The sequence below is a fragment of the Arctopsyche grandis genome, chromosome 12, assembly GCF_051622035.1.
Source record: "Arctopsyche grandis isolate Sample6627 chromosome 12, ASM5162203v2, whole genome shotgun sequence".
Classification (NCBI taxonomy): Eukaryota; Metazoa; Arthropoda; class Insecta; order Trichoptera; family Hydropsychidae; genus Arctopsyche; species Arctopsyche grandis.
The window spans coordinates 20,727,677-20,864,041 of record NC_135366.1 but is presented as its reverse complement, the minus strand read 5'-3'; the positions used below and the strand labels follow the sequence as shown (position 1 = coordinate 20,864,041).

General features: G+C 32.2%; 7 protein-coding genes and 5 pseudogenes across 11 annotated transcripts; 7 read left to right on the top strand and 5 right to left on the bottom strand.

Moving 5' to 3' along the window:
• Window positions 1-25,645: 25,645 nt before the first annotated feature.
• On the bottom strand, window positions 25,646-32,199 carry LOC143920506 (endoplasmic reticulum metallopeptidase 1-like). Its single transcript, XM_077443389.1, has 15 exons — window positions 32,011-32,199; window positions 30,663-31,200; window positions 30,426-30,582; window positions 30,244-30,346; window positions 28,474-28,594; window positions 28,286-28,405; window positions 28,029-28,211; window positions 27,725-27,957; window positions 27,444-27,627; window positions 27,212-27,342; window positions 26,946-27,038; window positions 26,647-26,872; window positions 26,361-26,576; window positions 26,092-26,279; window positions 25,646-25,991 (listed from the first exon to the last, which is right to left on the bottom strand). The coding sequence occupies exons 1-15, from the start codon at window positions 32,026-32,028 to the stop codon at window positions 25,824-25,826; spliced, it is 2,679 nt and encodes an 892-aa protein (XP_077299515.1). The 5' UTR covers window positions 32,029-32,199; the 3' UTR covers window positions 25,646-25,823.
• Window positions 32,200-40,124: 7,925 nt separating this feature from the next.
• Window positions 40,125-42,452, top strand: Psf3 (DNA replication complex GINS protein Psf3). Its single transcript, XM_077443406.1, has 3 exons — window positions 40,125-40,549; window positions 40,783-41,051; window positions 41,126-42,452. The coding sequence occupies exons 1-3, from the start codon at window positions 40,414-40,416 to the stop codon at window positions 41,351-41,353; spliced, it is 633 nt and encodes a 210-aa protein (XP_077299532.1). The 5' UTR covers window positions 40,125-40,413; the 3' UTR covers window positions 41,354-42,452.
• Window positions 42,453-45,744: 3,292 nt separating this feature from the next.
• Window positions 45,745-46,494, top strand: LOC143920514 (heat shock protein 27-like). The gene has a single exon (XM_077443408.1). It carries the CDS (start codon window positions 45,753-45,755, stop codon window positions 46,287-46,289), a length of 537 nt encoding a protein of 178 aa, XP_077299534.1. The 5' UTR covers window positions 45,745-45,752; the 3' UTR covers window positions 46,290-46,494.
• Window positions 46,495-47,100: 606 nt separating this feature from the next.
• LOC143920515 (protein lethal(2)essential for life pseudogene) lies at window positions 47,101-47,817 on the bottom strand (annotated as a pseudogene). Its single transcript, XR_013261352.1, has one exon. The product of XR_013261352.1 is annotated as a protein lethal(2)essential for life pseudogene (transcript).
• A 554-nt stretch (window positions 47,818-48,371) lies between these two features.
• LOC143920516 (heat shock protein 27-like) lies at window positions 48,372-50,631 on the top strand. Its single transcript, XM_077443409.1, has one exon. The coding sequence runs from the start codon at window positions 48,428-48,430 to the stop codon at window positions 48,896-48,898; it is 471 nt and encodes a 156-aa protein (XP_077299535.1). The 5' UTR covers window positions 48,372-48,427; the 3' UTR covers window positions 48,899-50,631.
• On the bottom strand, window positions 50,410-51,417 carry LOC143920513 (protein lethal(2)essential for life pseudogene; annotated as a pseudogene). Its single transcript, XR_013261351.1, has one exon. The product of XR_013261351.1 is annotated as a protein lethal(2)essential for life pseudogene (transcript).
• A 491-nt stretch (window positions 51,418-51,908) lies between these two features.
• On the top strand, window positions 51,909-52,561 carry LOC143920072 (heat shock protein 23-like). The gene has a single exon (XM_077442763.1). The coding sequence runs from the start codon at window positions 51,965-51,967 to the stop codon at window positions 52,478-52,480; it is 516 nt and encodes a 171-aa protein (XP_077298889.1). The 5' UTR covers window positions 51,909-51,964; the 3' UTR covers window positions 52,481-52,561.
• Window positions 52,562-55,288: 2,727 nt separating this feature from the next.
• LOC143919609 (protein lethal(2)essential for life pseudogene) lies at window positions 55,289-55,941 on the bottom strand (annotated as a pseudogene).
• Window positions 55,942-57,634: 1,693 nt separating this feature from the next.
• On the top strand, window positions 57,635-58,279 carry LOC143920065 (protein lethal(2)essential for life pseudogene; annotated as a pseudogene). Its single transcript, XR_013261306.1, has one exon. The product of XR_013261306.1 is annotated as a protein lethal(2)essential for life pseudogene (transcript).
• A 1,130-nt stretch (window positions 58,280-59,409) lies between these two features.
• On the top strand, window positions 59,410-60,099 carry LOC143920062 (protein lethal(2)essential for life pseudogene; annotated as a pseudogene).
• Window positions 60,100-62,217: 2,118 nt separating this feature from the next.
• LOC143920505 (heat shock protein 26-like) lies at window positions 62,218-62,916 on the top strand. Its single transcript, XM_077443388.1, has one exon. The coding sequence runs from the start codon at window positions 62,278-62,280 to the stop codon at window positions 62,758-62,760; it is 483 nt and encodes a 160-aa protein (XP_077299514.1). The 5' UTR covers window positions 62,218-62,277; the 3' UTR covers window positions 62,761-62,916.
• A 2,085-nt stretch (window positions 62,917-65,001) lies between these two features.
• Window positions 65,002-134,197, bottom strand: Hnf4 (Hepatocyte nuclear factor 4). 2 transcript variants are annotated; one of them, XM_077443387.1, is made up of 9 exons: window positions 119,129-119,257; window positions 76,245-76,425; window positions 72,318-72,412; window positions 70,748-70,881; window positions 70,513-70,662; window positions 70,321-70,441; window positions 67,871-68,026; window positions 67,557-67,793; window positions 65,002-65,474 (listed from the first exon to the last, which is right to left on the bottom strand). In XM_077443387.1, the coding sequence occupies exons 1-9, from the start codon at window positions 119,145-119,147 to the stop codon at window positions 65,206-65,208; spliced, it is 1,362 nt and encodes a 453-aa protein (XP_077299513.1). In that variant the 5' UTR covers window positions 119,148-119,257; the 3' UTR covers window positions 65,002-65,205. The 2 variants fall into 2 exon arrangements, with proteins under 2 accessions (XP_077299513.1, XP_077299512.1); XM_077443386.1 differs by lacking the exon at window positions 119,129-119,257 and adding an exon at window positions 133,849-134,197 and having other exon boundaries at window positions 65,198-65,474; window positions 67,542-67,793; window positions 67,871-68,008.
• Window positions 134,198-136,365: the final 2,168 nt, after the last annotated feature.

The following is a 136,365-nucleotide window of genomic DNA, read 5'->3' as shown; positions in this document are numbered from 1 at the left end:
ATCCTTAACAGCAAAGAATAGTTTAACGTCGTCTGCAAACAAGAGACATGAAGCATTGTGTATATATTAAATATATTTACATATTTACTTAAATGATTCAGACAATAAATAAAAACAAGCTGTCACGTTTCAACTCACTTATAAATACCAATTACACATCAAATCTATTCAAAATGAGATAACTTTGCATGATTTTTGACAGACGAGTACCTGGGACCAGGGCCGGCTCAATGGTACAGCAGACTAGACACGTATACTAGGGCACCATAGATAATGGGCGTTGCGAAGCCCCCAATTTTTCTGTTTTTGATTATTAAATGTTTACTTGAGGTGTGCTCCTAGATTTCCTAAAGCATGCGCGCTTTACGTGTTCATGCGTTGTTGTTTATTTTGTACTTGGTTATGTGCAGTGTGGTTTTTTTATTAGAACAATGATGTGCGGTTGTTCTTGTGCGATATTCATGAACAACCGTCTCGTTCTCCGACGAAAGGGTCTCTTAGACTGTATTCGTTGGGGGGGGGGGGGTGGCCTCATGTTGAGGGCTTTAAGGGTCAAATTCCTTGACCTTTAAAGCGGGCTTAGGTGGATTATTAAATTGAAAAAATAAAAATTTAGCTTTTTTTTAAATTAACACTGGTGGTTTTACCCGGCTTCGCTCGGTATCTGTAATATAAACCGTTTAAACATGGCTAATCTATGTAATAATAAACATTATATTTAATTTCTTTGAATAGTTTTATTTTATTTAAATTTATTTGAATATTCATTTGTTTTTATTAAATTTAACGGCACGGCTTCTACGAACCAACACTTACAAAAAGTCTCTTTCGAAATTATATATTAGATATTATATAGGTATTATATAATATCTAATATATATAATATCTAATATATAGTAAAAATTAAGTTGAATATAGGTATATTCAACTTAATTTTTCTACCCGAATTAACAATGCTGAATATAAAATATTATAATTTACTAGGAACGCAGGTAATTGACTGTCAAATATCAAAGATTCGCGAATAAAACTTGCAAAATGTCGTTGGTACAAATGATAATTTGGAATTGTATTTTATATAAAATACTGCTGAAACTTATGTATGTACCTATACATATATCAGGAATGGATTTGCTTCACAAAATTAAATATAAATATAACTAATAAAATTCTTCAATTCTTCGGGTTGCATATCAAGGGGTTGCAGGGCGTCACAGATTTTTGTGGAAGGGCACGTACCTCACTTTGAGGCCATTCTCAGGACGAGAGCGGCCTCCCTACGTTATCGTGTCTGTATCGTCAAATTATATTCTTGCTGTTCATTTCCATTCATCATTATATATTCGATGGATAGAACTGCTACACTGACCATAAATTATTTGTCAATTGATTAATTAATCATTAAATTATTTATTTATTTATTACTATATGTATATTATTAATAACATAATTATAACATTTATTTTATAATTTGTATTTTCTATATATTGTTTATGTAGACGATAGGATTGCACTATTCTCCCTATCGTCTAGAATAAAAATTATTATTTTATTATTTTCAAACACGGCGATTTCAGAGAGTGATTATTTCGAATACAGATTATTCCGCACATATACTATTCCTATTAAATGTAAATATTTCCAGACAAGATTTTTTTTTTCAAAGTATGAGTTGTTGATCTGTACATTCTTCTCCTAGTGTCTTATGCGTTACCGGACGTCGGCAATCATGTTTGCGATGATAATTTTGTCGGCCGCTACCCGGAACAGTGCAATGGTATTTCGATTGAATCATTGCCTCAGTTTTTTCAGCCAGGACGCCCTTCTTATTCCTGGAACTTATGATTTGGAAAATACGATACAAGAGTTGATATGTCTCGGAGTGTCGTATTACGTGACCAAATTATTTAAGTTTTCGTCTCTTGATGATTTTGGAGATTTATTTCGTTTTGAAGTATGTTCATATTATCCAACAGTTCACGGTTACAGCACAGAAGCTCATGTAAACGACAGTTTCTATTCATAGTATCCAGCACATCACGATTTCGGCACGATCAGACAAGTTTTGGCCGAGTGCAAGGCAAAATCGCCTTACATATACATTACAGAGCGTGACGATACGGTACAATATTGCTTGCATCGTATCACTATGACGTTTCCGAAAATATTCATATACGTATGCGCACCTTCATCATTACGCGTGCACTCGCCACTATAACGTCACGTCATGCGTTATTATTTCCACAGTAGCTGAAATAACCGGTTTTTCTTGATACTGCTACATGTACCACTGTATAGTATGAATAGATTTTGTCGTCTACTGCTGTTACTTGCTGTTACGTCTATTCCACGTTAGACAGGATAGAAAATGTACAAAATAATATTTTTCACACTGCTGGTTACGTGCAGTTGCCGGTATATGCCGTGCTAGTATAAATAGATCTTTATTCATTCGAGACAAAACATACTCCTTTGTGACCTTATCAGTCCAAATTATATGTAGCATTCGCGTGTAGATCCACATTTCTAATGCATCTATTATTCATATAATAGAACTGATAACACATATTATCTCACTATCCTCATACGGATAGTTCAGGGCTACATATGACTTGGCTTTCTCTATTCGGCATTTGGTCTCAATCTTGTGACATACGATATTGTTGACTCTCCAGAGTGTATTTAGTGTATTAACTGAAATGCATACAATTTTTAATTTAAACAACCGAATCAAAATGAAAATGAAAATATTTTTTATTGATCTAGTCGAAAATGTTTTCATTCAGTTGACTTAACTTGTTATTAGAAAGATCAACAATGTTGTGTTGAAGAAAATTTTTTAGTCAAATGCGGAAATGAAATTAAAGTTTTAAATTATTATATTTGTTCGGGTTTACTTTGAAAAAAAAATTAATAAAAATAATTTCGTGTAATGAATTATCGCGTGCGAAAAAATCTGTCAACAATATTCGTGTATGGAATAATCCTGGCCGCAAAATTTCTTTCAACGACGATATACTCCGTCCATATCTATGTATTTATGTACGTGTTATGCTTCTGTGCTCCCGATAAACTTTACCAACTTTATCTATCTTGGTTTTGAACTTCTTGACAACACAGTATGTATGTATATAAGATCCTTGCAATTGCTTGTACGCACGTGTTTGAGGAGCGGAGGTTGTTTTTGTAATTAAATGATTTCTTCAAAAGTACTATTACATACATATTTAACCACAAAATTATCAAAAGACGTGTCAAGCATCTGAATAATATAATATAATTAATCACAAGATATTGTAGGTCTATTTTTCAGACATTTATATTCGTTGGAAACCGGAAATAATAACTGCTAAATCAGTCAATTATTATATTTGGATCGGTATTTTGCATCATAGGATATATTCAGATAACGACATATGAGATTTGTAAGTAAATAATTCAATTTGAGAAAAAATATAAATGAATAAGTAATAATACAATAAGAAATGAAAAAAATATCTTATATAATAATTGTCTAATGCGTGTTTACGTGCGTGCGTGTGTACGAAGCACTCGCTGTTAACACCATGCTCCGTCTCTCTTTCTCCCCTTAGGTTGAAAACACACAGCGATGAACATGGCACATGGTTTTTTTTATAATAGTTTTAAACATGCGAAAAAAATGTGGAATGCCTTGTACATATTCATGGAACGCCCAGCACACAGCCGTCCCGAAATCACCCTCCTGGATTGTTTTCGATAAAATTGTATCCTTGCTTGACAGTGATCGATAACGGTGCGTCCCATATTTGAAGAAATGTAAGAGACCCCCCACAGCGGGGAGCCAAGCCCACGACGTGCCGTTCTTCCCTGTGTGATTTCCCCCTTAGAATCGTATATCGTGGAAAAAGACGGAGCTTGGTGAGTGTTTACGAAATACTCACTAACCATGCTACGTCTCTCTTTCTCCCCTTGGAATTTTATATCGCGGAAAGAGACGCGGCATATAACTTCGTCCACTTGAATGGCCGACAAAAACAAAATATTTTTTTTCAAAATTAATTGAATTTTCAATTATTAATTCCTTTGATCCGAATTGATATATATTTTGCCGAGTGCACAATAATAAATAATAAAGCTTAAAAAAAACACGTGGGCTAAAGCTTCGACAAATCGACACCACATAAATTTAAAAAAAAAAATTATAAAAATACCCGGGTATTTAGTAAGAAAATAATATATATTTAAAATCGTATTTCATTTCATTAACATTTCGTATATAAGAGGTATTTCATTTGTCTAAATATGATTATATCTGATAGAAACATATGAATTAATCAAGGTTATGTTTGAAATACACATATTTTACAGAGTAGGTAGTTAAATATAAACAATATTATGTAAGGAAAATTATATATAATATAAGTAACTTCCATTGGGAAATTTGTCGAATTGTTTCATTGTAGTATTGCTGGTGACAAGAGCTGGCTTGATGTGGCACAGCCGCAAATCAAAACAATCAGCTATGCCGACATCTTGCCTTCTTTCGAACACCAATTTCGATCATCGACAATCCTAAAAATTAAAAGAAACGACCAAACCATACTATACCTAATGCCGCTTTCCGGTATTCGAGGATGAAAAGAATTGCACTGAAAATTATATTTACCAAGCAGCAACCTTTTCGATCACGCGCAACTGCTAACGGCTAATTTGTATACAGAATGCACAGATTAACAGTTGACTCACTTAACCTTTGACTGTCGAATTTTCTCACTTGATGTCACATGCACATACGAATACTTAATATTATATGTATTAAATTTAGAAAACTGAGTTTCGGTTTAAGTCTAGCACTGTCACGGTTGATGAGATGTCCTACCGGTGGGCCTGCTGGACACCCAGTGTCACTGGTTTCAATCAAGAGACAATAAGCCACTTCTTGACTGTTGGCGACCTCACCTGCTCCCCACCTCTCCATTGGCGGCCGGCAGGTGTTGATTATTTTAAATTTTTAAATCAAACAAAACATAATTGAATACGTGCGCCGGCTACCCAACACGCACGTGAATGACCCCCGATATGAAGTGCACTCTTTCAGAAAATATGTACTACTTTTTAGCAAAAATCTAAAACAAAATATGTATCTGTTAACCTAGATTGGAAACGAAACATCAGAATTTTTGAAATTTGGTCAATCAGTGAAGTATTGAATGCTACATACTATATATCAGGTCAGTCCATAAGTTCGTGCGCATTTTCAACATGCACGGGATTCGCGATGACTCATTACTAAACCAAAAAGATTTCGAACATGTCAAAATTTGTCATCCCTTGACTAATGTATTAGTCAGTCTGTCACCAATTTTCGTAAATATCGGACGCATATTAGTACCCATAAATATGAATATCGATAATCAATACAAACGTGCTGTTTTATACTTTTTTTTACTAACCTCTTATTTCGTGTGGAGAATCTGCCAGATCTGCAGCGATAAAAATTAATAGTGTACATGGTGAAAATACTATCAGTGTAAGGACTGCCCAGAAATGGTTTAAAATTTTTAAAGTTGGAAAAAGCAGCATTTAAGATGAATCCCGTTCAGGACGTCCTGTTAATTTTGAGTCAGAGCCACAATTAACAGTGGATCAGGTCGCAGAAAGGATGAATTCATCTCATGGAATGGTCTTTCGCCATTTTTCATTTAAACATTACTTGTCCGTTATTTCACCATCTAAAAATTTCCTGAAAATGCGCACGAACTTATGGACTGACCTGATACATATATTATGTTGTAATTCATTTCTCTTTACAAAAAGTAAATACAGTCCTTTCTTGAAATATATTGACATTTACTGAAATGAGAATAATATCCATATGTTGTCAGACCGATGAGCGAAGTGAAATATACATAGAAGAGCCTTGTAAAAAGCCTTAGTTTTAATCAATATTTTCTCAAATGAGATACATGTCTCTAGAATTTGTAGGACAAGAGTAATGGTAATGGCAAGTAAATATTATTCATTTTGGTTATATATACATATAATATGTATGTATTCACATCACGGCCGAAGCCAGGATTTTTTTAGGGGGGGGGGGTTAAGCACAAGTTTAAGTACACCCCCCCCCCCCCCCTAAGCGATCATAAACAATGAAAAAAATTATTTATTATTAAAAAAGTTCCTAAAATTTTAGAGTAGGTGTATATAGTATGTACATATTAGGGACATATTCTTCGGCACATCTAATATATAATTTCGAAAGAGACTATGTATGTAACTATTGTTGGTTCGTAGAAAAACAAATGAATATTCAAATAAATTTAAATAAAATAAAACTATTCTAATAAATTTAATGAAGTGTTAATGTATATCATAAATACCGAGCGAAGCCGGGTAAAAACACTAGCTTAAAATAAATTTTTATCCAAAGAATTCATACGACTAGAATATCAAGTTGAATAGAATAATCGATTTTTCGTTATATACATATTTTTTTATTTTTATTTATTTTTATTTTACATATATACCAGGAAGGCCTTACAGGTAAATCCCAATGCGCCTTCCTGGCCAATTACAAATACAAATGCAACATTTTTTTTATTATAAGTCGTTGAATTGCGAGACACTGAAAAAACTCGCAAATTAACGAGACATCTATGAATTGTACATACATTTTTATTGTACATCCATCAAATTTCAAATAGTGGTGACATAGTAGGTAGGAAGGATTTTTAGCCAATTTTTTTTCCGGGAACCGTTTCAACAATGAAATCAGAGAAAATTGGCAAACTCTGATAGGAAACGATCAACCTGGAGTCACAAATCCAGGTCTGACCAACAGCATACTCTGAAAAATTCATTTTCATTCAGGGATAGAACCCGGCACCTTCTTGACAGTAAGCAGAAGCTTAACGTCCGAGCTATGCTGCTGGCTATATATGTATGTATATTACTTTTACAGACCAAATTATCAAATTAATTTAGCTATATTTTCGAAAAAAAATTACGTCTGCAGCGCCTTAATACGGGTTTCTTGTTTATCCAATAAAATAAATAAAATATGCGTATTAAATTCAAGGCGCAAAGAATTCATTCCTGATTACGTGATATATCTAGACATAATTCTCATTATATTATTTATAAAATTTAGGAGGGGCTGGCGGCTCAATAGCCCCCCCTGGCTACAGTCGTGATTCACATCAAAAACCTACATATATATATATGTACTATGTATTAGTGCATACTCCAATTGTTAAACTCCAATTGTTAAACTCCAATAAATAAGTCTTTGAAATCTAAAATGTTTGGATATTCAAATTCAGATATTCGAATAGACTTCAAAAACATTAATGAATATTGTATTAAAAATTCAAAGTAAATAAATATCTTGGTAGATTCACGCCAGATTCTTATTAGATTGCAAGAAAGTCGTCCTGAAACATTGAATTTTTATGTAATTTATTTATTTATTTATCTACTATAAAATACTGATTTCAAGACGCCACTGATGTTGCTAGAGCACGTGCGAAGCTTATTGTTTTATGCATTGTTAAACGGATGACGCCCCGCTCTCGCTGGCTACTCACCCATACACGTTACGCATAAGTTTAATCGTACGTGCTACCAAAAACATACTACTTTACCAAATAAAGCATCGGCAAGCCTTTTACCAGCTTCCGGTGGGGCGACACATCCTCCCCGGGGCAGTTGCCGGTCAACGATGGACGCGTATAAAATATCAATAAAGATGATCTAACACAAAACTCGACCAGTCACTGAACTGACACTACGTATAGGTATTAAATAATGCGGAAAAACCATTTTCTTTTATTTGGATTTTTCAGTAATAGGAGAAACACTACAGTCGTTGGCCACTAATAATGAAATATAAAATTATAACAGTACTGAGATATTTCAATTTATCATCAATTGTCGTTAATGTATTATTTGAATACAATTGGCTAACGACGTAGTGTGTCTTCTACCTACGTATATATTGTATGTATGCATGTTTTAGTTTAAGTGTAAATTGCATTCGTAAATGAACATATTAGCTTGTTCATACACGAATCAATCTGGCCAGTTATCATCATCATCATTCACAACCATCCACTGTTAGATGAAGGCCTCTCGAACACGCTTTCATTCGTCTCTATTTTGAGCAACTCTCATCCATCTCATTCCAAATATTTTTCTAATTTCATCCACCGATCTTTACTAGCACTCTTTTACATTCTCTCGGGTACCATTCAAGAACTTATTTGATCCATTTATCGTCCGTTAGCTAATATATACATATGTTACAGCAAAAGTGTACACTCCGTTTCGTTCACGATCATACTAGGTAGTTCACACATGGACTATTGGTTTAAGTTTAATTGCTAACAGACAAAAACTATCTTCAAATATACTCACTAGGTGTCGCATGAAACGTTTATCTGTCAAAAAATTTGAGCTATCAAAACCTTTGAGATGTCAAAACACCAAGTATTTAAAAGGGAAATCCTATTGAAACCATTTCTTACACCCATCTCCCTTGCGGCTTTTCTTGCACCCTTTTACATTCTCTCGGGTACCATTTGAGCACTTCTTTCGCCCACCTATCGTCCGTTCTTCTAGCTACGTGACTCACCCATTGCAATTTCAATTTATTTACTCTCACCATTATATCAGCCACCTTTGTCATACTTCTAACACACGTATGTATTCTGTTTTATATATCTCCTCGTTATACCAAACATACAGTGTTCTATGCTTCTTTGAGTGTACTGAACCGTATGCAGTACATATTGTGGCATTCAATACCCAAGTTTCGCATCTATACGTCATCACTGGCGATACTCGTTGATCGACGATCTGTTTCTTACATATATTGTACAGAATTTATTTAATAACTTAATATGCCAACACCCATCCGATAATATGTCATCAGGTACAACACTAATTATAATATAAAGTCAACATTTTTTTTATATGACTATTTTTTAATTTTATTCTTTTTATATCCTCTATGATTAAATACATATATTATAATATTGTAGCATATGCTAAAAGGAGCCACCGTTATAATTGGTTTTCGAGGATTATCTCCAGGCTTAAGTGCTGTCGACTTACAATGGAGACCCTCGAATGGACTTAGTGGTCGGTAACGGCACCCAGCCACTTCCCGCTAGAGTTCTCAGAACTGACAGCGAGAAAGCGTGGGACTGCATATAAGTAAACAAACGCGTCAAGGAAGATGCAGTGAGCGACCTGCCTTTTATAAACAGGTACTTAGGCCATACCAAGGCATTCTGGATGGAGCACTGGTTGTGCGTAGATCTCCTTAATCACCCAATAAATGCTGTGAAGCGACTTTGGCCTTTTATTTGGATCTTCCACCCACCTCTACGCAACAATATGAATATATAGTAGTGAATAATTTATAGTATGCATGAAATCCCATCAATTACACATGAATATACATATATACATCGTTTATTAATATATTATTAATATACATATGTTTTATATACATATGTTTATTAATATACATATGTACATCGATTATTAATAGTCTAATTTTTAATATTTTAGTAGAATGTAGGTATGTAAATATAAGTAGTTAAGCATAGAGTCAACTAAGCATATGTAGATACATTTTTTTGCGGTCTCCGTGACGAGCCAGAATGTTAAATTACAGAAAACGCAAATATCGGAAGGCAAAGATCGAAAATCGAAAGATCTTAAGTCAAAAGATAAAAAAAGGGTACATGGTAAACGGTACATACTCACGTATAAACTCACTTAATTTGAGCGAGCAGGATACAACAGGAACAAGAGGAACAGGCTTTTCCTCCCGTATTAATGTGCGCGTGCAGAATACGGGAGGAAAAGCCTGTTCCTCTTGTTCCTGTTGTACCCTGCTCGCGCAAATTAAGTGAGTATGTACCGTTTACCATGCACCCTTTTTTTATCTTTCGACTTAAGATCTTTCGATTTTCGATCTTTGCCTTCCGATATTTGCGTTTTCTGTAATTTAACATTCTGGCTCGTCACGTAGACCCATTTTTTTGTATGACTTGAATTGCTTATAAGGAAGTTTTTGTTCTCCTGATACATTTTTTTTAATTTTATTTTTATTCAGGGACATGTTTGTTAGTCATTTGAATATTTTAACATTTATATTGTTAGCGCGATTAATCCTTAATTGCATTATATAAATACACTTATATTATACAAACCATAATACAAATGGTGATGAAACTTCAATTGCATATTCGCTATTGCCTGTTCGCATACGAATTGGCGAATTCGGCTACTGGTCGCCGACATTATCAATCACGAACGATCGCTCGAGTATGGAACCAATCGGTCAATTGTTCTCCGAAAATGGACACAAAAGCGCTTAATATCGCCAGTTTCCATCGCACATATTGGAAAACAGCTCTAGCGTCACGTATGAAAATGCATTTCAACCATTTCCGGAACGATGAGCACTATTCAAAGTGCTTCTGCTAGGAATTACATACTTGTTAGATTGAAATTAAAACGAAGAATATCTGAAGATATTCAAACATTTGATTTAGTGTATTATGCTGGTTGAATTTTTTTGAATATGTACAAATGTATGTAGGTATGAATACCAAGCAAAGATATCTATCTATCACAGACATCAGACACAGACACAGGGTTGCAATCTTCATTTATCATATATTCATAAGTGTACGATACACATATTCAATTATTTATTATTTATTATTATATGTTTTTTTTATTTTTTACATAGATACATAAAAGGTAGACCCCAATACTACTTCTTAGACAGTTACTTACGAAAATCGCAGCATTTTTATTACATAAATCGCCGTATTTCGAGAGGCTGAAGAACACGAAATTAACAATTAATTAATCCATCGAGACATGGATTTAGATTTGTACATAATTTTTTACACATTTTACATAAATCAAATTCAAATATTTGTGACATAGCGGGTAGGATGGGTTTTTTACAATTTGATGGAGGAAACGTTTCAACAATGAAATCAGCTAAATTTGCAAAATCTGGTAGGAAAGGATCGACTTGGAGTTACAAATATCTAAGTCTGACCAGCAGTATTAAAGCAACCACCGAGCGAGAAAAAAAATTTTTTTTCGCACTCTTCAATAAGTTGCATATGATAGTTTAATAAGTTGGATTAGTTTCCTTTGTATATGTTACAGTCCTAGTGAGCATCTCGTTCGTTCATGAACATACTAGTTTGTTTATACACGAACGAATCTGGCAAGTTATATTGTATACAAAATAATAAATTGACAAACTATTATAGTTTGTTCATGCACAAATTGTTAGGCATAAATTTAAATATTCTCAACCGTTTGTTCCATCTTTCATTCTCTGTTCTATATAAGAGTACCCTGGGTTAAAATGTTTTAAGTGGAGATAAATATGAAAATTATAGCAACTTTGTAATGCGGTTTCCACATGATTCCCATTATGTGCTCTGACAGTTCAAAAGTTCAGACAGCTAAAAGTTTCACACGACACCAGGTGAGATTATTTTTTATTTATTTATTTTAGAAAATTGCCAATTATAAAATAATAAAAAATTAACTACAAGTAATGACTAGAGGTAGGACCGGAAGCGTGCCGTTTATTGCTCAATTGTTGTAAATGCTTTGTAAAAAAGGTTCGGCAAACCTTTAACAATGGATTTACAACATTTGAACAATAAACGGCCCCCTCAGGGTCCGGGCTTTAGACTAATGACTATAATAAAGATGACTTTTAGCACTTAAAATAAAATCTATAGTTCGTATCTTTAGATCGTCGACTTTAGAGAGTATTTAATTCATATTATGTATAAGACGGATTATGAGCATTTATAAAAATTGTAAATAGATTTTTGAGCTCTTTTTCCTATTCTGCTGTACATTAACATTAGAATAATATAATACTATGATTACTGACAAAATTAAATTAAAATTGTAAAATTGAAAATGATCAGTAGATCAGTAACTATTAAAATAGATACATTGATTAATTGTGAACATAGTTTGGTAATAATAAAAATCATTTAAAAATCAAAAAAATAGTTCGTGTAGGAACAAACTAGTATGTTCATGAACGAACCAGAGTGAAAACTTGGACTGTAACATATTTACATACATACATACATATATTAAATTAAATTTTGATTTTTACTTTAAATTTGGAAATTATATTTATTGTTTTAACACAAATTTATTACTTTATAATAAAAATGTACTAAGGTGTTATTTGATTTACCATAAACATACATATGTATTCAATCCATCAACTATGTTGTTTATTAGGCGTGTTCGGTTGGATGGGGTTAAGTTTAGGTACATTTTTCAGGATTAGTTAATGTGGTTCGGTGATTATTCCGCAAAAAACGATCTCACACGTCACTAAAATTTATTATTTTTTTTTGTTTTTATTGTTACAAATCAATATACACTCGCCATTACAGATTTGCTACAATGCGACGGGTGTACGTTAACGAAAATACAGAATACATACACAATCAGAAATCAGAAATACAGTAATACATACATATACAATCAGAATATATAGCATATAACAATTAATCAGAAATAATAATCATCTATGGATTATTTTTAGATTTTTTAGTGTACAATTTTTAAACATATAATAAATACGAAATTATAAAAATGTCTATAGAGATATCTATAGATTTCAGATTACTGTGTATAATTATTACAAATTATACACAGGCAGATTTTGTGACAACAGAATTAGATCTAATACCAATTTTCAGGAACCGTTTCAGCAATGATCAGATAAAATTGGCAAACTCTGATAGAGAAACGATCGATTTGGAGTCACAAAACCCCCAAATCTAACCAGCAGATGGCGAGGACTCGAACCTTTGACCTCAGTGGTGCTAAATATATACGCTACCACTAAGCCAAACTGCTGGCTCGATTACGGAACATCTGGCACCCGAAAATTCCATCCATCGAGATTTACCCACGTGAAATATCATAATAACGACAACTCGAGTGCCAGATAATCCGTATTCGCGATTTTCGAGGCAAAGATTGTCGTTTGCGCGATCGCAATGTGCGAAATAATCCATTTACCGGTCAATGTATGAATGTATGTATGTATGTATAATGGATTTTGTGAAATCAAAATAAGTATTAATGTACTTACACAATGCAAAATTTCACCAACGCTTGATGATATGGAAACACTATTCTACTTAAAATTTTGGCAGTATACATACATTATTTAATTTTTGGACACGACTTCCGAAAACTAGTCACGGATTCGCTTGACATTCCCCGCCGTATTTCTAAGCACATTATATATTTATTGTGTTTATACAATAGTGTGCGTGAACATTTATTTGGTAGAACGTAGTCATCAGTAGCATTATTAATTTGAGACACGTTCGGGAGACTTCCGTCGACGGGGATCGTCATAAAAGGAATCGACACAATCGTCGAGTCCACAAATGGCCGTTACGATTTGGCCACAAGCAGCCGACTTTATTCGTCACAAATGCACATCAACCACATCAAAACATATGAAATACTAAAAAATTCATCGGCACGTACATACATACATATTGAACATCGTATATAACTAGATTATATTTAGTTTTAATGATATATGTATACTTGGGTAAATATGTAGGTATAAAGGTCTGTTCATACCTATCCAGCACGACCCGTATCCTGCAGGTGTCCTGCAAGTGCGGATAGTATTCTTTGGTACATTATATGGACGTATTCATACTCCATTCGCGCATGCGCATTTACGCATTCATGCGCGTCCATATAGAATGTACTAAAGAATACTGTCCGTACTTGAAGGATTCGGGTCGTGCTGGATAGGTATGAACAGACCTTAATATGTATCATCAGGGGTGGCTTGTGACTTTAAAACAGGTGGGGCACAAGGAGGCTAGTGCCCCCCCTCCATATATTTATTTTATTCCAAAAAAAATAACTTACATAATATATTTTTAGTAACATTTTATGCAAAAGCAAAAATGTGATTAATAAAAAATATTTAATGACAAAATTGTCATACTGTGATTGACAATTTAAGCATAGTAAATGGTTAAAATATGTTGAAATGTCGAAAAATATTAACGGTATCGTTTATTTTTCAAATCGTATTTCCCAAATATGTAGACCTTTTCGCAGCCAATTAAAAGCGACCTTCTGTATACGATAATACGGATTTTTTTCTCTGCTTCCACTGTCTACATTCTACACACAGTACCACTCGCAAGTGCCAGAATATCATATTATTTGAAGCTGGCGACCACGGGACCACGGCAGATGAGCGACTGCCTGAACTAAACTACGAACCGGTTCTTCTAACCGCGTGGTGAGCGGAATAAGTAAACATTAGAGACAACAACACTATACAAAAACTATTTTCTTGTTTGGTTAAGAGAAATGTGTGTGGGGCAGTGCCCCGGTTGCCCTTAAATACGAGCCCCCACTGTGTATCATATATATAATATCGCTATTCTGTGTTTCATATGTGTGTGTCTGAGTAAGATAACGCTCACCGTACTATAATAGTTGTTTCGATTCGACATACATATGTACGTCACAGCTAAAACTCTGCCAACAAAACGTACGAATATAATAACAAAAGAAAAAACTTCTATATATACTTTTTGCTACCAATGTTTCCTCAAGGGAAATAAGTCTATGAGCATTTGACGCCATCTATTGAAAATTTATTTGATTAATTAATTTTTCTATTAGTGTTTTATATTGTTTATATGTAGGTAGGTAGGTAGTTTTTACCTTTTTTTCATATTAAACAATTAAAGATAAATTAAATATATTTAAAAGGTATTTGGAAAAAAATTCGACCGCGTGCAGATCAAACCGACACATTTCTTTTAACTTTTTTTATTTTATAACTTAATATGCCAACACCCATGCGATGATATTTCATCGGGTGCAACACTAGTATATGCAGTGGTGTATTGCTAAATAAAAAAGAACCAGGTCGGTGTTTAATTTTTACACCCTCCCCCCCCCTATTTTCCTTACTAAAAAAAGGTTGTATCCTAATATTGGTAGTTCAAATATTTATAAAAAAAAAATCAAATAATAATTAACAAATATTCTTACTTATTGAAATTATGATATATTTTATAAAAACTTCCATAATGCATCCTCTTCAACATCTTTGATTTTGCAAAACACGTGTTTGCGTGTCAACAGCAACATTTCCTTTTAGCAATGCTGCCTAAAACCATATGTATGTCAAAAAACTATAAAATTTTAGCATTTGATCATTTTTGAGATGATGAATTTAGAGATGACTATTCATTTAAGCCGAGTTCCCTCATTTTATGTATCCTCAAGTGCGTATGGTCAATATTTCAAAGAATGTTTTCTTTCAAAGTTTTGGGTGGTTTTAGATAAAAAAGCCAATAGATTTCATTAAACATCTTTTAAGTTTTGAATGTGCTCAGATTACTATTCGATTGTGGTCATCGAGTGTTAGAACGAGAGTCTACTCACAATATTTGGAATACACAATTGTTGGCGAAATATTTTTTAATCGTATTCGAAAAACAATTTTTATATCAATCAAAGTACCAGGGCGGCGACCTGGCCCGACTACACCACTCAGTATATGTACTTAGGTAAATATTTAGATATGTATGTAAGTACATATGTAGATAGTTCTGTTTTCAATCTGTATCAAAATTTTGGATATATCTAAGTAGCATATATTGTATATAGATAGTTTTTTCCGGAAATGATGTGAGTTTTATTATTGGAATACACATGTATGTACATACATACATACAATACCTGTTCATGTGTTGATTTCGTAATCTCTTCTGTGAAAAAAAATCTTGTTTTACTATTTCTACATTATTATGGTCGAGATTCTCAAGTACCTCAACAATTTGTCGCACGCGTGACACTTTTTTAAATTAAACAACACATTCTTCACCGGTTTATAGATCTGGTTAAACCATAGGTAGCTACCCAAATCTTGAAATTATACTAATCTTTATTTAACAATTTTATAAATGCTAGTTGTAGTGATGAGTAAAAACAATCGTTTGAATACGTATTATATATGTATACACAAGAGGGAAAACACTGGTTTATTTAATCAAACCAATTTCTTAAATTTCCGAACGTGTCTCAAATCGAGAATCGATCGAATTGAAATTCAGATCGAAAGCATTTGCTATTTGCGATTTTTTTTCGGAATCGCCCACATTTTCGGGTCTGCATATAGATTTTTCACGTGTCTGAAAATCACGCTAATAATAAATGGTAAACGTACGAGAGTGAAACGAATTCGCATCACGCGCAAACATTATTCAAAATGCTTAAATTCAATGACAATTATTGTATAAGTGACGATCAATCGCTTTCAAGACATATTGATTACAAAATAAAGTACTACGTATATTGAATATGAACCTATATTTCTTACGTATAATAAATACTTTGAGCTTTCTATCTAAAGCGCATCAAAATGGCATACTTAAGTATTTAAGTATGGATACTTAAATGCTGGGTTAAGCATATTCAAGCATGTACTGTGCTTATTGGTTATTGTTAAAAGTGTTCGCCAAAAATTACGCATGAAAATCAATGGTTCTTAATTTTTTTACTTTCCATATTCCAAAAATAAAATGCATTGAAATAGCCAGCAGTATGGCTCGGTGGTTGGGTTTTTCTGTTTAGCACCGGGTTCGGTCCCATGCTAATCTTTAATGCTACTGGACAGACTTGGACATTTGTGACTCCAAGTCAATCGTTTCCTAGTAGAGTTTGCCAATTTATCTGATTTCATTGTTGAAACGGTTCCTCCATCAAATTGGCAAAAACCATCCTACCCGCTGTCACAAATATTTGTATTTGATTTATGTACAATATATAAAAAATTATGTTCAAGTCTAAATCCATAGATTTCTCTATGGATTAATTAATTAATTAATTCATTGCTAATTTTGTGTTCTTCAGCCTCTCGAAATAGAGCGATTTTTTGTAATAAAAAATGCTGCAATGTTTGTAATTAATTATCTAGGAAGGCGCATTGTTAGGCCATCCTGGTATATATCTATGTATGTAAAAAATAAAATATATGTATATACCAGGAAGGTCTAACAGGTAAACCTCAATGCCAATTACAAACATCGATATTTAATTTTTAGAATAATTTTAACGAAGCATCATATAGACATCTATGGATAAATTTTTGATAAACTTACATTTTCGGAGCATTTTTTATATGCAAATCATCAAATTTCACGATGCTGAAAAACTCGAAATTTGCGAGACATCTATGGACAAATTTGCAGCATTTTTATACGAATTAGCGAAATTCGAGATGCTCAAACTCGAAAATTGCGAGAAATGGGTAAATGTTGCTAATTTCTTGGAACCGTTTCAATGAAATAGATAAATCAGACAAATTGGGGAAACTATCGACCTGGAGTCACAAACCAAGGTATTCAGACATATGTTACAGCGGGTAGGATGTTTTTTGCCAATTTGATGGAGGACCCATTTCAACAATGAAAACAGTTAAATTTGCAAACTCTGATAGGAAACGGTCGACCTGGGAGTCACAAATCTAAGTACATGCTGCTAGTACACATTAGTCCATGCTGCTGGTTACATACGGTAATTGGATTATTAGTCACATTGCGGTGGTCACAAAGACAATTTTTGTTATGAAAACCACGAATGTGGAATATTTGGCACTCAAGTTTGCGTTAGTATGATGGACTTTTCGGTTGGTAGATGTATCGTTATAGAGATTTTAGTGACTTTTGTGACCAATGATCACCGAACCGTTATATACATATTAATTAACATCCATACATCCGACTTGGAGTCAAAAATATCCAAGTATAACCACCAGTATAGCGGGATCGAACCCAATAATCAAAGGTGATAAACATACACGCTACCACCGAGTCATACTGTTGGCTAAATGGCTCATTAGTAGCACAAGCGAAAGCTATGATGCAAGTATGATTTGTCAGACACGACTAATGGCTATGGGAACTCGGATTAAAACTCAATTAATTTAAAATCAAGGACAATTTGAGTTGATTTTTTACACCAAATCAATAAAAAAATCACTATAATTCGTTTTTCAAAAAATTCAATCCGACTATTATCGTCTTAGATGCTAGGATTCATTCATGTAATTTTACTAGTCCTAGTGTTTAACTATGTTTTATTGATTTTGTAGTCAAAGTTTGACTAGCTACTTTATTGACAATTCTTGGACTCTTCCAAATGTGCGTTGACGGATTTACCAATCCACGGCCGTAATAAATTTAAATGTATTCCGAGAAGTGGCTCCGCAAAGACAATGGCTCTCGGTGACGACCCGGTACGCATCGCAATGTGTTCAAACGGTCCTACTCTGCGTTCAAGAAAAAAAAAATTCAACACAAGTGGTTGTAATCGTCATTGGATCATCGCAAACGAAGAACTCAATCGGGACAATTCTTCCCATCCGTGAAACTCGAGCGTGGAATGCGTGATGCTTGATGCGTGAGGGTGACGTACATACATACCTACTGGATCAACTCATTAACTCACACACCTACTGGTTAGCATACAACGCTTTGAACAAAGTGGTCACGGGTTCAAATCCCGCTGGTGTCTGCTGGCCAGATCTTAAATTTGTGACTCCCAGGTCGACCGTTTCCTATCAGAGTTTGCCAATTTATCTGATTTTCACTGAAACGGTTCCAACAAATTGGCAACCTGACCCATTTTCTCGCAAATCTCGAGTTTTCAGCAATCTCGGATTTCGTATGTAACGGTTCGGTGATCATTGGTCACAAAAGTCACTAAAATCTCTGTAACGAAACATCTGGCAGCCGAAAAGTCCCATACTAACGAAAACTCGAGTGCCAAATATTCCACATTCGCGGTTTTCATAGCAAAAATTGTTTTGTGACCACCGCAATGTGACTAATAATCCAACTACCGTATGTAACCAGCAGCATGGATTAATGTGTACTGAGATTTGTGACTCTCAGGTCGACCGTTTCCTATCAGAGTTTGCCAATTTATCCGATTTTCATTGAAACGGTTCCAAGAAATTGGCAACCTTACCCATTTTCTTGCAAATCTCGAGTTTTTAACAATATCGGATTTCGTTGAATTGTATAAAATGCTGCAAATTTACAAATTTAACCATAAATGTATCTGTGGATGTTAATTGATATGTACTTACTGAATTGTTTGTATTTACTGAAATTAACAAATTTGATCATATATCTCTCTATGGATGTTAATTAATGTGTATATATCCAGCAGCATTGACTAGTGGTTAGCATATCTTGCTATGATCAGTGTGGTTATTATGTGAGACCGTGATTTTTCCAGGAATCGGGGCGGTTTGGCTCTATTTACAAAGTTAGAGTTAAAAAAAAAGGTTCGGCGAACCTTTAACAATGCATTTACAACAATCGAACAATGAACGGCGCGCTCTGGGTCCGCTCTTTAGTTATGAGTTCGAGTCACACTGCTTGCTGCTGGCCAGACCTTGGTTTGTTAACAGGTCGGTCGGTTCTTATCAGAGTTTGCCAATTTTTCTTATTTTCATTGAAACGGTTCCAACAAATTGGCAACCTTACCCATTTTCTCGCAAATCTCGAGTTTTCAGCAATCTCGGATTTCGTATGTAACGGTTCGGTGATCATTGGTCACAAAAGTCACTAAAATCTCTATAACGAAACATCTGGCAGCCGAAAAGTCCATCATACTAACGATAACTATCATACTAACGAAAACTCGAGTGCCAAATATTCCACATTCGCGGTTTTCATAGCAAAAATTGTCTTTGTGACCACCGCAATGTGACTAATAATCCAACTACCGTATGTAACCAGCAGCATGGACTAATGTGTACTAGCAGCATGTACTGAGATTTGTGACTCCCAGGTCGACCGTTTCCTATCAGAGTTTGTCAATTTATCTGATTTTCATTGAAACGGTTCCAAGAAATTGGCAACCTTACCCATTTTCTTGCAAATCTCGAGTTTTTAACAATATTGGATTTCGTTGAATTGTATAAAATGCTGCAAATTTACAAATTTAGCCATAAATTTATCTGTGGATGTTAATTGATATGTACTTACTGAATTGTTTGTATTTACTGAAATTAACAAATTTGATCATATATCTCTCTATGGATGTTAATTAATGTGTATATAACCAGCAGCATGGACTAGTGGTTAGCATATCTTGCTATGATCAGTGTGGTTATTATGTGAGACCGTGATTTTTCCAGGAATCGGGGCGGTTTGGCTCTATTTACAAAGTTAGAGTAAAAAAAAAAGGTTCGGCGAACCTTTAACAATGCATTTACAACAATCGAACAATGAACGGCGCGCTCTGGGTCCGCTCTTTAGTTATGAGTTCGAGTCACACTGCTTGCTGCTGGCCAGACCTTGGTTTGTTAACAGGTCGGTCGGTTCTTATCAGAGTTTGCCAATTTTTCTGATTTTAATTGAAACGATTCCTACCAAATTGGCTTTCCCTCCCCATTTCTCTCGCGAAATCTTGAGTTATTGTGTTATATTTCAGGATTCATTGGGTTTCTCTCCATAGATGTCTCTGTGGATGTTTATTGTATAAATTCGTATTGTTGTATACAAATGTTTATTGATTGTTGTGTATACGATGTTTATTGATCATATTGTATACGATGTTTGCAATGTCTGACCATAGATGTCATGTACGGTTTCGAATTATGTAATGATTATGAATTAAATATATAATATATAGTTTCTTGAAGTGTATATAGTACACTCGTCGCATTGGAGCGATTTGTAATGAAGAATGTACATTGATTGAATAAAAATAAATAAAAATTTAGTTTGTATAATAATACTTCTAACCTGGGAGGCGCATTGGGGTTACCTGTTAGGCCTTCCTAGCAGTGCCGGCCTTACACCCAATGGCGCCCTCGGGAAATTTTTTCTAAACACTAAACACGCCTTTAGCGATCTAATCTAAAATTTTGTATGGCCTTTGGCGCTCTAATTTTAAATTTTAGAGCGCCTTTGGCGCATCGTGCGGCGCCCTAATTTATTTGGCGCCCTCGGGCACCGTCCGACCCAGCCCCCCCTAAAACCGGTACTGCTTCCTAGTATAAATAAAAAATAAATAAATAAATTAAGGAGCCACGATCACGCATTCTCAAAATGAATCGGACTTAAATTAATATATTGGGATATGTGTTTGCAAGTTGAGTTAAATATACGTATCCACAAACACATACATTATAGATACGCTTCGCAAAAATTAAAATGCTTATTGGTGTCATCGTTTTCTTGACCAAAACTTGGGTGACAGTCAATACGTATCTTGAATACTAATTATTATTGGTTCTCGATAATATGTGCAACCATTTAAGATCACGGTTTCGATATCGTGACTGCTGCATTCAGCTTTGGCATCGTTTTGTACTCGATACGATCATGATATTGGTAAGGGTAAAGAAGGTCACATTTGCAAAATGATTGTACGTGTATGCATATTGAAAAAAAGTCGAAAAATAGTGTGATGATGAGGTAGTTCCAATACAAATCGTATGAATTTATATTCAACAGTGGAATATAGATATTTACCGTGAGTGGTGCTAATAGACTGACGCTAGTTTCCCAATTATCACTCAATTAGGACACACTGGGTCACAAAATAACTTGTTTTGCGCTTCTCAGCGTTGAAGTATTACTGGCAAAAAAACAATTACGAGTTTAACTTAAGTTAATTGTATGTATGTATATTTGATAAATTCAAAACGCTGAAATTTATGAATTTTTTCATGATAAATGCTTCACCCATTGTTGGAGTGCGAAATAATATGCAAAAACTTATTAATCAAAAATAAAATAATATACACAAAAACGGACGCGATGTGTGTGGATATGTTTGTGGCGGATGCGTGGAGACACAGCCAATCAGAGTGAAGTGGTCGAGGAGACGCGGGGAAGTGGGGGGGTGGATAAATTACCTTACACTATATTTATATATGTATAATATATAACTTTATTATAATTCGTGGATCAATTCCTTTTCGAAGTCACCCGTTGAAATCAACGGGCACAACACTAGTAGCCAATGTGAATCATTAACGTGTTAATATACAATATAAATAAGGAAAATAATTGTATCACAAGAGTCTATTAAAAAATTTTATTAATACATTTTTTATTACAAAAAAAAACAAAAAAATTGACTAAGTTTCAATGGTGTTCTTCATTAAATTACAATTTGGTAACGATTTAAATAAACATTTTTACAAATAGCATAAAGCAAATCACTTTTTATAGTGATTTTATTTTACAATATAAATACTATTTCAAAATCACAATTTCAAAATGTGAGCAAATTTTTCACGAAATCATTTTTTTTTTACTAAAAAGCTCGTAAAAATTTATAACATTCAAAAGAAAAAAAAACAGTTCAAAAAATTATTACATAATTATACTTCAATAATTATTTATAATTTCGACATTATAAATTGTCAATCTCCCCAAAACTTATTGCTTAGCCATAAAACTATTATTTTATGACAGACAACCTTTTTATTAAAAGTCATGTTAACAAAACAAGAGTCATGTAATAATATACATAAGAGATCATGAATATTTTTAAAGCCATGCTTTTTTTGTTTTGTAATTTAAAGATAGATGTATCTTTTATCAAAATGGCATTGCATATTTGTAGGATAGTTTGGCAATTCAAAAATACAAAAAGAAAGAGGATATTAAATATAATTAAAATAACTTTCAGCCCGCAGATAAAGGTTTGACATTTTTTGAAATTATCGTCCGATCATATTGTAAAATCCGTCATTCAAATTTTAAATTTAAGAATAGGGTTGTTAACTAGTATATAAACGTATGTGAGCATAGATGGATTTTAAAATTAATAGAAATATTGAAGGATAGCATACTTTTTCTGATAACTGTGCAATTATTTTTATTTATATTTAAATATATTATCATTAAAATTGATGGCTTATGAAGGAAGTAATTGTTAAATAATACGTTAACACTGTTATATAAGTATGTATATATTGAAAGTTTATCAGCTACCGAATAATCTATTTTATATAATAAAAGGCAACTAGAAAATGTAAGATCAAACAGTATTAGACCTAGATTATTATTATCACCATTCTGATATTAATATTTAACGACAACAATTTATCGATAAAAATTAAATTTATTTTGAGCAAATAAACGCGTGAAAAATCATACGCAAGTATTTTTAAAATACAATGCATATAAAATAGGAATGTAATATTTTTGTCAATCAAATTTTAAAGTTAACAATATATATTGAGATTCCTGTTAAATTCAATGAGAAGGCACGGGAGTACAACAAATTTAACTCAAATTAAATCGTAAATTGACTCAATTTCGCTGACCCTGTGAACTTGAGTGTTATTGGTTTTTACGTCCTGATTTCATATCGCTTAAGAGCTTAGGCAAATGTCGCCATTCTTTAACAAACTGAAAAACATTGCGAAAATGTGGACAGAGCACTAAAATGCCACTTAAATTCCTCTATCTGTAATACATTATTTAAGATGTTTACAATAAATTCATTTTCTCACGCACCCTTTCATTGGAGAATCACAAGATATCTGATTATTGCTTATTAAGACCAAAATTCTTTGATCACACATAACAATTTTTTCCAATTTCAATTTTATGGTAGAACAGTTCTAGCATACGAATTGATATTGTTGAAAGTAGACTGTCACTGAAATTTGATATACTCTATATGAGAAAATCACTACCTTCCCTTTCATGTTGCAATAGCAAATCAAAAACCACGAATTCTTAAGGTTTACTATGAAATAGTCCATATTTATCGTCATTTCCATATGATGGTAATTTGAATTTTTTTTATTGAAATACTAATAATTTTCAATATTGAAATGGAATTTATCTTTTGCTTAAATAACAAAATTCATAATCGATCAAAAAATTAATTTTAAAAGATCAGAAACAGTCCTTACATTGTGAATTTGGGACAAAGGTTAACAATAGTCGACCAGTTTTGAACAAATGGCTATTATTTAACGAAACAGTTTTATAATAAAATCTAAATGACTGTTCAGTTGAAATTTGTCTTATGTAAATGTGATATGTAAATTAACATCTATCAAACCTATTCATACATAAATTTTATCACAAGCGCTTTAGCATGGCCAACATACTGTTCCATCGACTTCATATAGTTCTGAATCAATTTTTGAATATGCATTTACCGGTAGAAGTAATCATTTACTAGTTAACTAATATTATACTCTCTAGTATAGATGTTACTTTAATATTTTCAAACTGATTCTATTTCCACTTTTAAAATTATCCATATAACGACTTTAACACTGGATACAAGTATACACCACCATGTTGTACAAGTACATATAATGATTATCTTCAAATTTATTTTTATTAAAATATCCCTCATTTTGGTTAGAGTTCTAACTATTTAAAGTCATTGAAAGTTGAGAATACAATTTTCAATCATATTTATATAGACCAGAGTAGATTTTATACATGTTTTTACTTTTGAACATTAAATTGTTGCAAAAATTTAACAATTCGTTGTCCAATTTGTAATTAATATATGTATAAAGGTCACCAATCGGAAAATGTAGGAACATGTTTTGAATTTTGTCTTAAATGACATTTTTACAGATTGAATATAGACATTATGTAAATAACAAAATCACACAGCCAAAAAACGTACACGTAAAACACAAAACAACCAACAGAATTATAGCACCTATATTCTAACTTTTATTAAACATACATATGTATGTATGATCTCGTTCAAGTGAATCTGGTACATGTAATTAGCAACACTGAACTCATAAACGTGATACATAATGTGAGAGAGACGTAATGCAATTTTAGAATGTAATACACATTTATGAGTTCAATTTATATTATAGTTTCCTACAATATAGTCTTCTACAAATTCAAAAAAATCGTTTGTATTTACACACATATGTATATATATATATAAGTTTGAACCATTTCGGTGTAGTAAAATATTTGAAAAATCTATATTATTAAGCAACAATATTGCTAAGAGAGAAATTTTATATATGTACAAATAAGATCATAAAAATGATTAATTATACTATTATTAATCTCTAAATGTACTCTCTAAAATCACAAGGCAATATTTTTTGTAACGTTTTATATACATTTGTTAGTATATAAGCAAACATATCATAAATATGTGTATTATTTTAAATAATATTGCACCCCAACGAGAAAAGTGACACAATTTAAATAAGTGAAGCTAAAAGGAGGTTTGTAAAAATGAACTATTCCAAAAATGCATAAATTATTTTAAACCATGGAAAAATTGTGAAATTTGAACTTTTCCAATATGAAAAAAATATTTACTCCTTATTCAGATACCGGCAAAATGAGATCCTTTTAGAAAAACTATTTTTAGTTGTATCACTTCTTCGAATAGGATAGAATATGTATGTGGATGTAGTTTGAACGCAAATAAGCGATTTATTTTAACAAATGTTTCATTTCAGTCATTAGTTTGTCAAATAACTGCATATTTTAAATCATTCGTCTTGCTTATAAAGAAACAAAAATTATTCTTTATCTATTGATACGCTGTATATTATAGATAAAGTAAAAAAGTAGCGATCATATTTTTTAGATTTAAAACATATCTTACTTGTCAGATATATTATACATAAATAAGATTTATAATATAATTAAAATTTGGACATATGTAGCTACAAGTCTAACTTCTGTTCATAAATATTATCACAAAGTTTAAAAAATATAGTGCGTGAAAGTCGAACTCCACGATGTGACGGCCGTCCAAATAGGAAAATTGTTGACAAACGAAGTCAAAACGGGATCTGATTTATGTGGACCATGTAAAAAGTGACCTACAAGACTGATATCCAGCCAATGATGAGGTTCCTCTTTAAAAGAGTGCTAAAAATACAAATTAACATGTAGTAAACTTGGTCTTTTGAAAAATATTCTCGACTCACGTCACCAGTAAAATGTTAAGTAATAATAAAAAATACTTTACCACTATATCAACATGAAAATGCCATGGAGTTTCATGCTCTGATGCAGCAGCTAAATATATAAAATATGTATCCCTCGTATTGTTATCCCAGCGAGGGCCAGCTAGGGGTTTTTGACCAGCCAAAAAACTCCAACTTTTTAAAGTTGTTTTGGCCATCGGTGATATCATTAGCCCCATGTGGTCAGGACCTGTAATATTTTTCAATTAGTATACCACAGAGAACATGTATGAATATAAAAATCCACAACTTGTGAAGAATTCAAGCGAACCTGATATTTTAAAATGAAATCTTTTTAACGTAGAGTTGACAGTTTCAATGTCGGTAAGATTTAAATGTGCCCTGTAGGGCAATGAAGGTGGAGCTCCTTCTAACCAGCTCGTGCGACTGATGAGCCCTTGTACAGGTAATAAATATGGCACCCCACAATACAATTGGGTATTGCAGTCCTCATAGTTTATTTCCATTGAATATCGCATTGACGGTACTGTAATATATTTCAAATAAGAGCACTGTAAAACGCTACTAGAATGTAATACAAAAGCGGTTATATTTACCATATCCATCAACAGAATGGGGACTATTTGGATCTAAATCTACCATCCAAAATCCAGAACTTTGATGATTAAGTGTACCGTTTAGCCCTAAAAATTGTCTGTCGGTGTGTAAAATCATAAATCTTTGGGGTGCTGGTCGACTTGGATTTCCCGAGTATGGGAATCCTAATGGAGTCAATATAACTAATGCTACACTGACCAAAGTTACTCCGAGGGTCCATTTGACCTGCAACAGAGCGTAAATTGAATGAATGAACAATTTTAAATACAATTAAGTGGAACGTGATGATCATTCATACCAATTTCCAAGGGGATTCAGCGCCAAGTATAAGTGGTCCAATCCAACCAAGTACTAGTATAAACATAAGACTGATTAAAACGCCCACGATAAGCTAAAATAAAAAAAAATTAAATAAATCGATTTAAACCAAAGCACAATAGAAGCATATGTAAATTTTTATTTTCATGGCCATGCAATTATTTTTTGACATACATTGCAATTAGACCATTTGTGTAGGAGTGTGTTTATAGACGATTATTTAAAATATTTTTTGGAAAAATTTACCTCCGGGTAAATACTGGCGCCTGTTCTTCCCATAATGGGTATGAACATATAAACAGCTCCTAATACTAAATAATAACTCTGCACGAAAGGCAATACCATCCCAATTAAATAAAGAAGAAGACGCTTCCAATCTAAAAAATTTATTTATATGTACAACATATATACAACTGCATACTAATCTTAAGCACACATATGCAGAAGTATTGCTAAAAGGCATATTATAATAATTTACCATTCCAATGTGGAACAAGAGAATGCCTTAATAGTCCCACAGCGGCTGGACATAGAACCCATAGCATCGCTAAAAACCCTGATCTTATCCTCATAAGTAGACAAAGCAAAAGTAAAGATGACCACAATAAGGAAAACGCATCTGCATATAGCTGCACCAATAACCATCCAGAAAAATTTGGATTCTAAAAATATATAATATAATATTTATATCTACAATGTATTTGGTCATTAATTTTGTAATAAATTTAATAATATAATATTTAAAGTGTTATAAAATACCAATCTCTGCTTCGTTGTTACAATTAAAAGACAAATAGCTGGGATGGAAACAACTTGTAGGACGTAGAGTGTATATAACCAAAATGGACGAGCATACCATGACATGGCCCGTCCAAGACTCGTCAATAGCATGGCTAAGCCACAACATGAAACCACTGTTATAACCCAAGACGCTGCCATGAAAAAGCATGCTTTTTGTAAACAATTCATGTAAGTGCGAGGATCAATATATGCTGAAAAATTCAACCAAACGTCAATCAATATGCAAACTCAATACTAAATTAAATAACAGTGACAAACTAACCTCTCTTTTTAGCTGAGACAATATTCAAATAAATATTTGCAATAGAAAGGGACAAAACTATGAGACCAGCAACGCCCGCAACACTTATTGGGAAACGAACAACAAATGCACCGAGTAGGTCGAAAAAAACAGGTTGTCCTTCCATTGAAGTTCCTTGTGATAAATAGTTACCATTTGAAATTCCTAGTAACAAAATATAGGCCAACTATATAGGAAAGCATTTACATATATTACACCTGTATTGGATTCGTCATTACCAATTGTTAGAGCTAATATATTATCTCCGGTTCTTTGCAAGGTGCCTAAAGGTATTTGATTGACTTGATCAAACTTTGTATGATAAACGTAACCATTTGTGCTCCACGCAAAATCAAGGCCTGAAAGAAATTTGTCACGATTGAGATTTTTTTTTTAAATTTAATTTAAAAAAATATATATATCATACCAGAAACTTTTCCGAAATCGCGAAATATTCTAAAATCTGTTTCACCGGGTATAAGTCCACTATCGAATATTTCTTGGGCAAGTGATGATGCATACGGATAAGGTACTGTTTGTGAGTAAACCTGAAAAGAAAGTTAAAAATGTTAATTATACTTGATTAGTAACTTTCACCGGTCTCCCTCACTGGCCCGAAAACGCAAATATCGGAAGGCAAAGTCGAAAGATAAAAAAAAGGGGGCATGGTAAACGGTACATACTGACTTAATTTGCGCGAGCAGGATACAACAGTAACAAGAGGAACAGGCTTTTCCTCCCGTATTCTGCGCGCGCACATTAAACAAGGCTATATGACAAAAAGAGAGATAATTTCACCGCATGCCACTCATATATATTATATATACATAGTACCGTTTTCCATGCACCCTTTTTTTTTTGATCTTTCGATTTAAGATCTTTCGATTTTCGATCTTTGCCTTCCGATATTTGCGTTTTCGGGCGTTTCACATTCGGGCCCGTCACGGAGACCCAACTTTCACATACAGATATCATAGTGAGAAAATGATGAGAGAAGAATATCATTATTAAAATAATTTAGAGTAATATAAAAATAGTTTAAACACATTATATTATTATGAATTTGAGTGCTGACGTCTTTTCTGTTCAAAGCCCACCACGCTGAAAGTTTCGCCAACATTTCCTACTAGAATTATTTAGAAATCTAATAGAAAGCAGGTATAAAAATTGTAGCTAATCCAAACAAACCCTAGATAACTACAGCCGAGAATTTTGAATTTTGTAAAGGTGTGTTTAGACTCTAATATATCTTGCAATATATGTAAAATAAACAAAAGAAGTCAATTAATGGATATATTTTTCCAAAACTGGTTCCATCTCCGTCATTGTTTTTAAAATGTAATGCTCACAATCTAAATGAGAAAAGCCACAATCTAAAATACTCGGCAGTTAGGGATTTCCATCGGGAAATTCTGCTATCCATTCTCTATAAACATTACTAAACCAGTCTTTATAAACATTGACACGGATAACACGACTCATGTTCAATGCGTTTATTTTCAATGCTACCTGGAAAGGCTTAGCGGGTAGTATTCTTGTTTGCTTTGTACATGCTAAAAATACAACAAAACGAACTTGTTGGCAAAACGCCGATCAGCGTTGGTCAGCATTCAAAGGGTTAAAATAGCTAAATTTTATATTTACAATTTTCAGTTATATAGTTACAAGATTAGAGTCTTAACCCTTTGCCCGCGGCAATAAATATAGCGAAGAAGTCCTGTACGCGGCACCTTTTTCGCGAATATGGCAATCGAGGTTTCAACCTTAAATACAGATTTTAATATTTATTCAAGTAACCAGATATGTTAATTAACACATAAAGTATTATTTTGAACAATAAAATACATAATATATCTCGTAGTTTTGGATTAATTGTCAAATAATCATTCTTCATACAATTGAGACGTATCGTCGCCATTTTTCAACAGACGTGACGTCACATAAACGAGGTTTCAGTATGGTTCCACAAAAAACTAATTTTGACTGGTATATATTCATTTTAAGCAAATTGAATAGATGGCATTCAACTCTCAGTAATATATTCAACCAATTTTGAACCTTGAAATAGGCGCATATAAGCCTCAAAATCCCATGCAAAGTTCAGAAATTCTATGGAAGACAGCCGCGGGCAAAGGGTTAAGATTATTTATATTTACAGTATTACATACATACATACATATATTAAATAAATACATACTTCCATAATCCACGGATTGTTAGGACCCGCTTGGAAAAGAACTTCTCGTCCTCCCGCCCCACATGCCTCTAAATTAATAAAAGCTCGTACTTCTTTCGCCCATCTAAAAATGTATTATTATTAATTATACATTAGCATTAGTATATTTCAACTTTAAAATAAAATAGTTTCAAATTCGTTACTTGTGTTGAGTTATAAAGCCATGAGAAGCTTGTAAAACATTTTCTTCAGCACCATTAAATAAAAATATAACATTGTGTTTCAATAAACGGTCAGATTTGGACATGACACGAAGAATTTCTAACATTACAGCACATCCCGCACCATCATCGCTAGCACCTTGAAAACATCAAAATCATCCTATCATACAGTGTTACATTTTATGCTGATATATGTATGTATACTTTTGCGGAGCATACCTGGACTGTCTGCAACTGAATCGTAATGACAATTCAACAATAAAGAATGTTCAGAGTTTATTCTGGAACCGATGCGGACTATAACATTCTGCAGGTTTCTGTACACGCTGGTTAACCCGTCTAAAAACGTCAAAGGAAAAGCACCGCTGGTTTTTTGAATGTTCATTTGAATGATATGAATGTCTTTTGCTTCGTTTATTATTTTATTTATCTCTTGTTTCAAAAAGTTCACAGCCAACACTTCATTCTCGTGACTGCCGCTAACCCTCGGACCGAAGCTGGTCAATTCGATCAAATGATCCATTGCTCTCTGTGCGATAAATCTACCGGGATTTCTGGGTTCGTCGGTGATTTTGAGATCTATCGGAAGCTTCTTTTCAATGACGACAACGGCGACCATCGTACAGATTATAAAAATAAATATTCCCGTCAACTGAAGGAATGTGATGGGCTGTTCGCCTTTTTTTGAAGCTTTGACTTTCGTCGGCACATCGCTAGAGGCCGAATAATTGGTTTGATATATTCCACGTTGACGTAACTGAAACAAATAAAATGAATGACTATACTTAAATTAACATAATTGTAGCATCGATGTCCGTACTTTGTACTGTAATTGAACAATCTCACTTCTGTCATACAATAATTGTTTTTCTCAAATCTTTATTGAAAATAATATAATATATGTATTATAAAAATTGATTAAATATATTTTTTTTAAAGATATCCATAAATAGAACTTTGTCTTCGATGCAAATTTCAGATTAAAAGTCGTTTTTCTATTTATTTCTTTATCAAATTTGTGATTAATTTTGAGAAGAAGCTTGTCTCGCTTTTTATTTTATCTGTATTGATATTAAACAAAATTCTTAAATGGATTTAAAAACATATAAGTTTATCAGTTTAAATATGTATGTAGTTTCACATTGAAAAAATAAGATACATACACACATATATATATATAAATAAAAAAAAAAAAAAAAAACGATGACAATCTTTGTAGAATATGTTACCTAATAGTTACTGACTATTATCACATATTGATTTTAATAAATCGACAATATTATGCGAACAGGTTATCGTCAGACCATTACTAAGCATAATAACGACAAATTTAGCCTCAAATTATTTTCACATGCAGAATAAAATAAAAAAATACAGAGGGAAAATAAATGATTGTTCACAGAAAAGAGGTAAATTTGTATAGTTAGTGAAAGGTGTGAACATACAAAGCCAGTACGAATGGTTAATATATGAGTAGAGATTAGGTTCGTGTGAATACAAATTGTGCATATCGATGAGGTGATCGTGATCGTGATCGTGATCGGGGTTTCTGCGAAGAAGGACACACCTGCGAAGCATCCTCCATGGTGATCGAATGTTGGCCTCAATGTTGGTGATCGAATCAGATGGACGCAAATACCCGATACCGATACCGATACCGGTGTGCCAATTGAACTCGTGGTCGAGTGTCGACGAGCGATCGCGAGACACGACCGATCGCGCGGACTATCCGCGCCCAACTGCATCAACACTACACGGTACGTGACGATTGGGCGCCCAGGACGATTGGGCGATCAGTGTTACTCGCCACTGCGACAATTGGACGACGAGACTGGCGGACACTGCGTCAATTGGGCGCCCATCGCACTGGGCGATCATCGACTGGCCGACGGCGACCGGGCGACCAGGGCGCGTGGGCGACCACCGACACGGCCCGCTGGTGAAGTGGTCGCCAAGCTTACGTAAACTCTGCGTTTTGCAAGGAACGACCGCGAACGGAGCGTTATAGGAATTTCCGATGCACTGACAAATATTCTACCTACATACATATGCTTTATACCGCTTTATTTTTCGTTTCAGTTTTACCAATTTTTCGTAACAACACGAATCATACTATTAATTTTTTTCGCTATATTATATTACATTTGCTGGAATTTTATATTAAACGTACTTTTATAAATACATGTGTAGCACCTTTTCACAAAAAATAATTGTAAGATGACAAATCATATGTACCTACATATTCTCCAAAATAATATAAAAGAAAAATGATCGATTGAATCTTTCGCGCAGTGCTTTTAGTTTTTTTTTCAAATGGACACACTTTTTTTTCTTTTAAATGTTATATTTCAGTTTTATCAATTGGATAAATTCACACTCTATTCTCAATTTTCTCAACACTGTATTAGTTATACATAATAACAAAATATTTTCTAATAGCGATTCTCAAAGTTTTCAAGATTATATTTTTTTTCAATGATGAAATACGTTTACGAAAAAAAAGCGCATACTTAAATTCGTTCGCGGAGCTCGAATAATTTTTTTCGGCTTTTCCCATAATTAAATTATTACATCGTTTACGATTCGCAGAGGCAATTCTCGAAAAAAATAGCTTTTTAAAGTAATTTTAAACATCTCCCGTTCTATGGTTATTGTTGAAAATTACATTGATCCACAAAAAATCACGTTTTTTAGTTACCAGAGCGGAGACTAACCAATCTTTACTAACTTTGACCCACTGAATTCGAATATGATATTGATTTTTGCTGGTTGGTGATTGTTTACGAGATATGAGCGTTTAAAAAAATGCGCGATTTTTACAGTTTTTTGGCTTTTGCGGTCTTTAACTCAAAACCTAGTATTGCTGTGCTCAAAGTGAGTATTGGAATCAATAGTCAGATGTTTTTCCTATTGATTGTGATATTGCATTGCTTTAATATACTTATAATTAATTGTCTAGCGAATTTTAAAAGTCAAAAAAATATTTTTTTTACGGATTTTTTCTCCGTGCTATTTTGCATTTATTTGGCAATTTTTTTATTTCACCTCGTTTATAAGGATTGGTTTTCTATTTCAATATTCTTTATTTTTATCTAAACGTACTAACTCGAGCGGTAATTGCAATTTAAATGCTTTCGTTTTTGTTGCTCAGTGTTATTATAGTCACATTAAAATCTATATGATAGTTTATAGTAATTAAGGCTCATTTCGTTTATCAATAATTTAATAAGGTATATTTTTACTAATTAATATCTTTCGCTTTTGTAAATTCGAAACATACATACATATGTATAACGAATTATGTTTACATCTATAACTGTCATCCAGCGCTCATCTGTTCATCTAATGTATAATTTCTTTAATAATATTTTATGCGTATAAAATATTACAAAGACCTTACAAGAAATTATATATTTTCAAATATTTGGACCGAATGAACGAACTCATTCAAAACGTTTTTTTTTTACTATGAGTGGCAGTTTTATTGCCTAAAGATAAATAATACCGCGTCTCATAGGCTAGGCTAGAGATGCTCTGCAAGTCATTTTGATAAAAGAGTTCTCAAAACGACTTTTGACAACTGTTTCTCGAACTACTTTTTTTCTTGATTGTTTTACATGACATGTTATACATACATACATATGTAAGGTTTTTCAACGGGTTTTTGCGGTATCATAAATTCATGGCCCTCAAATTTGGTTTAAAATAATGCAATGACGTAAATGATTTTATACCCTTTATCCTTTTATTAAATTCAAATTATTCTGAAATGGATTTCATCGTTTGTTCAAAACCTCTCCGATAAAATAAACGTTTTTTATTCCAAAAAAAATGGCAAAGTTTCAAAGCGATCGGAAAAGTTTTAGGAGGTTTGTCCAAAACTAAGATAAACCTTGTAATTTTCAAATGTTATAATTAGCATGGAAATAATTTTTTCAATGTATGTATGTGTGTGTTGTATGAATGTACATACATATGTACATATGTTATTTTGAAAATTTTCAATTTAATATTTATTTTCATTATTCATCAATGAAAAGTAAATCAAAAAACTTTATTAATACTATGATTTGATGAATATACTAAATACTGGCGATTCTAGAATTGATCTAATGTTGAGAGTTACAAATTTTACACGTTTTGGATTTTCGTAAGATTAAAAATAAGCACCAATCACACGGTTGATCCCATATTTTTTAAGATCATCGAAAGCCGATGCAATTCGCGCTATTATATAAGTATTTATATTTTTATTTTTGAACATTTAATTTGTACGAATATTTTTTACGTAAATTTGTACGAATATCGATTTTTATATTTTCGGGGCAATGAGAGAATTTGTTCGCAGAAGGGCCAAAGAGGCATTGTATTGCATTAAGACGATTGTATCGTAAAAATATCAAATATTATGTTCTTCCCCTTTTTTTTGTCGAAGGGATCGGTACCTGAAGGGATCGGTCCAAAATATCATCTAATGTTGAATGAATCACTGTTAGAAAATATTTTGTAATTACAGTGTACTATTACAGTGTAGTACAAAATTGAGAATAGGGTGTGAATTTATCCAATTGATAAAACTGAAATATAACATTTAAAAGAGAAAAAAGTGTGTCCATTTGAAAAATGTTTGCAATTTTGGGACCGACCATTTATTTCATTGTTTTGGTAGGTAATCGTAAAACCTGCTTCGAGAAGAAAAAAAAATACTGAATGAAAATCGACGGATTGATTGCAAAATTATTTAAGGCTCATTTCGTATTTACTTACCTATTATACAGTTCACATGGTTTTTAATATCTATTGCTTTTGTAAAGTAGCAACATACATACATACATATGTACATATGTACGTGTATAACGAATCATGTTTACATCTACATATGTACATATGTATAACGGTCATCCAGCACTCATCTGTTTATCTAATACAGCGGTTCAGATTTCAAATTTCCAGCAAGAAATTGTAAAAGTAAATCACTTGATCAGTGATATATTAATAATATTAATAATAATTTGAATACGATATTGAAAAAATAATATTGGAATAAATTAAAAAAGGTCGAATAAAACGGGTCGATTTATGAGTTTCTAGAATTGACTACATACCAGCAATTCTAAAATTAATTTAATGTAAATAAATAAATGTCTTTGAATACAAATTTTACATATTTTGGAATTTCGTAAGATTAGGAATAAGCATTTATTACGGTTGATCCACATTTTTTAACAAACAAACCGATGATAGTCGCTCTATTGATCGACTAAATAATAATTAAAAAACACAAATCGCAGCCGAATTGATTACAGTTATACAGGAAAAAAAATAATTACGTAGGTTAATTCTCGCTCGAATGTTTGGTGTTAGTTGGGTATGTTTTTGAGAACAATAAACTGACCATTTAAGACTCAAATTCATTGAAGTATCTACTTCAATGCTCAAATGTGATACGAAAATATCTCCCTACAATAGAAAGTTATAAAAAAAAACTCTCGAATGTTAGACAATACTTTAAACACGTTTTGTATATATTTTCCTTTTTTAATGTTAACTGTATAATTTATTTAAGTTCAGCTATTTTTTTAGTCAAATGAATGGTAAAAAAAGGAAGCAGATGATTATAATGAAAAAATTAAGGTGAAGAAATAGAGAATATTAAATTGATCACCAAAAATACAATGTCGAAAGTCAGTTTTTACGAGCCCAGCTCAAATATGCAAATTCGAAAATATGGCTGCCATATCTACGATAGAAGCTCACATGAATATGATCAATATGCTAATAAGTTACGAAATGTGTTTGATAGATTTAAAGATTTTTCAAAAATAGAGGATATAATATTATTCATGTCATTCCCATTCAATGATGAAATACAAATAGAAGAAATATCAATCAAATTAAAATAATTTTTGGATGTAGGATGAAAAAGGGTAGGTACCTGGGTCAGATTCATTCTCGCTCGGTTTTCGGAACAATAGACTGACCATTTAAGACTCGAAATATCTCCTACAATAGAAAGTTATAAAAAACTCCTGAATGCTAGACAATAACACGTTTTGTATATATATCTATAAGTAGTATTTTTCTTTGATATTCAATGATGAAATTCAAATAGAAGAAATATCGCATGATTTTTAATTTGTGTCGATATTCGTACAAATTTACGTAAAAAATATTCGTACAAATTAAATGTTCAAAAATAAAAATATAAATACTTATATAATAGCGCGAATTGCATCGGCTTTCGATGATCTTAAAAAATATGGGATCAACCGTGTGATTGGTGCTTATTTTTAATCTTACGAAAATCAAAAACTTGTAAAATTTGTAACTCTCAACATTAAATCAATTCTAGAATCGCCAGTATTTAGTATATTCATCAAATCATAGTATTAATAAAGTTTTTTGATTTACTTTTCATTGATGAATAATGAAAATAAATATTAAATTGAAAATTTTCAAAATAACATATGTACATATGTATGTATGTACATGCATTCATACAACACATACATACATTGAAAAAATTATTTCCATGCTAATTATAACATTTGAAAATTACAAGGTTTATCTTAGTTTTGGAAAAACCTCCTAAAACTTTTCCGATCGCTTTGAAACTTTGCCATTTTTTTTGGAATAAAAAACGTTTATTTTATCGGAGAGGTTTTGAAAAAACGATGAAAACCATTTCAGAATAATTTGAATTTAATAAAAGGATAAAGGGTATAAAATCATTTACGTCATTGCATTATTTTAAACCAAATTTGAGGGCCATGAATTTATGATACCGCAAAAACCCGTTGAAAAACCTTACATATGTATGTATAACATGTCATGTAAAACAATCAAGAAAAAAAGTAGTTCGAGAAACAGTTGTCAAAAGTCGTTTTGAGAACTCTTTTATCAAAACGAACTCATAGTAAAAAAAAACGTTTTGAATGAGTTCGTTCATTCGGTCCAAATATTTGAAAATATATAATTTCTTGTAAGGTCTTTGTAATATTTTATACGCATAAAATATTATTAAAGAAATTATACATTAGATGAACAGATGAGCGCTGGATGACAGTTATAGATGTAAACATAATTCGTTATACATATGTATGTATGTTTCGAATTTACAAAAGCGAAAGATATTAATTAGTAAAAATAAACCTTATTAAATTATTGATAAACGAAATGAGCCTTAATTACTATAAACTATCATATAGATTTTAATGTGACTATAATAACACTGAGCAACAAAAACGAAAGCATTTAAATTGCAATTACCGCTCGAGTTAGTACGTTTAGATAAAAATAAAAAATATTGAAATAGAAAACCAATCCTTATAAACGAGGTGAAATAAAAAAATTGCCAAATAAATGCAAAATAGCACGGAGAAAAAATCCGTAAAAAAAATATTTTTTTGACTTTTAAAATTCGCTAGACAATTATTTATAAGTATTTTAAAGCAATGCAATATCACAATCAATAGGAAAAACATCTGACTATTGATTCCAATACTCACTTTGAGCACAGCAATACTAGGTTTTGAGTTAAAGACCGCAAAAGCCAAAAAACTGTAAAAATCGCGCATTTTTTTAAACGCTCATATCACGTAAACGATCACCAACCAGCAAAAATCAATATCATATTCGAATTCAGTGGGTCAAAGTTAGTAAAGATTGGTTAGTCTCCGCTCTGGTAACTAAAAAACGTGATTTTTTGTGGCTCAATGTAATTTTCAACAATAACCATAGAACGGGAGATGTTTAAAATTACTTTAAAAAGCTATTTTTTTCGAGAATTGCCTCTGCGAATCGTAAACGATGTAATAATTTAATTATGGGAAAAGCCGAAAAAAATTATTCGAGCTCCGCGAACGAATTTAAGTATGCGCTTTTTTTTCGTAAACGTATTTCATCATTGAAAAAAAATATAATCTTGAAAACTTTGAGAATCGCTATTAGAAAATATTTTGTTATTATGTATAACTAATACAGTGTTGAGAAAATTGAGAATAGAGTGTGAATTTATCCAATTGATAAAACTGAAATAGAACATTTAAAAGAAAAAAAAGTGTGTCCATTTGAAAAAAAACTAAAAGCACTGCGCGAAAGATTCAATCGATCATTTTTCTTTTATATTATTTTGGAGAATATGTAGGTACATATGATTTGTCATCTTACAATTATTTTTTGTGAAAAGGTGCTACACATGTATTTATAAAAGTACGTTTAATATAAAATTCCAGCAAATGTAATATAATATAGCGAAAAAAATTAATAGTATGATTCGTGTTGTTACGAAAAATTGGTAAAACTGAAACGAAAAATAAAGCGGTATAAAGCATATGTATGTAGGTAGAATATTTGTCAGTGCATCGGAAATTCCTATAACGCTCCGTTCGCGGTCGTTCCTTGCAAAACGCAGAGTTTACGTAAGCTTGGCGACCACTTCACCAGCGGGCCGTGTCGGTGGTCGCCCACGCGCCCTGGTCGCCCGGTCGCCGTCGGCCAGTCGATGATCGCCCAGTGCGATGGGCGCCCAATTGACGCAGTGTCCGCCAGTCTCGTCGTCCAATTGTCGCAGTGGCGAGTAACACTGATCGCCCAATCGTCCTGGGCGCCCAATCGACCGTGTCCCACACTACACTAGACACTAGTGAAGCACCCACACACGGCTAATTTATCGGCCGGTTTCTCACTATTCAATTAGTTGTCGCCGAGGTAAATAGATTATTTCGCACATTGCGATCGTGCACAAGACAGTCGTTGCCACGAAAATTTCGAATATAGAATATCTGGCACTCGAATTCTTGTTACTATTGTACCGTGGAACATTATGGAGAATGTTCGCTGTCTAAATGCATTCGGGGGCTAACCCTTTGAACCATTTGACCAATACAGTATGTACATTGCAATATACAAATGGTCTGTAAAAATGTAAAAATTATCTTACCAAAAATTTTAAGCAGTTTATAAAAATCCTGAAATGACAAATAAATAGTTATAATAAATAAAACATTAATAATTTTTATTAAAAATATTAAAACCAGTATTATTAATGGAGTGGAAATTAGTGAAACAATTTTTTTTCTAGTAAAAAATAAATGAATTTTGCATTTTCCACAGTATACGTGTGAATTAATTGGCATTTCCAACAAGTCTTCATCGTCGCTATCGATTGATTCAATCTCGGAAACATCCCCATTCAACAATTGCCCCCAAATATCATCTTTCTCCATCGTCATCTAATTTGAAGGGCCTTAAAAATGTATATATAAAAAATATGAAAAGATTTAATTGAAATGTGCGGATATATAATAATAGTTTTCTTAAAATTTGTTATGAAAATAATCTACATTACAATATAACAACTAACTTTTTGACGACAGCAAAAATTTACAAACTGACATATGACTAACTACAAACCGTATGTACATTGTGATGTACACAAACTTCAACATCAAATAACAGTATAAAAATTCACAACTTACAATAAAATATTGAATTCAATCAATAAAAGAAGTGTTTTGAATAAGAATATAACAAAACAATGTAATGTATTTGATTTTTTCATAACAAAACAATAAAGATAAATGTGACATATCAACAGAAGCGTTGGCGGGCCACGGCGTCATGGGGAAATTGCCGAGTAACAAAAATACCGTACGCTATATGACAGCACTAGCAGCACCAGATGAATAAATAGTGTGTACATTACGATGTCCAAAAGGTCCCAGTGATAATAAAACGAAAAATAACCTTCAAAACCAACGTTCAAATAATTGTACATTGCAATGTACACTGGGTCTGTAAGGGTTAAGAGCCACTGGTTTAGAAGAACAGTTTTGAAGAGGTCCATAAAGACCCAATTTGATCGTCGTCTCAATTAATTCGTCCATTTGAAAGAACCCCACATTGTCCTGGTCGTGAGTAAAGTGTTATAGGGCCAACGAGTGCTTGGCGCCAGTAGTGCGGTGCAGCGATGGATGGTGTCGGAGTGGGGGGTCTGTTCGAGGGCGTAGTCGGGGGCTCCCCGGGGGGCTATTTGAGCCCCCGCGCCGTGTTGGCTGGTTGCGAAAGAGTCCCTACTCGGCTGTTGCAGACATTTCCTAAAATGGGTTTGAATGACATTACTTTTGACACATAACCTCTAAACTTTTAACAAAACAATGCAGTATGAGGACATGTCATAATAACACCAGCACATGGCGTTATTAAAATTTCCTGCAGACTAGATACTAAAATTGTAATTGTATCGAATGCAATGTTTTTAACTTGTACTCAATTTTCGAATTGAAAGTGATTTTTTTACAAATAATATATTTCAAATTGCTACCTTATAATGTTTCAGGTTTTTTGGATCCTTCTTCTGATAATCAAGATCTTAAAGCTGGTACATCATTAGAACTTCCCTTTTGGCTCGCCGAGGGATTACATTCAAAACGTTCGCCTTTACTATCAATAGAAATTCCTAAAGTTTATAAGGAAGCTTACAGAGAAATACTGAAAGCGGACGCATGTGCTGTTGATTTACACAAATTAGGAATGTATTATTATGATTTCGGTTGTTTATTATCACAATTCGATCCGAAAGGAGAAGTTGGAAGTTCGCTTATATTGGTAGGTAACATGAAATTGGATACTTTCGCTTATTTTTTACATGTCTTTTTGAAAATGTGATTATTTATTTTCAGACGTTTCAAAATCGTTTCCGACATATCATGGATATATGTCAAAACTCCGAACCAGATCCTCTAGTAGCTGCCAAGCTTGATTATCTTGAAAAGGAACTACTTGGAGCAGGACAAGGAGCAGGGTGTGCTCTAATGACATGGTGTAGTCTTACTGTTGCGTCATTAAAATCTGCACCCATGGTCGACACACATAGAAAAAGAAAACGGGCCCAAATGGAAGAATTGTAGCATTTATATTGAAAATTATGTTATTTTCATTGGATTCCACATCGTGTTTCTTAATTCAAAAATTTTATATTTAAGCTTTAAGGAACTTGGTATCCACTTGGTATCTTCAATGTATATCTATCACCCCATTTGGGATTGACACTTAATTGGGTGAATAAATTAAATCAATGCAGTTCTGTTGGCTCACCAAACTATTCTTCAGGCTCCGGAACACTCTGTAAGGATTTAAATCTGAACACTCACTCACAAGGATTTAAATCTGTAACATGTCAAATCCGTTTTGTATAGAGAACACATTTTTGAGATCGTTTTTATTATATTTGAGATGTATTTCTTCTATAATTATGCATTTACAGTTGGTGTTAGTACATATTAAACAAAAACCGTTTTATTGAATGTACATTTTAATAATAGAAAGCTATTAAATTAACTTTTACCTATCATGTACGTACCATATGTATGTTGGGAAATTATAAAAATTTGAAAACATGTATTTTTTAACTGAAATTTTATAATAATTGAAATGTATTATATTTATTCTCATATAATTGTTGTCTATTTTTAAATAAAAAATTAAAAGACTGATTTTTTTAAATTGATATTTTGAAAACCATTGGCATGTGCATAAGGGCTGGCTATGAGTGCATTATAATACATATGTACATACAATACATGCATAAATATCTCACCTATTTTTAAACTACAGTGTAGTTACAAGAAACCATTGCTTTAGTTTGGCTTGATGAATTAAACTTGCCTGTCTTTTATAAGTATGAATGGTAAATTATCCTTATTGATTTAGTTTCTAGCTTTCACAATGACTAAGTCTGAATGAATAAATTTATATTGAGTATATATGTACATAATTTTAATTTGTATTTAGTTTAGCTGGCCAGTATGTTGTATTATGGAGACCCACAATGTCAATATGGAATTATTTAAAAATAAAATAAATACATACATATACCTACATATCTATGTATGTACTTCTTAACATTTAACAATGGGTCAAATTTCTATTCTTTTATCAACTAAAATATTTTATTGAAAGGAAAAATGGACAAAAGAGATATTTGAAAAAATAAATCACCAGTCTTTCAAACATCTTTTCTTAATCGTTATAATATAATACATCCATACATTTTATTTGTTTTAGCCTTAATGCGGTTCCGGGCGCATTTCAGATTAAGAATAATAGTGACAAGCCCAGGTTGGGTTTTTAAAAAGATTTAAGTAGTATATATTTAGCAGTGTAATAACTAGAGCCCGGAATCTGAAGGGGCTGTTTATTGTTCAAAGATTGTAAATGCATTGTTAAAGGTTTGCCGAACCTTTTTTACAAAGGATTTACAACAATTGAACAATAGGCGGCACGTTTCCGGCCTCTTCAGATTCCGACCTCTAGTAATAACTAAAGCCCGGACCCAGAAGGTGCCTCGTATTGTTCAAATGTTGTAAATGCATTGTTAAAGGTTTGCCGAACCTTTTTTACAAAGGATTTACAACAATGGAACAATGAGCGGCCCCTTGGCTATCCTACCTCTAGTAATAACAATCGTAAACAATTATCCAGGTTGGTATTGGTAAGTCGAGATTTGGTTTTTGATTATTCTCATGGTGGAAAAGAAAGATTCGCATAATAAATATGTGGATTCAAAACAGTATTTAACTTTGTAAGCTCCTTTTTCAAAAGAGGATACTTTTTATTATGAATCTAGATTCTAGATTCCAAATTTTTGCATTCAGTCAAGATTTTAAGTTTTCAGACAGTTTGCAGATTTTAAGATGATATGAGTTTTAAAAATCCAAAATCTCTTGTTCAATTTTTGATGTTTCTTCTTCAAGAATTTTTGCTACGAAATTAGCAATTTCAGTAATGTATACATATGTGTGTATTGAATGGGACACAGCAGAAGTAAAAATCAACGGTCGCTTCTTGAATTATCTTCGGTTCGTAGACGATATAATTTTAATAGGTCGCGATCCAGCTGACCTACTTAACAGACTAACACAGCTGGACAGGGAAAGTTGGAAAGTAGGATTAAAAATGAACGTAGATAAGACCAAACTAATGTTCAATAGTTATTGCATGCCTGATAGCATATCATTAGATGATAAACCAGTAGAAGTAGTAAATAATTATCAATACATATTTAGGTCAAATAATTGACATGTTCGGTAGTAAAGATGAAGAGATAAAGAGACGTATGAAATTAGGTTGGAGTGCATTTGGACGAATGAATGTTGTTTTTAAATCAAAAATGCCACTTTGTCTGAAGAAAAAGATCTTCGATCAATGCGTTTTGCCAGTGATGACGTATGAATGTGAAACTTGGATACTGAACGCCAAGATGCTACACAAAGTCCAATGCACTCAAAAAAGTATGCTCGGTATAACGAGGCAAGACAGGAAGTGGAACACGTGGGTGAGAAGTAGACAAGGGTAGTGGATAGAGTAAAGAGACTGAAATGGCAATGGGTGGGCCACGTAGCTAGAAGAATGGACGAAAGGTGGACAAAATCAGTGCTCGAATGGTACCTGAGAGAATGCAAAAGGGTAATAGGAAGATCAAAGGGAAGATGGGTAGATGAAATTAGGAAAATGTGTGGGGTATGATGGATGAGAGTTGCGCAAAACAAAGACGAGTGGAAGCGTGTTGGAGAGGCCTCCATCCAGCAGTAAATGGTGAATGGCTGTACATGATGATATGTGTGTATTAAAATGATTTACAAAAACTGTAACCAATGGTTCGATGATGGAAAATTGGAAGACTACTTTCAAATTGCTCCAAAAGGTTCTTAAGATACATAAGTAATAAATAATTTTTGGTCAAACATATTGTCAGCAATCACATTTTTCATCCTTGGAAAATGTACAAGAGAATTTTTCGACAAATTATTTATAAACCTGTATGTAGTGTTGTAAGTCGAGAATATTCTCGGAGAACGAGAATGTTCCGAGAATATTCTCCAAAAGATTATTCGCCGAGAATTTTCTTTTTTCTTGGTTATAAAATATCTCTAGATAGTTTATTAGCTTTTTAGATGATTCTAGGATATTTTCAATACCTAATAGGAGTAATAGGACTTTCTAGAATGTCTGAGAGAATTTTGAATGACATTTTTTCATTATGACGACACTGAATGGGTCATTTTAAAATACGCGCACTACCACCATGAACGTTTTCCGCCAAATTCTCACAGGAATGCAATGCTTATTAACTCTGGAATCAATAAATTATATATATATATATATATATATATATATATATATATATATATATATATATATATATATATATATATATATATATATATATATATATATATATATATATATATATATATATATATATATATATATATATATATATATATATTAACACAAATTTTGTATGAGTTTGGGTATTTTAATTGTTATTTCACAACAGTGCGTACTTTTAAAACACATTAAATAATATGAAAACGTAAATTTATTAAGTTTAGAAAAGATAAAAATTGGTAAATAAACAATGCTAGTTACCATTAACACTAAAATGTCAGTAGTTTTTTTTTGCTTCCAGATCTATAAATAAAGCTTTGAGTTTTTTTCCGAAATCGTCGAAATCTTTTAACACAAACTACATAATAGTTTCGCCAACTACTCAAAAGTCACATTTGCTTACCCTCTCTCTGTACATATGAAATGCAAAATGTTAAAAATTAGTATTAAGTTTTTTTTTTGCATTGGTTAATTAATTTTATTCGTGTCTTCTCTCATCTTACCGTTCACATGAACTTATTCATTTTTTGAAATTGCAACGGAATAGTATATAAAAGCCCTCCAGATGCTCTAAAAAAGAATATTCTCGAAAATCTCGGTTTGGAGAATATTCTCGAAAATTATCGATTTGGAGAATATTCTCGATAATTCTCCAAAAGATTATTACCGAGAATCTTACAACACTACCTGCATGTATATGCCATACACATATGTACACACATACATCCGCTTTATTACTTTATCTATGTATGTACGTAGTAACAATAGATGAAGTTTTGTGATCATGCGAAAATTCGAACTCGAGATTTTGACTGATTCGATTACTGATCACGTTTTTATGATCTAGTTTTTTATTATTTTACAACTAACCTACATATGTATGTAACTTAAATGGTTTGAATTCATTCAAAACGAAGTCGAATACTTTTAAAACTTTAAATAATCAATATTGCAATGCTTTACACAGTTTATATACAAAAACTGATAAAAGGTGAGGAAAATGATAGGGTAATATGTGTTTTGCAAACACACGGTGCATTGCATAGTAGTGTTCCAGATTATTCACGATAGTAGTCGAATAGTGGGGGAAACATTATAAAAGCTCTCTATTGGTGAATTAAGTGCTTCAATAACAAGATGTCTTTCGCACCGTTCGAACCACCGTCTGAAACGATGTACTCAGATTTGATTCATACCTGTCCTTGGTTCGATTGGCAGATGCAAGCCGCCCAAAGACCCAAAACTTCAGCACCTGGCGGACCGAGTCGCTTTCAAGTCTGCATGGATGTGCAGCAATTTGCACCCGAAGAGATATCGGTGAAGACTGTGGACAAATTCGTGGTCGTCGAGGCGAAGCACGACGAACGCCAAGATGAACATGGCTACATCCAGCGTCATTTCGTTCGAAGGTATGCCTTGCCTGAAGGTGTGGAGCCCAACGATGTAATCTCATCTCTCTCCTCGGATGGAGTGTTGACTATCACCGTAAGGGATCCCATAGTCCTGCCTGATAAGTACGAACGCATAGTGCCGATCCAGTTCAGCGGAACTTCTCATTATGCGAAGGACCATAGGGTAGACCATGAGTCTGTGAGGATCCACACTCCGCTGAAGAAGCACCAACCTCCCAAAAGTGAAGAAAAGCCAGTCATCTTAGCCATCAAGTACATCTGAATGTGCTGAACAGATAGTGTTGTCTATTGTATTTTTTTAATGTTGATTTTCTTTAATGCTGTTCTCCTTTGAAGTGATACATCGATTATTTTAATAATTAATATTAAAATTGTATAAGCTGAATTTATTTTTGATTATAAATAATTTGTGCCAAAATATGTAATATATATAAGTGTGAATAATTAATAAAGTATCTAAATCTACCTACCGATAACATTAGTATTATTTCTAAATATTATATTCCTTCTCTTTTGGTTTTTACATTTCACTTTTGATAATAAAACATAAGATGTATTTGATGATTAATACTCATGAATTTCTATAATTATTTTTAAACATGGTTCTATTATGTATGTAGATAATAATAAAAAGTATGTGATACAGATACAGGTTTTTATTTCCAAATTAACCTTTTTTCATTTCAAAATTGACCCTTTTTCAAAAAAGGGTCAATTTGAAATGAATAGCTGTCAATTTGGAATGAAAAACCTATATAAATTAACATTATCTTTATACACATTGCTGCATAAAGCAAAACGAATCGAATAAAGTTTGAGTTTATTTTAAGTAAATATTTGTAAAGTTAATATTATAAATGGATGTAATAAAAATGTTAAATTTCTTAAAAACATTGAAAGAGTTATGTAAGTATATTTTGATGCTATTTCTTGAATATTCTTTAGCATTTTGTGGATGAAAATAAAATATATATTGTATGTATATAAAGAGAGCTATTATGCCATTGAATTATAGGCCATTGACACGAATGTAAGAAAAGTTATAAATAAAATTTAAATACACATGTAGATTCATCATTATTTTATTTCAGTAAATATCCAAATTAAATTAATTACAATATAACATAATATAAAAGCAAACCAGTCAAACAAATTCATTCATCAACAAACAATCTTCCTCACATTCAATTAAATCTATATAGTTTTGTTAATCATTTTTATTACTATTTGTTTGAGGAGACGTGACTTCAATAGTTTTGTTTACAGGACCGGTGTGGGTAATTTTAACTTTCCTTTCACCTTCTATACTTTCAGGCTTCTGTCTTGGTGCTACAATGCTGAGGACACCATCCGATGAAAGACTCGAAGACACCTCTTCTAACTTGTAATCTTCGGGCAGGATGTATTTCCGAACGAATTGCCTCGAGATGTATCCATGTTCGTCTTCCATTTCTTCGTGCTTGCCTTCGATTATTACTTCTCTGCCAACAGTTTTAACTGATATTTCTTCGGGGGAGAACTGTTTCATGTCCACGCAAACTTGGTAGTTATTCTTATCGGTGGTGATCTGAGAGCCAGAGTCGAATTGAGGGGCTGTCTTGGTCGAAGGACATTGCCATGATTGAAGGAAGTTGTTGAAGAGTGCTGGAGTGATGGCCATCAAATTAGCGAGTTCGTCCACGTCGGTGTAAAGACCAAAATGTTGATCGAATATCTCCATAGGGTTGGTTAACAGTAGAGACATGTTTTGTTTCGTTTTAAAACTCAACTCACTCTGTGAAAGCTTGATGTGTTATGATGCTGTTTGGATTCGCGTTGGCATATATACCGGTCGCGCTGCGTGTAAACTGTCGTAGAACGTGTTTGAATTATCGAGAATATTCTCGAAAATACTAGTAAATTCTTTTTCTAGATATTTCTAGAAACTAAAATTTTATATTACTCTAACAATATTAAAAATGTTTATTTAAAATACACTATTTACAGTTATGAAAGTAAATTATTCAAATATTTTCAACTGAGACATCTATGACAACATTTCAAAATGTTCTAGAATTTTCCGGTAAATTCAAAGTAAAACAAAATACAAAATATATATACATGTTTATAAATCGTACACCATACATGATAATAACTAAAAAATCAATTTCTTATTCTAATTAAAATTCAATTTTGAAACTATGTACATAGATAACTGTATTCGCGTAAACCGATTATATTGTGAGTCACTATCATTGAGGATGGTCATGTTTGGAAACAGCTGGTGATTTCGAGAAGTCACCCACTACTTTTGGCGTATATAAGCGACTCCAATTTGTATTGCACGTCAGATTCGTATCAAACTTCGTTCAGAGAAGAACTCGTCAAAGTTTTTTGTACATTATTTTAACTACAACCACAATGGCTTTGCTTTTATTGGAAACTCCATCACACTTTATGGACCATCACTTGAATTGTAGAAGACATCCAGGAAACGTTTTCACTGCCGTGAAACACAGACCGTCCTGCAAGCGTCATTCACACAACAATCAAGTTCAGAAGACAGTTTCATTCGATCTCGCCGCTTCTGATAAATTTGAAGTGCAACTGGATGTGAAGGATTTTACTCCAGACGAAATTACAGCAACGATAGTCGGAAGACAAATCGTCGTCGAAGCAAAGAGCGAGAAAAAGAATGAACAAGTGTTCGAATCCAAACATCTGGTCAGGAAATATACACTTCCCGAAGGTTACAACACAGAAGATGTTACTACAAGTTTGTCAACTGGAGGTCTTCTCACCATTGTAGCTTGTCGTCCCAAAGTAGAAGAAAAACCCAAGGAGCGTCATGTGCCCATCAAATTCGTCAACAATAATTGTGTGAAGAAATAAATAGTGTCTAAAACTGAACTTCAATATCTTATACCAATCATCAAAGTTATGCTTTAAAGCTGTGGTATTTATTTATGCATTTATTGTATATGATAGTTACTAAAATTATTCCTTTCCAATAATGTAATTTTTTTATAATAAAAACATTTTTTTTAATAAACAATGCTGCTTTATTTTATTTTTGTATCTATGTACATGAAATATTAAAATGAATACAAACTATAAAGCTCTGATATATTATATTTTACTGAACAGAATACATATTGTAGTTATAAGTTATGTAGTAAGTTTTTTTGACCATTGTGGCGCTTTAGGAATTCCTGTAATGCCACAATGGTCTGTTTAGAAAAAATAAAATAAATAATGTAGAATTCTAATATGTATGTCTCAACAAATATTTAATATTGAATTTAGCAATAGGTTTAAGTGAAGTTATGGAAACGGTTTTGACATCATAGCTTCATAAAATTAATACAACGAATTTTGAATTCTCTCCTGTGGCGCGTACCAATTTGATGGCTTGGTCACTTATTCAAAGAGTTATCAAGTTCCGTTTCTGTTAATTTGGATTTTTTAAATCTAAAATATGAAGATCTGGTTGAGGAATTGTTTAATTTGAGATCGTCAACGTGTTCTGATATTGAATTTGTTTTTATTGATTTATTTATTTCATACTAGCTGAACCCCGGCATGCCGGCATATGTATATAGATTTTATGTTTAACTTGACAAAATTGTAAATGATATAAAAAATAAAATTTCCTTAAAAAGTAAATTAAAATGTTTATTTAAATTTCAGTATTTACCTGTTATCATTTCACTTAATTCCTCGGGGAAATTTTTGTGATGGAGAGAAGAGTTCAGTTCAATTAAAAATGTTATGTATAATGTATAATAAATTTATTTTTGAGTACTGAATAATTTGTGTCTCTCATAAATAAATTCATATTTGTATTCCAGAATGAGGCTTTCGATTTCAATTCTAGCCTTGAAATTTATTAATTGGACATATTATCTACCTTAACTACACACTACAAGTAAAAACAGTCAAATTTAACACAGCATGGAATATTCACGAATAAAAAAAATCTGCATTGTTCGCTGCCTGCGTTTTTCCGACAAATGGTAATTTTTCCAGTTTTATCCTATTGGCCTATTTGTTTCTATAAATGCAGTTGACAGGGGTTTTCAATATAAAATATAATCAGTGGAAATATAAATTATAATGCATTTAAAATTAATCACAATAAAATAAATATACAAGTGTTGTGTATTGTAATAAAATAAATCAGTAAAAATGTAAATATCTTCGTGTTAAATATTTTAGAAAACCATGGTCTTTGGTTTGTTAGACTTAAGTTGTATTTGTTTGAAAGTTTTCAGGATATTAGTTTTTATAATATATGTACATTTAATGAATTATTGTTGTAAGAATATCCACAATTGAATGAAGATATTTTGTAGAATATACATATTAAGAAAATAAATTGAGTATCAAGAATATTCGCTGGTGTAATGAAATTTATTTATAAATGTATTAAACCATTTCATATATGTATGTATGTACAATATCATACTACAATATAATATAATGTATTATAGTATGATACTACATATACATATGTACATACATTGTATATAATATGCATAGATTCATAGGTATGTTTTTTATAAATCATTTTTATAAATATAAAAATTTTGAAAAAGAGGAGATTGAAATAAAATCTTTTAATAAGTTTCAGAATTTTGTTTTATTATTATATAATACAAAATATGAAGTCATTAAATAAATATGATAAACAAACGTACAATAAAATAGTCCAGTTAAATAATCACAGCTCTTTACATTCATCACAAACTTTTAAATATGTATTATTCATACATAGCAAAAATAATTATCACTCATCCATCGCAACATTTTCTGTTTGAGCAGGTGTAGTTTCAACGGCCTTGTTTACAGGACCAGTGTGAGTAATTTGAATTGTTCTTTCGCCTTCTATACTTTCAGGCTTTTCTCTAGGTGCCACAATGCTGAGGACACCGTCTGATGAAAGATTCGATGACACTTCTTCCAATTTGTATTGTTCTGGTAGGAGATATTTTCGGACGAATTGCCTCGAGATGAACCCATTATCGTTGTCTTTTTTCTCGTGTTTGCCTTCAACTATGACCTGCCTGCCGACAGTTTTGACCGTTATTTCTTCCGGAGAGAACTGCTTCACATCCAAACAAACTTGGTATTTGTCTTTGTCGGTGGTTATTTGAGAGTCACAGTCGAGATTAGAAATGGCTCTGGTTAAAGGACATCGCCACGGTCGACGATAGTTGTTGGTGAGTGCTGGAGCGATGGCCATTGAAGCAACGAGCTCGTCCAGACCGATGTCGAGACCAAAATGCTGATCGAAGATCTCCGAAGTGTTGGTTAGAAGTAGTGGTAGCAGCGACATGCTTTGATTCGTGTGAGAACTCAACTAACTCTTTGAAAGCTTGTTGTGTTGTGATGCGGAGTTTTCTCCTCGCTCTGGTATAAATACTGGTTGCCACAACGCCTACGTCAATATCGTAGAATACAATAGAATATTCTAGAAATATCCATTAAATTCTTTTACTAGAAGTTTAAAATGATGACGAAAAACTTTAAATCATTTTTAATATTTCAACAATTCAATTTAACGCTGTTTAAAATTATATTCAAATAAAAAAAAATGAGACATCTATGTGTCAAACGTAAAATTTTCTAGAATTTTCCGGAAAATTCTATCTTGTAAGTTCGATGAATCAATCATTCTATTTATATAAGTAGTAGTCCATATTAGAAGATTACATTAACATAAAATTTTAAATTTGGAACATGAATACGAATACAATTGTGAGAACTGGTTTGAGTGTGAGTCATCATCATTGAGGAGGGTCAAGTTTGTAAACAACTAGTGGTTTCGAGAAGACACCCACTACTTTTGGTGTATATAAGCGGCTCCGATTTACACTGCACATCAGATTCGTAGCAAACTTCGCTCCGTGAAGAACCTGTGACAACTTTCTACACATTCCGCCAAATACAATCACGATGGCTTTGCTTCTATTGGAGACTCCGTCGCATTTCATGGACCAGCATTTGTTCTGCAGAAGACAACCTAGAAAATTCCTGACTACCGTGTCACATACACCATCCATCTGCAAGCGACATTCACACCAAGTCCAGAAAAGAGTTTCATCTGATGTCGCCACATCTGACAATTACGAAGTGCAGCTAGACGTGAAGGATTTCACTCCCGATGAAATCTCAGTCAAGATAATCAACAGACAAGTCGTCGTCGAGGCAAAGACCGAGAAGGAAAACGAGCACGTATTTGAATCTAAACATTTGATCAGGAAGTACACACTGCCTGACGGTTGCAAGACAGAAGATGTTGTTACCAGTTTATCTTCTGAAGGACTCCTCACTGTTACAGCGCCACGTTTGAAAATAGAAGAACAGCCCAAGGAGCGATTGGTGCCCATTAAAATCCTTTCTGAAGCACACAGATCTAAAGAAGTGAACACAATAGCTGCCGATAGTCTTCAGGACGATTCTGATAAATGAACGATTACACTAAATACTAGTGCTTTTGTGTGAAAGATCTTTTGTGTGTCTGTGGTTTTTATTATACGTTTATAATATTTATTTATTATTTAAGTTATAAATAATTAAAACAAATTTTTATACCTAAAATAAATTTTGATAATATAATAAAAAAAAACTATTGAATATAATATTTTATTTTATTTACTACACCAATGAAAAATATTTTATGTCCTGGATTAAATTAATTGAATCAATTTATAATATTTGAATTTACATACACTATTTTAAATATATATACGTGGTTTTGACAAATGAAAAAAACCAACACGTTTACAAGTTTGGTTTTATATATTTTTTTTAATTTAATTTTAATTTTTTAAAGTTTGGACCATTGTGGCATTACAGGAATTCCTTATACTCCATAATGGTCAAAAATAAAACAAAATAATAACTACAGAAATTAATACATATTATACACACGATTCATAAAAAAATAAAAGTTCAAGCAATGGAATTGGTCACAAGGCATATTTAATATAAGGAGAATAATTAGGAATGTCTAGTATTAGCAGTTAGTACCAATATATGTATGTATGTATTTACATATAGGTATTATATGTACAAGAACTAACCGTGAACACAAAACATCCCCGTAAGGTAGGGTTGCCATAATCGTCGGACCATAGACGGGGGACACCCCCCCCCCCAATAAAAATAATTTATTATATTTTTTGATAGTTTAATTATAAGAAATTGAATCATGCTTAATTATAATATTAACAGATTGTAATCGAATCATTTTTAATTTAATTTAATTTTACTTATTCTCTCTTGTCTTCACTCTTCCCCTACTTCTTGAACTTGATCTTCATTGTTCTTCGTTGTGCAATCAAAAATCGATGCATGATATTTTATAATTGAAAACGCACTGAATTATGCTTTCTATTGAGACAATTGAAAGCTTATTTCGTTCATCTTTCCACTGAGTATTAATTAATGAAAATACACGCTCAACGTGTGCATTATGTGCTGGGATAGCGTACAGGTATTGGCATAATTTCAGTAGGTTAGTTTTTATTTTTGTTTCTTTAGTATTTTTAAAAAAGCATAACCATTTATCATGTACATCTTTGGTATCCCATTCTTCACGTGTTTCATTTTCAATAAATGATTTCATGTACCTCGTGAATTGAATCCTTCTCACGAGTCGAATCCGTGAAAAAAATATTGCTGTTACTTACATATGCAATAGTTTCTTCAAACTCGTTTCCATTTGAGTATATCAATGCGAAGCATCCATGAAAAAACATCATATTTCGCCATTGGAATAGACCACGGTTCCAAATATTTAATTCCAACTTTAAATAAATTATCTGATGACGCTTAACAGTTTTGTATGCGATTGTTAATTCCGCAGCAGATATCAAAAGATCTTCCTGGGAATTTTGCATAATCAAATAAGAAGAAATATTGGCGGACGATACAGATACCAATCTTGAATTATGAGTTTCAGATTTAATATGCTCTTTTATGCTGAATTTTGCACTATGTTGAATTGATATAGTAGTATTGCAAATTGAGTAGTGTGCTTCGTATTCATTCCTTCCTTTTTTAATACATGACCACTCCTTTGTGTGGTCGTCAGAAAAATGACTTTCTTCTTCTCATGGTTGTAAAAATTTTTCAAGTTTAAGGAATCACCTATATTATGAAATGAATAAGTAGGTAACCTGGTAACTTGAAGAGAAAATTGGAAAAACCTGCTTGTCTTCCCGAATCTCAACGCAAATAGGTGAAAACACCGAGCTTCCGCCCGACTTATGGTGGCAAAAGGCAAAAAGGCAAATTATGATGCAATCCACGTCTGACAAATATAGCCACTAGCCATGTGTTACTATTGTGCAAACCCACTTAATTATATATTATCGGAAAGATATATTTTTAAATAATATTTATGGAAAACTAGGACAAATATCCTTCTGAAGGGGACACTGGGACGCAAGCTTCAAAACGAGGACATGTCCCCGTAAACTGGGACATATGGCAACCCTACATTAGAATAATATAATACTATAATTACTAACAAAAATAAAATAAAATTGTAAAATAGAGAATGATCAGTAGAGTAGTAGCTATTAAAATAGATATAAGATTACTCTAAGTATCTGTGTTACAAAATTTAAGTATTCAGCTACAATGCTGGAAATAAATTTCAATTTTAAACAATTTAATTCAACGATTCCTTTTTTTTTCTATTAATATTTAATTCATATTCATATTTATTTGTATTTAGATATAAATTACATATTTTCGAACTACATATTTGTTTGAAATAAAAATTTGATTATTTCGTCATTTGAGATAACATTCACCATAGAAAGAGTGAGAAAGTTCTCGAAAGCAACAAGTGAGTTGACGAATCGATAATGCAACCCAAGAGATCCGATAGCACTTTTAAAACTGGGTCAAGAATAGTCTGTGATTACTATTTGAGTTCAAAATATCTTTCAGAATGTGTGAAGCGTACATTTGTTCATTAGGCAATGAAAGTATGGAAAGCTTTTCTTTTTTTTAATTAATTTTTAAATGCTTTTTATTATTACGAAATTATGTTCACAATACATCTTATATCTATTTTAATAGCTACTGATCTACTGATCATTTTCTATTTTACAATTTAATTTAATTTGGTTATATTATATAATATATATTTGGTTATAAGCATAGGTTAAAAGCTTTTCTATGATATATTTATTTTATACATAAAATCAATAATACATGTTACAATTTAAAATTAATAATACGACATAAATTATAGAAACGGACATTTGTGATAAATGCAATATTAAAAATAAAAAATTTGGTAAGGAATGATATAAATAATTTCATCACTCCATTTTTTGTTCTTGTTGTTGGTTTGGTTGAATTTTTTTGTGTGCCGATCCAGTGTGAGTGATGTTGACAATTCGCTCTCCTTCTACAGCAGTATACTGTGGTTTAGGCGCACTGATACTGAGGACTCCATCCGAGGACAAGCTGGATGTGACATCCTCGGATTTGTATCCTTCAGGCAACTGATACTTGCGAACGAAATGGCGAGAGATGAGACCGTGCTCGTCTTCCTTTTCCTCGTGCTTGCCTTCGATGATCATCATCCTGCCAACGATTTTCACGGTTATCTCATCAGGAGTAAACTGCTGAACGTCCAGACATACTTGATATTTGTCTTTGTCGATGGTTATTTTGGAGCCGGAGTCGATATGAGATGCTGATCTGGCGAGTGATCTCCACGGGCTGATGTAATGACGGGAGATCATCGGAGACACTGCCATGGATGTCATCAGGTCGTCCAGTTCCAATCCGTGGCCGAAATGCTGGTCCAGGAGTCTGGGAGGGCCTTGGAATAGCAGCGGGATCAGAGACATGTCGTTTGAGTTTATGCTCTTCGAGTTTTCTCGTAGAAGCTTTCAGCTCCTCTGCTCAATGCGTAGTGAGGTGCCGAACCAATTGCGAATGCCCTTATATACGCTGCTGAGCTGATAGCTAGAAACTTCTAAATTATTAGTACATTTTCTAGAAACTTCTGTAGCTTTGATTGAAAATAAGTGCAACCAAACAAACTGAAAAGTAGCTATTCAATAATAAATTAAAGTATAAAAATATATTTATAATTTTATTAAAAAACAAAAATAAAATAATATATAATACTTTTACCGACATCTATGTAGAATAATTTTAAGCTTCGAGAACATTTTCACGAACTTTCTCGATTTGATTCAGCTATCGTTACATACTTATCATTGAAGAGTATTGCTTTCAATTTAATTATAGGTGCAAGCACATTTATATTTATCATCAACTTTCAATGTTAACATAAGTGTAAGATCGACGAGTTATCGTAGTTGCACTTAAAAATAAATCTAGAACGTTTATTTTTAGCTGATCATTAATCCGATTTACATAGATACTTCGAGAGTGCAACTACTTGCCTTATTACCAGCTCTGATGATGTGAATTATAGCAATACATATGTATATATTATTTTTATTATAGAGAAAATAAAAATATAGAAAAATGGAAATAGGAAAATTATATTCAATTGGAGGGAAGTAAGTGGTGCCAAATTTAATTTGGAACATTATCAACAAGATTTTTTTAAAGTTTTGATAGTTTATATAAGGTATTTGTTTTGAGTGTGTATTTTATTTTATTTTTACATACTTTTATATACCAATTAGGCATAATAGTTAAATTCCATGCGTATTTCTGGCCGATTTCAAACATCGATATACAATTTTTAGAATAATTTTTAACAAAGCATCATAGAGGCTATGGATAAATTTTGACAAATTTTTTGATAAACATACATTTTTGGAGCATTTTTTTAATATAAATTGTCAAATTTCAAGATGCTTAGAAACTCGAAATCTGTGAGACATTTATGGACATTGGAATTTGCAGCATTTTTATACGAATCATCAAAATTCGAGACGCTGAAAACTCGAAAATCGCGAGAAGTAGGTAAAGCTTGCCAATTTGTTTGTTGGTAAACTCTGATAGGAAACGATCGACCTGGAGTCACAAACCAAGGTCTGGCTAGTAGCAACTAGTGAGACTCGAACCCGTAACTACTATGTTCGAAAGCATATATGCTAACCACGAGTCTACGCTGCTGGTTATGCTATTATATGTTAGGGCATCCGTATATAGAATAATTCATTTCCAATAAGTTTTCTTCAATTTGAAACTATTTATTTGGATAATATGTACTTTTCTTTTTCTAAAACGATAAAGTGGCATAGATGGGACTACAAATAAAATTTATTTCTAAGACGTAAATTGATATATGTATGCACTTGCATAACAATGCGCTTGATTGTGTTGAATAGATGTCATTTTAAACCTGCAAGCTAAGCATTTCACACAATGTAAATAAATCATCATTGAAAGAATAGTACGTGATGTGCTAACAATAAAATTATTGGGAATGCTTCAAAAATTTCACGGAAAAAATCATTAGAAACGAATAGTGAGCACGATATTTTGTAAATAAACATTATCACCTTTTGGACTTGAATCGAATTGGTAGAATGCCCAGAAAATTCGGCAACCGATTGAAGGTGATATAAATACGAACGCCTCTGGCAATTGCAGGCATATTTCAGCCAAACTAGTTGTGAAACACACGTTTTCGCTGAAAATTAGTAGCTCTACATCTTTTAAAGATGGCTTTATTTCCTTACATCTGCAACAACACGTCGAGATTGCTCGACCAACACTTCGGCCATGGAATGGACATTGAAGATCTGCTAACTTCCATGTCCTTGGCTCCGACGATGACAAACAACTACTTCCGCCCGTGGAGGAACTTGGCGCACTCTACTTCAAGCAATGACTCCGGTTCTAAAATCACCATAGACAAGGAAAAGTTCCAGGTGTGTCTTGACGTACAGCAATTTTCTCCGAACGAGATCACCGTGAAGACAGTAGGTCGCCAAATTGTCGTCGAGGGAAAACATGAAGAGAAGCAAGACGAGCATGGCTTTATTTCACGCCACTTTGTTCGGAAGTATGTACTACCCGAAGGGTATAAAACTGAGGATGTTATTTCGAACCTGTCTTCCGATGGAGTGCTCAGTATTTCGGCTCCAATAGCACCAGCTCTTCAGCAAGGTGAGAGGGTGATTCATATAACTCCTACCGGTCCGGTTCATCCTGAAAGAATTGTCGAAGAAAATAACGAGGAACAACACATGGATTAGTAGATAATTTTATATGTAATTGAGACCGATTTTTAAATAAATAATTTTTCTAATTTTATTAAATAAATAAAAAAAACATCAATGTATTATTTTGTTTTTTTTTTTACTGATAAGATTACAAAGTATACCGTATTGTAGTAAATATAATACAGTAAAATGAAACAATAGAAGTTGAAATATAATATTGTCACATATGTGAATGTTCTTGATCTCGGTCGTACCTCAAATAATGAAGTCCCTCATACATGTTGCATCTCTGTTGCATATTCTAGACGCCTCGTATATATGTATTTATTTTTATGTTTTTTATTTTTTTACATATATACCAGGAAGGCCTTACAGGTAAATCCATAGATATATAATACATAGATGCGCCCTTACGGACATTTTTGGTCGGAGATGTTGTCGCCATTAACTGAGGGGTGCGGGGGGTTTAACTAGCGGGGAAGTGGTGAAAAAAAAGGAAGGACGCAGCGGTCGGCAACCAATTTTTGTACAGTTTATGTATATGTACATGCACTGAAGTTTTATTTTATTTATAACTTTATTTTATTGGACATTCCGCGTGACAGTAAACCAAACTAATAAAGCCAAATTAAGAAAAAAATATTTGGCTATACACACTATATTAAACTACAAATGTACATATGTTACTATAATAAAACCATCATTTGAAATTATTGCGTTGCAATGACACTCATTCCCGTTTTTCCCGTTTCCGTTCCCGTTTTTTCCCGTTTTTTTTTCACAGTAATCTTCCCGGACATGGTTAAGCAGCCTATTCGAGACACACACACACAGACATTAATTTTTATATATATATGTAGATTATACATATAGAATTACGTCATCTTCCACAGAGGTATGCATTAGCACCCCTAAGGCTCTCAGGAAGGGCATTGTATATTTGAACACCTCTGTGGAAAACAGCTCCTGCAGTTCTTGCTTTCTTAACTTGTCCTATAGTTAATTTATTCCTATTTCTAGTTTTATAGCTATGCAAATCTCTAGTCCTGACTATGTAATTATTAAAATACTTGGGTAATAGATTATTATCTAGCTTATATAATTTATATATTAGCAAAAAAAATTGCTTAAAGTTCACACGAAACCCTGACAATTTCAAATTATAATTTATAACTAAATTTGTTATGTGTAGGGATTGCATAGCATTGCACAATCGACCGTCAGTGTGCATTATCTACTACAGTGCACTTTCAGTCGTTGCAAGGGTAGCTCGCTTGTTCCGTCTCAACAGCCACTATGTCTTTGATTCCACTGCTTTTCGACAACACTTCCCGTCTCCTGGACCAGCATTTCGGCCATGGTATGCATCCAGAGGATCTGCTCACGTCCTGGGCCGCTCATCCTCTGCGAAATCGCAACTACTATCGACCTTGGCGCTCCCTGGTCCACTCGGCTTCCAGACACGACTCCGGCTCCAGCATCACCGTCGACAAGGAAAAGTTCCAGGTGTGCCTCGACGTTCAGCAATTTGGTCCCAACGAGATTACTGTTAAAATTTCAGGACGTAACATCGTAATTGAGGCCAAACACGAAGAGAAGGAAGATGAGCATGGCTTCATTTCTCGTCACTTCGTCCGCAAGTATAACCTTCCTGAAGGATATAAACCGGAAGAAGTGGTCTCCAGCCTATCATCGGATGGAGTCTTGAGTGTGATGGCACCTCGTCAAAAGCCTGCTGCGGAGGAAGGAGAAAGAGTTGTCCCGATTACGAGTACTGGACCTGCCCACAAGAACATTAAGAAAGCTGCAAGTGGAGATGAACAAAAAATGGAGCAATAATATTTTTTTATTAATATTTTGTAATAGAATAGCCTGGATTTTTAAGCTATTCAAATGTTTGCATTCCTCATATATTGTATGTAATTCTATAATAAAATGGTGTTAATCTGATTGAAAATTATTGCCTTTCATTTAAATACCTTATTTTTACACAGTGACACCATTTCATGTACATTAAATAAAATTATAAACTTAAAAGTTTCGGTTTACGATGATAAATTCCATGAATTATATATTTTATAGAATATACTCATGTACATATAATATAGTATATCAGGTTGCAATGCCTACGTGATCGACAACACATCTCTGATAAGGAATTAAAAGGGTAGGTATTAAAAATGAATACACAATGGAGTTTATACATGTGCTGGAGTTTATACTTACTTAATCTACATATGATAATATATAATAATTATTAAATATAAAACGGACAATTTATATTTTTTGAAACAATTAATGTATGAAATAATGAATACAAAAATGTATTCATTATTTCATTAACTATAGAAAAGAAATCATTTTATTTTTATTTCAATAATTTGTCATACTTACTTATGTATTTTAATTATTACATTAATCATATATTAGTTTACGATTTGTTAAATTGATTTAAATGTGTAATATATTGATTGAATTGTTACAGGAATTCAAAAGAGTATTGCAAATATTTTGTATTTGTATTGGTTAATGCAGCGGTTTCCAAACTTTATGCTACTACGCCTCCCTAAAAAAAATTTTTTTTTCCGCGCCTCCCTACCTTTTATTTTTTAATAGTTATAATAATATAGACACGTTTTAAATAATAAACCTTTATTTAAAAAAAAATACTGAACACTACAATAGACAGAATAATAAAAAGGTTTTGCTATAACATAAATTTATACGAACATCTATATTTATTTTTATATTAAATTACTAATTAAACTACGTCTAACACATCAAAATTTAGTGCGAAGGATGTTGTTGTTTATTGCCACAAAGTTTATCAAATCTTGGGGGCAATATAGAGAGTGCCACTCGTAACTCCTTTTCGACTATTAACCTGGCTCGATATTTGGTTTTCATTGCAGCTAGTGCCGAAAAGCTCGTTTCTAATAAATAAGACGTAACAAACGGTAGAAGCACTTGCATTGCTTTGAAATACAAAGATTCATACTATCCACTAAGATTCATCCAAATTTTAATTATGGTTTAATTTTGAAACTTTTGTTTTAGTGAGCTATCGCATGATAATTCTATCAATTTTTCTTTTTCGATGGTTGTCAGCTCGAATTCGTCTTCTTCATTGTAGTTAAATGGATTCTGTATCCACAAAAATTTTGAGAAATCAAGGTCTTTGAAATAATTGGAAAAATGCAGCACTGAACCATCCAAGTGGTCAATAAAAAGATTTTTACTTGCTTCAATATTGACTGTGGCCCAGAAATCTTTGGAAAGTGAAAACATATCCAACTCATTCTTTTGTAAATTTGATTTCCATAACTTAAACTTTTTAATGAAAGCTTTTACTTTGTCTTTTTGAACAAGTGGATGTATTTGTGATCCCTGCATTGCTTTATTTAAACCGTTCAATTTTCCAAAAATTTCAACCAAATAGGCAAGTTCATGTCTCTTCATGTTGGTTTTCTTCGAGAAAGGTTGCTAATTAAATGTGTATATAAAAATGAAAGAAAAATAAAAATAAACATTCATGCATTGAATTTGTATTGTTAAGCTACGATATGAAGTTTTATTTATTTGTAGATATTATGGTATGAAAATTATTTTTTTATTAAAAAGTTTTGGCGCCTCCCCTGGCAATAGTCCGCGCCTCCCAGTTTGGAAACCGCTGGGTTAATGTACTTGATTTCTTATCGCATGGAGAATATTCTAGTAAAATTGAATTTGTAGTGCATTTCTTTATAGTGACATCTATTGAATTATATTAATAGTAATAAAAAGATTCTAAAATTTATTTTGAAATAAAAATGTTTTTCAATCGATATTCAACTGTTTTTTTTTATGTAATAAATATGAAGCGAATCAAATAAAATATTAAATATTAATTTTTCGTACAAAATATACAGGAATTGTATTTGAGTGGTTCGAAACTTTGCTGGAAATTTGGCGAAAACTCTAGTATATATTTTTTAGGGAGGGGAGAGCCCTATATAAGTCTGAGGAAGCTCTCACTTTTCCGTATTTTGAAAGACAAGCTTATTATCTCCAAGTTCAAGTGTTGCGCGATATTTCATCATCATCATCATGTCTCTGTTCCCGACGATGCTGAGGAGTCTTCGACCATCCTCTTGGATTGAGCATCAACTTAAAATGATGCGACAAATGGAAGCCGCCGTCAATTCGGCTTTCCCAACGCATCCATCGTTTGAAATCGAATGGAAGGACCCTTGGTTCGAAAGAGACCTCAGAAGTAAGGATTCGTTTACAGTGACGCTGGATGTAAAAAACTTCGCCCCTAAAGAGATAACTGTCAAGACGATAGACCACAACATAATCGTCGAAGGTAAACACGAGGAAAAGTGCGAACAGAAGGGCCATATCACAAGACACTTCATCAAGACCTTCAGCTTACCGGAAGGTCACGAAGCTGAAGATGTTGTTTCATCGCTGTCTAGCAATGGTATATTAACAATCACAGCTCCGAATAAAGCAAAATCCACAGGATCTGAAGAACGAGAAATACCCATCAGTGTCGAAGAAAAATCAAGTGAAATAATAAAAAAATAACAAAGTTGTATTTAGTGTGTATTATATATGTAGAATGGTGCAATGTATATGAAAGATGTTTAATAGGTCAATGTATGAGTGAAGTAAACGACGAATTAAATGTATAGTTAATAATTTCTTTTCTGTAATGGAAATAATTGAAATCATTTGGAATTTATTTGCTTTTTATTTCATTTCACAAAATTAACTATCATTATTATAGAAAAGTAAAATGTAAAATAAAATACGATAATTAAATACAACGTAATAATATATTTCTGTTACAAATTTAATTTAGAAAGTTCAACATACATTTGAGCAACATAATTGCAAAGTGAACATGAAAAAGTCACATTTTCTAACAAAGTTAACTATTCAGATTGCATCGGTTCATATATTATGCTCTTACCGCTTTATGCAAATTACCTTAAACACTAATATTTATCAAATTCAATATCAAAACTGTTCGAAAATTAATCATCGACTAATGCAATCCAAATGTCATACTCTCGCTAGAATTTAGAAATCATAAAAGCAAAATGCTATTCATTATAAAATATAACGTAAATGAGGAACAATAACAACGGTGAATTGTGGAACATCGGCGAAAAAGATTTATAAAATTATTATATGTATTATTTAATAATAATAAGGGATTAACTAGATTCCTGAGTAATGTCTTTTCACAGCTAAAGATCAATAGATTATTGCTTGAGAAGTATTAAATTATAATATCAATAATTACAATGTAAATTATATCTTTAAAAAAATGTAGCTGTTTTTGTACATTTAATTCATTACCCATTATAATCGGAATAATACCATAATAGAAAAGAACATTATGCGAAACAACATTTGTCAAGAAAAATTAACAATTAGATACAATTCTTAGGTAAGATTTTGGTTTAAATGATTAATATTAACATATTAAAAATCATTTGGAAAGGGAAAGATCAAACTATACAAACGCATGAACATTTTAAAATTAAAACTAGAAAGTTCTAGCACAATAGAAAAATACACACACGCCGTATCATTACTCTTAAATAATTTAAAAAAATGATAACAAAAATACACAAATATAACAGCACGATAAATGCTCTAAATAAATTTTTAACTTACACAAGATTAAACAAAAAAATTATAAATAACTTTTTACATTTTCAAATTGAATTAATTATATTACAAAATATTATACAAAAATAATCAATTCGATACAATATCGTAGAATTGAGTTAACGAATTCTTTTAAGATGAATTTTAAAATCTGCACAATATAATAACAATTTTATTTTGACATTCGACTCGACGTTTTTAAGACACACTGTCAAAAATTCAAAATTTGCGTTGACTATAGCAAAATATAATTCTTTTCAGTTTACGGTAACGTTAAGCTAGACGATAAAATATTACGTAAATATGTTCTTTTATTTGACGTTAAAATTATTCAACATCGAATAAAAACAATAACAAATAATCCATTAAAAACAATTTGCTTAAAATTATCATATAAAAGTTTCAAAATTTAGAATCATATTGATTGATGTAAAGTTGTATTAAAATATAGTCAATTTACTTCAGTCTCAAAGCCTTCATTCAGACATTGTATTGCATTTCAATTCATGTAAATGTGACATCGAATTCATTCGTAATATAATATATACTATACACGCATTATAATACACATTAAAATTTTCAATTTCTAAATATAAGGCACATCAATATGATTTACATTAAATGATTTCGAACACATTCAAATCATTTCAGTGTGTGTGTGTGTGTACAAAAATTCGCAATTAATAAAATATAACAAATCCACTTTCAGGCTTTCCAATACAACTAGTCACCCAACCTATGTATGTATGCTAAACTTAACGAATAAAATTTATGAAACTGATGCGAAAAAGCACATATGAAACATAAACAAATAATGAAACTTAACATATTCAGCAATCAATTGCGTTATTTATCACATTTACATCCTTCTGGCAATGAAAAGATGAGTGGTGGTGTGTCGGCTACATTGATCTACGCCAATATCGTGTATCGGACGATACTTTCAAGTGTATACAAGTCTAAATTTGTGTACATTATTCGCATATAAACACAATCAATAAAATAATAGGATAATTTTGATAACAAAGACACTAAAAAAAAATTCAAATAAAAATTGTATCTTATAGATTAATAAATAACACATTAAACTACTAATTGGTCCATAGTTAAAGTTTTCATACAAAATACAATCAATATTCATACATAGGTCATTATATTAATTTTTCTCTTCATATATTATACATACATATGTGTATGTATTATATCAAAACTAACATAAAACTAAAAATTTTACATCATTTAAAAAGAAAATTAAAATTCATAACATACATATATAGTATGAACATACGCGTTTGTCTTTCTAAATTGAGCACCATTTTATTATACGTTGTCAAGTTCGTGTGAAAATTTCTAAAACGTCGATTCCGGTTCTTGTTTGAAGGACATGGTATAAGTGTCTGACAGGGCTGTGAGCGACATTTGCATCTGCGGTGACGAGGGAAGATACGAAGGTGGCGGCGAATTGATCGATCCGCCCGATTGCGGGGAATGTTGAGTCGAATACATCGGAACTGGTGATGATGGATCTGTGGACATGCCGTTCACGTTCAGCGTGGGCGTACTGGCCGATGCTGAATTTTCAGCTCCGTTGGTGTTTGCGTTACCGTCCGACGAAGCACCTGAAATAAAAATTCATTCAACATGTTACTGAAATAATATACATACATACATACATACACAACTTTATATTGACTTCATGTGAATCACGAGAAATACAGATCACGGAACATCTGGCACCCAAAAACTCCATCAACCGAAAGCTACCCATGCGAAATATTGTACTAACGAGAACTGGAGTGCCAGATATGTATTCCGTGATCGTGATTTTAGTGACGTGCGCGAGCTTGGCTTTCAAAAAAGTTCTTATTCTTAAGTAAAATGCTATTTTTTTTATATTTAATCAACGGTATCGTGAGGTTTGTTTCATTAGATATTGCTATAGTGCTATATCTGATACTCACGCATGATTTTATGCTACTTTGAAATTATCTTTGTACTTATAAACATGAATTTGGTACATTTTTTACACTTTCTAGGAACTTTTTGAACGCTCTTCATATACATACATATACAGACTTGCCTAGGGGGGAAGGGGGATGGGCTGATTTCAGAGAAAATCATAACAATAAAATATAAAAAAAGAGAGTTATGACCGAAATTCGAAGAATTCATTTAACGCATAGTTATATTTGTACATATTTTTAAATGCCGATATAAAACGGTGTGATGGCCCCGGGCATCCAATTCGGGGGGGATCAAATCAAAAATTAAATAAAAGTGCGGATTTTCTGATTTATTGCAGATATAAATTAGAAAATATTTCAATATAAATGAAAAACAATTTCACCTGTGGCGCCAAATTATGTATTTCTCTCGCAATTGCATTTTAACAATATGGTGGCCGCTGACTCATATTTGTATCATGTTGGGTGCACAGCGCTTAGTGGCCGCTGATACATATACGATTCACGACTGCGCGAATATATTTTTCGTGCAAAATATATTTTTCAGTCTGCTGATACATATCGTTTATGACGAAAACGTGATACAAAATTGTATCATCGGCCAAAAACGATTGACGCATGCGTGATACAAAAATATATCAGCGGACTGATACAGTTCGCGCAGTCGTAAATCATATATGTACATATGTACTAGCGGCCACTAAGCGTTTTGCACCCAGCATGATACAAATATGAGTCAGCGGCCGCCATCGTGTTAAGAAGAATCTATTCAAATTTTAACTTTTATTTCAACAAATTATATATTTTTTGCAGGAGCATACAATCGAATAGTTGGCCCCGGGCATTACTTACCATCCGCACCTACTAGTCTCTAAAATTTTTTTCTGATGTTTAACCACTTAACCGCCGTGTTACATTGTTTTTTTTCTGAAGTTTAATCGACGTCACTGATCAAAACATACATTGACTTCTGAACGTATGTATTTATGATTCGTAATAATGTACCTAATCTAATCTAGGTATTTTAAACAAACACGACAATGTTATATCACATTAAAAAACTTTTTTGAATGCACATGTTCTTATAGTGGTCCAAGTGGATTGCTTAAGAAATAATAGACGAAGCCAAAGACGATGAAGTAAGGGCGAAAACACACTGAGTGGTACACGTGGTACGTGTTTCTTTTTAGATACTTTAAAACGCAGCACCTCTAGGCCATATACATGGCACACATTCCCAAAAATCACCCCCGAGAGTGTTTTCAGTGATACTTTATCCTTGCTTGACAGTGATCGATAGTTGTAAATCCGATATTTGAAGAAATGTAGGAGAAACTTGTCGGTTGCATATGGATATGCACACACATGCGACCTCCCAAACATATGCATTCTGCACATGCAACTACACTCGAATTCGGTTTGGGGAACATCCACTGTTTACGGTCACAGCGGGAAGCCAAGGATGCATGACGTCCCATACCACTCAGTGTGTTTTCGCCTAAGTATACAAAATCGTGTTTTTCAATAGTCTATTTTGAGAACATATGATTGTTTTTAAGATAAAACATGGAACTGTCGCTTTAGTCATCCAGGTTTGGGTTATCTTTAAAAGTTTAAAAATTTAATATTTTTTGAAAAATGAATTGGACAAGTTCACGCGCCCATTTACACGTTTTACATCGATAGTTATATGATTATGAAATATTGAAAAATTGTAATTACACAAAATAGGCGAACCTCCAAGCAACATTTCTTGCAACAGATTATCAATGTGTGCCACTCCGAAGAGTTTCGCAAATTGAATTTGTTCTATCATCTGCCATGTTATGCTTTGTAAGGCCGGCAATGTCAGAAGTATTTCACCGAAGCGACCGCGCTGATCGTACTGTCTATCGCTGATGTAATCCTCGAGATTGATTTGGATCTGATACCGTAATTGTTTGATGCGTTGCGGCTGTGAAAGACCCTTTGCATCTGAAATCGAAAACAAACACCCGATGAAATAAAATAAACGAATATTTAATATGTAAAGTTTAGAACATAATGCTCACTGGGATCGAAGAATACTATTGCTTTCAGGCAAGCAAACTCTGTGTCGTCGATTTGGACTTCGGTCATCGGCTTAACGAGCTCGTCCATGATCCTGGATCCGACTAGACTGATGTCGAGGTCCGGAGCCACTCTGGAGTCTGGAAAACACATGGCCACTACGTGTTGCCAAACAAATTACAACAAACGATTCAAACTGGGCTTTGCAATATTTAAATATGCTTCAATAAATCATGTTCCCAACACACTCGCAAAAATTTTCATTAATAAAAGCACAAACCAAAACCTCAAAGCCGATGCGACGGTAGAAATTAAAATAAATAAAAAATCAGGTTCATAACATTCCAAAAAAAAAATAAATAACAAAATAGTAATCCCATAACCTGAAACAATATCATATTGTAGTTGGGGAATCTTGTAACGTAATCTGATATTATACGAAATAATTTTTAAGTGAAAATGAATGATATGTAAACCAAATTCACCTTTTTTATTAATTACTTCAATGTGATGTGAGATGATTTGTGTGCACTTATTTGTTATTCACTTTTGACTTTTCATATTAAAAATAATAACACGGCCAATCCGGTAGTTGGATGTGTTTCATAAATGTATTCAGTTTGATTTAAAACAAGTAGAACATGATTAACATGACGCAGGTTTATATATTTTTCCCAGTTGTATTTTTATTCTATGTAACTAAAGAAAAGTTTACCTTGAATTTGTCAGGAATTTAATTGGTTATAAATTATTATTTAAATCATTAGATCAGTGTTTATCATTAGTGCCCATCGGTAACCTCAGATAATACCCCCAAGGCAGAGAGGATCACCATTTTATTCAATATATACATATTTATATATTATACATATATACAGAGCCAGCTCATGGCGTGTGCGAAGTGTTAGGCATACACAGGCGCCGTATAAGAAAAGGCGCCTGAAATATTTCGAAAATTGTTGAAAAACGAAACATTAATGCACAAAAATTCTCATAAACCGTCATGTTTTCGCCTTATATGGAATAACGATCTGATAAAAGTCGAATTCATTTTACCGGAATTTAAAAACTTTTGTAAATTTTATAATTTTACAAATTTATAAAGTTTTCTTAGCTCTCTAATTTCTTTTGTGTATATTTTGTGCATTTTTATTTATTATTGCATTTATTTATTTTATTTTATTGTGTATTTGAATAATTTTTAGGCGCAAAAATCCATGAGCCGGCTCTGTATATACATATATATAAATCATTGTGGTTAAATTTACATGCAAAAATGTTGCTCCAAGGTCTATTCATACTATCCAGTAGTTCACCGCTACAGCACAGCAGCTCACGTAAACGACAGTTTTTATTCATACTATACAGCAACGCACGTTTTGGCATGTTCAGCCAAGTTTTGGCCTAGTGCAAGGCTAACCCATATATGTACATGGTATACAGTCCCAAAAATCACCCCCTGGAATGTTTTCGGTGATATTTTATCCTTGTATTTGTATTATAACGGTGAATCCCTTATTTGAAGAAATGTAGGAGAAAATTGTCGGTTGCATATGGATATGCATAGACGTGCGACCTCCTAAACATATGCATTCTGCCCGTGCAACTATACCCGAATTCGGTTTGATTGAAATTGGTATTTTCTGAATTTGGTATTTTCGCCCATATGGACATGCGCATTTTCCTTAGTACGCGTGCACTCGCTATTGTGACGTCACGTCACTATTTCTAAAGTGGCCAAAGAAAATCAGTTTACCCCGATACGTTACGGTGACATGTATTGCTGTATAGTATGAATAGATTTTGTCGGCTACTGCTGTTACATGAATGTATTCATATAAAATGTACCAAAGAATACTTTTCGTACCGCTGTATGTGCTTTGTTAGTATGAATAGAGCTTTAATCTTCTTATTACCAAGTGTTTCATTTTTATAAGCAATTTGTAAACAATAAATCGTTGCCTTAACAACTGAATTTTGTCAACATTTTCATATGACTAACATTGATTTAATATACATTTGTAAAGCAATAAGAATTTGTTTTAAAAAATTGTATTTATTTTCACTAGATTAGATTCAGTTTGGGTTCACTATGCTCTGACCAAAAATACTCTAAGAATAGAACATCTACATAGCACTTGGCAACACGAGTGCGAATCGCACGTGAGACATTGCTCTACCATTACTCTATCAAAAATTTTGGATGATTCAATAATAATTCTGCTTCAAAACAAGCATGCATTTGCCTATTTTCATACGTTACAATGTAAATAATAATAAATCTTCAAAGCTTTCAAAGATTCGATTATACTAATAACCAAAAAGTAGAAAGCGGTTGTGTTAATTATTGTGCACATGCTACTTACTAACAAGAACCCTACGATTCTCACCATCACCTCCAAATACTACTTAATAAAATCAATAATATAATGGATAAAAATCGGCCAAGTACCTGCGTTGTGTTTTGTTATAATGCAATTGTTCCCAAGCAGCAGAATATCTTTCAAATGCATCGACCTCCGAGCCAAACCTAAAAGTAAATGTTCTCCGGCGTGAGCTCGCAACAGAGCAACCTGAAAGCGAAACATAATTTATAAATACGAACTCACCATGTGAGCAATCTAATTTTCACCGAGCTTATTACCTGATCGTCTAGCTCCAACTCGGTGAAAGCGGGTATGTATTTCGCCCATTCGACCAAGATCAACAGTTGTTGTTTCATCGAATTACACACGTCGTTGATGTTGGCCAACTGCTTGCCGGCGAGATCGCAATCCGACGCAGATCCCATCTGCTACAATACACAGTGAAAATACATTAAAAACTTAAGCTTCGATTAAGATAAGACGAACGCAACAAACAAACATATCAAAGCTTACTTCCAAAGTGTCCACGACTTTCCTAGAAAGCATATCGGCGTTGAGCAGCGACACCACGGACAGCCCATTCCCCTGAGCCGGTTCATCATAACTAGGCCTTCTACAGCTAATTCTATCTCGTTCATTTTGAACAGCTATAAAACAAATGTAAATAGCATTATTTTTCGATTCAAAAGCTTTCAGAATTACAATTTGAATGAATGACCTTGTTAACATCATTTTTTAGCCTATTAAAAAAGTACCTTGCCAATTAGTGACACAGATTTCGCTCAATAATTTGGCGTAAATATATACATCCTGATTATCACTGATTTATTTTAAATTAACGATTGTTGACGTACAGTGTTTTTATTTCAAAATGCGCATTGATAAAAGGGGCGTATTTTCTCCATACAAAAAATGTCTCAAATATACAAGATTTTTAAATATTAATAAACGCTAATTCAAAGTAAACTTATTTGTTTCTTATATTTACATTTAAAATAGTGACAAATACTGGACAAAAAAAAAATGAAAATCAAGATATCAAAAATCTACATACATATTATATGTACATATGTATTTTCTCCATACAAAAAAAGTCTCCACAAATATATAAGATTTTTACATATTGATAAATAAATGCTGTTTCAAAATAAACGTATTTGTTTCTTAAACATTTAAAATATTGACAAATACTAGACAAAAAAATATGATAATCAAGATATCAAAATTCTACATACGTATATTATCATCATCAGCATTGATAAAAGGGGCGTATTTTCTCCATACAAAAAAAAATAAACGTATTTCTTTCTTATACATTTAAAATATTGAAAACTACTAGACAAAAAAAAAATGATAATCAAGATATCAAAAATCTACATATCTATATACATATGAGCCATTATATTTGAAAGTATCGGAAGCCCAATTTTTAGTTCCAAAAACACTATTTTTTGTCACTACTTTTAATTTGATATGTCCAGAATCTCAGAAAAGCAGAACAAACGTATTACAGGCCACCATTATTCTTAAACATTGTTAAACGCAAAACATTATATTAAATGTTTTTCGAAATATTTGCCGAAATGAAGAAAAGTGAACTTACATATGTCATTTTCAATTATGACGGCTCATATACATACATAAGCGTGCGTATAATTTTAGTGATATAAGAATAAGCTGTCATTTGTCGCAAAACTATGAAAATATACAAATAATACTTTTCAAGGTACGATAATTACACAGCATAATAGAGGAAAACGAGAGATGTGATTATTTAACTTTAAACGTTATTTATATATACATAGTAGGAGAGTACATACATATGTTATTGAGATTTTTTACACCCAACGTTAAAAAAAAATTAATTTTGAAGACATCATCATTTGCAACTCTCAAAAGATTTAAAAATAAACACACACCACAAAAACTCCTCTCGGAACATAAATTGTCAACGATGCGTCGACAAGTCTTATCTGTCGTATTACACACATTACAATGGTAGAATATAATTCTTCAATACGAAATCGTGAAGTAAAATATATATATATATATATGTATGTATGTATAATGTAAACAAACAAACCTTCTTTCTTCATGCCCGCCTTGAAGCATTTTCTGAGTCGGCAATAGCGGCACTGATTTCTTTTGTCCTTGTCCACGACACAATTACGACTGAACCTGCAACCCCGCACAATAGTGATTAGCGAACGGTAATTACGTTTAGTTTATTTATCATATCTGGCCTAAGCGCCTTGACATCCCCCAGGTAGAGTTCAAAAGCAAATACCCAATAATAATAATGGCGACAATTGCGACAGTTGCAACACACTTGCACACATATATCGACGGCGTTTAAGTCCGCCACTCCTACATCTCGGGCCGTTCTCGCAATAAATATATGCAACCGTACCAACAGGTAATTAATGTTAATTTGGTTTCGCTTAAACGACACAACCGTAATTGATTCTAATGAGTGATTATTCCAAGCTCCGACTACGAACGTATGCCCTGCGTCAATGGTTTTTAAAGCACGTTCAAGGTCACGTTTTTCCTGATTGGAAAAGTCACATTAACATCTATTATAGTTTCACCGCTTTTTTATAAACATATTATGCATAAGTCTTTAGAAAAATGATAATTTGATAAATAAAAAAGCTTGTAAGCAGGGGCGTCATTTGGGAGGGGGGGGTTTGCCAGGGTCTAATTCACGGGACCGAAAGTGAAATGGTCGAAAAAGCAAATATCGAAAATCGAAAGATCTTAAGTCGAAAGATCAAAAAAAAAGGTGCATGGTAAATGGTACTATGTATATATAATATATAATATATATATATATATATATATATATATATATATATATATATATATATATATATATATATATATATATATATATATCAGTGGCATGCGATGAAATTATCTCTCTTTTTGTCATACAGCCTTGTTTAATGTGCGCGCGCAGGATAAAACGGGAAGAAAAGCCTGTTCCTCTTGTTCCTGTTGTATCCTGCTCGCGCAAATTAAGTGACGATGTACGACGGGGGGAGATATACTTTTACGCCACTGATATATATGTATAATAACCGTTTTTCATATGTATGCATGATAAACGAATATTTTCGACTTTTTCATGGTCACCCGGGTAGCTACCCCCTCCCTAAATTTGAACGGGACTATCCATGTTGTTTAATGTATTATTATGAATTCGAATTAAAATACTAAACCAACAAAAATAGAATATTTAAATTCTTTAGAACACTGTCAGGTATAAACATATCGATTTTACCCAGAAAAAAAATGTATTTTGAAAAAACTCCCAAATATATTTTGTTTTGCTTTGAAAGATATTTGTAAAACTCGTTTATTCTACGAAACAAATTGTTGAATAGGATTGCCTTTCTATTACTAATAAAAAAAAAATTAAAATAAATACTTAAAATTCATATGCACTTATTTTTTTAATATAATACACCCCCCCCCCTTCTAGAAAGTTATTTCTTACTGCTAAAAATTTTTGCCCCCCCTCCCCCTTGGAAAAGCTGAAATGACGCCCCTGTTTGTAAGCTTTCTGAATATTTTCAAATGAGTAAGTTTTAAAAGTTCAATTAATATGTTGAATAAAGAATCTTTTTGCACACATGTTAAATTAAAAATATAATATATAATTTCGAAAGAGATTTTGTATGTAAGTATGTAATATGTAAGTATCTTTGGTTGGGAACTTCGTAAACAAAACAAAGTTTCAAAGACAACAACATTTCAATTGGTTGAATATTATTTTTTTTCGATTCAAATAAATTTAATAGAAAAACAATTTAATATTTACTATTAGATTCGTCATGTTTAAGCTGTTTATATTAAAAATACTGAGCGAAGCCGGGTAAAGCAACTAGTAATAAATAAAAAAGAAACATTTAAAACAAATGATCTATATTAAAATTTGATTTATATTAAAAGGAAGCCAAAATTCATATAAAAAAAATGCACAGAAGAAAGATGGCATTAACCCAAATGTTGCAGAATTTGTATTCGAAATGCGAAAAAGAAAAGTCGCAATTAGATATTTTAGAAACATATTGAGTATTTTTTTCATTAATTTCTATTACGTCCTCAATTACTGTGTCAACTTAAATATACCTATACTATTTTTTATGTACATATGTACATAAATTAATGTAGTGTTTTTTTTATTTATATTTACAAATGAAATACATATACATGTTACAGTGATTGCATACTAGCAGTGAAAGTATACTCCCGCAGACATTTTAGGGACTTCATATTAAAATGAGGAAAAACCATCGGTTTAACCACAACTTTTTACTTTATCTATGTACGTAGTAACAATAAATGAAGTTTTTTTAAAGATAAGACTCACATGAGCCAGCATTATGGCTCAGTGGTTGCCTTTATGTTTAGCACCGAGAGATTACTGGATTCGATCCCGTGCTAATCTTTAATACTGCTGGTTAGACTTGGATATTTGTGACTCCAAGTCGATCGTTTCTTATCAGAGATTGCCAATTTATCTGATTTTCATTGAAACGGTTCCTCAAATTGGCAAAAATCATCCTACCTGCTGTTACAAATATCTGAATTTGATTTATGTACAAGTCTAAATCCATAGATGTCTCAATGGATTTATTAATTAATTAATTGTTAATTTCGTGTTCTTCAGCCTCTCGAAATACAGTGATTTATGTAATAAAAATGCTACAAAGTTTATAATTAATTGTCTAGGAAGGCGCGTTGGGGTCTACCTGTCAGGCCTTCCTGTAATATATCTATGTAAAATAAAATAAAATGAGTTGATGAATATTTGTATCTCTAGTTAAGCTATATTTTTATTCTTCTTTTGTATTTATTTCTTAATACAGTCACGCCTTCTGTGATCAATTGCTAACTGAGTCTCCAGGAGTATGTCGAACACTTGTTCCGTAGGAATATAATAAAATATTTATGAATCTGCCACCGGGAATATTACTATAATAGATAACACGTCGTATTGTATTTATAACCCTATTGTATGATATGCTTTCATCGACTGAGTAGGTGAAAATATACTACTACTAGTGAAATTATACTTTCACTGGGGAATACACATTCACTGTTACATATATACGATTCCAGGATATGTCTTTGGATCTGGTTAGAAGACATAATATAAAATTGTCGTATTATTTATCTTTTTTTGACCATTGTGGAGAATTGCTAGTAAATACCACATGGTCAAAACTTCAAAATAAATAAATAATATAAAATAATGATTATATGTAAATTTAATAATAAGTAATAATTTATGTTACAGTTATTACGAAAGTTAAGTCATTTCGGCGAGTAAAATGGTTATAATTTATTCTAAAAAGTAATTCTCATAATTTTCTATATAAGTCTTACATCAATTGGGCAGTTTTTCAATAGTACTTTTATTGCCTAATTAATGGAAAATGAAACAAATTAATTATAATTAACATTTTTTTACACATTCATAATTAGCCACAGCATAGTGTAGTCAATAGTGCACTGGTATAGCTATTGCATACTAGTAGATAAGTCGAGGGTTCAAGTCCCTTGTCAAGGCGACATATTGTGGTTATTAAAAACATAGATGGATCATTTCCTGTTAGAATTTTCCAATTATTCTAGTTTAATTGTTATGACGGATTCAATAAATCTGTATTCTTTCCCTCAGTTTCTCGCAAATTCGAGTAATTGGCATATCGAATTAAAAATGCTACATACATATAATGTATTCCCCGTAAATTTGCTGTGTATAAAAAAATTGTCGATTGTCCGTAGATGTCTCTATTGTATTCTATGTACTGTTGTGTTTGTTTAGTATGTATTTATGTATATATGTACAAAAAAACAGTCTAATTCCTGTCGTGGCACATATGTATGTAATAAAATAAAATAAATAGCCGGCACATATCATACAATGCAACTAACAAACTTCCAGAATCCCTTAACAGAATCCAATCCAATCAAGTGAATGAAATGTAAGATATACCTGCATGTATAGAGGTGATTTTTTCGAACAGATCGTCTGAAGAATCCTTTGCATCCGTCACATGATGCCGCACCGTAGTGCTTTCCGGTGGCTCGGTCTCCGCATATGGCACAGTGTTGTCCGTTGACGGCTGCAGCTGCAGCACCGGGACCACCGTTGCTCACCAACTGCATGTCTGAATCTGAAATAAGAATATAATTTATGTTAATATATTTGAAAGAACTTTTTTTTTGTGCTTTAGAAATCGACCGTAACTTTAGGAGAACATTATTTAATATATTACAAGTCAGTATTATTAGAAAACGACCAGACAACATTGCAAAAAGAAAAAGAAGAAAAATTGAGAGATCTAACAACCATATATCACTGTTTGTTGGCGAGAGTTTGACGTCAGAAACATTCTATTTAAGTTGGAAGATACCAAATTTTCAAGTCGACGAACTGTTTGAAAGAATTAACGGTGTGTATTAATTCATAATTGCTTGCAGATTCCAGATAAAATTCACAATAATCGATTATATAATGATATATAAAAGTGATCGTTTAATTTTAAATCAAGTCGACTCATTAGTATTAGTTTAATAATATTTTCGAGATATTACAAAATGACACTTCGTTGTCGTCGAATTTTTCGACTGGCTTTGAAGTGACAACAGTTTTGTGATTGACATTTATTTTGATGATGTAAAAAACAATTCAAAAATAACACACGGGCAAGTTTGAGTGCTGAAATTAAATTTTTTTAAGATTCTACAAATAGTGTAAAATCAATTTTATATAAATTACGAAAGGATGTATGTATTATGAGATGAGACGAGAATTTCAAGCTATGTATTACCGGAATAGTCGAACGTTTGACGTAAATTATATTTATTTTCGTTTTTTTTTCTGCAATCTATTTAAAAACGAAATGATTTATAAATAAACGAGAATATTTGCTATACGAAGTATGTGAAAGTTATTTCAAAACGTTGGCAATCCATCTGAGTGAAGTTGATACGAGTCGAACGCGAGCCGGGAGTCGTGTTTTTTTTCAAAATTTTTTTTACGGGGCATATTTTTTTTATTTATGTCGACATTCGTGGACGTCAAAGAGTTACGTCACGGTATAATAGAGGTGTGTCCGAGCAGAGGAGTGGGCGAAAATAGAATGACGATCCATTTTCGTTACGCAGGACGATCGACCTTCCCCAGGGACGATCAGCACTGGAGCGAAAGTAATAGGAAAGAGTACCGAAGCAAGTGTAGTCGAAAGTTTCGTTCGTTTGCGTCGGTTCGAACATCCAGTAAACTGGAGGATGCTGGCTCGTAATCATCTTGGAAAATTTAGTGAAGCGTCTAAGCTAGTCGTGAGAAGATATGGGACTGGTGCGGTGAATACGTGTAAAAAGCGTAACGAAAGGGATTGGTGGTGTCTGGGAAGGGATTCTGGGGTTAGGTGATAGCTGGTTGAGGCCGAGATAAAAAGGGCGAAATGGCAATTGACGGGGTCACAGACGAAATAATAATAAAAACGATAAGGCAGTTCCTGGATCTCTACGAGGTTACGCGACGAATGCCGTTCACATGCTCTAATCAATCTAACGTATATGTTTGGATGTTCCATTTTGTATTATATTATACAAAAGAAGTATGGAACGATGCACAGACTGGTATTTGGCCTGAAAACCTGGTCAAAAATATTTTTTACCAGAAAATAGCTTTCTATACATGCGAGCTGTTGACCATTTTAAACAATTTTAAAATTGTAGATAATTTTTCGAAATTCCTCAAGTTTCACAGGAGGGCACTTTGTAACAATTACTAGGTTTTTTAATTTTTAAATAAAAAGCCTTTCGGTGCTTCCTCTTATTATATCATGTATGTACATAGATACTTAAAGGTCATAGACATGACAGAATGCTCAAAAACAGGAATATAAATAAGTAAAATATTGGAGTTCCAAAATACGGTTAATTACGTATTATTGTTTATTTTTTAAGGGGCAAATTCGGGCAAACTTTGTTTTACTAGAATAAAAGTGGAGATCCTAAAGTTTCATATCACAAAAATTTGATTCGGCTGAAATAGACACAATAAGTTTAAATACATCAATTTGTATGTACACAAAAGTACAGAAAACCTAAGTGAAAATAGTAGAGTTTGTTGACAGATCGAAACAAGTAAAATAAAATTTTAAAAGGAATGAACCTTGATTTAATCCAGTGTATATATCTTGTTCTTTAACGTCTATACCAAGTTTTTCCGCCAAAAACACTTTTAGCATAAAAATAATCACAAGGAAAGTTGTTTAACAACATAATGTCGCGAACAAAAACAAGCGTATCACACAAATGACAGCTTAGCCCAGGTAAGGACTCCGCAGTGTTTTTTATCTACCTGTTTTGGGACCCCAACATAGATTCAATTTGTGAAAATTTGAATTTTTGATTTATGGCCAGCTTTTGAGGCCAAATACCAATATGTGCGATGTATGAACGAAAAATATGAGAAACGGAATATGTATGTATGTACGTGAGTGAGAAGTATGACAAAGGGATATGATATAACGGAGGTAGTTACGAGATGGCAATGGGCTAAAAGAATAGACGAAATAAATGCTGGAATGAAACCCAAGATAATGTAAAAGGGTAAAAGGAAGGCCGCAAAAATGGGTGAATGAAATTAGAAAAAATTGAGGTGAGCTGCGCAAAATTGAGACGAATGCAATCGTGTTGGAGAGGCCTTCATCCAGCAGTGGATAGTGAATGGTCGATACGTATGTAGTTAAGAACTACACATATAGTTGAATAAAATAAGAAGTACATTCAGAAGTTGTTTAATTGGAATCATTTGCAATGAACCACCAGTTGTATTAAGTGTAAAGCAATTAATAGTTCAATTAATTTATGAATGAGATTTTTTTTATTTTAAGAATTTATGCTGTTATCAAAGCTACATAGTTAGAAATGATATTAAGTTGGAAGAAATATGTGATTTTTAGTGTTTCGAGAAAAAAACAAATTAATTTTGACGTGGGTGTGGAAATGGAGATGATGTAAAAATTAAATATATGTAATTAGGGGAATGAAGTCTTGTTTATTGCGTGGTGATGATCCAAAAAATATATATAAGAATAATAAAAATCAGAATGAAATCTAACAGATGTTTCAGAATTATAATTGGAAGGTTTGCGGTTTCGAAGTTTTTTTTTTGATCTTTCAAATATTGTCAAATTTGTATCGTATGTCTTGGATGAAATTTTGATTGATATTTTCATATCAATCATTGATTAATAAAAAAAAATAGAATTTTTGAAGAATAGTCGAAGAATAGTGATTTATCTAAGTGGAATTTCATTTAATTCTCATATTAAGACAATTTAATATATTATCCCTATTAATTCAATTCAGATTCGTGTAAATACGATTATATAATAGTATGAGATTTTAGCTCGCAATTTTACCGATTTAAAATTCAGCATACTTCCAATTAACCCTTTTAAACGAAAACAAAAAATAATGTGGCCAGAACATGTTTCAATAGAAAATACTCAATATAAAATAGTATTAACAGTGTGGAAAAAATCCCAAGTGATAATACGTACTTTTGACTTTTGATTTGAATTGGACGACTACTTAGAGAGATTTGAAAGCTGAAAAGTACTACAAATGAAAGATAAAATACCCGACTATAGATTCCAATATTCATTTTGAACAGGAAATTGACAAATTTCGAGAAATCGACCGAACAACACCAAGATATAGAAAAATCGTGCGATTTAAAAAAACACATATACATATCTCCGAATCTCGAGCTAATCAACATTTTTTATTACCAGATTCGTGTTTACTGGGCATAGATCGATAAGAAAAGTCATATCTCGTCTCTGAACCATTTTTCGTGTCGAACAGTGTAATCAAAACAGTAAGCTTACTTTTTATTTTTTCCATACAGTACACTATTATGGCTGAATTATCTTAAAATTTACAGACCATGTATAGAAAAAAACTGACCATTTAATTTATTGCCTATAAAAATCATATGCAGATTGTTACAGAAAATTATCATTGGAGCGAAAGGAAAATTAGACGAGATTTCGCCCAATAGCTTCAAACCAAATGACAGATATGTATATGTATACATCCGCAACTTAATAACTCATATTTAAAGCAATCTTATGAAATTTGGTTATATTGGTCAACATTAGCAACAACGTATGTAAATATGTATCATTAATTATACATATTTATGAAGTTGCTAGGCAAAATTAAAACCTTATAAATAAATTCATTTGATTTGTATGTTTTAGATTGGTTGAAACAAATAAGATAGCTCTTACACACTGTAGTAAATATTAACATCTACAACTATTATCTATGACTATATAGTCTATAACGACTAACAAAAATCTATTCTACCTATACAAATGAGCGCCGACAATGTTAGATACAATCGTCTCTTTTGTCTTTGGATTAAGAAGAAAACAATACAAGTGAGATAGGATTTGCACTACCATTTGTGAAACGATTAGGCAGTGATTCAGTATGATTAACAACGCAGATAAATATAATTAAATTGTTGTCACGAAGAAAAGGCGAACAGTGTTAGTCATGCATAAAAAATAACGTCGTGTGTCCATGCGTTGTTATCTTGTTGCCGGTCTATATATGTGTAGTAGAGCAGAATAAACAATACACTATGTATATGCACATATATATACAATAATAATAATACAAAAATTATAATGAGTAATAATGAGCTCTGGAATACATATATTACACACACACACACGCATGTGAAAATGTGCGGATTCACAATTACGATTATTTATTATTACTCACGACAGAAAACATACAATTTCATGAAAAAATATATTGTACACAATTGAATTTGTAATGCATGCGTGTCGAAAACGGGTGCACGTTATGTAAACTCAAAATTGAACCAAACTCGGTTAAAGATTCACTCATTGCGATGCGCATGTTTGAATGCAGAATGCGCATAATGCAATGAGCGAGAACGTGCACTCGGGAGATGTGCATGTAATTGGTCAACCAGTGGCGTAACTGTAACACTTCTTCTTAAAGTGACGTATTCGATTTAAACCCATTATCATTCGATTTTTAACCGTTTAGCCAACACAAAACCGGGCATATTCTGCATTGAGAACGATAACGTTAAAATTTTCCGCAATAAATAACTAATTCATGCAAAAACATGCGACGATATGCATAGTTTAAATCATATATAATTTGTAAATATGATGAATCATATATGAAATCCTTCACAGTAAATAGCCGTCTGTATAATATATGTTGATCATCAACCACAAGGCATTAATGATAATCTTCCAAATATGCGGATGATAGCATTTATTCGGGATCAGTTAAATTATGATACACTTTTAAAATAGCGTTTTGTATTGTATTCAATGAAGTGCATAGAACCATGAATGATAAATAAATGTTTTTTTTTTGTTCAGAATCAGTATACATACATATATATGTTATAGTCGAAGTGTATATTCAGTTATAATATATTCCAACTGGCATTTTAGGTCATTCATATTCGAATACAATTCAACTAGTAAATTATATCTCTACAAGAACAAATACACTTTCAACAATGTGCGCCAGTTGTAATATAACAGTTGGGTTGTGGCAGCTCTGATGCTATTACGAATGCTTTAGAATTCAATAATGTGTTAATATTTGCTAAGTTTTACGAATAAAGGCAATGAGTACTGTATTACGATAACTCTTAAGAATGTGTTCAAAACAAAAATGTGACTGTCTAACACTATTTACTACTCAAATGATGTTTTCACGATAACCTAACTTCTCCATCCTACCTGGTACCAACTTATATTTGAACTGTATTTTCAGTTGTAATATATTTTGACCAGTTGAAATGTGATGGCCATATGAATCAACTTACGTGGGTTAGACGGAATATATTTTAACTAGTCAAAATATATTACATTTGAAAATACACTTCAACTGTAACGGTAGTTACAGGTTTGTTGGAATATATGTATTTCGACTAATCAAAATATATTACAACGGGAAGATACATTTTAACTGTATCATATACATACATACGTATGTTACAGTTCAAATATTCACTCCTGTTTGTTTATAAACATACTAGTTCGTTCATGCACGAAATATAGTGCCAACAGTAAAAAGCTTTCAAAAAGACTCCCACTAAGTGTCGTATGAAACTAATAGCTGTCAAAGCATCAAGTATTTAAAATAAGAAATTCTTTGGAAACTGCATAGCAACGTTTATTTAATTCCTGTTTCTGTTGATTATTAAAATATTGCAAACTAGGATATGCATACATATAAGACAGAGAATATATAAACTGTGAATAAACCAGTTCAATTTGTTCTTTTGTATACAATATAACTGGCCGGATTGGTTCGTGTATGAACAAACTACTACGTTCACGAATTAATGAAATGGACAGCAATATAAGTATATAATAAAAAGGACAAAAGGTTGAATTTAAAATTTAACAGAAGACGGTAAAATTTTATTCGCAACACCACTGAAGAAGTTACACTTCAAAATCAACACTGAAAACAGCATCTAAATAGACAGTTCTACTATAATAATGTATATAATATACTGGTTTTGGTTTCAAATTACACCACTGTTGTCATCTTCTCAGTTCACAATCATGATTGCTTTCAATTGTCAAGTTCGACAATCAATTCAACCCATTTGCAACGGACGCCAAAGATTCCACACACACACACACACACATATATATGTAAAATAAAACATCTACATATATATAAAAACAAATAAAAAGTGGATTATTATAATTACTTTATGATTACTACAATATCATACACATTTAAATGATTCCATGAAATCTTAACGCGATTTTAATTAGCATTGAGCAACATCACAAGCGCGCTCTATTCAAGTCAAAATGGCGTAGATACGCGCTTTTACGCAAATTATGCTCTAAACCGCATGCAAATAGAGCGGCCACGATGATTTATAAGCGTCTTGATGATTAAAAATGAAAGAGTCGGGGGTCTACGACGATGTTGAAACACGGCTACATACGCACCGATACGAGTCGGTCTATTTCAGGAGTTGCCTCGAGGCAGACTGAAAAATTGAGGATAAAAAAGTGGTCCAACCCAAAGATACTATGATACGTATGATAATAATCATCGAATTGAATTGGCATGGTGCTAAACCGTCAGCGGCCTACTGTGGCGAATTCGTATGTCGTCCGGACAATTGCTTTGTTTTCTTAAGCGACGACACAATGGGGTCAATATAGGTTCAGTGTTACGGTCCCTCGACACAATGAAGCTTTTCAGGAAACGTCTCCGTGTGGATTTATATTGTGTATGTGTGTGCTGAAATTGTTTGAATGCGTAGAGTATCTATTATATGATGGTAGGTTTGAGAATAAAATTAGAATAGGTTATGCGTTATAGGTCAGTCAGTAGGTACGTGCAATGCAATGCACTGTGACTAATGGTATTCGTACGTATCAACATATTGTACTGTCTGGTTGGATTCGTAGGAATAAATATAATGGTTCATATAAACAAATCGTTTTTATGTATGCATGGGTACAGATAGCAATGTCAAGCGAGTGCAAAAAAATGCATTTGGGATTTATTGTACCTATGTACTACGAAATAGATTTTTTTGGTTATTATTTTGGATATGCCTTTGTGGTTTTAATTTGATTTGATTTTATTTCATTGTGAAGTCGGTTAGTTCGTATTTTTTTTATATTAATCTATTGACATCTACACTTCTATGTATGTATGTTATGAAATTTGAGCATAAATACTCGTACATACATAAAGTAAATAAAATAATACAATAACTAATATGAACTAATATATTGTTACGTACACCGCCGAGTAAGTGCAATCGGATTAGGCCGAGTAGCATCCCAGAGACTGTGTGACCGTTATAATTGGTTTCAAGGATTATCTCTAGACTAAGTGCAAGTCGGCTAAACAATGGCCACCGAATTGGCCGCTATTGGTCCCTTCTCAGAAGTGACCGATACCGTGGGAATACATATCCGGGTACATGCCTAAACAATAGGGATGTAACCGGACGTAGAAGATGCCCTGAGCGACCGATTCGTTATAAGGCGGTACTTAGGGCCGGGCCGCACCGTGCAACTTTGTCGGACGACTTGTTGCGCGACACGAAAAAATGTATGAAAATGTGTGCGACAAACAAGTTGACGAGCGTGGCATATCCCATCTACCTGCATGCATTGGTCTAGTCGCCCTCAACCAAGTTGTTCGCCAGTTGATATTTAATGCATTGCGAGATATGCTGAGATAATTCAGGTTTATCCTTTTAAGGTAATTTATATACGTATTATTACTGAAAAATTACTGAAACCTGAATTATTACTGAAAAAACCTGAATTATTCCAACATCTATAAACTTAAAATTCGATACAAATTCAAAAATGGACATACAATATCTGTGAACCAAGCCATCGATATATGTACACAGTATATCACATTTGTTGATTCTAAATTGAAAACTGCAAATTTTTTTATAAAGCAAACAAATAAACAAACTTTAATATTTTTTAACTTAAGAGGACTGTACACCTGAAATCTTAATTTTGTTGCCGTTCCTTTCTTCGATATATATATATTGAATGAATGTATATATTGAGCGAATGCGACAGTATATATCAATATATATATATTGAGTGAATGCGACAGTTGCGCTTCCACCAGATAATACGTATTATAAATCGACAAAATCGAGGTTTCGTATTCTCCTATTTTCTCCTCCAAAACTGGACCAATTTTTAAAAAAAAAATCATCATCGGTATGAGAAAGATATTTTCTGTGCAACTATCAGCGTATTTTTTTTTAAATGGACCGTTAAATAAGCACGCTGGACTCTTTTCGTGGGTGTAAAAAAGAGGCGATTTTATAGATGTTTGGCGGCTCCTAGCTCCTATAAAAAATAATTAATCAAAAAAATAAAACGATAGATGCACCCCAATGGTGGATATCCATAGCATATTAAAAAAATAATTTTCCTGGTGCCATAATTGAGGAAGGGAGAAGTATAGTACGTTTGTATGGACAAGGCGCTGGTATCCAGCCCTCTTAATATATAAATAAATAATTTAAGAATCGTACAACCTTATCAGGGATATAACTATTGAAATTCATTTGGTTATTAAGAACTCAAATAAATCATTGTTTTTAGCAGCTTGCAGCCCAAAATTACGAGAATCAGATTTTATGTAAGTGTGCCTAAAAATCTGCTTCCTTAACAGTTCATTAGTCTTAAAATTCTGAACAGTTCCAACAAATGTTTTAGATATGTATGCATATTAATATGGGAAATTTAACATATAACTAACGAAATGGAGAGGAAATACAAATTCAAAACGCACACAAAACACGAGCACTTATCCAATAAAAAAAACCGTCACCATTCATAATATATAACGCGTTGAAATTTTGTATAGCGGAATAACACAATTGGCCTATTTCGGTGAGACGTACAATGTTACAAGTACATATTATCATAGATAGGCCATCTTGATTCGAACGATTCATCCGAGCACGCGTATTATTAGACATTAATCGATTCCTATGCAAAACGTTGCATCGGGTTGTTAAAATGCAATTAACGACATGCGACTTCAAGTCTGTATGCAAATCCCACTCTGATCTGCATACATACATTTACTATTTTCTCATTTTTTTTGCGGTTTTTCTCAATGTCGCCATTTTCATAGTGGACTTCATATACACGCGACTGGATGGGCCACGTCAGCCAGTGTGTGAGTCAGACGAAACCCGGTCGAAGTTCAAAATTGGACCTCAAATTTGAGAATATTGTCCGAGATCAGTTACGCGCTCGCTGGCCTCGAGCGAAGGCTCGTCTAATGAAAATCGACAACTTTTATCCACTCGATATAAACTATGCAGATATACAATGTTACACGTCACGGATTGTTTTTAAACGAGGAATAATGTTAGTGAATGTAAGTAATGTAATCAGCCACAGCATCAATATCGAGATGATCTATCGCATTCCATAATCTTTGAATAGAACAAAAATGACGTTATGCAATTTTAGCCTTGATGACTTATGTATGTATGTACAGTGCCAGTCTTCAGAATTGCGTCAAAGTTATGCGAAATTTATGTAATAAGAGTAAATGATCGTAATCATTGATGTATAATACACTAGATGGGCCCAGACGTGTTATTTTGGTCGGAGATCTTGTCTTCACTAACTGAGGGGTGCGGGGGGTTTAACTACCGGGGAAGTTGGGTTTTTTTCCCTACGACGCAGCGGTACCTATCTACCTACTAAGAGAAACTGTGCATGCGCCATGTATTTTGCATGCGCCAAAAGGGAGACAAGTATAACACGTGAGGGCGGATCTAGTATATTCTAGATCTATGGATCGTAATACATGAAATTATAGGTGATTTCAGTGATTTTGACAAAGCAATCTAAAGAGGATAAGGAGGGAAAGCGGCACATGGTTTTTTCACAGCACAGAACCTCACGTAAATGATAGTTTTTATTCATACTATACAGCAACGCGCGGTTCAGCACGTTCTGGTAAATTTTCACCGATTGCAAGGCAAAATCTGCTTACATATGTATATACATAACAGAACGCTACAATACGGCGCAATATTGCTTGCATCGTATCAATATGACGTTTCCGAAAATATTCATAGGGCGAAAACACACTGAGTGAAAACGTGCGAAAATATGTGGCATGCCTTGCACAGATTCATGGCGCACACCGTCCCAAAAACAACCCCCATGAAGTATTTTCGGTAAAATTTAAACGGTGTATCCCATATTTGAAGAAACGTGGGAGACCCCCACAGCGGGGAACCAAGCACACGACGTGCCGTTCTTCCTTGTGTGATTTCGCCCTAAAGGTAAAATAAAACTGCTACCGTGCTCTTCGGGTTACCAAGAGATTGTAAAAGGGCACGTGCCCCACTATGAGGCCATTCTCAGGATGAGAGCGGCCTCCTTGCGTCGTCGTGTATTCGTATCGTCAATAATTTTCTTACTGTCGCGTCTTTTCATTTCCACTCATTACTGTATGTTCGGTGGATGGAGCTACTTCACATATTATATGTTATAACTATTATATGTACATATATTTTTATTATTATATAATTATTTATTTTATCATTCATTTGTATTATCTATGTATTGTTCATATGGATGATGGGGATTCCACTATTCTACCTTCTGGATTAAAAATTACTATTATTATATATTTTATTATTTATATGGACGATGGCGACTGCAATATTCTACCTATGGTCTGGATTAAAAATTATCATTATTATTAAATGATCGATTCTGGTATTTCGTTAAAATAAGTTTAAAAACTGTAATTTGCCTGAAATTTTGTGGTATATACTGGCAAGTCTATATATTTGAACACGTAATGAATCCTAATATGCAATTCTTTGTACGGAAAAATCTCAGTTTTCCACGAAATTTTCCAGTCTTACAAACGCTTTACCTATAAGTACATAAATATAATAATTACTATACAAACTGGGATTTAAAATCTGTATTTGAGCGTTTAAGTATCGTAAATATAATATGATATTGAAGTGTCGAGTTTCAAAAGCCGATGAAAAAAGTACATTTTTTTCCACTGTAAAAAACACGACATTTCTGCTACTTGTTTGAATGCATTTACTAAATATTTTGCTAGTGGCAATATTTATTATAATAATATTTCGAACAAATACATATACAATGTATGTATGTACATCATCGAAAAAATATGTATTTTTTACCGGCTTTTGAAACTGTAGATGTAAGATTCAATAACTACGTGTCAAATTATTTACAAATGACCTAAATGACATTCATTCGCATTGTATAATATGTATGATAGTATAAAATAAATCTTGCATACCTTTACGTGTAATTCAAGTGTCTTTTGACAGTTCATTCAGTATACTATGCAGATATTGTATTACTTATTTCAAAGCCGATTTAATTTTTTTTTTAAATAAATTAAGTGTTATTTGATTGCGCTACTAAATTTTCTATGTGAATGAAATTCTAATTACAAAATAAACTTAAGCTTTACAATTTTTTTCTGTGTTCAATAGATATACTTTATAAAAATACTATAGTATTTTTATAAAGTATATGAAAGGAATAATTCTTAAAAAAAAAAAAAAAATTCACTACAATTGTTACAAGCTTTTAATTTTTTCACTGTGTGTTCGCAGCGCAAAATTTGTGAGCTGATTTTGAACCACTAACATTAATACTTTCGATCACTTTTGTTTTTTTTCCCGACAAACAGAAGAATTTTATTTATTGCTAACTTTATTTTAAATAAATTTTTTTGAATAGTCTTACTTGCCAATGCCTTCAGGACGTCACTGGACATGTCGTTAGAGGAATTTAATCATTAAAATTTCATTAGAATCATCTGTCAGATCAATGTGATGACAGTTGGCTATATGTGAAAACATTCTCATATAGCCAACAGCTTCAAATTACGTATTCGAAAAGTTATAAGGGCGCAAACACACTGAATCAGCTTTATAACTCTTCGCGTGGTCGTGCCTTTAGAAACACGCGGCATGGACGTCCTCGTGGTTTCCACTTGGGAACGGCGTTTATTCGAGTCATTGTTCATTTTATATTATTATATTTAATTATTATACATTATAAGTCTTTCCTACATGACTTCAAACATGGGAATCACCATTATCGAGCACTGTCAAACCTATGTCAATACAAGCAGTGGCGGACTGGCCATACAAGCGTACATGCCCGATGGCATGTGGGCCCCACTATCCGTTAGAAAATATGGGCCCTCAGTAAAATTAAATAACTTTTTAATTTAACTATTTCACGTGTGTAATAGTTTGGGTATTTCAACAAAACAAATTTCTTACGATATACACAAACAACTAATGCCTGCTTTAACAGCCCAAGGATCGGTTAACTTTTTTTATTAGGCTCGAAATGTAAGTTTCAACATTTGCGTGGGCCCTTTTACCGGGCCCATTTCCAACCTCAATATTATGCATATACCAATACCTATGTAACAACTACCTACTGAAATAAAAATGGGAATAAACAAATTTCCCTGAATAATATAAACTGAATTGCTTAAAACAATTTTGATAGGACGATTCATCATCAACCAGCGATTTAAATTTACTTCATACATACTTTCAAAATAACATTTGATTATACTTCGACGATATAGTAAGATTTAAATACACAATTTTAAACAGTTTCCGAATATTAAATCTATTCCTAATCTAGACAAATCCATGTATATAGAAACATAGGATAGGGGCCCCCTCCCCAAAATCCTGATTTTCGATTAACATTAATTGAAAATATTATGCATTTTTTGTTTTCAGGGACGTAATTTGGGGGGGCACTCGCCCCCCTAAATTAAGGAATAGTGTGAATTTAGAAAATATTATGGATTTAATGATTATTGAGATACTATGGATCTATGAATGCTGCGTTTATTTCTTATGTACATATGTTACTTTTGGGTAACTAATAAAATAATCGCTGCTATGTGCTTTGAAAAAAAAAGATTTTATTATTTTGAAGCAAGTATATTTTGGTTTTTAAGTGGTATGCCATTAGTAACATTCTTAGAAATTGTTCATCCCATGGAGCGAATCGTTAGAAAGGTCCCCTTTACTTTATTTTGTCTCAAAAACAGATGTGTATCGTTTATTTTTCCGAATGTTCGTATATTTTTGGATATAGTGATACATTTTGATGGTCGATTTTTGTTAACCATGTGAAGATTTTTGGAAAAAAATTTTCGCCTGCGGCGCTTTTTTGACTTTTTACATAATATTTTTTTATAATTATTTTTTCAAAAATAAGCTTAACTTTTTCATATTTTATATTTTCCATTTTTATTCCGATATAAAAAAGATTTTTTGAAATAAAATTCAATTTGACCAATCTTTGCCTGCCCCCCCAAGAAAAAGCTGAAATGACGTCCCTGATTGTTTGCTACCGAAAGTAAAAGCCGCTTTTATGCCGCATTCTTTTATGATGCATTCTATGACAAGGATTAAAACGAAATATACAATGTAATTTATGGATCTATTTTGCTTTTGCCATTTTTCTTGTACCTAAATTTGTTTATTCCCATTTTTGAAAATTTTATTTATTTTTTGCCCTTGATTTTTAGCGTGATGGAAAGAAGAAAATTTTGTTATATGGGGGGGGGGGACAAATTTTTTTAACCCTGGGTAGGGGCCCCCTTTGACTCCTGGCATGCACTGATTTCAGTCCCAGTCCGCCACTGAATACAAGGATAAAATAGCACAGGAAACACAGGGGTGAGCTTTGGGAAGATCACAACGGTACAGATTTGACATAGCAGCGGTTTTTTTTTATTGTATGTGAACTATTTTTATGTTTGCAAGTATATTTAAAAGTTTTTGGGCATATATATTTGCATGTTTTTTGCATACAAAACTATTTAAAGAAAAGCACGTGTCGCGTACGATTTTGTATGTCGGCACCTTAACAGTTACACACTATCTAATGTATGTATATACATATACACACACACACACATATATATATACATATATCAAACTCAAATTTTCTTATTTATGTACATACATACATACATTTTTAAAGTACTAACTACTTTATCAATGGATGAAGTATTGTGATCATGAGAAAATTCGACCTCGAGAATCTATGTATGTATATGTACATAATATGTATGTATATACACGTATGTATAGTTTTTATTGTACAAAATATTTTTACTGACGAAACATTTAATATGTTTTTTATTTATTTTTTAGATTGTTAATATATTCTCTGTCAGTGAAAAGTGTACAGTGACAGTAAAATAATCTCTGGTATATACATATATAAAGAAAGCTTAATTTTATGTAAGTTGAAAATATTCAAGCACATACATATGAATGTATATACCAATACACACAAATACGATATGAATACATAATTTCAAAATATTCCATAAATATAAATACGTATGATTTCCGGTCACTTTTAATCTTATGCAGTCGGCGAATGAGAGTGGAGCATTTGCATTCATAAATAAACGGGTGACTTAACAAGCTTATACGATAACCAATGTGAAGTCAGCGCAAAGCTAGTCGTAACGATCAAATTGAATTACCACAGTTACATCTTAAATAAAAATCTAAAAGTTAACGTAAAATCTAAAGGAAAAAATATCTCAAATGCAAACGAATCCATAAAACGTTTACGAAAACAGCGCGTTTTTATCTAAAATAATCACATAATCGTTGGTAAGATAACAAAAAAAAAAAACAATAATCAAGCAAAGCGACGTATCGTATCGATACATACATAAATTAATAAGTTTTAATCGCCCTGAAAATTACATACAATGTGTATATTCAAATGAGAATTTTTCATTACGGAAAACTACTCGACGATACCACAATGAGTATTGTTTACAAAGCGTATGTATAAATACGTAATTTACACGACGATATAAATTATTGTATAAATAATGTTATTTGAAGATACTTCACCACATACAATATACACGTGCACTTTATTTTGGTACTCGAAAAAATTGTCCAACTAAATTTTGACAGTACGAATCATATGGCAGAGTAAAAACTGATGATTTGGCGAAATTTTACACTTGGTATTTGTATCCATATGTATGTATGTATGCACACGTGTCGTGTCTAAAATTGTAGAATTTAATAGTGTCAATATTCAATAGTGAAATTTTCGATCGGTTTCACAACGAATATGTGTCGAAAATCAACAATTTCCGTGTAATAATACGATGTTTGAATAATGGTGTTTCAGGGATAGAATTTCATTACACAAAATTATATGACACGAATGTCTGTGCGTTTTTTGTCCTATCCGAGTACTTTTTTCTACGAGATGAATATATTTCCCTATTGATTATACTTTTAGTGCTGCGAAACACCTTTGTATGGTAATTCGTCGAAAATTACCATTTTGTATAATCAAAATGTACACAAAATTTGCCTCGGGAAAAAAATTGGGAATGGGTATCGTAGAAAAACGTCCGAGGATTAACTTTTCAGTGTTTTGTTTTTTCCCCCGTCATTATTTCGATGCGTATAATTATCTAGTCAAATCTCGTTTTTTTATTTTTATTTTTGGTGACGATTACGCGAAGATTATTGACATTTGACGTGTTTGGGAAGAGACTTATCTCGCGAGCTAATGTGGCACGAAGCCGTCGGCCAATATGTGACAATTAAAAAGGTCAAGAATTCATCTTCACAATGATCTATATGGAAAAATGAGCGTTGCCATGTCGGAACTAAGATAAAAAAATGTCGAAAAAATCCAAATTAGCATTCTATGTGATTTTGACGAGACGCTATTAAATCGAAAGATATAATTTTCATCTACATACACATGTACATATGTATATACAAAGTACTTACACTTTTTAATATAATTGAAAAACTTAAAATGAAAAAAAAAAAAACACAAACGTTATATTGATGTTAATATACAGAGTCAACTTCTTTTAGTAAACATTGTAGGAATAATTAATAATGTTAAGATGCGTAGCCTATTATCGACAAAGTTAACCTTTTAATGGCTAAGTCAATACATGTTTTTTTTGGTTTATGTTTAAATGTACATATGTATGTACATCATATATCGTCTTATAAAATTGTCATCATCGTAACTCATGCTAGAAAATAGTGACGATGAAATAAATCAGCGTTTCTCAAATTGATTTCCGCTAATAACATGACTAATTGAAATCAACTACTAAGTAATGTTGAATTTTCTACAGGTATGTATTTCAATGGAAAATGCGGATTTGTAAATAAAATTTACAAATGTAGCGAAATATTCTGCCTGTAAAATTAATTGTGAATGAGTTTGAAAAGTGGAATGAATAATGTTTGTATGCAGCTAACAGTATAGCTCGGTGGTTAATGCTAACCACCGAGGAGTCCCGGGTTAAAGCCCTGGTTTGAGCTCGATTGAAAATATTATATTTGTGAATCCAAGTCGTTAGTTTCTTATCAGAGTTTAAAAATGTATCTGATTTCATTGTTGAAAAGATTCCTCTGTAAAAACCATCATACCCACTATGTCATCACTATTTGAATATAATTTGTTAAAACCATAGGTATCACTTAGGGCAACTGTAATGGCACTATTGTAAAGCATAATTTAAAAAAAATAGTAATAATATACAACAAAAAAAACGGAAGAGGTGTATGTAGGTATGTATAGTAATAATAACATGTAGGTATGTATAATAGTAATAATAACACATTAAATAATGAGCTGAGTATTATATAATGTAACCAGCAGCATGGACTAGTGGTTAGCATATATTCTTTCGAACATAGTGGTCACGAGTTCAAGTCCCACTGGTTGCTGCTGGCCAGAACTTGTTTTGTGACTTTAATTCGATCGTTTCCTATCAGAGTTTGCCAGTTTATATGATTTTCATTGAAAGTTTCCAACAAATTGGCAAACTTTACCAATTTTCGAGTTTTCAGCATTTTGAATTTCGCTGATTCGTATAAAAATGCTGCAAATTTGTCGTTTTTCAGCATCTCGAAATCTCGAAAAAGCGCATTGGGGTTTACCTATTAGGTTATATATATTTTATTTTATTTTTAACATATTAGCCACAGAGTACTCAAACGTGTCACTGTGGCCAGTCACACAATAATAACACAAATAAAGGTATATAAATCATCCGATAAAATCAACCACGGGCGTTCCTCCATAACCACTCAACCAGTTCAGCGCAGCTTACATTAAACAGGTCAATTTAACCAGCAATCCAGTTAACCCAGCGACTCCTCGGGTCCCTGAACTTAATATGCATGTAGATAAATTTATGCGAATTAGTCGCAAGGGCTGTGCATGCTGAAACTGTTAGCTACAATAGCCTCTGGCGTGATTTGTATCAATTCATTTTCAAAATCACCCGTTGACATATCAACGGGCACTACACTGATTATAATATTGTTAATGGTTCCAAAGATTCACGTATTAATAGATTGAACATCATAAAACTTGACTAAAGTATCTTTATTATGGCAACATACAAAACTGTCCCAGTGTAAGTTACAAAGCATCATTATTACTTTATACATCATTATTTAATGATATAAGAAGAGATCATCTTAGAAGGTGACAATTTTTTCGTGTTGGTTTGCCGCTTATATAATACATATGTACATATATATAACCTTACTTCTAGACATTTTACAGTAAAAATACAAATAAAATTAATGTAAAAAGAAAACGGGTATATTTTCACCGAAAAACAATAATAAGAGGAATATGTATATGCAAGTAATGGAATGCATTTGATTCATACGTCTATTTGTCTATCGACGATGACAAATCGATGCGCCATCCGTTAGTACCACAAACCGCTAATAAAAAGCTATTTCTAATTTCATTATCAACATATACGGCTGTATTCTGAACTCCAGTCATAATAATAATATTATATTATACATATATTATATAAAACAATTTATAAAAATAAACTCAAGGCGCGCATCGGCACTAAACTCTCGCATAAACTGAGATAAGTGGCGGAACACTCGGAAGCCGGTCGGAAAATTTATGGAATCACGAAAGTAAAAGATGATTGAGTATTTCCATTATTTATGTGTGTTGAATGTAATTCAGATGCGTAGCCAAGTAATCACTGTATCTCTAGACGCGGTTCAAAGGTTGTGTTTTTGTTTTGAAACATGAAAACGTGTCATATTATGGGGAACGATCGAATGCAAAGTCAATAACTTTGGATTATTAAATTGGATAGTAAAAACCATCATGTTTCGTCTTAATGTTACAAAAAAAGTATTCGATTGCGTGCTACATTCATAACAAAACGTCACACAATAAGAAACAGCAATGCAAATCATTGTCGATTGAGTGAAGCCTTGAAATTACAATGCGTTAAACTTAATTCATCTAAATTAGATACCTACAATACAACATAAAAAATAAAATATCAAGTGAGTCTCTTTATATTTGCATGCCGATACATTTCAGGGTTGATATTAAAAGTTGGGAATTTTCCTTAAATTGTCAAAGTTTTTCGGTTGAATGATTATATTCGAGAGTTCAATTCAATCAAAACTACTCGATATCTGGTTTTCGAAAAATTTTCCTCACTTCACTGTCGAAAACTCACATTCAAACGAGAAGAAAATCCAAAACAGATGGAAGTAAAATGTGCCGTAATATCATCGTTGATACGAAACGCATGAGATAAATTGGAATGAACGAACTGTTGAAATGAGATCAATGCTTCATTCTTGACAATACAAATAAATTGAAACGTAACGAAAGGTAGATTGCGGTATCGCCGCCAAATAAATATTATTCCCGGTACGTAAATATTTGTAGTTTTCCGTATGTTATATTTTGCGCAAATATTTATTTTTTCGTGAGATGAACATTCTCAGTGTTTCCTCAAACATATTAAGTGTGAGCGGTTTTTTCTTCCGCCGATTATTATTATTAGTGTGTTTCACTTCTCTTTTGATCGACGTTTGAAACAAGTCGCGGACAATTCAAGGATTACTCTGAAATGACAATGTGTAAATATACTAAGACGGTGTTTTATGTTTTTTTAATGTTAATATATGTATGTAGTCTGCGAGGCATAATGATATTCCTAGAAAATAATGAATATGTAATATGTATATGCATAAAAGAGTATCGGTACGTCTTCTAAAAGATAATTATCGAAATGATGTCGCAGGTCACGGATAAGTCGGTCGTCAAGAGGTTAATTGTCCCCAGTTAAAAATTCGGCAGACTATTTAGGATAACTTCTAATGTCACTCAAATCGCCTTGAAGTAAACAAAATACAAAAAAAAGGTTTAACATCGGTGTCCAACTTTTGGATAGTTAATAATTACCATTAGTTTTTTTTCTTAAATATGAATTATCTTTAAATAAAATTTTAATTTAATGCAATAAATCAATTTCGCAATAGTATATAAAACTAGCTATGGATACAGATTAAAAAAAATACCAATCATTGTTTTATTTGTACATGAATTATAATATAATGAAATTAAGTAAAAAAAAATTACAATTAATTTGAATTTATACATAAACATATACCTACGGGTTTCAACATAGATAATTTATAAGTATATTGTATTCGTTTATTATTTTAGAATTAATTACCTATAATATATCAGGAAGTTTATAAATATTTTATACATACATAGAATATTTAAATATATCTTTTGACTATTTAAATAAATTTAGAACTATTTTTGTGATCCGAAAAAAAGCACTTTTTAGTATTTCTTATATTCAATATATCGAAATAATCTAAAACGACAAAAATTTTGGTCAGTTATTAATTACATAGGTACAGTTTAATGGTTTTTTTTAATGAAACAATAACTACGTAATCGAATTTGGCTCGTAAATATGTACTTTTATCGGATCAATCAAAATGTCAATTCTATAAAATTATAAAATCACTCAAATATTTCTACTTCTTAAAGTCGTCATTTCATTATATGCATATAATAGCACAACAGAACTTCATAATTATATGAAATAATAAAACAACTGTCAAAATAAACTGATCGGTCAATATGTATGTACATATATAATATAGAAAACGGAATATGTGGCTGAGAAATATATATGAAAAGTGTAGCTGATATAATGGAGAGTGAAGAGATTGAAATGGCTACGGGCTAATTAATAATGGACGAAAAGTAGGCAAAAGAAGTTCTGGAATAGTACCTATGAGAACGTAGAAGAATGCCAGGAAGATGGGTGGACTATACTAGAAACATGTGTGGAGTGAAATGGATGAGAATTGTTGAAAACAGAGACGAATAGAAAGAGAGGCCAGCATCCAGCAGTAGATGCTGAATGGCTGTAAATGTAGATACAATTGAGAATTTATTAAGGTACAGACACACTGAATCCTACAGCACGCCATGCCTAGGTAGACTCTAGCTACGATGGGCGTATCTTCATATCATTGTCAATTCGCATGATATTACTGCATATTTCGACAAGTTACATCTATTAAAATAAGGGAATCACCGTTATCGATCACTGTCAAACCTGTCAATACAGCGATAAAATATTGTTGCGTAGGGGTGGGTTCAGTATCCAAATGAAAGACCGAAGTCACTTCACAGCATTTATTCAACGACCCGGGAGGTCCAAACGATACCAACGCTCACTCCAGAATAATCTAATCTAACGTATGTAGTATGTACCTCTTTAACGTGTTTATTGTTTAGGCACTCAAAGGTCTACCCTGGCATTGTTTACGCATGCAATCGCCCAGGTCAGTGAGAACTCCAGCGTATCCTTTGTTCTGACACTTACTGAGTCCGGTTAGCCTAGTCCGGGGCCTTTATTGTTCACCCACAAATGCACTTGCACAGTGATATTCTCTCTCTCTCTCTCTCTTGGATTGCGATAATATACATAGATCAGGCGCGTACCACTCTTTATGCCCCTATACTTACTGGTGACTTATCTACTAACCGTTTGTTTTATTTACTTATCATTTATTATAACAAACGACTAAAAGCATTTAACGTAACCGACTGATATATGTACATATATATAATGTTTATTAGAAGTCCATTCAAAAAATTTAAGAAAGAATATTCTAAAAATAATGATAATCTTTTAAAAAATTCTATTCAAACTCACATATGTAAACTTGATGCACAACGCAAAGCTTTAACGAGCCCTACATATAGTAACGTATTATAGTAATTCGATACGAATTAACGAGCACACTTTAACTCAAAGGCACCTAATCGTTCACACGCCCGTCTATTATATTACACGGGCATGAAAATAAAGAATTTCATGTGCAAATAGTTTCGCACAATTAGTGTCAAGCGAAAGACAGTCGTCGTACAATACATATAATGGCGTAAAAGACGCGTTCGACGTGTTGAGCCGCGGTTGTTAATCTTGCAGATAAAGTTATATTGGAAAGTGTCACTATCTGCCGTAAATTAATAATATGAAAAGACGTCTAATAAAAAAGTGTGAAACGCGACAAAGAGTGATAACGAACGGTCGACGATTACACTTAGGAACATAAACATACACACATGTACATACATATGTATATACACTTTTCAGTAATAATCGTAAAATATAATAAGCGGTTATCATCTCAAAGTGCTATCTCGCTTTCGGGAGTCGACGGCGTGACCCGGATAGGCGGAATCTCTAAACTGGGAAAAGAGGAGTGATAAAATTATTATGTATTTCCTCTTTCAATGTATCACATAAGTATGTACGGATCATTGGAGTTATCGAAAGTCTACGATCTCTTTGACGGCAGACGGTGGTTTTACTAAAAAGAAGCTGGCGCCTTCTGTTTTTTGTTGTTGTCGTTGTTTTATTTCGTATGATTTTTGCTGAATGCGTGCGCGAATATTAAATAGCGTGGTCGTTAACACCTTGACTGCAGCGTAATCTGTTTTGTCAGTTCGCGTCATATTAAATAGCGTGGTCGTTAACACCTTGACTGCAGCGTAATCTGTTTTGTCAGTTCGCGTCATAATAAAAACAAAGTTCAGCGTTTGCCGCCAAATATACGTGAGCGCATCTGATGTTTCGCAGACTTCCGAAAGATCGCATTGTATCGCGGCTTCGAATTTCCAGACAGATTGTACATATGATGAAGAAACAAGATTTTGAGGTGTAGTTTCACTTTCGGCGTAACTAAATAAAATTTCACTTTTTTTTTAATTACATACAAACAATCAAGAGGTTTGGAATTTTAAGTTAATATTATGTCGTATATTGACATCAATATTAGTGTAAAAAATAAATTAATGCAAAATTTAAGCCAAAAGAATTATTACTAAAGATCGGCGGTCAGGTTTCCGCTATAAAATAACAATAGAACTCTTCATTGTCCGAGAAAGCAGAAGAGCAGAAAGAAAAAGATTGACAATAGTTGATAATTTTTTTATCCGTCGAGCAACCTGATCACCGTCTCTTAATTATTACACCTTCAGAATTAGACTCATTGAGTAGTTTTTGTTGATCTTAACTATTTTCGTATGCATTTTATTTAGAAGGCCTAACAGGTAAACCCACCCCAATGCGGCTTGCTGGCCAATTTGTAAATAAAAAAATTATACGGCATCATAAAGACATCTATGGATAAATTTTATAAAACAGAAAATTCGACAAGCTGAAAACTCGAATTTTACTAAAAAAAAGAACTAGGTCTTCAATTTGTTGGAACCGTTTCAATGAAATCCGATAAATTGGCAAACTTGTGATAAGAAACGATTGAACTGAAGTCACATATTCAAGGTCTAGTCAGTAGCATCGGGCCAGGGATGGAACCCGTGACCACTCAGTTGAAAGCATTACACGCTAACCACTGATTTATGCTGCTGTAAAATGGAGATGATGCAAATAAATATATAATACACTTTTGAGTGTTTTAAAGCTTAATATTGAAAATTGTAATCGTAATAATAATCAAAAAATTGGTATCGGTTTGTAAAAAACAATAAGAAAAATACAAATAGTGAATAGAAATTAACACTTAAAAAAATCGAACTATGTATGTAAGTATATTATATTAAATTACATACACACCAAATAGCTACTGTTTATATTAAATAAAACATTTGAATGGAAAGAAAACTATGCAAATATCGACATAATTTACGATATTGCAAGTTTTAAAAAATTGTGTAAATAAATTTGAATTATTTACATATATGAATGTAAGTAATAGAAAAACTGCGATTACATTATTTATTACTGTTTTTTTATTTGAGTGATTAGTTAATAAATAAAATCCTGTGCCCCATTTTCAAAAAATTTACATTTTCCAACATAAATACTCGTATACGTATGAGTGCAGATAAATTGAGTTAAAACATCTGTTCAATAGATAAAAAACACAAGATAGGTACGTGTATATATTTACAAACGAATATTAATGATATCGAAACGAAAATCAATTAAAAAATTGATTAAACTACAAAAACGAATGAAAAAAATCACAAAAAACATCGATAAGATCGATAAGAAGCGTACGCATGATCGAATTTTCCGATGAAAATAAACCGAACAACCATTATTATGTTTGTATACAGTATTCCTCAGATTTATTATATATTATAATATACAATTTATTTTTATAATAATATGAAACGAACGCGCATATGTAACGTGCAAACATTGTCGAGTACATGTGTGTAACCGAATAAACGCGAATAAATTGGCTATTATCGATGAGAGTGTGTTGGTGTGCCGAGTTGGACTTTGGACTAGTGTTCTCTCTTACTAATTTAAACTATTTAAAACGATTGAAATTGCAATAATATCTACGCGATAAAGCAATCGTTTTATATTTTTTGCGAATGAAACAGCCATGCAATGTGAAAATAGTGTGTAGGTACGATGAAACGTGTTCTAGCTCGAGCGGCGTGTAGGAAAATTACGAGGATTTCCTGGGAAAAAAATTGTCCATATATATTTTAAATTCATGTGCAACGATTTTTCCGAGAAGCTTGGCGCATAATCGATGTGAGTTTTGTATGTATTTAAAAAAATTGAAAGGAAATATAGTATTTACATAAAGGTCTGTTCATACCGGCAGAGAACAGACCGACAACTGCACGTAAACAACAGTACGAAAAGTATTTTTTGATACATGCACTAATCGATGTGAGTTTTGTATGTATTTAAAAAAATTGAAAGGAAATATAGTATTTACATAAAGGTCTGTTCATACTGGCAGAGAACAGACCGACAACTGCACGTAAACAACAGTACAAAAAGTATTCTTTGGTACATTCTATACGAACGCATTCATATTTTTAACGACACAGTAGAATTTTTAACGACTTCACAGCCCTGATTAAAATCGATAAAAATCAAATGCACTTGTGTACTTAAGCCGTTTTAAAGTTTAATTAAGTTGACGCTTAAACTCTCAAAATTACCCCCCCCCTCCCTCTTGATAACAGATAAACGGTACGCTCCGTTGTACCAACTTGCAAATTCTAGAGACTCGTTTTCTCAACTTTTCGTCTGCTTAAACAGGAGTTTGTATGTTGAATACAAAAATGATTTTGTATACATGTATGTAATATTATATCTCTAAAATACGCGACATATTATGTTCACTTATAGATGTTTAAGTTATTAACACACCCTTGAAATATTTTAAAAACGATCAAAAATTATTTAAAATTTAATATTTATCTCGTAAAATTAGTATTTCACTATGTAAAACATTTTCGTATGTGTGTTTTATATATGTATGTATATACAAACTCAACGGCGAAATACACCGAAAAAGTTGAGAAAACGAGTCTTGAGATATTGCAAGTTGGTGGAACGAGGTAGACCCCAAGATATTTTATCTTGGGGTTTACCTTGTTCATACATAGGTTTTCGGTATATAATTTGAAATCGAATTAACATGAAATCCAATTCTAAAAATAACTTGAGTAAATTCCGGTTTGAAGTGTTGATAATATTACAAAAATATTTATAAAAAAAATATATAAAAAATTAAAACATAACTCTAGCTGATAAATTAATCACATATTAAATTAAATCAGTGAGATTTTATTTTGATTCGAAAAGCAGTCAGGATTATCAACATACATATGTACATATGTATGTATTAATTGTAATATTTATTTTTTCAGTAACTTTATTTGATTTGGTCAGTAAATAGATCAGTAAGTTGTATCAGCAATCACTGGTTTATTGACTATTGTCTGTTTGTCAAAAAATACTTAAAACAACAAGTAGCTAAATGATCGTTCGTTTATATCTACATATATAATACACTATTATCATTAAATTTTCGTAATATTTACTGACCATTTCATTGAAAAAACTGACCATTTATTGAAAAAACTGAATATTTATTGAGAAAACTGACCATTGATTGAAAAAACTGGATATTCGTTGAAAAAACTGACCATTTAATTTGTTGCCAAATAAAATCACCTCACATTAAAAGCTTAAATGATTTTCTGACAGTAACCCAACTTAACCTACGACAAACATCCATTATCATAGATTGATTTATTTTAACATAAAAAAAAACAAAGATTAACACAAACTCGGCCACACAAAGATTTATTAGATCAATGGAGCTTCGTCGCGTGCCAAAATCCCCACAACCTTACACTCACCTTACGGATTAAACGATAATGATATATTAATCGCCGACGAATTATTAATAGCGGAATTTTCCGTATCAGGTAAATTTATCGGGATTGAATACACACACACACACACACACACTCGTAACATTTTTAATAGAAAGATTAAAATATCAGCAAGGTCACACACATTAAAGTCATCTCGAAATTTTGCACTATCACGCTCGCCTCAAAAATACACCGGAATCAATGACGCGACCACATGTCATAAATATATATTTATATACATATTATTGCCAAATAATACGCAATACAATATCCGGCTCGTTGGAGGGGAAAAACAAGCGACTTTGTTCGTAATAGCTTCTGGAGAATGGCATTCATCCTCGCGGAGTACAAAAATAAAAATTTAAATAAACAAATAATATAAATACGTAGCACACGTAAAAAGGAAAAACTAGCATTTTCCCGGCTCATTGTCTGTAAACCGATTACGGCCTTTTGTTGTTGCGCAATATCGCAACCATCGAGGTTTTACACTTATTCTCTTTTATGTCAACACACTTGAGGTAGAGGTAACTGATTTTTCTCCTTTATGTGTATGGTTTTTTTCTTCATTTTTTTTTACATTGAAAAACACGTCAATAAAAGAGTTACGTTCGCACGTGTAAATAATTGCGGTGTAAGAAGAACGTCCCTGGGTCACACGCACAGATAATAAACGTGCCCAAGAAAAGTGCTTTTATATTGACCATGAAAACTTTATGGACGTGCGACTCCATTTTATGACAGGTCGTCTAAAATAATATGATTTTTTCCTATTGAAGATCGGATTAACTCGTTGGATCTTAACCTAAAGATGCACTTTTTGATACCGTGATAACCTGTATATACATATATGTATGTATGTTACAGTGAAAATGTATTCCCCAATGAAATAATATTTTCAATAGTAACACTCGGTGAAAGCATATTACACAAATCAGGACATTGAAAGCATGCTGTCAACTTAGATTCTAGATCATAACAGCTTCAATTGAAAGAAAGGACCGAGGATTGTCCAATTTATGAATATGGCATTTAATTCCAAGCTGTATTTGGACAAACTGCAAAAGTTGGTCCAACATCATCAAATATGCGTTTTGATGTAATTAAATGTTTATACACTGAAGTACGTTTGTCAGGGGTAAAAGAATAAGTCACAACATTAATAGAAGTATCAGAAGTAAACGTAATATTATTTCCCTAAAATTCCAGAGAAAGTATACTTTTCACTGCTAGTATGAAATCACTGAAACATTTGCATAGCTTCAGCATCTGCAACAACCTGAATCTTTTTGATATAAAAAAGCAAAGAATTGAATATTGTGATATGCAGGTAGATGAAGCAGAAACCCTGATGCACATTCCAAGCCTATTGAAAATGTGACGTGAATAGTTAGAATAGAGCCAAATAGAAAAATTCAACCGAATTAACAATGTATTAAAGTGGGTATCGACAATGATTTATTCATATACATACATATGTATGTATATGAATAAAATAAATATTAGGATAAAACAGAGCATTCTGAAATAATTTTATACAACATCAATCAAAATTTCATATACAAACATCGAAGATAATATTCTATAGGCTTTAAAAGTATTATTTTTATTTTTACATACACATATGTATGTATATACCAGGAAAGCCTAACAGGTAAACCTCAATGCGCCTTCCTGGCCAATTACAAACATTGATATATAATTTTTTTAGAATAATTTTAACAGAGCAACATAGAGACATCTATAGATAAATTTTTGATAAACTTACATTTTTTAAAATATAAATCGTCAAATTTTGATATGCTGAAAACTTGAAAATTGCGAGAAATGGGTAAAGGTTGCCTATTTGTTTTTTGGGTTTTTTTGAATGAAAATCAGATAAATTGGCGAACTCTGATAGGAAACGATCGACCTGGAATCATAAACTAAGGTCTGGCCAGCAGCAACCAGTGGGACACGAACCCGCGACCACTGAGTTCGAAAGCATATATGTTAACCACAAGTCTACGCTGTATGTGTATAATCTACATACACATTTTAAGATGTTTGAAATAAAAAATAACCCAAGGTCAAATCTAATAACAATTACAAGTGTATTTAAATAAATGATATGCTTAATTATATAGAAAATTCGTAAAAAGTATGCACATGCATTTATTATCTGAAATCTGTAGGCAATGATGTATAATTAGCATCGATGATTGACTATGTAAATCGTATCCTGTATCAAACGAGTCACTGTTTACACGAGCCGTTGAATATTTGAATACATTTTACACCAAATGTGTGTATAATAGTTAATAGTTGAGGAAAATGGGAAGTTTTCCTGTTGTTTTCCAGAACCAACACACGCACACGAGAGAAAATGCTAGGCCATACCCCCAAATCAAAAACACTTTTTAAAGACCGTTTCGCGCATAAGCTGTGCAAATATACATACATATAATATGTATATGTATTTAGAGAGATATAAACACTTGAACGAAAACTATGACGTCTGCACTAGAACGACTGCTAAAGTAATATTATTTATTAGATTTAGGTAAATGGCTGAGAAGTCGTTAAAATAACTGAGCTTTTTTTTTTCTCCCAAGTCGTTTTATTTTCGCTAACTAACTTCGCAATGCGCTAAGAATACAAAAACCGGTATCCACAGAGTAAATAGGAGTAGGTGCTAGAAGTTGACGCAAAGACACTCACTTCTGTCATAATGACCCAGCTAAAAATCATTGCGAAACAGCCATCAGGATCGAACGACTTCACAGAATTATAGTTAATTATCATCCGATCACGCAACACACATAACTCGTCGATCATTTAATAATCTCGTCTTCTCCCTGTGATAAATTGTATTTATTGTGATGTAGAATCGTTCGGTAAATTACGTCCACGTTGATGATTGATGGCCGTATTTTTTCATACGCGCAAGTATGTGTAATTAATTAAATTAAATTGATATATTCCGGTTATCGGCGGTTAGTCGGTAGGAAAATGTACAAAAAATATGTGTCCGATCTTTGTTTGTTGTGTAGATAATAGCGTCAGTCAAAAATGTTTGGCAATATATTCGAGAATTTCGGGTCAATCGGCACACGAAATAAACTGAGAGAAGAATATACATATGTATGTATGTACATATGTAAGTTATTTGACAACAGTACATGTAAGAAAGCTCAATGGTATTCAGACGGTTGATTTTGAGTACGAAACTTGTCAAATATAGTGGTACATTTGAAGGTGGTTTGCAATTTTGTTTATTTTTTAAAACGCAACAGTTTTTTGCATCCATTCAATAGCATGGATAATAAAAGATAATCGTTAAGCAATCAAAAAATGTATACAATAATCGGTGGTTGATTTTTCATGTAATCAATGTTCTCAAAATTGATAAAACGAATCGAATTGATGATATTAAAGCGATGGAACATTCAATACATGCACTTATCATTTACTTTTATCTGAAAATAAAATATTTTGTACCAAATATACGTATTAGGGAGTTGATTACCGGGAAAATTTACCGGTAAATCAGCAAAATATATTCGCTGCGTTTCACATTCCTCTCATTTATTTTATTTTTTGGCAAGGGCCGACACAGTGCTTCATTCGGGAAAAACAAAATATATAAGAATAAAAATGTTAGTAGAAGTTATTAAACGGATTTATCAATTTCAAATTGCAATAGTTTCATCTACGACTAAATGTGTGTTATCTGGAAAAGAAAGACTTCAGTTAGCTATTAGAAATAAAATTGAAGTCAGTTTGGGAAAGGAGCTTACCCAGAAGAAAAACATAGAAATTGTGAGAAAGGAAATGACTTTTTTTGATGAAATGAAATAAAACTGAAAAATTAAATCACAACTATCGGGCAATAGAGTGAATACATCATGTATTCTTCACTGATATTTTCTTAAACGATGAAAAAAATCATTACCAATCAGTTTATTAGCGGCTGGTTAAATATATTATATAAAGTAAAAATAGCAGTTTATTTTTGAGATAATATCGGTAAATCGGTAATTGGTAAAAAATATGAGATTACCGGTAAACGGAAATAACGGTAAATTGAACTACGCAGTTTGAATAGTATCTAGTTTGAATATTAGAAATTAAATCAGCAATTAAGTTGTTTAACTTTTAAATACTGTAGAAATGAGGACTAATAAAATATTGTAAAATTTTAAACGGTCACATATTAAAAAAAAATTATGTAAAAACATATAAAACATGTACTTATCTTAGACGATGTCTAAGATTTTAAAACGAATAATATTTTTAAGACATTATTACGTATCTACCAAATAGAATATATTATGTACATATTATTGCGCAAACGTAGTTTGATTATAATAAAAAAGTAATTTATTTTCAAATATAATACTCGTTCAATGGTCAATCACTCTAAAAACCTTACAATTTTATTTAAAAATAATGATACTTTTAATATAATACAATTTCAATACTTAACCGTATGTATTTGAATTGGTCAATTATCGTAAAAGATATTTGATTAAAAGCAGTTTTCCAACTTAATATTATACATACATTCCACCTAACTCAATAAAATAACCATAAAAGTACATATGTACATATGTATGTCGGAAATACAAAATGGAGATAAATTAGAGAATCAAAGACAAAATTGCGGTCTGAGTAAAGAGGAATGCGTTTCGCGGTCACTAGCGACGACTACCACAAGAGTTGACGACTTTTAAGCCGCAAATGACGTAAATTTGCGATGAAAATGTAATTTTAGCATCTATTCCTATCTGTTCGTTGCTGTGAAACACAAGTAGCTTCCAAAGTAGCAAATATCCCTCGAAGCGAAGATTTCGACCAGTAAAAAATACATATGTACTCGTATTGATAAGCTATAAGTTTTTAATAGTAAGCCACTATTTTCCAGGATGATGTCATGATGATGGAATAATTCTATGGTAGACGTTTGAGCAAACAAAGATCTCGTTATGCTGATTGACACTCGAATAATGTGCGACTTACGTCAAAAAAAAAAAAAATCCCCTCGACTGCGTTCCTACGTGCATGCGTACGATATGTATATAATAAGTAAGATTGTATGCAATTAAAGCGCGATTGATTCAAATGACAAGTAGAAGCTACACATCCTTATGTATTGATTCAAATGACAAGTAGAAGCTACATATCATATGTTATGTATTGTTCAATAAGAAAAAAATGATCAATGATAAATTATTGTATATAAGAGTAATTACTTACATACATGATAATAATTCGGATAAATGATGCGTCTAAAATATGTACAGGAGATAAAACGAAATGAAACTGGTTTTGGACTTTTTTCGAATTTTTCTTATGGTTCAATTATAGCAAAAAGTGTCATCGCCGTCAACGTCCAGGATGTATGGAATAATAATACTAAGAATCGCATGTAAAATTACTGACCGATACTAAATCAATACGCCATGTGACATTCACAGCTCATCTTGCAATATTCAATGTGAAACTTTTAATGGAAGTAACTATGTCGAGTGTTCTTCACCTACAAAGTAGCAATTTTATTACAAATTACTTATTTTTTATTATTATCGAGAAGGCGTTCGGTAAGTAGACAAGTGGCGTGAATGTATATATGTATATATTTATGCGAATATGTTAGAAAAGCAGATTTCTATTTAAATTATGAATTTGCAGACAAATTCAACGGTTTACAACGACGTTCATACATACGCTTGAAATAAACTCGAATGTGCGGATATTATATGTATATGTATTTTAAAAAATCATAAACGCTTGACAAGAAAATATTTTTGTTAAAATTAAAAATAAAACGAACATGTCTGTCAATCTACCAATATACAGGTATAATTGATCATATAAATGATCCTTGCAAAAAACTTCTGACAAATTGAAGCAAAGTAGAGAAAAAATGCAGAAAGGACAAATTGATATTGAAAATCTATTGTACGAAAATGAATACAAATCATTGTGATTGAATTGAATATCATTAAAATGTGGTCAACTAAATTTTATAATCGATTCATACATATATATTTCAACTTGTAATGAATATGTACATACATATGTACATATGTATATTTAGAGCAATCATGAAATGAAATCTCATATTGTTCTAATGTTTATCCATAAAAGTTTCGTCTTCCATATACTATGTACACATTTAGCCAGCAGTGTGGCTTGGTGGTTGCGTTTATGGTTAGCACCGAGAGGTTACCGGGTTCGAACCCGGGCTAATCTTTAATACTGCTGGTCAGACTTGGATATTTGTGACTCCAAGTCGATCTTTTCTTATCAGAGTATGCCAATTTATCTGATTTCCACCAAATTGTCAAAAATCATCCTATCCTATGTACAATATGTAAAAATTTATGTACAAGTCTAATTCCATAGATGTCTCTATGGATTAATCAATGAATTAATTAATTGTTAATTTCGCCTTCTTTAGCCTCTCGAAATACAGCGATTTATGTAATAAAAATGCTGCAATGATTGTACTTAATTGTCTAGAAAGGTCTACCCTTTAAGGCCTTCTGGTATATCTAAGTAAAATAAAATAAAATAATGTAAAAATTTAAAATTCAATTGAAATTTTGAATTATTAAGTGAAAGATACGAGACTTGTTTAGAAACATCTTGGATTCCTAATCCTTATAAAACCAACAAGCGTTTTTCTACAATAAATAGGTACGTATGTAGAAGCAAATTCAAAAGTTGATTATATACAATTGCTATACATAATAGGTTGATGTACTTGCGGATATCAAATACTATTACACTTAGAGTGATAGTATGTACATACACGCAATACATGTTTGTTTTATCATACAAGAATATAAAGTACTTACTTGTACTTTATATACATACAAGAATATAAAGTACAAGACTAATTTTTCATACAACTTTCAAATTAATTGAATAAGAACAAAAAAAAACCCAATCCACTAATCAAACTAATAACATCAAACCTAAACAACCACACAAAAAAAAAAAACAAGCTATTATTCTCAGAATAACACATCAACTAATGACAATCGAAAGTTTGACTCGAGACGTCAGAGAAACCCTGCATATGAGAATAGCACAAATTTAGACACATTAGCAATCTTCCCACACGAAAATAGCCCGCGAAACGTGGATATTTATTTATAAACATCGAAAATAAAAATAAAAACGAAACGCGTTTTACGTCAACGACGATTGTTGCGGGCAATGCAAATTATTTGGACACACACACACACACACACACGTCATATTAATAAACGTACGTACGAATATTGTTCGCCCACGAGTAAGTGCATGGACTTTGCCATCGTGACGACGGATCGATTCGTCCGATATGAATCACATATTACACTGTGTAATATGTATATAGAGTCGACGAGGATATCCCGACCGATCAAAGTTCAAATTTCACGCAGAATCACCGGCCGCGACGACGTATGTAAACCGAGATAAACTTTCGAGCTCCGCATTGCGTTCGGTGTCGATGAATCGTCCGGTGCTATGAAGCAGTCTAGACAACAAGATAAACAAAAACAATCGAATAATCATACTGCTAATCTATATAAAATTGCACGTGGTTTTATTTTTTACGTGTGTGCTTTTACATCGTTTGGCTAATTGGGATTAAATGTGATCGTGGCTTTCTATGTATGTATGTACATACATACGTACATACAACGGTTGCCGTAGGGTGCTCGAGTGCGGTGGAATTTTTCTCTTTTGGCTATTATGCATATTACAGATGCCATATTTTTTGGGAGAAAGTGAAGAGTATGGTGTGTGAAAAGTAGAATGGAATGTCGATGCATTAATTGATTGATAAGTGCCATTATTGAAGAATGGGTCAATAATATGAAACAAATTCCTCAAAAACAGACTAAGGCAACACAGTACCATTGAATCTTTGATAAATATTTTTGCAAACGAACTAATTTGTATTTAATTTAAATTTGTTTCAAATTTAGAAGCTTTAAGTCCTAGGCAGTGGTTGTAATCGACATGTGCAAATCACTTCAAATTCTGATTACTTCTACTCACAGTCGTAGCAATGTTTTCGCATTATTGAATTAAATAAAAAAAAAACAGATATTTTAAATAAAGTTTTAATACAAAAAACTTTATTTATAATATCAATATAATAGTATTACAAATACTCCATATTAATATCAGATTAATAATAACATTTTGAGGACTAGAACAACGTCACTAATTAAAAAATGTTTTAGAAAGTGATGAAATCTAGGTACCAAAAACGTACAATGAAGGTATCGAATTGATACTGAAATGCCTTGAAATATTTAAAAAAAAATTAAAATGTTTCTTCTTATTCTATTAGAAGTATTGTAACTTGAAAGTTTCAAACGAATAGTCGTTATTGTGTTATCAAGTTTATATTATTTTCTAATTCAAATTCTGTTGTTAATATGCTTAAATTTGATGTCCAACTTGACTACTGGTCGATCTTTTTTTATAATGATAGTTTTTCATAATTTAAAAAGCGACAAGCACCCGAGGCGCCCTTAGCTTCCGGCGCCCTTAGCAACCGCCCTGCTACTAATGCGTCGCTACGACACTGCTTCCACTACTTGTTGCAATATGTGTACATAGATGAAGCCAATAAACATGAACCCAATGAGCTATATCTTTTGCATTTAAAATAATTAAAAATAAATTAGCTTAATTTGCATTTTAGTGAGAAAAAAAAAACTGCTGAGAATTGAGTTCCGGACGAAATAGCTGACGTTACCTTTTTCATACAAATTTAATTGATTTATTGTCTGTATTTACTTTGTCAGAAACTTCGTTTGATTTGCTCATTAAGTTATATTCAATCACTGACTGTTTGTCAAAAATACTGTAACGTAGAGAATAGGGGATTGGCGCTCGTCGACCACTGGTTTACTAGCGCTCATCACCCGATCTCGCGTTCACGCCAAAAGGACATCTCCATATGAATAAACTGTATACAACAGCCAATAAGGTCTCGCGACCCATCGACCAATGACCTCTCTGTGTTGAGAGTATACGCTGGGTATAAATATTAGGCGTCTTTAGTCCGTGCCCTATTTAGAGCTGGCAGGCCGACGGATCCAAAACAATTAACTAACTCCATCACTACTGCTGCGCCTTTCACTCAAATCTCGGAAACCCCTCTACACGTCCAAACTACAATACTTAAAACAATAAGCGGATTACTGACCGTTTATTTTTATATATCTAATATATAATTTCGAAAAATATTTTATGTACATATGTAAGTATGTATATATGTATCTTTGGTTGGGAATTTCGTAAACAAGTCAAAATTTCTATGACGGTGAGTCGATTTATTTTTTGGATTCAAATAAATGTAATAAAAAACAAATGAATATTTACTATTAGATTCACCATGTTTACGCTGTTTATATTAAAAATACTGAGCGAAGCCGGGTAAAACAACTAGTATATATAAACTATTATCACTAAAGTTATCAACCATTGATTGAAAAAGTGACCATTTAATTTGTAGTCTATGTATATTTATGTAAATAAATTAAATCTTTTTCAAAAATTTCGACAATAATTCAGACTTTTTCATACGTATTACGATGGGAAGAGTTAGCTATTTAGAAATAGTATCAATCTTTAAAATAGAAGATAAAATATTGATACGACTTTCCTTAATTTATACTAAAATATTATATACGACTTAATATTAAAACAAGATAAAAAGCATTGCCTGGACGAAGCCTTGTTTTAATTCCAAATGTTGTTTTCAAGCAACAACTTATGTGTGATTTACCTAGAATCGAAGTCACTGGATGTAAATTACTGAAAAAAAATTTCAAAATTTATGTCATACTTTTTTAGAAACTAATATTGACGTAAATATTTGTCTATTATGATACTTCATAGATATATAAGGATTTGAATCACAGATGTCCACTAATTATTTTATGTAAAAGATAAGCCGATTGTAATCAATCTATGGAAAATACATACATATGTAATATGTATGTATGAGGCTAATTGTCTATAGCTGACATTTCCTATACAATAAGTAAACTATTATTAATAGAAATACAAAAAAAAAAAAAGAAATCAAACGAATCAATACATCGACAGTTTCATAGATGCATGCAAATGAAAATCGGCATCTCTGCACAATAAACTGATAAAAATGTGAGAAAAAAATCGAAGGTGATTAATAATCATTAATTCGTGCGAATAACCAATAAGTCACGATCAACCTTGTGGGCACCCCTATTACATATTAGCAACTAACAAGTCAATTACAATTAATAATAAATACGTTGACGCCGGATTGGCGAAAGTGATGATCGATCAATTCGCGCGTTGGGCTTTACTAATTGGAGATAGAGATTGTGGATTCTCGATCAGATATCGTCGAAATACTATGATGTCAGTGACCATTGTTTATTGCGATCTCGATCTCTTATGTAGATGGAACTTTGATCCAGAGATGTCCGCCTAAAATTTCTGCTGCACAAATAATAAGCTAAGACGATAAGAATGAATTGAATCTAGATGCGAGCAAGTTACCTATACTAATGACTCTTTGTTATATATGTAATTTTCAATCTATTGAAAATTCAAAGGATGACTGTGATATAATTTCGTATGTTTTCGCAGTTATTAAGATAAAGTGTGAACAATTTCTATAAATGATAATTTTATTATCATATATTGCTGACTCACGTTTATATAATCCGTATAAATTTATTCGACGATTCGAATAATATTATAAATCGTACGTACATATACAATAGCAATCTGAGATCGTTAAGTATCGCCTGCAACACTATGATTATCATCGTAAAATAAAATGACATTTGCATATCAATTGTGAAGAACAAAATTGAAAAAAAACAACACATTACCTATACATATGTGAAATTCGATAAAAGGAAAATAAACAGATGTGCTGGAGAAAAATGCAGAAATTCCACGAGAAGAAAAACACTATTCAAGGACGTGAACAAATTTTGCAAGTATGTCTAGGCGTACAGAGTGTTTACAAAAGAGATTCCTCTTTGCTAAAAGGTGGGATTCTCTAAATAAAGAATGCTACAGAAATTAAATTAAATTCGAAACAGAGTTCATTTTATTATACCAGAAATCATTTTACCAATGGCTAATATCCAGATATCTTTGCTGATTCATACCTATGTATTACTACAGACGTGGACAAACGTATTAGGCCACTTGTAAAAAATGGTTTTAACCGAAAATTCTCGGATATTTGTCACTACCTGTATCACATCCAACTAAAAAATTCCACTATTATTTAGCCCTAGTTTTTCTTCCTTGGTTGTTTATTGTTAAAAATAAATAAAATACGAATTATCTATTTTTCGAGAGAAACGGTTTCGTCGCGTTGTTTTTTTAATCGTTTCCGTTTCCGTTTGCTTTTTAAATGAAGTGCAAATTCTTTAATTGAATAATGCTGAAAACACGAGAATCAAGTGAAGGGAACATTGCTCAGATCATTTCAATACATTTTGTGAAAAAAATTCCAAACAACTTAAATTAACACGACTTGCGGTCCAAACGACATTAAAAGCATACGGTGAGATTTGTTCCATAAAAAATCGATCAAAAACGGGAAGAATATGGAAGAGAGCACTGTGTCAAGATCTCAATGAGCATGTCTTTCAAAATCCCAAAAACGGACCTTGTACTAGCTTCAAAAGCGGACCGAAGATAGCTGTTGAAGTGAAATGAAATATAGAAATAATTCGCGAATCGTAAGAAGATATTATAGCAGTAGAAAAAATATACCATTCCTATCCATAAAATGTTCCTGTCCATTCCTATCCCGAATAGTGTGCATTCAATTTAGAAGTCCTATTTTAGAGTTTTGCCTATTCCCATTATCCATTTTTATTTCATTTCGAGAAATATCTCGCAAAACATTAAATATAATGATTTGCGTTTAACAATATTAAAAAATACTGGTGGCCTGGAATACGTTTATTCTGCTTTTACAAAATTCTGGACATATCGAATTAAAATAAATGATAACAATTTGTGAATTAAGTCAAACAGTAATAGTGTTTTTGGAACTGAAAATTGGACTTCCACCACTTTAACTATAGTGTTCTCTTCTATAAATTGTCATGTCAGTTTTCGATTAAATGAATTTCAATATGCACTTCATGTCAATAATTTTCAATACAGTTTTGTTGCATTTTCATTACGATGATATATTATAATAGCTTTTTATGAAATGCACGACGATTACCGCAATTGGAATCGAAAAAGTATTACCACACAAAAATTCCTCAAATATAAAAGTACAGACATGAATGCATTTTTTTCTCGAAAAGCCCATGTTTTCATTAGTAATTTAAATGTGAATTCATTTGCCAAGGAAATGATTTTGACCACGGAAAATTTGTCGAAACCTCAACAATAAACATTATCGCTTCACACATACATACATATATACATACGTATAAACACATGTAGATAGATTTTTCACAAATACAATAGAACCATTTTTATTTTGCGGAAAACAAATTCGAGTTCTACAAGAAAAACACAGCAAGGATGCTTCCTAGCATTTAGAACGAAACCAACAAGTCTACGCTTGTTACTGCAGTCGCAAATTTCCCTCTAAAATGTGGTACTTTTCATTCGTCATTCCGTATTAAAATTAAATTCTGCTTAGATGTCAAAACCAGTACGAGTACGTGAACGGCAAAAAAATGGCAAGCTCACCCGGAGGACAAATCCTTGCGTTGACTTATCAATTTTTCATTATATTAATCATCAATTAGACGCGATGACGATTGTGCTTCGTACTGATCACGCACTATCATACGATGACTGTTACGCAAGTGGTTCGGCCGTAGTAGCAGAGTTCTGGCGTGTCGGCATATTTCGGCACACACCGCGACGGGGACCAATGAAAATGATTGATGACTCTACGGTCGGCCATATTGACTTATCAATTTGGGTCCGGCGGGAGTCTGGCCCACGGTTGACATCTCGACTGTTTGCCTGTTTGCCATTATTACCTCACATACCCGCGTGTTTTGGATATGGATGTGTGTACACAACCAATATGCCTAGCCAATTTGCAAGCCGCGAACATGCACAAGAGAAAAAATATGTATTATACATTTAGTAGTACATACGAATGTGTGTATATGTAGAGGCAGAGGTGCCCAGCGATAGGTAGATAGATGTACGAGATGTTGAGACATGTGATCGTCCCATGTTGTCGATTTGCGCGATTGAATGTGTGAAAATTTGTGGAAAGTATGTAATTTGGTCGATTTTCAGTTTTATAGAAGTTCAAGGAATTTTAGTACGTATTTTTAATTGGTTGAGTGTCTGATTAGTTTTGTTGGCTACCAAATTTTTGAGATTTAAAAGGTTCTAGCGCTGTTACAGCTACATTATAGCAAAGCAGTTAGTAAATTTGATTACAAGTTGAGAAATCTTTGGTTCAAATCCCGGTCAAAAACGAATGATTTAAAAATTTCCGATTTTACTTGACTTTGTGGAGACGTTTCCATACAAAAATTTGTCCTTTCTTACCCTCCTGAAGGAAGTAAATAATTTGAAACATTTTCAAAGAATTACATATTTTTGTAACTAGTAAAATACGATAAACATACATATGTATGTACGTATACTATACGCTATACTCAAAATTGAGTATGTAATTTCAGAGAAGTGATTTATATGTATTAAATTTGGCCACCCGGACGTTACTCGTAACGTGACAACGTCCATGTAGCGTACGTGTCAACCCGGTATTAGACTTTATAGATTTTATTTAAATTTTATTTCTTTCAATTTTCAATCGCGTTTGAGATTCGCGAAGAGCTACGTCTGGTAAGTGTTGCTATATGGATGCGAGACGTAGACTCAGGAAAACCAAGATGACCAGCCGCATCGAAGCTTTTGAGATGTGGGTTGAGGATGGGATGAAGATCCCATGAACCAAAAAAGTCTCAAATGAAACTGTCCTCAGCATGATAGTGAGAGGCAGGGAACTTGTTTCTGTCATCAAGCGGAGAAAGATGGCGTATCTCGAACACATGCTACGGGGTCCAAAATACAAATTTCTCCGTTTGACAACCATGGGGAAAATAGAAGGTAGGAAATGGATTGGCAGGAAGAAGTTGTCTCGGCTTCAAAACATGCGCATGTGGACCGATATGAGGGCCGAAGACCTGTTCCGAGCTGCTGAAAACCGATGCGGATATCTACAAATAATCGATGAGGTGGTCGCCAAAGTATGGAGGTATGTAAAAAGAAGAACTTCTTTCAGAAGACAACAAGTATTGTCCTTTTTATTATGAAGTGACGTTACATTCAAATTGTCCTTCTGCATAATTACATAAAGCAATTATGTAGCATATTTGTCTTGTTCCTCATAATTTTCAATACTACAATCATTACCATAAAAAAATGAAAGATATAATCTCCAGGAAAGTTACTACTCGAGTTTATGGTGTGGTTTGATACGAGTACTGTGCATAATGCAATTTTAATTGCATGCGTAGATATACGGAAAATCTGCGGCGAAGGTGTGAACTTGATTATAGTCAGATCTAACGATATCAACAAATATGAACCAAAACACTAATTTTTGTATGCGTAACACATGGGTATGTATGAATGGAATACTACATATTTGAACTTTTGACACTCCAATGTGGCAAAGTGTAAAACGTGAAAATGAATCACTGTTGCTATTATTCATTGACACGAGTTGAAAAAGGATTTAAGGGATAACAGCGATATCAAGTGTATACAACTGGCATAGCACAGCAAACCGAAAGGAATTGAGATTCGAATCATTCATTGACTCATAGATAAAATATGGTTTTTGATGATGTGACGTTTAATTTAAACCGATGAACGAACGCAATTTCCGCAGAAACCGTGATATCGTTATCAAATTGCGGACAGCTAATTAAATTATAATATACATATTTAATTTATATACATATATATATACATATGTAGATATATAATATGAAATTAATTATCATCAAAAGCAATTTTTGGCGAATTACAAATGAAAATACATTTATATTGTATTTTACCGAATTACATATATTTGCCGATATACATATGTACATATATATGTAAACAAATATTTTTATACTCAATTTTGTAACTATGCTTATACATATAGTAGGTACAAATTTGTGCCGATATCTGTTTTTATTTTATTATTCAAAGATAACGTCAACTTGGTAGACAAAAACCAATTTTGACAAGAATTATTGATTTTTTACTAGCGTCTTACATACGTATTGAAATTCGAAGTTTTTTTTCGAAGAAGCTTATCGCGATTGTGAAGATTGAAATTGAAATTTGAAAATCGTAATTTTTATTATTATCATTTTCGCATTGTCAAATTTTGATTATCTAATATATAATTTCGAATGTATGTAAGTTTTGGTTCGTAGAATCCGTGACGTTAAATTTAATAAAAAAAACTATTCAAATAAATTTAATAAAATGTTTACTATTAGCCATGTTTAAGCGGTTCATATTACAAATACCGAGCAAAACCACTAGTCTTTAATAAAAGGTAAAGTTTAATTTCTGCGTTGTAAATTCGTCTGATATTGTGTGTATGTAAATATTGGGGCACATCCATAGCTTTATCTTCATTGCAAAGATTTGAAGACATTAAATAAAGCTGAAATTATTTAATGAGTTGCGAATTGTGTCATAGGAGGTATCGTGAAAGTTGAGAGATATGCTAATTATCGCAAAAGTTGTCTTCAAATGACTTTAATTCAACCGATAAAACGATTTGAGGTCATTTCCATGGATGCTTTCACATTTCCTGATATGTATGCACATTAAAAAAAAAAGAATCTATCAAAACAAAATAACATCCTTGTACTTAATAAACAATTGATAAACACTACATTAAATCCGAACAAACAATTGAATTAAATAAAATACATCATACACAAATAACTGAATTCGAAAATATTTTTAAATATTTTAAATACAAACAATCGTAAAGCTACGGAAATACCCGAATCCGAAGAGTTTTCGATATACATACGTACATCGAACATAGAAAATGCATTAAAATATGAGCACTTCTGCATCATGTAGCATAGTAATCGATTTATTTAATAAATTCTTTCTAAAAATACAACATACACACACATTGAAACCGATCACGCCTACAAATTCCAACGTCAATTTCAAAAGTAAACACTCATTATTTCAATACGAAAAATTCCAGTATACGTATAGTAAAGTTTTAAATTACAACTTTTTTTCAAATGCCCATAGATGGTGAGATTCTCGCATACATATTATATATTCGTCGATAAAAATATGATTAGATAACGGAATGAAAAATATGAAAATTATAATTTTGACAGTTGGAATTTGGGGGTCATGGCAGGAGCGATCGCGCCATTGGCCAAACGGCAGAAGTAAATAAATAAAGGCACAGACACAAACACACACACATAACCTATGCGAGTAAACACAAACGTCAGTGTGGCAGTTGGGTCGGAGACATGTGCGGTGCGGTGCGGCGGTCGACCGGCATTGATCATCAGCTGACGTGGTCTGCGGAGGGGAGAGGGGAGAGGGGAGAGGGGAGAGGGGAGAGGGACGCGGGGCGACTCACCTTCTTCGCAGAGCCCCATTTCTGCGTCTGCGGTGGCGTTTGTGGTTGCAGGGACGTGGAGAAGCACCCAGCGAAAGATACGAACGCGCACGAAACACGAAACACGTCCGCGCGGCTCGCTCGGCCCGCACGAGTGCCTGACAGCTGGAGGCCAAAGTCACACGAGCTCCGTTGCGCGCACCGAGCGGCGACCATAGACAATTTTTCGCTCCGAATGAACGTCAAATTTACATTTCCCTTTGGCTTTACCCAATTGGAGTGCGGAATATGACTGAAATCTGGTTAGATTCTCATTAAACATGTTGATATGTTTCAAATTGGAAAACTTTTCATTAAATCCTAAGAGGTTCTATGTAGTTGGTTTCTAGCTTGGGGTGCCAATGAGGCTGCAGGCGAAATCACACAGGGAAGAACGGCAAGTCGTGTGCATGACTCCCCGCTGTGAGTGGTCTCCTACATTTATTCAAATATGGTATACGCCATTATCGATCACTAAGGGCCGGATAACCAAGGTGCCGTCTTGAAAAAAACGGACCCAGAAGGTGCTGTGTATTGTTCGGTTACCTGACAACTCGTTCACAGATTTTCCGTAAACCGAGGATGCGCTCCAGGCATTACGTATACGGCCATCTCTTTCTCACCCCGTCTGTTCACCAAGATCTCCTTTACTATGCCACTACGTATGCAGCCATCTCTTTCACAGACCGTTTGTTATCGGTGAACAGTGCGGCTCTCTTGTATGCATTTATGCGATCACCGAGGCTGAAAGAATCTCGCTTAAGAACTGTGTTTCAGTAAATTCGAGCCAGAATCCTTGTGCTTGTTGACTAACTCCTTCAGGGACGTCCCGTAAACGTAGGAAAGTAAGGGTGACACACTTTGAGGGGCAGCAAATTAAATTAAATTTTTGGTATTGTTTTAAATCTAGTATAATTAAGCTCGTTAACATTTAAAATAGAAATGCACATAAATAAATTGTCATTTGAAAATGGACTTCTTACTTCCATTGCAAATGAAATACAAAATATTTATCTGTATTTATACATTATTATTTTTTCAGAAAAAAATTTCAATTGTATCATATTTCTAAAGGGGACGGCATTTTGAATATTTTGGAAATAGTTTCCAGACGTCTATGCAATCTTTTCAATGGTCATCCGACTGTTAAACATGCTGTCTGAGCGTTTTGATATTTTCACAGCATCATATATGTAGTTCTGTTAGGCAACATCTTTTATATGGCTCTTAGTCACACACACTTTTTAATAAAATTTGTTATTGTAAATTTTTATTAATCTAGGTGGGTCGGGTCTTTTTTAGATTTTTAGAAAGCATAAAAATTTGTTGATCGGTACAAATAAAATGTTATGTACATACATACATTTGGGATAGTATAAAAAAAAACTTGTTTTATTTCGAGAATAAAACTTGAAATATTTTATGAAAATACTATACTGAAATTGATCGATGATATGTAATGCAATTAGACAAGAAATTAAACAATTTAATGACGATGGGAGTGGGGGTTTAAAAGAAAACTAAAATTGTAGTGTCTTTTGTTGATAAATTAATCGATGTCGTCGTATTAAAAATAGTAAAAATATATGTAAATATGAAAGAATTTACGTGAACGATTACATCGTTTATAGACATTTTACGTCAAACAAAACGGAAACATGTGTATGTAATTACATATGTACGTTACAAAAACTAAAATGCCTGCGTATTATTTGTTAAATGAAAGTTTTATTAACTGTTATTGGAATCGTACTTTTTTCGGAATATTGATGTATTTTTTTGCTAACCAAAAGGAAATCCCATATATACAATTTGAAATTTAATGCCACCTTAAAAAAATATAGATAAAGTAAAAAAATATGCATGACGAGAGCTTTAGAGGCGTAATACCGCAAAGATGAAATTGCACATCGAAAAGTAATAAAAAGACGATAACGTTTTCTTTTTGTTGCCTATATTTATTTTTGGTCATATTTTTGTGATAAAAACAGTTAGAAAGCAAGTACTCTTTTTTTATCGACGATCGTACGATTTGCATTTGATTTTATCAATTATGTTTCGAAAAGGCAAAATCGAAGATCTGCCTAAAATATGATGGATTCTATTTGGAAAAAATAAATAAAAATTACATGTTTGCACAAACGGATATTCCAAATATGGGCACTCATATTTCATACGGATTATTTAACAATTTTTGTATTTAAATAAGGAAGACCTCGTTCGTAAAAAATAAGTTTTTCTCACAAAAAGATGACTTTTGAACGATTCTTGCACGAATGATACGTGATGTGACAGCTTATTATTGTTGTTTTTTTTTTTGTAAATTTCACTCAATGTATGTAAGTTTATCGAGTTTATTACTATAATATATTATAAAAAGGGCCGTCTTCAGTCTGTTTTTTTTTAGAATATGCACATGGGGAAATACTGTAAATTTATTCTGTGTATGAAAATATCGATGCCATTAAATATGAATAAATTATAACGTTACTTTTTAAATGCAAATAAATTATTACTCAATTTAAATAACGGCCAAATTCGTAGGACACTTTTAATAGCATTTTTGCATTATAATAATTATGAATTAGAAATAAGCTGTATTCGCAGAAAATTAAGTGTTTATGACTTGGTGAAAAAAATCAAGTACTGTACGTATACGATAATGAAGCAAATACCCGAGCAAAAAATATTGGACCAGTGTTAATTCGAATAAACAAACCTGTTCTTGAATACTAATTATTTAAAAGACATACTTTAGGCAATTAGGACGCGAAATCGCATGAAACGAAATTGCAATTTATATTCCAAAGGAAAATTGTAAATAAATTCAACAAATTAAAAAAATATGAATATCAATAATATAAAAAAAAACCAGACAAACGTGCGAAACGTATGATCGTAAATATATGAGTCGAAATATCCTTATCAATAGCCCACTATATCCTTTTAGAGATATTCCCATTTGAATATATTTCTATACGACACGACACCCATTTTTGTACCTAGGCAAAAAGTTATACTGATTTGTAACCGTTTATTAAAATAAGGACTGATTTTAGAAAGATGAGATAAATTAGCACGAAGCAGACATATATACATATACATATATAGAATCATATTATTAACGACTTCATAGTTCTGCTATGGAGCTATATGTACATAAGATTTCCATCGACGTAGAGCTGATGCAGATGCAACCAAATCATCATAATAAATCAAGCATTTGTCTATCGTAGAGATTTCTTAGAGACCAACAACTTGCAAGGCAGATAAGGTTTTTGTTCGCGATAAAATATTCAACGGTGTTTTTCATGATTCAAAATAATATAAAACATTTGTTAAGAAATTATAATCCGAACAGTTTATCTAAAATGAGTATTACGAATTGTTTTATGTATATTATATATAAACGCATAAAAAACCCTAAAACACTTACATTAAAATAAGATACAAACAAGAATAATTTATTTATTTATTTATTTAATAATCAATAATGATAGCTATTAAAACAGATAAATTAAAGACTTATTGTGAACATGATATATTATATGAACATTAAAAATAAAACAAAAAATATGTACACATACCTACAAATATTCATATATGTATGTATTTTATTTATTTACTAGCTGAACCAGGCATGCATTGCAATGCCACAACAACGCATTCCCGTTCCCGTTCCCATTTGTCGGAAAAACGCAGGCAGCGAACACATTTGAAATCATTCCCGTTTTTCCCGTTTCCGTTCCCGTTTTTTTCACAATAATCTTCCCGGACATGCATACAACAAATCCTAAAAGTTCCATCGTAATCGGTTCAGTGGCTTAGGAGCCTATTCGAGACACACATACAGACATTCGTTTTTGTATTTATAAACAGATTAAAATAATAATATTGAAAATTTATATATATACAAATTTAGCCCGTAGCCCGGTAATAAAGGTAGCCCGGAATGGTACCATTGTAAATTTAAAAAAAAATGATGAAACAAAGATGAGAGATTCATTTCTTAAAGGGTCTGTCGTATCTCTACGATAAATGTCGACTTATCTCTACGCGAATGCTCACTTTTATACTCATTGGAAATTTTTCGGTTCTATTGATACATTTCTATATTAATAGAGCGATATTTTCAACACGACTGACGCACATAGAAGTATTACGCAAATCAACGGGGGCGTGAGCTTTCACCCAACAGTACGTACGTATGTGGGTGTTGATTGGTCGAGTGAATTTTCTAAGGGTGGTTGGTATGCACAAAAACGTCGTACGAAAACTGCTGAAGGTTTTTCACGTCGAGCAATACCTGTTTGGACCAGGTTGTCGGATTGCGTGCGCTTGATTGCACCCGATGCATTTAATTGCATGCAATACAAAATAAAGTGTGGTAAGGGTCAAGGGAACGTGAACTGCGGTGTCGTTGCAACGGACGCGTCCGTCGCAAGTCAGGTGAATGCATTTATTTGTGCATCGAAACGACAAAATTAGCAGCGATTTTCAAACTTTTTCGATCGCATAGTGTGCTCTTTTGAAGTACATATTCGCCGTGCGATTGACAGTGTTCGAGTGTTTGAGAGCCGTCTTGTAGAATTTTTCGCAATGCGGACAGCACTGTCGAAGTGTGTCACGCAACTAGACTTGAATTGGCGAGAATTCCATCGTTTATTTTTAATAATAAAATATAGTCATTTTCCGTTTGAATGATTGCTAATTTTATTATATGTACGTATTTACTACTTTAAATAATCATTCTAACAATATTCATATCGAATTAAAACATTAATTGCCCCTGTTAAGATGTCGACTGATTGAAAGTGTTCTTTATTGATATTTTATATATTATTATAAATATTAATATAGAGCTTAAACAAGTATTATTACACATATTAATGCTCTAGCTATTCGTCTTATACATATACAAATATATATTTCGTTCGTTCATGAACATACTAGTTTGTTCATAAGCGTACCATTTTGGTCAGTTTTAATGCTCACAAAAGAACAAATTGACAAACGAACTAGTTTGTTCATGCACTAACTTTAAGGTATGAGCTCTCAATTGTTTGTCCCATCCCATGTATGTATATATAGTACATGCTTACCCTGGGTTGCAATATTTCTAATATTAGCGGGATTTTAGTAATGTTGTAACGTGGTTTCCATAGGATTTCAAATATTCGGCGTTTTGACAGGTAAAAGTTTCATGCGACACCTGTTGAGTCTATTTGAAGACAGATTTTGACTGTTATCAATTAAACTAAAACCAATAGTCCGTGTATGAACTAGTATGTTCATGAACGAACCGGAGTGAACACTTGGACTGTAATCAGTGGTGTAAGTAGTGCTAAAAAGAAATACAGAAACACTGAATTTATACATACTCCCACAAATTTTTTTATCGACAAATATCGATTTTTCTTTTAACATTTTAATCTTTGGGACTTAAACAGCACTAGTATATTTTTTTATATATTAGTGTTTTTATTCAAATTTCAGTTTTAAATTTTCCGGATGCAGCCAGCGTGTGGTATTTTTATTACATACCTCCTTTTTATAATTGTAATAAGCAGTAGCTATGAAGAAAAAAAAACAACTTGAATCTTAAATTTTTAAGAAGGGAAATTTGACAAAAGTAGTGCCAGGAGATCGCCCTTGATATCCCCCTACCCATTACACCTCTAATTATAACATACATACATATACATATTTAAGTTCAACCCAATATTGTAAGAAGTTTCTTTTGGCTTCATAAAAAATGGGCTTTTTTTGAATATATATACATAAATAATTGATCAAATTAAAAAAAGGATTGAAGTTAATTATTAAAACATAATCCGGATTGAGGTTTGCTTAATTTTTTTTTTTTTATTTTATTCATAATTATGTAAAAAAAATGAAAATTCAGAATTATTATAAATTATTTAATTGAAAAATAGTAAAAAAAGAATTTGCTATTAAGCTATTAAGTTTTAAATTTAATTCTTAAGTCTAATGAAGGTGTTTTAAAAATAGAAAAATATAATTTTCACACGTAATGTACACATGTATGTATGTACATATATACATATACGGACATGTTTATTTTTTTATAATCAATAGTTAAATTGCTTAACCTTTTCTATATTGAAACCTTAGTGAGTGATAATTATCATAAACCACACTAGATGTAATACAGATACGATTTATAATCATAAAATATATAATTTATTTAAGAAAAACCTTCAACACCACCTTCGGATAATATATTAGTTAAGTTGGAAGCTCGAGTTGAACATTTAAGAGAAACGATTTTGCAATTGCATGTTTCATTATATAATATAATTGCAATTACGATTATTTTTGCTCTAAACTCACCTCGGTGTGTTCTAAAATGAACTAAAAAAAAAAAATATATATATATATATATATATATATATATATATATATATATATATATATATATATATATATATATATATATATATATATGTATATACGAATATACTCTTACATATGTATAATATACATATATGAATAAATTAACAAAAAATAATAATTGACACATTAGAACTACCGAAAGGCGATAAATAAATGTGTACGGAAATTTTCAATCATTATAAAGTATCTAAAAACAAATCGTAAATATGCATATGTATTTTTATTTTGATTATTATATAAAAATTCATTCACTGATTTTGAACAATCGAAATGTGGTTTCTTCACCTAAGCCAATATCTACAACGACCGATCTCATGAAAACAACTCAATTTATAGTGCTTTTGAAGGTCTATTCAAACAATGGGTAGTTGGATACGAGAAGAGCATTCGATTGAGAGAAGTGTGATATTTATTTGTACAGTGACAAGAGATGCATTCATCGTAACGCTAAAAAATGCCGATGCGGTTCTTGAGATCACACAAAACAAAAACAAAAAGCACGTCATCGCTCGTTTGATGAAACCAAATGTTTTCAATTCTAAATATTATACTAACCAATAGAAGAATTTAAATTATACTTTGTTCGAATGTATGTATGTACGTATGTACATACGAGCCGTTACATTTGAAAGAGGCATAAGTATACTTTTCTTCACTTCGAGAAATATTTTGCTTTTCAACAATATTTAAAAATACTCGTGGCCTATAATACATTTATTCTACTTTTCCGAGATTCTGGACATATCGAATTAAATGAATCGATAGCAATTTGTAAATTAAATCAAACAGAAATAGGGTTTTTAGAACTGAAAATTGGATTTGCGATACTTAATCATATGTATGTGTACATACGATACTTGCTCGTGTATACACACATATTATGTATGCATGTTTAATACATACATACGTTGTTCAAATACAGTAGTCATAGTAGTTGTTGAGACTTGTTAACGTTCAGCCATTCGACGATTACATTGTTCAATCGAAGCTGATGTTGTCGAATTAAAATCTTCATCATTTTTTGCAATTGTTATAAATACAGATATGCATAAGATCACTTACATTCGCGTTTAGTTTCAATTTTGGTCGAGATTTTAATCCATCTGGAAGATGAAAGAAGCATGCCTCTTATGCGGAATTCACACCGTTCCAATAAATTTACAGTAAATTGTAACGGCAAATCAGTCATAATATTAAACTATCGATACAATAGAAAGATACTGAATCAGTCCAATAAATCTGATTGTTTCTCCATAAATCGTACCTGTCCCAATTGCTTAGTATTTTGATACATATGTCAAGTTACAAAACTTAGATCTGATGATTATTCATATGTAAATCAAGATTGAATAAAATAAATGTATATACATATGTATGTAAATACATATGAGAGCCGTACGAAAAAAAAAGTTGCGCCTGGGGCAAAAGCTTGAATTTTGCGCCTATCTTCCTCTTTAAAAATATTTAAACCTTTTATATAAATTAATAAGAAAAAATAATTCCAATTAATATGACGCAAATAAAGGAACATGATAACGGAAATGAAAATAATTTCAAAATTTGTTTTATATAGGTATTAAAAATTTATTTTCCTTCCTTTCAAAGACGCAAAACCTTCAACACTTCTATCAAAGAATTGGTTTAAGCCTTTTTCCAACTATGCTGTACACTAACGTTAAAATAAGATAATAATACTAACAAAAAAAATTAAAATAGAATTTTGATCATTAGAACAGTTATTATTATAATTGAAAACAATAAAAACATTTCAAATTTCAAAATCAAATATTTCTATCTAAATCTAACAGTTTTGCTTTCAATTGAATGTATACACAAATTACTGTGTATTTACTGTCTGTCCTGAGCCATTGAAGACCTAACTTCGACTATTTTAAGTTTACTAAAAGCTTTTACAGCTGATGCAGCGGTTACTGCAATACTCAATACCTAATTTCCTCTATTCATCTTTCCTGCGGTCTTCTTTTTACCCTTTTGCATTTTCTCTTGGGTACCATTTTATGTAGCAACTATTTTGTACACCTTTCGTCCATTCTTCTAGCCACGTGACCCGCCCATTGCCATTTCAATCTCTTTACTTTATCCACTTTGTTCACTACTCTTGTCATAATTCTCACCCACGTGGTCCGCTTCCTGTCTTTCCTCGTTATGCCAAGCATACAGCGTCTCATACTGCTTTGATTTCATTAGACTTTGTGTAGCATCTTGGCGTTCAGTGTCCAAGTTTCACATATATACGTCATCACTAGAGGTAGGATAGCCAAGGTGCCACTCATTGTTCCATTGTTGTAAATCCTTTGTAAAAAAGGTTCGGCAAACCTTTAACAATGCATTTACAACATTTGAACAACACCCTCTGGGTCCGGGCTTTACATCACTGGCAAAACTCATTGACCGAAGATCTTTTTCTTCAGGCAGTCATTCGTCCAAATGCTCTCCATCCTAATTACATGTCAATTATTTAACCTAAAAAATTATTTACATCTAATGAGATGCTATCAGGCATGCAATAACGATTGAACATTAATTTGGTCTTATCTACGTTAATTTTTAATTCTACTTTCCTACTTTCCCTGTCCAGTTGTGTTAGTCCAGCTGCGGAGCTAAATATAATATAAGAATAAAACAGATATACTTAATTGCGTTTGTGATTATGTCATCCTATGTTTTTTTTATAGTTTGCTAAGAATATTGATTAGTTGTAATGGACAAATTTATTTAATTGATTACTCGACTAAAAATACTTAAATTATCTAATATGAAGAAAATAAATGTTCAAGTTTTCGAAAATATTTCCACGTATTATAAATTTGCAAATTGCTAAGTGTGTCGTAAGAACGGTATTATTTCTCAAATTGATTATGAAAGGGGACATGATTTTTTTCGTGTTTGCGAATATAACAGTGGATAAATGTCACTGTCAACTTAAAACATTGTAGATTGTCGCCGAATAACATATAATGTTTACAAAATTCGTCGAAAACATCCGATATCTTAATTCTATTGTAAATCTATGGGGGCCTGTCTCCGGTAACGCACAAATGCAATTTGATAATACTCATTTAAAAAAAAAACACTAACCGAGACTGTAATTTTTCTTTGATTTTTTTTTTTTACACACAGCATCTTTTATTGATCCTTCAACACATTTTCCTCGGTACATCCGTCATCGCACGAGTGAACGTGTCGATTCCGTTAATTTTGTATTTCAAACGAATTAATAAAGACGTCGAAACGGCCAATAATAAACACACCATAGTATAAAAGTAATAAAAAATATATATTATTGATCGGTTTTGTATATTCGTTCGGACTTATCTCGATTGTCGACGCCGAAAATATCTGTGTGGAAGATCGCAATTTGTCAAATTTATCGCGATATTGTATTTTAATACCTTAAAAACAAACAAGGGGAAAAATACGACGATAAAGCAATCATATTTTCAATTAATGAAATAAAATAAAGGCGATTAATACACGTAAGTTGTCATGCACGAAATATTGTCTCTTTATTAATTCGCTGTGATTTATGCGTAAATTATAAACGTAGTACGTATGCAAGGGCATTTATTTACGATTGTGAGACATAAGCATTAATTTGAATAATGAGCATAATGCAAATCGACTCAGTCTGGAAGAAAATAATTAGGTGAGACCAACCCCCAACTTTTCCGATCATAAATGATTTTATAGCCGTTGCAAATATCTAGAAGAAGTTCAATATGTTTGTGTACATACATATGTACATATGTGCCAATATTTTCAATATACCAATATTAATTATCAAACTCAAGAAATACTACGTATTGTTATATTAATACCAAATATAGTATGTTAATATTGAAATAAGATTATGCTGTGCATGGGTGCTTTTATTGTTTTAGGGATATGTTTTATATTAAAATATAATTTGTTTTATAACAACTTAAATGTTCAAATTTTTTTCAATACATCACTTTTTGCTTTAGTTATTTATTAAAAGACAATAACCAAGCAATTGGTGATCGATAATATAACTTAATGACCATACATACATACATACATGTATATTCACTGACCAAATCGAATGAAGCTACTGAAGCCAGTGAGTCAATTATTTATTAAAAGACAATAATCAAGCAATTGGCGATCGATAATATAACTTACTGATCATACATATATTCACTGACCAAATTGAACGAAGCTACTGATGCCACTGATTCAATTATTTATTAAAAGACAATAATCAAGCAGTTGGTGATCGATAATAGAACTTACTGACCATATATATGTGTATTCACTGACCAAATCGAACGAAGCTACTGAAGCCACTGATTCAATTATTTATTAAAAGACAATAATCAAGCAGTTGGTGATCTATTATAGAACTTACTGACCATACATATGTATATTCACTGACCAAATCGAACGAAGCTACTGAAGCCACTGATTCAATTATTTATTTAAAGACAATAATCAAGCAGTTGGTGATCTATAATAGAACTTACTGATCATACATATTCACTGACTATGACTATATTGTATGTTGCATATAATCAAATAATTTTACAAATATTGTTAAATGAAAAATGAAACTGTCGTTTATATCGCAGTATAGATTTGTTTTCAAAAATTTAATTTTAGTGTAAAAAAAATGTTTTAACAATTTATGGGAAAATATTTTTTGAGCGCTTCTTGATAAATATATGAACTCCCTGCTGTGCGAAGAAATTTATTCCTCTCATGTTTAGTCATTATTTTTTTTGAGATGATATAATAGAGAGTGAGAAAATATGATCGGATAATTTTATATGAAAACATTTCAATCGTTAAATCAGTTATAATATTTTGAGAAGAAAAACATCGAAATTTCGAGAAAATTAAAACTTTTTAAGAATATTCATTGCTTCGAATTTAATTCATCTTTAATTTTAGGACAGTTTCTCCGAATATATTATAATAAAATACTAAAAACGGCGAAACAATAAAAATCAAATAATGTAAGCAAAATAAATTATACTAATCGTAGTTATTCGTTCGATTCATTTGAATGTACATAAATAAAAGATAATTATTATTTATTGTCCTTATTTCATGATAATAAAAAGCGCGCCTCGTTCTAAATTAAAATCATATTACATGTTTTTTTATGTAAATTTCGCACAATATGGATAGTTTACAACACTCTTATAAAATATGACGATAAATTTATACGATCGAATAAAACACTCGTAAAACTTGTTCGGAGAATAGACGCAGAGACGCTAATTGACTTCAGTGTCGTTGGAAAAATATACATATGTTTTCACAAGAAAATGTGCTAATTCGTATTGTTTCAATGAGGTGTTTGCTCGCTTTTTTTTAGGCGATCGAAATGCGAAAAATAACAAATTAATTAAGGTATGGTCTGCAAAAAATGAAATGGCAGCTTGCGTGTGCTCGCATGCATATTATTCGTGTTTATTGTTCGCGGTTGATAATCGGGTGACCCGCGGGTCACCGGTTGGCGGCCACTCACTAGAATCGCTGAAATGAAAATATGTAATTAAATCGATGCGGGAACCACCGTCTATTTTAGTCCTCAATATGTTAGTATTCAATTTTTTTTAAATAATTTCATTATAAAGTATAAAGTTAACTGAAATTGATCATGAAAATGAATTTCATACAAAAAGTTTTCTTAGATTGAACATAAATTTGTATGATATTGTAAAGAATTTGAAAAAAACGCTTTGAATAAATTGAATGATAAAAAAACAGATTTCTCTTAAAAATTTTGCGCTTAACTACACTGAGCAACAAAAAAATTACGAATCTTTACTAAGTTTGACCCACTGAATTTGAATATGATAATGATTTTTGTTGATTAGTGATCGTTTACGAGATATTAGCGTTTAAAAAAATGCACGATTTTTAAAGTTTTTTGACTTTTGCGGTCTTTAACTCAAATTTAGTATTGATGTCCTCAAAGTGAGTACTGAATTTTAAAAGTCAAAAATATTTTTTTTTTACGGATTTAATCTTCGTGCTATTTTACGTTTATTTGGCCAGTATCTCAATAATTTTTTTTATATGAACGTATTAACTCGACTGGTAATTGCGATAGAAAGACTCGTTCAGTTCCCGTGCCATCTCGCTTGCACCAACGTTATGTGCTGTGCGCTCACTTTTTGACTTTTAAAATTCGCTAGACAATTAATTAAGTATTTTAAAACAATAAAAAATCACAATCAAGAGAAAAAACATCTGAATATTGATTCCAGTACTCACTTTGAGGACATCAATACTAGATGTTGAGTTAAAGACCGCAAAAGCCAAAAAACTATAAAAATCGTGCGATTTTTTAAACGCTCATATCTCGTAAATGATCACTAACCAATAAAAATCATTATCATATTCGAATTAAGTGGGTCAAACTTAGTAAAGATTAGTTAGTCTCTGCTCTGGTAACTCAAAAACGTGATTTTTTGTTGCTCAGTGCTATTAATCAACGATGCTACTCAAACTTTATTTGTGGCAGATTCAAATTGATATACTACCAGTAGTGGATCGTGAGATTTCATAGTGGGGGGGGGGCTGCATAGATTATTCAGGCTGTAGTAGCTCGTTAACCAAACCGTTGATCGAATGAAAACAAAAATAGCTTGAATATGTACTATACTGGGAGGTCTGCAGCCCCACAGCCCATGTGGACGACAAAAATAGCATGCATTTGTACTGTATTCGGAGGACTGCAGTCCCGTAGCCTATATGCACGAGCCGCCACTGTATACTACATATTAGTTTAACAGTGTTAAACATTGTATTTAAATTTCAAATATATCATAAACCTTTCGATAGTGAAAATATTTAATTTCGTGCCAAAACATAATTGAAAAATATGTTAGAAAAAAGTTTTGTTTTGAGAATAAAAATAAATCTATTGATTATATAATACTTATGAAAATTCGTTTTTTCATTTAATCCCATAATTTATGTAATATATTTTTTTATTTCCTTCAATTTCATGAAAAACGAAATAAATTTGCAATGTCAATTTAATATGTGTATCACATTTAATACATAAGAATGTATTGTATACCTATAAATACGCTTGCTTTATTTTTCTTTTATTTATTTTACATAAAATTATATGATGATTGAAAACATACTCACTAATATTTATATAATTATTTTTTGTATCGTAATAATATAAGACACCAATTTAATTTTAAATTTTTATATCGCAATATCACTATAATTTAAAATAAAATAATCCTATGATAGCCTAACAATCTGAAATTTTTTTAAATTGAATATTTTTTGTCATTATACAAAAGAAGTAGAAATCGAATCAAGGTTTTTTTAAGTGAAAATATGGTGCTTATCAAAATCAATCTTTTAATATTAGTCATTATTACGATCGTAAAAAAGACACAGAATCAAAATATTAGCCTATTTTGATGTTTTTTAACTTGCATAACTTTAACTTAAAATTGCATGTATATAAAATTTAATTCAACACGTGGCATACAATTTTTATATACCTGAATTTACAGGAAACAAACCAGTTTAGTGTTTAAAACAATATTACGGAAATAAAACTATATCAAATATTTTTGGAAAGTTTAGAAATCTTCTCATTATTTATTCTATTGTTATCATCATTTATTTTGTATAATGTAATATACATATGTTTAAAGTAAATTCATTTTATTTGCTCGTGTTTGATCAACGATGACTAACACAACTACAATACATTAAACGCGTTTTGAAATTATAATTTCGAATTGTATGAACACACAATTGTACCTATACATACAATTGAAAATAAACATTTTAAATAAATTTTCGAAATTCAACTTTGATTTGACATGTGAATAGAATAGATGTTTTCATTAGACATTTATAAAGAACTTGAGATACTGCTGCTATCATTCGAAGATAATTACGCTATTTTTATAAAATTATTTATAAAATTTACAATTGCGACAAAAACTATCAACAATTTAGTGCTATATATAAATGTAATAATAATCAATAAAAACATAATAAATACAATTGACACAAATTTAAATATCTACATACATACATACATATGTAGCAAAAGGTTTATTTCTATGCAATTCGAATTCAATCAATATTAAATTCCATATTTAGTAAATTGCGAACATAAAATACATAAAATATTTTTTATTTATTATATTATTAAAAAAATGATCGATTCGTACATATTGCAAAGAAAAATATGTCCGATAAGATAATATTATTATTTTTTATATTAAAAATTGTACATATAGGAAACTCACCGAGTATTTGGAAGAAGGTGTCTTCTAACCTCATGGTGGAAGACAGGAGATAGTCTGTGCCTTCCACCTCACCAGGAATCATCGCGTCGCTCCTCATTTCTCCACCGAAGTGTTCACAAGAGTACGGATACCTTTCGTGTATCATTCACGTATTTTGTATAAATCAAAGTCGATAAAAATTCAATTCAATCAATGCACTTTTTTGAACCGCACGGTTCCGGCTATTGTTGCTCGCTTAATCACTGCAGAACATGACATATAATGGTTATGCATATGATGTGCGAATTTGTTTGTTTTGATAAGGGAAACAACCGTTCTATCAGTATCGTTACGAAAGCTTATCGTTAATGTGTTAATTGGGCGTAAAGGGTTACAAGTGCAGGCGTATTGGCATATATTAAAGTGAAGTTTTATCAGTTTTTAATCCAACTATCACATAAGCCATAATCAGACGTGTGTATATATAAATAATGATGAAAAATGCCCGACTTTTGATTCGCAGCTAAGTTTTCAATATCGATTGCTACTTTGTGAATTTTAAAATAATCAGCGACACTTTTGTATCTAAAAAAAGCGATTTCATTACAAATATACATATATTTTACATACAAGGTCTAGGTTCAACGATAATGCTTATTGTTTTTGCATTAGAACAGAAATGTGTGTTTACAAAACGTTCTGTTACCAAGCGGCAGGGCTATGCCAAACTAAAAATAAAATCCGATATTCGGCTCATCTTTTTAAATGCAGTTTATGCGCATGCGTAAGTGTGTCGTGAATTTGAATATGTGAAAATAATTAAATGACCATTGCAAATAATTTCAAGGATTACCGTATTACACAACTCAAATTAAACGGCAAGAAATCGCTAATATAAAATTCGCACGGAAATATTGTGAAATAAAAATAACGATCGATAGCAAAAAGTTAATACATTATATTTAGTTTTGGTTTGTTTTTTTTTTTTGTATAGGTGTAAATCACATTATCGCAATATAATTTGTTTTTTTGATAAAGTGGTTGTTTTTCGTGAGATTAAATTTTTCAAGAGCACAATCGCAGATTTTATGCGATATGGTACACGTTGAGAGGCTCGTCTCAACTATGGTGTGAAAAAAATGACATGGGAAGGGGTTGACTATGATATTTATATACCGTTTGATTGATCTTTATCTGTGATTTGTTTGAAGGTGACAAATATGATTATGATAAATATATCTTTGTATTTTATGTGTAATTATTGTGTTTGAGAGCACGTCGCGAAGCACACTCAACTAGCCGGATAGTTGAGCGACAACTGAGCGTTTTGCTTTGCTTCGCGTGCGGTTGACAGTTGCTGAGGAGGGGACGGTCAGGGGTGGTCAAGCTAGGCTCTTTTTGTACTAATCTATTGTATGTACGTGCTATCGGTCTGTATTGGCCTTAGACGGAACGGAGTATAGCGTGTGGTTTGATGTATTGAAACGTACTGATTTCAAGCGAGCTCTTGTTTATAGTATGCATTACAGTATGAATGCTAAGGGGTTGATAGAGGAATATGGGGGTGAAAAGCATGGTTAAGGTTGTGGCTGTGTTATGGCTATAGGTGGGTTGTGTTGAAATGGTACCCAGGAGATTTCAAGTATGAAAATTTTCTGGAGTATTGATTAAAACTGGGGTCTCAATATTGAGGGAAATTACCCCAAATTTAATTGATTATATATGTATTTATTTTTAAATTATGGGGGGAGGTTATCTCATTATAAATATTGTCTTTTTTAGTACCCAAGAAAGTTCTAAGATTCTTGAATAATAAATCGGAAATTGTGAATATATACATATGTACGTCACTACGGGGCCGCAGAGGAGTACCGGGCCCTGGGAAAAATATTCCTGACAAACTATGACAAACCTGATCTTATTGATATACTTTTAATATGCGAAAAATCTATTAGAACCTTTAGAAAAATACATTTCATGCTATTGTTTTTAAATAATTGAATAAGAAAGTATCATAGACTGGACATTTTTAAAAAAAGCTGGTTTAAGTGCAAAAATAATAGCATTTCATATATTCCTTATTGTGTAAAATATCACAGTGAATTATCGACAACAACGCCATTTATGAGCGAATGTGTCAAGTGACGTTATATGAAGCTAACAAAAGTTGTATGAACCATACTGATACAAGTGTCGAAAAGGGCGGTCGATAGTCGACAGGGGTGACATTATAAATGGATTTTAATATTTTAGTAATAGTGAGGATTATGTTGCAGGTATGTGTGAACTGTATACTTATCTTCGTTTTGGCATCATTTTTTTTAAGAAAATAATGTAAAATCGGTTCAAAATATAAATATAATCATAAACATGACATAACGTCTCATTCATACAATTTTGTATGAAGTTTGTTTGCAATACTTCAAACTGTCAAAAATATCACAAAAGTCTTTGTTTTTTAGCTCAATTTTTTTTACATGAATATTTATATTATATTCTACTAATTTTATATGAATTTAATTATTTTGTGATTTTTTT

Coding starts and splice junctions, on each gene's coding strand:
- Psf3 (XM_077443406.1), top strand. CDS start 40,414: ATGGATGGTGTCGGAGTGGGGGGTCTGTTCGAGGGCGTAGTCGGGGGC. Junction 40,550..40,782: donor GCAGACATTTCCTAAAATGG/GTTTGAATGACA, acceptor ATAATGTTTCAG/GTTTTTTGGATCCTTCTTCT. Junction 41,052..41,125: donor TTGGAAGTTCGCTTATATTG/GTAGGTAACATG, acceptor ATTTATTTTCAG/ACGTTTCAAAATCGTTTCCG.
- LOC143920072 (XM_077442763.1), top strand. CDS start 51,965: ATGGCTTTGCTTCTATTGGAGACTCCGTCGCATTTCATGGACCAGCAT.
- LOC143920514 (XM_077443408.1), top strand. CDS start 45,753: ATGTCTTTCGCACCGTTCGAACCACCGTCTGAAACGATGTACTCAGAT.
- LOC143920516 (XM_077443409.1), top strand. CDS start 48,428: ATGGCTTTGCTTTTATTGGAAACTCCATCACACTTTATGGACCATCAC.
- LOC143920506 (XM_077443389.1), bottom strand. Junction 30,583..30,662: donor TTCAGTTGCAGACAGTCCAG/GTATGCTCCGCA, acceptor GATGTTTTCAAG/GTGCTAGCGATGATGGTGCG. Junction 27,628..27,724: donor TAACAACGAAGCAGAGATTG/GTATTTTATAAC, acceptor ATATATTTTTAG/AATCCAAATTTTTCTGGATG.
- Hnf4 (XM_077443386.1), bottom strand. CDS start 133,993: ATGATACACGAAAGGTATCCGTACTCTTGTGAACACTTCGGTGGAGAA. Junction 70,882..72,317: donor GGCGGGCATGAAGAAAGAAG/GTTTGTTTGTTT, acceptor TTTGTTTTATAG/CTGTTCAAAATGAACGAGAT. Junction 67,794..67,870: donor AATAGTATTCTTCGATCCCA/GTGAGCATTATG, acceptor TTTCGATTTCAG/ATGCAAAGGGTCTTTCACAG.
- LOC143920505 (XM_077443388.1), top strand. CDS start 62,278: ATGTCTCTGTTCCCGACGATGCTGAGGAGTCTTCGACCATCCTCTTGG.